At 44.8% G+C, this 144,179-nt stretch overlaps 1 protein-coding gene across 1 annotated transcript; it reads left to right on the top strand.

The window, feature by feature from the left end:
* The first annotated feature begins 27,563 nt into the window (after nucleotides 1-27,563).
* Nucleotides 27,564-119,328, top strand: LOC144942655 (uncharacterized). The gene is made up of 19 exons (XM_078869453.1): nucleotides 27,564-27,660; nucleotides 42,145-42,212; nucleotides 63,766-63,813; nucleotides 64,108-64,167; nucleotides 65,192-65,243; nucleotides 77,426-77,505; nucleotides 83,397-83,444; nucleotides 84,006-84,117; nucleotides 88,087-88,169; nucleotides 90,238-90,251; nucleotides 90,663-90,774; nucleotides 91,804-91,851; nucleotides 94,984-95,031; nucleotides 95,810-95,854; nucleotides 97,397-97,672; nucleotides 100,058-100,102; nucleotides 100,322-100,378; nucleotides 103,877-104,021; nucleotides 119,318-119,328. The coding sequence occupies exons 1-19, from the start codon at nucleotides 27,564-27,566 to the stop codon at nucleotides 119,326-119,328; spliced, it is 1,449 nt and encodes a 482-aa protein (XP_078725579.1).
* Nucleotides 119,329-144,179: the final 24,851 nt, after the last annotated feature.

Genomic DNA, 144,179 nt, shown 5'->3' with positions numbered 1-144,179 from the left:
TTCATCCGAGGTATGATGAGTGGTAATCAATGTTTTGATATTGAATGGAACTCGAAAAAGGTTTCTTATTTGTGTGTTGTTAATTATTAATCATACAGAATGGGTAATATGCAGGTGCCTGTGATTAACTATTACTAGTACTGGTATTTGTGTCACTATACAGTTACAAAGGTAATCCCGTTGACATTGAACAGTAATAAATATATTCAGGGATTTTATTTACCCTCTGGAGATTTAAATAATTGAATGGGATGAATTTGGTAAATTATAATTGCACAATAAAACTGTCATTATTGTGCGACAACAACGCAATAACACGATATTTAGTACAATGTTTAAAGGTAGGCTTGTGAGCCAAGTGTGACGGATGCTAAATTGGGGGTGGTTTTTGACAGGTTATGGTGTGAAAGGCAGTTTTTGAATCACCGTGTGCTATGGTGAGAGAGGGCACACACATTCATTCATGATTTGAAACAACGGGTCATGCTGGGCTTAGATCAACAAGCCACATTATTGGGTCAGAGTTCACATTAATTTGTAACTTCGACCAGCTTCACATCATCTGAATATCATAGGTTTTCAAATGACTCCTCATTCGTAGACATTTGTAGAGTGCTCAAGGAGGAGTTATCTGAGCAAACGTACACATACTGCACGTACGTTAGTTGCACATGAAGATAGATGTTACATATATTATATATTAATTATATTCATTATTACATAGCTTGAGTGAATACAACAGTTGTTTACGTGATTACAATATAGTAGTTGTGGCAAATAGTTTGGAAATATGGTCTACATTTTGAATTTTACTGGTTTTGCCTTAGAAAACTAAAAATGGTGATATGCTATGTGATGTGATAGGCCATCAGTAAAAATGTTGCTATGAAGGCATGCATTTAATCTCCATGGTTGTGGTTTTATAACATGAATAAGCAAGTGGATGAAAGTCAATGACAATTACAATCAAGTCACTTGGTAAAATAGTAATTACAATACACACACTATCAGATAAAGTCCTCCCAGTGCTGTGCCAAGTCGAGGGGGTTGTTTGACCTTACTTTACCACACTGATCCGTGGAGTTGTGAAAATGCTTTGCTGGAGCAGATTTATTGTCGCCATAGAGAGGAAACCGAGGTAGAAGCAGGTTCTTTTGCCACCGTTTCATAATCGAAATATTGCAGTCATGGCCACCAAAACCAGTGTAAAATGTAATGTGATCACGTAATGTCAATAATGAAATCAGTGTAATATTCCAATAAACATGTAAACTTTGCTGGATGTGGTTTTGTCTGAGTGTTAAATGTGTAGTGGTGTACATAGTGTGTGTATATAGCGTTGTACCGGCGGAAAGGAGGTACTGCAGGCGTGGGACCTCTCCCTAGCACCAGGGGTTGGGTCCCGAGGGGGCATGGTCCAGGTGCCAGTGAGTAGAGGCTGTGTGAGGACATGGTACTCCAGATGAACCAGGGCAGGGCACGTGACCGAATGAGGGGATAACGGGGCCCAGGGGGTATGTGACGGGCCACGTGACCAGAGCCCCGACTCTACCAGAAAGATCTGGAAAGAGGGTGTGGCCAGGCTCCGCCGAATAAAAGGCGAGTCACGCAGATGCTCGGGGCTAGTCTCTGGGAATGGATTCAGCGGGTTTGTCTACGATCTCCGGAGCCTCAGCGTAGACCTGACAGCACGTGGCTGTCTGGATCTGAGCGGGTAGACGTCCCGTCAATAAGCTGTGAATAGCCGTGGTGGTTCCCACTGAATATAGTTATCCCGTCAGTGGTTACGAAATTACCCATGGTGGTTACCGCCGTATATAGTCTCGCTATTGAGTGGTTATGTGTTAGCCCGTGGTGGTCAACACCCTAAGTAGTTATCCAGTGGAAGTTGTGGTGTTCAAGGAATAAACGTGTTGCCTCCAAGTCTTGGCGTGTGTCTGAATAGAACACACTACAAATGTTTCCTACAACTGTGGGGGAAAATAACATCTTAAATGTTGAACATACATAATGTTTCGCCATGCTTAAGTGTGCTACATCAAGCTGATTAAAAAAAGATCAAATACGCCTTATTAAGTTTAACACGTAGGCTTTCGCGACCAATATTATTCATAATAAAGATTTTTGGGTTAGATCGCTTAAGTATAAATGTGTCGTAACCTTCCACCACCCGACACATTTATACTTATGCGATCAAACCCAAACATCTTTATTATGAAACCTTAATAAACTCCATAATTGTAAACATATCAGCCTTGTATTCCTTTCTTACAGGGCATGAACAGTTGCATCGATTATCAATACCCAGCATTATTTTAAATTAAATCCAGAGGTGTTTATTTCTGCAAGAGAAAACAATTACTGCATTTCAGAGAACTATGTATTATATGCTTGGTTCTTTCGGTAAAGTTATGTAAAAGGGAAGTAATAAAATATTTAAAATATATATTGTTTTGTTTTATATTTTTATTATTTTATTATTTCACTTTTACGTGACTTTACCGAAATAACCAAGAATATGAATCCCTGCAGTCACGAAAGCTTTAAATCAAAACTGTATTATTTATCTTCTTGGTTCTTTCGGTAAAGTCACGTAGAAGGGAAGTAATAAAATAATAAAAAATAAAACATAATAAAATGAAATAATTCTCACGACGTTTCGGCCACAACGCAAGCAGCCGTCCTCAGGTGAAGAATGAAACACCACCAAGCTTGGAGCGTATATTTAAGCTGGGTTAGAGGGGGGGAGGTGGGAAGAAGAGCGCCTAGACAAAATAATTTGCATATCAAGAGGAATTTAGCATATGGAAAATGCGTAGGAGGTGGGCGGGGGGGGTTTCAAATTAATATTATGCCCGTGCATTATGCAGGATTAGCAGCATCAAAGGGAGGGGGAAGGGGAGTAGCATTAACAAAGGAAAGGAATGTTAATAGTATGTAGCTGCAGTTACTAAACCACCACGTAAAAAACTAAAGTATAAACTGCATAAACAACTAAAGTCTAAACTACATAGCATCATCAGCATACTTACTATACTCTACAATAAGCTGAGTTACTAACAGTAAGTAATACATTACAATTCTACGTCATAAAAATTATATAATATGCTTCCATCTAAACTTTATTCTCTTACATAACACGAGTCTACACCGTACTATATACTGCCATAGACAAACCCAACATTAAATTATATACTGTATAGCTATAAACCACGCTATACCTTATACATTTTAATATAACACTATGTATTATTCTACCCACCTTAATGTGTATCACACTACTATATATTTACTATACAATTACGAAACCATATATTACTTTGTACATTGTATTAAGCATATAAATGTTATACTATTTGTTATTATACACTGTACCATTGACCGTCGTGTATATTTAAGCTGGGTTGGAGTGGGGGAGGTGGGAAGAAGAGCGCCTAGACAAAATAATTTGCATATCAAGAGGAATTTAGCATATGGAAAATGCGTAGGAGGTGGGCGGGGGGGGGTTCAAATTAATATTATGCCCGTGCATTATGCAGGATTAGCAGCATCAAAGGGGGGGGGGGAAGGGGGGTAGCATTAACAAAGGAAAGGAATGTTAATAGTATGTAGCTGCAGTTACTAAACAACCACGTAAAAAAAAACTAAAGTATAAACTGCATAACCAACTAAAGTATAAACTACATAGCATCATCAGTATACTTACTATACTCTACAATAAGCTGAGTTACTAGCAGTAAGTAATACATAAAAAATTCTACCCACCCTAATGTGTATCGAAATGGTTTATTACGTCCTTCCAGTGATTGCTAAGCCAGAATCCATCTTCTCGGTTAAAATTGTCTCTGTGTTTGTATATGTGGATCGCCTCATGAACGAATCTCTCATGATAGCCAGATGGCTTGCAGAGAACCTCTGTCTTGGAGAAGTCAATGTCATAAAAAGAGTTCAAGGTTAACGTCCATACAAAAATAAACAGAACTAGCAACATAAACGGACTACATTTCACTTCGTAAAGCTGGGTCCATACCTGAGAAATCGCACTTTGAAATCACGTTCCTTGATCCATCGCCTGCTTTACATGTGGGCGTCTTTGGTTGCAGAGACATCCGCATATGAATAGATTCAGTTGCATTCAACAAAGTTGCGCAACTGATTGCTCTGGTGTGGACCTGCTATTTACAATGGAAAATTGACCCTCCATAATATGGTTTTAGAATAATAATAGTAGTAATTTATATCCCTTTAATTTATCAACTACTGGCTGAAAGATTATCCACAGTGTTGTAATTTGGGTTGATAGTGCTTCCACACGCCGTGGCTGGTCGATTGAAAATAATTTGATTATTTATATCGAGATTAGGTGGCCACGGCAGTGAGATTTTAATTACCTCACTTGGTATACAGAAAGTTGTGGGTTTGATCCCGACCCTGACCCCAGTAAATTTGGGGTTTGCATGTTCTCCCCGTGGTCACGTAGATATTTCTCCAGGTGTTCCCGTTTTTTCCCCCACATTTAGAAATATACATTTAGGTATTTGCCTGCTATAAATTTCCACATGATAAGCCACTTCGTTGAGCAATCATTTTTGGCCAGGTCACTTCTGAAAAAGAGCTACATAGCTCAGTGGGCCGTACCTGATGAAATGTTTTTGTTAAATAGTTTATTCAATATTTTATCTTAAAGCACACGATATAGCAAATGCATTTAATTACACAATCTTTTTTGTACCTTTTCTCAGTAATAATTATTTAACAATTAAACTTTACACATCGGAATTAATGAGGAAACAGTTTTGCGAATCTGTGCACTAATGATCTAAAATCAATGTTATAATTTTGACAAATGTATCACTCGTGAGGTTGTAACACATGTTAAAAGTACATATAATTTTCCTCATGTTTTAATTCGAACATATTCTATGGTTCTTTCGGTAAAGTCACGTAGATAGAAAAAAGAATAACATTAAAATAATATAATAAAGTGAATACTTATAATTTTTTTATTCACTTTATTTTCATTTTTATTATTTTATATATTTTTCCCTATCTACGTGACTTTACCGAAAGAACCATAGAATATGAATTCCTGCAGTCACGAAAGTTTTAAGTAAAAATTTAATTCGAACACTTTTTTATTATAATTTCAGGAGCACTTTGGAACTCAAGCATGAAAAACAACTCCGCATATAAAACCCACTAAGTTTATTATCCATATACTGCACTTTTGTAAAAGCAATTTTAAATTGGATAAATTCCTACACTCGGTCTACTATTGGCCAAGTAATACTTAAAAATGCAGAATATTACGAGACCCCTTTAATAATGCTGTATAATAACATGCGGCATGTGCAATGGGAATGTGTTGGCGACATTTATTCTTAGGTAATTTTAAGTAATTCTAACCAGTTTTGAGCTATCGACATATATATCTACCACGAAAACATGCTCATTACCAGTATGCATTGTTTTTATTTGTTTGCAATGGATTTTTATAATTCATCATCAGTCATTCTCAATCCACTGCTAGATGAAAAAGCTTCACCTTCGCCATCCTCACACAGTCCTGCGATGCGACAACCTATCCCAATCCTGCGCATGCGCCGATCTCATTGTTCCATCTCACCTGGTTGGTCATCCTCTTGAGAGTGCTTCCCTCCTTCAATAGCCATTCCATCACTGGTCTTGGCCATCAACCCTGTGAAGGATAATAAGTGGCCTATGCTCACTTACGTTCCTCAAGAGTAAATCTGATTTTCATGTGTTGGCCAGCTCACGTGTCACTCTTCTGTGGCTCATTGTATGCCCCAGCATTCCCAATTTTCCAAATATTTTAGATGTCAATACTTTTTAATGCAATTTCATCCGAGGTATGATGAGTGGTAATCAATGTTTTGATATTGAATGGAACTCGAAAAAGGTTTCTTATTTGTGTGTTGTTAATTATTAATCATACAGAATGGGTCATATGCAGGTGCCTGTGATTAACTATTACTAGTACTGGTATTTGTGTCACTATACAGTTACAAAGGTAATCCCGTTGACATTGAACAGTAATAAATATATTCAGGGATTTTATTCATCCTCTGGAGATTCAAATAATTGAATGGGATGAATTTGGTAAATTATAATTGCACAATAAAACTGTCATTATTGTGCGACAACAACGCAATAACACGATATTTAGTACAATGTTTAAAGGTAGGCTTGTGAGCCAAGTGTGACGGATGCTAAATTGGGGGTGGTTTTTGACAGGTTATGGTGTGAAAGGCAGTTTTTGAATCACCGTGTGCTATGGTGAGAGAGGGCACACACATTCATTCATGATTTGAAACAACGGGTCATGCTGGGCTTAGATCAACAAGCCACATTATTGGGTCAGAGTTCACATTAATTTGTAACTTCGACCAGCTTCACATCATCTGAATATCATAGGTTTTCAAATGACTCCTCATTCGTAGACATTTGTAGAGTGCTCAAGGAGGAGTTATCTGAGCAAACGTACACATACTGCACGTACGTTAGTTGCACATGAAGATAGATGTTACATATATTATATATTAATTATATTCATTATTACATAGCTTGAGTGAATACAACAGTTGTTTACGTGATTACAATATAGTAGTTGTGGCAAATAGTTTGGAAATATGGTCTACATTTTGAATTTTACTGGTTTTGCCTTAGAAAACTAAAAATGGTGATATGCTATGTGATGTGATAGGCCATCAGTAAAAATGTTGCTATGAAGGCATGCATTTAATCTCCATGGTTGTGGTTTTATAACATGAATAAGCAAGTGGATGAAAGTCAATGACAATTACAATCAAGTCACTTGGTAAAATAGTAATTACAATACACACACTATCAGATAAAGTCCTCCCAGTGCTGTGCCAAGTCGAGGGGGTTGTTTGACCTTACTTTACCACACTGATCCGTGGAGTTGTGAAAATGCTTTGCTGGAGCAGATTTATTGTCGCCATAGAGAGGAAACCGAGGTAGAAGCAGGTTCTTTTGCCACCGTTTCATAATCGAAATATTGCAGTCATGGCCACCAAAACCAGTGTAAAATGTAATGTGATCACGTAATGTCAATAATGAAATCAGTGTAATATTCCAATAAACATGTAAACTTTGCTGGATGTGGTTTTGTCTGAGTGTTAAATGTGTAGTGGTGTACATAGTGTGTGTATATAGCGTTGTACCGGCGGAAAGGAGGTACTGCAGGCGTGGGACCTCTCCCTAGCACCAGGGGTTGGGTCCCGAGGGGGCATGGTCCAGGTGCCAGTGAGTAGAGGCTGTGTGAGGACATGGTACTCCAGATGAACCAGGGCAGGGCACGTGACCGAATGAGGGGATAACGGGGCCCAGGGGGTATGTGACGGGCCACGTGACCAGAGCCCCGACTCTACCAGAAAGATCTGGAAAGAGGGTGTGGCCAGGCTCCGCCGAATAAAAGGCGAGTCACGCAGATGCTCGGGGCTAGTCTCTGGGAATGGATTCAGCGGGTTTGTCTACGATCTCCGGAGCCTCAGCGTAGACCTGACAGCACGTGGCTGTCTGGATCTGAGCGGGTAGACGTCCCGTCAAGTAGCTGTGAATAGCCGTGGTGGTTCCCACTGAATATAGTTATCCCGTCAGTGGTTACGAAATTACCCATGGTGGTTACCGCCGTATATAGTCTCGCTATTGAGTGGTTATGTGTTAGCCCGTGGTGGTCAACACCCTAAGTAGTTATCCAGTGGAAGTTGTGGTGTTCAAGGAATAAACGTGTTGCCTCCAAGTCTTGGCGTGTGTCTGAATAGAACACACTACAAATGTTTCCTACAACTGTGGGGGAAAATAACATCTTAAATGTTGAACATACATAATGTTTCGCCATGCTTAAGTGTGCTACATCAAGCTGATTAAAAAAAGATCAAATACGCCTTATTAAGTTTAACACGTAGGCTTTCGCGACCAATATTATTCATAATAAAGATTTTTGGGTTAGATCGCTTAAGTATAAATGTGTCGTAACCTTCCACCACCCGACACATTTATACTTATGCGATCAAACCCAAACATCTTTATTATGAAACCTTAATAAACTCCATAATTGTAAACATATCAGCCTTGTATTCCTTTCTTACAGGGCATGAACAGTTGCATCGATTATCAATACCCAGCATTATTTTAAATTAAATCCAGAGGTGTTTATTTCTGCAAGAGAAAACAATTACTGCATTTCAGAGAACTATGTATTATATGCTTGGTTCTTTCGGTAAAGTTATGTAAAAGGGAAGTAATAAAATATTTAAAATATATATTGTTTTGTTTTATATTTTTATTATTTTATTATTTCACTTTTACGTGACTTTACCGAAATAACCAAGAATATGAATCCCTGCAGTCACGAAAGCTTTAAATCAAAACTGTATTATTTATCTTCTTGGTTCTTTCGGTAAAGTCACGTAGAAGGGAAGTAATAAAATAATAAAAAATAAAACATAATAAAATGAAATAATTCTCACGACGTTTCGGCCACAACGCAAGCAGCCGTCCTCAGGTGAAGAATGAAACACCACCAAGCTTGGAGCGTATATTTAAGCTGGGTTAGAGGGGGGGAGGTGGGAAGAAGAGCGCCTAGACAAAATAATTTGCATATCAAGAGGAATTTAGCATATGGAAAATGCGTAGGAGGTGGGCGGGGGGGGTTTCAAATTAATATTATGCCCGTGCATTATGCAGGATTAGCAGCATCAAAGGGAGGGGGAAGGGGAGTAGCATTAACAAAGGAAAGGAATGTTAATAGTATGTAGCTGCAGTTACTAAACCACCACGTAAAAAACTAAAGTATAAACTGCATAAACAACTAAAGTCTAAACTACATAGCATCATCAGCATACTTACTATACTCTACAATAAGCTGAGTTACTAACAGTAAGTAATACATTACAATTCTACGTCATAAAAATTATATAATATGCTTCCATCTAAACTTTATTCTCTTATATAACACGAGTCTACATTGTACTATATACTGCCATAGACAAACCCAACATTAAATTATATACTGTATAGCTATAAACCACGCTATACCTTATACATTTTAATATAACACTATGTATTATTCTACCCACCTTAATGTGTATCACACTACTATATATTTACTATACAATTACGAAACCATATATTACTTTGTACATTGTATTAAGCATATAAATGTTATACTATTTGTTATTATACACTGTACCATTGACCGTCGTGTATATTTAAGCTGGGTTGGAGTGGGGGAGGTGGGAAGAAGAGCGCCTAGACAAAATAATTTGCATATCAAGAGGAATTTAGCATATGGAAAATGCGTAGGAGGTGGGCGGGGGGGTTCAAATTAATATTATGCCCGTGCATTATGCAGGATTAGCAGCATCAAAGGGGGGGGGGGAAGGGGGGTAGCATTAACAAAGGAAAGGAATGTTAATAGTATGTAGCTGCAGTTACTAAACAACCACGTAAAAAAAAACTAAAGTATAAACTGCATAACCAACTAAAGTATAAACTACATAGCATCATCAGTATACTTACTATACTCTACAATAAGCTGAGTTACTAGCAGTAAGTAATACATAAAAAATTCTACCCACCCTAATGTGTATCGAAATGGTTTATTACGTCCTTCCAGTGATTGCTAAGCCAGAATCCATCTTCTCGGTTAAAATTGTCTCTGTGTTTGTATATGTGGATCGCCTCATGAACGAATCTCTCATGATAGCCAGATGGCTTGCAGAGAACCTCTGTCTTGGAGAAGTCAATGTCATAAAAAGAGTTCAAGGTTAACGTCCACACAAAAATAAACAGAACTAGCAACATAAACGGACTACATTTCACTTCGTAAAGCTGGGTCCATACCTGAGAAATCGCACTTTGAAATCACGTTCCTTGATCCATCGCCTGCTTTACATGTGGACGTCTTTGGTTGCAGAGACATCCGCATATGAATAGATTCAGTTGCATTCAACAAAGTTGCGCAACTGATTGCTCTGGTGTGGACCTGCTATTTACAATGGAAAATTGACCCTCCATAATATGGTTTTAGAATAATAATAGTAGTAATTTATATCCCTTTAATTTATCAACTACTGACTGAAAGATTATCCACAGTGTTGTAATTTGGGTTGATAGTGCTTCCACACGCCGTGGCTGGTCGATTGAAAATAATTTGATTATTTATATCGAGATTAGGTGGCCACGGCAGTGAGATTTTAATTACCTCACTTGGTATACAGAAAGTTGTGGGTTTGATCCCGACCCTGACCCCAGTAAATTTGGGGTTTGCATGTTCTCCCCGTGGTCACGTAGATATTTCTCCAGGTGTTCCCGTTTTTTCCCCCACATTTAGAAATATACATTTAGGTATTTGCCTGCTATAAATTTCCACATGATAAGCCACTTCGTTGAGCAATCATTTTTGGCCAGGTCACTTCTGAAAAAGAGCTACATAGCTCAGTGGGCCGTACCTGATGAAATGTTTTTGTTAAATAGTTTATTCAATATTTTATCTTAAAGCACACGATATAGCAAATGCATTTAATTACACAATCTTTTTTGTACCTTTTCTCAGTAATAATTATTTAACAATTAAACTTTACACATCGGAATTAATGAGGAAACAGTTTTGCGAATCTGTGCACTAATGATCTAAAATCAATGTTATAATTTTGACAAATGTATCACTCGTGAGGTTGTAACACATGTTAAAAGTACATATAATTTTCCTCATGTTTTAATTCGAACATATTCTATGGTTCTTTCGGTAAAGTCACGTAGATAGAAAAAAGAATAACATTAAAATAATATAATAAAGTGAATACTTATAATTTTTTTATTCACTTTATTTTCATTTTTATTATTTTATATATTTTTCCCTATCTACGTGACTTTACCGAAAGAACCATAGAATATGAATTCCTGCAGTCACGAAAGTTTTAAGTAAAAATTTAATTCGAACACTTTTTTATTATAATTTCAGGAGCACTTTGGAACTCAAGCATGAAAAACAACTCCGCATATAAAACCCACTAAGTTTATTATCCATATACTGCACTTTTGTAAAAGCAATTTTAAATTGGATAAATTCCTACACTCGGTCTACTATTGGCCAAGTAATACTTAAAAATGCAGAATATTACGAGACCCCTTTAATAATGCTGTATAATAACATGCGGCATGTGCAATGGGAATGTGTTGGCGACATTTATTCTTAGGTAATTTTAAGTAATTCTAACCAGTTTTGAGCTATCGACATATATATCTACCACGAAAACATGCTCATTACCAGTATGCATTGTTTTTATTTGTTTGCAATGGATTTTTATAATTCATCATCAGTCATTCTCAATCCACTGCTAGATGAAAAAGCTTCACCTTCGCCATCCTCACACAGTCCTGCGATGCGACAACCTATCCCAATCCTGCGCATGCGCCGATCTCATTGTTCCATCTCACCTGGTTGGTCATCCTCTTGAGAGTGCTTCCCTCCTTCAATAGCCATTCCATCACTGGTCTTGGCCATCAACCCTGTGAAGGATAATAAGTGGCCTATGCTCACTTACGTTCCTCAAGAGTAAATCTGATTTTCATGTGTTGGCCAGCTCACGTGTCACTCTTCTGTGGCTCATTGTATGCCCCAGCATTCCCAATTTTCCAAATATTTTAGATGTCAATACTTTTTAATGCAATTTCATCCGAGGTATGATGAGTGGTAATCAATGTTTTGATATTGAATGGAACTCGAAAAAGGTTTCTTATTTGTGTGTTGTTAATTATTAATCATACAGAATGGGTCATATGCAGGTGCCTGTGATTAACTATTACTAGTACTGGTATTTGTGTCACTATACAGTTACAAAGGTAATCCCGTTGACATTGAACAGTAATAAATATATTCAGGGATTTTATTCATCCTCTGGAGATTCAAATAATTGAATGGGATGAATTTGGTAAATTATAATTGCACAATAAAACTGTCATTATTGTGCGACAACAACGCAATAACACGATATTTAGTACAATGTTTAAAGGTAGGCTTGTGAGCCAAGTGTGACGGATGCTAAATTGGGGGTGGTTTTTGACAGGTTATGGTGTGAAAGGCAGTTTTTGAATCACCGTGTGCTATGGTGAGAGAGGGCACACACATTCATTCATGATTTGAAACAACGGGTCATGCTGGGCTTAGATCAACAAGCCACATTATTGGGTCAGAGTTCACATTAATTTGTAACTTCGACCAGCTTCACATCATCTGAATATCATAGGTTTTCAAATGACTCCTCATTCGTAGACATTTGTAGAGTGCTCAAGGAGGAGTTATCTGAGCAAACGTACACATACTGCACGTACGTTAGTTGCACATGAAGATAGATGTTACATATATTATATATTAATTATATTCATTATTACATAGCTTGAGTGAATACAACAGTTGTTTACGTGATTACAATATAGTAGTTGTGGCAAATAGTTTGGAAATATGGTCTACATTTTGAATTTTACTGGTTTTGCCTTAGAAAACTAAAAATCGTGATATGCTATGTGATGTGATAGGCCATCAGTAAAAATGTTGCTATGAAGGCATGCATTTAATCTCCATGGTTGTGGTTTTATAACATGAATAAGCAAGTGGATGAAAGTCAATGACAATTACAATCAAGTCACTTGGTAAAATAGTAATTACAATACACACACTATCAGATAAAGTCCTCCCAGTGCTGTGCCAAGTCGAGGGGGTTGTTTGACCTTACTTTACCACACTGATCCGTGGAGTTGTGAAAATGCTTTGCTGGAGCAGATTTATTGTCGCCATAGAGAGGAAACCGAGGTAGAAGCAGGTTCTTTTGCCACCGTTTCATAATCGAAATATTGCAGTCATGGCCACCAAAACCAGTGTAAAATGTAATGTGATCACGTAATGTCAATAATGAAATCAGTGTAATATTCCAATAAACATATAAACTTTGCTGGATGTGGTTTTGTCTGAGTGTTAAATGTGTAGTGGTGTACATAGTGTGTGTATATAGCGTTGTACCGGCGGAAAGGAGGTACTGCAGGCGTGGGACCTCTCCCTAGCACCAGGGGTTGGGTCCCGAGGGGGCATGGTCCAGGTGCCAGTGAGTAGAGGCTGTGTGAGGACATGGTACTCCAGATGAACCAGGGCAGGGCACGTGACCGAATGAGGGGATAACGGGGCCCAGGGGGTATGTGACGGGCCACGTGACCAGAGCCCCGACTCTACCAGAAAGATCTGGAAAGAGGGTGTGGCCAGGCTCCGCCGAATAAAAGGCGAGTCACGCAGATGCTCGGGGCTAGTCTCTGGGAATGGATTCAGCGGGTTTGTCTACGATCTCCGGAGCCTCAGCGTAGACCTGACAGCACGTGGCTGTCTGGATCTGAGCGGGTAGACGTCCCGTCAAGTAGCTGTGAATAGCCGTGGTGGTTCCCACTGAATATAGTTATCCCGTCAGTGGTTACGAAATTACCCATGGTGGTTACCGCCGTATATAGTCTCGCTATTGAGTGGTTATGTGTTAGCCCGTGGTGGTCAACACCCTAAGTAGTTATCCAGTGGAAGTTGTGGTGTTCAAGGAATAAACGTGTTGCCTCCAAGTCTTGGCGTGTGTCTGAATAGAACACACTACAAATGTTTCCTACAACTGTGGGGGAAAATAACATCTTAAATGTTGAACATACATAATGTTTCGCCATGCTTAAGTGTGCTACATCAAGCTGATTAAAAAAAGATCAAATACGCCTTATTAAGTTTAACACGTAGGCTTTCGCGACCAATATTATTCATAATAAAGATTTTTGGGTTAGATCGCTTAAGTATAAATGTGTCGTAACCTTCCACCACCCGACACATTTATACTTATGCGATCAAACCCAAACATCTTTATTATGAAACCTTAATAAACTCCATAATTGTAAACATATCAGCCTTGTATTCCTTTCTTACAGGGCATGAACAGTTGCATCGATTATCAATACCCAGCATTATTTTAAATTAAATCCAGAGGTGTTTATTTCTGCAAGAGAAAACAATTACTGCATTTCAGAGAACTATGTATTATATGCTTGGTTCTTTCGGTAAAGTTATGTAAAAGGGAAGTAATAAAATATTTAAAATATATATTGTTTTGTTTTATATTTTTATTATTTTATTATTTCACTTTTACGTGACTTTACCGAAATAACCAAGAATATGAATCCCTGCAGTCACGAAAGCTTTAAATCAAAACTGTATTATTTATCTTCTTGGTTCTTTCGGTAAAGTCACGTAGAAGGGAAGTAATAAAATAATAAAAAATAAAACATAATAAAATGAAATAATTCTCACGACGTTTCGGCCACAACGCAAGCAGCCGTCCTCAGGTGAAGAATGAAACACCACCAAGCTTGGAGCGAATATTTAAGCTGGGTTAGAGGGGGGGAGGTGGGAAGAAGAGCGCCTAGACAAAATAATTTGCATATCAAGAGGAATTTAGCATATGGAAAATGCGTAGGAGGTGGGCGGGGGGGGTTTCAAATTAATATTATGCCCGTGCATTATGCAGGATTAGCAGCATCAAAGGGAGGGGGAAGGGGAGTAGCATTAACAAAGGAAAGGAATGTTAATAGTATGTAGCTGCAGTTACTAAACCACCACGTAAAAAACTAAAGTATAAACTGCATAAACAACTAAAGTCTAAACTACATAGCATCATCAGCATACTTACTATACTCTACAATAAGCTGAGTTACTAACAGTAAGTAATACATTACAATTCTACGTCATAAAAATTATATAATATGCTTCCATCTAAACTTTATTCTCTTACATAACACGAGTCTACACCGTACTATATACTGCCATAGACAAACCCAACATTAAATTATATACTGTATAGCTATAAACCACGCTATACCTTATACATTTTAATATAACACTATGTATTATTCTACCCACCTTAATGTGTATCACACTACTATATATTTACTATACAATTACGAAACCATATATTACTTTGTACATTGTATTAAGCATATAAATGTTATACTATTTGTTATTATACACTGTACCATTGACCGTCGTGTATATTTAAGCTGGGTTGGAGTGGGGGAGGTGGGAAGAAGAGCGCCTAGACAAAATAATTTGCATATCAAGAGGAATTTAGCATATGGAAAATGCGTAGGAGGTGGGCGGGGGGGGTCAAATTAATATTATGCCCGTGCATTATGCAGGATTAGCAGCATCAAAGGGGGGGGGGGGAAGGGGGGTAGCATTAACAAAGGAAAGGAATGTTAATAGTATGTAGCTGCAGTTACTAAACAACCACGTAAAAAAAAAAACTAAAGTATAAACTGCATAACCAACTAAAGTATAAACTACATAGCATCATCAGTATACTTACTATACTCTACAATAAGCTGAGTTACTAGCAGTAAGTAATACATAAAAAATTCTACCCACCCTAATGTGTATCGAAATGGTTTATTACGTCCTTCCAGTGATTGCTAAGCCAGAATCCATCTTCTCGGTTAAAATTGTCTCTGTGTTTGTATATGTGGATCGCCTCATGAACGAATCTCTCATGATAGCCAGATGGCTTGCAGAGAACCTCTGTCTTGGAGAAGTCAATGTCATGTGAGCCCACTGAGTTGTAACAGTGATCTGCCACGGCTCAGGTGTTTGTCCTACCGTGTTTCAGGTCAGCTTTATGTTCACGGATGCGGTCCGAGACATGTCGTTTGGTTTCCCCAATGTAACTGCTACCACAGAGGCAACTTAGTTTGTAGACACCAGGGTACTGTATGTCTGGAACCACATCTTTTACAGACGGTACCAGATCACAGATTTTATGTACTGTGTTGAATCGGACCTGGATCTTGTGTTTAATCAGGATTTTGGAGATCTTTTTTGTGACCCCAGCAATGTAGGGTAAGGTGATGGTCTTGAAAGGCTCCTCAACAGGATCCTTCTTGATGGTTGGAGTGATGGCTTTGCGGATTGTGTAGTCGGAGTAACCATTAGCCTTAAGAGCTTGGCGTACGTGTTTGAGTTCACTGGAAATGTGTTCATGGTCGGAGATGCATTGGGCTCTATGATATAGAGTCTTGATGAGGGAATTCTTCTGGGATGGATGGTGGTGGGAATCCGGTTTTAGATAAGCATCCGTGTGGGTGGCTTTCCTGTAGACAGAGTGGCTCATTGAACCATCAGGTCTCCTTTTGATTAGGACATCCAAAAAGGGTAGCTTGCCATCATTTTCGACTTCCATGGTGAATCTGATGGCTGGGTGTATGGAATTGATGTGGTCGAGAAATTGGTCTAGAGCAGGCCGGCCATGTGGCCAGATGACAAAAGTGTCGTCTACGTACCTCTTCCATAAGGTCGGGCGTAGAGTGGCAGTCTGGATGGCGTCCGTCTCAAATTTCTCCATGAAGATGTTGGCTACAACCGGAGATAGGGGGGAGCCCATTGGGGTGCCCTCAATTTGCTTGTAGAAGGTTCCATTCCAGGTGAAGTATGTATTGGTTAAGCAGTGTCTCACCAGGGGGGGTACCCCAGCATTCAGTCCTTGATGAACTAAGTCTTCAATGATTGCGATGGTGTCAGGCACAGGCACCTTGGTGAACAAGGAAACCACATCAAAACTGACAAGCAGGTCGTCTGGGGACAGGGCAATCCCCTTGATTGTCGATACCAGGTCAGTAGAGTTTAGTACTGCAGAGGTGGTTTTTCCAGTGAAAGGCCGTAGGATTTCGGACAAAAAACGAGCCAGTTTGTAAGTGGGGGAGTTGATAGTAGAGACAATGGGACGAAGAGGTGTATCTTCTTTATGTATCTTTGGCAAGCCGTACAATCTTGGTGGCCTGGCTGCAGAAGGTTTCAACGAGAACTGTTTGGTCTGATCAATTAATGCGGTTGAAGCAGAAATGATGTTGTTGGTTTTGGAGACGAGGCTGTTGGTGGGGTCTCTTTTTATTTTTGTATAGCTGCCATCGTTGAGTAGTTCTTGAATTTTGTTGTTGTATTCTATTTTGTCCATGATGACAGTGGCATTGCCTTTGTCGGCTGAGAGGATGACAATGTCATCCCTCTTTTTTAATTGAGCTAATTCAAAACGCTCATCTTTGCTGATGTTGCTCGCTGGCATCTTAGCGTTTTTGAGGGTTACAGAGATTTCAGATCTTGCTACGTCTGCAGCGATGTGACTCAAGCCCTTGAGAGCTACATCTACTCGAGCAATTATATCATTAACTGGTATGTGTCTAGGTGTGACTGCAAAGTTTAGTCCTTTAGCTAAAACGGATTTCAAACCTTCAGAAATAGGACTGTTACTGCGATTAATTACGACTTTGTTTACATCTAGCTTTTCAATGTGTGGGTCCGGTTTCTTGTTTGAGAGGCGGTTGAATTTGGAAATCAAGTTGTCCTTACATTTAGTCGACATAGCGGCAGCTGAAGAGGCAGTCATTTTTTCCACATGTTCCCAATCCGATGTGGACATTGTTGCACTCAAAGATAAGTGTGATTTGTAGAGTGTCTTGTCTAACTGATCTAGTTCGGTGTGCGTAAGAGCTAAGCTAGTTTTAGACAGAATTCGTTTCGCATTAGAAGAAGTTACAGCAGCAGATGTTAGTGTAAATGCGTTTGGTATTACCTTAGAGAGGTGGGGGAGTTGATAGTAGAGACAAAGCCATCACTCCAACCATCAAGAAGGATCCTGTTGAGGAGCCTTTCAAGACCATCACCTTACCCTACATTGCTGGGGTCACAAAAAAGATCTCCAAAATCCTGATTAAACACAAGATCCAGGTCCGATTCAACACAGTACATAAAATCCGTGATCTGGTACTGTCTGTAAAAGATGTGGTTCCAGACATACAGTACCCTGGTGTCTACAGACTAAGTTGCCTCTGTGGTAGCAGTTACATTGGGGAAACCAAACGACATGTCTCGGACCGCATCCGTGAACATAAAGCTGACCTGAAACACGGTAGGACAAACACCTCAGCCGTGGCAGATCACTGTTACAACTCAGTGGGCTCACATGACATTGACTTCTCCAAGACAGAGGTTCTCTGCAAGCCATCTGGCTATCATGAGAGATTCGTTCATGAGGCGATCCACATATACAAACACAGAGACAATTTTAACCGAGAAGATGGATTCTGGCTTAGCAATCACTGGAAGGACGTAATAAACCATTTCGATACACATTAGGGTGGGTAGAATAATACATAGTGTTATATTAAAATGTACAAGGTATAGGGTGGTTTATAGCAATACAGTATGTAATTTAATGTTGGGTTTGTCTATGGCAGTATATTGTACGGTATAGACGCGTGTGATGTAAGAGAATAAAGTTTAGATGGAAGCATATTATATAATTTTTTACAACGTAGAATTTTTTATGTATTACTTACTGTTAGTAACTCAGCTTATTGTAGAGTATAGTAAGTATACTGATGATGCTATGTAGTTTATACTTTAGTTGGTTATGCAGTTTATACTTTAGTTTTTTTTTACGTGGTTGTTTAGTAACTGCAGCTACATACTATTAACATTCCTTTCCTTTGTTAATGCTACCCCCTTCCCCCCCCCCTTTGATGCTGCTAATCCTGCATAATGCACGGGCATAATATTAATTTGAACCCCCCCCCGCCCACCTCCTACGCATTTTCCATATGCTAAATTCCTCTTGATATGCAAATTATTTTGTCTAGGCGCTCTTCTTCCCACATCCCCCCCTCCAACCCAGCTTAAATATACACGACGGTCAATGGTACAGTGTATAATAACAAATAGTATAACATTTATATGCTTAATACAATGTACAAAGTAATATATAGTTTCGTAATTGTATAGTAAATATATAGTAGTGTGATACACATTAAGGTGGGTAGAATAATACATAGTGTTATATTAAAATGTATAAGGTATAGCGTGGTTTATAGCTATACAGTATATAATTTAATGTTGCGTTTGTCTATGGCAGTATATAGTACGGTGTAGACTCGTGTTATGTAAGAGAATAAAGTTTAGATGGAAGCATATTATATAATTTTTATGACGTAGAATTGTAATGTATTACTTACTGTTAGTAACTCAGCTTATTGTAGAGTATAGTAAGTATACTGATGATGCTATGTAGTTTAGACTTTAGTTGTTTATGCAGTTTATACTTTAGTTTTTTACGTGGTGGTTTAGTAACTGCAGCTACATACTATTAACATTCCTTTCCTTTGTTAATGCTACTCCCCTTCCCCCTCCCTTTGATGCTGCTAATCCTGCATAATGCACGGGCATAATATTAATTTGAAACCCCCCCGCCCACCTCCTACGCATTTTCCATATGCTAAATTCCTCTTGATATGCAAATTATTTTGTCTAGGCGCTCTTCTTCCCACCTCCCCCCCTCTAACCCAGCTTAAATATACGCTCCAAGCTTGGTGGTGTTTCATTCTTCACCTGAGGACGGCTGCTTGCGTTGTGGCCGAAACGTCGTGAGAATTATTTCATTTTATTATGTTTTATTTTTATTATTTTATTACTTCCCTTCTACGTGACTTTACCGAAAGAACCAAGAAGATGAATCCCTGCAGTCACGAAAGCTTTAAATCGAAATGTATTATTTATCTTATAATTTTATTTTTATTGTATTGTTTTAATTTAATACGGAAGAAAATCTGGTTACTTTTTTTGCATGTGTGCTCAGAAGAGCTTGCATGTTGTGACATTTTCACCAAAAGTTCGGACACTACATTTAATGTCATTGATTCTTATCACGTGAACCAGCTATGTGAATTGTTTGGTTTTCTATTTAACATCAAACAAAAATACTTTGGACTCGTCATGTCAAACGCAAAATGATGCAAAGCCAAGTTCAGTTCCCAAAAAGTGTCTCGTATACATATTATGCCAAGTTATATACTCACAATTTGACAAAAATATTTAATAATTCGATTTTTTATTCTACGTTTACGTTGATTAAAGGATGCTAAAAGTCACTGCTTATAAGAACTTACACAATACATTTGAACCATATTTGTTTTTTTTGGTTTGGTCATTAACCCTTCGCAACCCAACAAGATTGTCATGTTTACAAATATATTATTTCCACGTGTCAATCTATTTATAAAAAATCTGACCAATAAAGCTCCTCACCGGTGGATTAAGCCTCTTCATCACTGAATTTAACATCATCATACAATGTTTCTCTCACACTCCTTTAAACTTCATAAGGAAATGTACTCGGATCACATGTTCTACTTGTTTCGCACTGTACTTAGCCAACCGTACTAATCGGTCGTGTGGGGGAAGGACAAACTAAACACAAAAAGCAGTTCTAAAGAAGTGAGTTTTTAATCTACATTTTCAAATGCATAGCTTCCAGTGGCTTCTTAATATCGGAAGGAAGAGCGTTCCAGACGGCCACAGATGTGCATCTGAAATTGCGCGATGCAGCGACCGTCTTTGTTCGAGGATGACTGGAGTGTGCGTGATGGTTTATGCTCCTTGTTGAGACCAGCAAGGTATTGTGGTTCATTTGCGGCAAGCACTTTTTGTGTAATGAGTGCCAACTTATGTATTCGTTCGGCAACCGGAAGCCATTGCAGCTCGGCGAGCACCGGACGGATATGTTAAGATATTGCAGTACCCGTCATGACACGTGCCAAATAATTTTTTACACGCCGGAGCTTGATAAATTTCCTCTTTAGATGCATTAAACATGGACATTTGTAGATTACATCTACAGTAAAATTTTACTTGGAAAATGGGGTATATTTTTTCTAAACTTTAAATGGATTGCTGTAAAAGTTCTGATTCGGGAAAATGGGGTGACTTTTGCCTTTGTATAAAAAATGCGAAAGTAAAATTGGCCCAAAACGTGAGACATTATAGAAGGAAGCATGTACATAACATGTTTAGTGACTTGATCTGATCTGGGATTTTTCCTCTTTTTCAAATTGCAAAGGGCCAGGGGTATCGGTAAGTTTGTGGCAAAATAGCATCTCTAATATTCATTGCCACCATCTCCATCGTGAATTTCATTCTCCATCCTCATCCATTTCTTCGTCAGTTTCATATCTATAAGTGTCATGACATTTTCCTTCCGATTGGGAAACTGGTTTGACAAAGATGCCACAGTAGAATACACTGCACAGTAATCACATCCTCATCAGAAACCAACACTCACTAATGTTTACGTCAGGTTAACAATGGCAGTGACCTACCCCCATGGTTGAGGACATGACGATGATTAATCACGCCAAAAATGTCGATCATGCTGCCTTGCTTCCGTCGCAGCTGGTATTTTCATAATGCTCTTGTTCATGGGCGGAGTTTGGAGGGGGGGGGGCAATTTAAAGTAGTTTACAATTAAGATTATAAATTATACGCACCCTGATTCCTAATGTGAGGAACGAAGCGAACCGCTGCACCCCCCAAATATAGGAGTCAAACTCCGCCTATGCCCTCGTTCCAGTTGCTGCTGCCGCCGCCTTTGCTGCTACTTGATGACCATGTGATTGATCTTGCTATTGCTGTTACTGTTATCGCCATTGACGCTTCTGGTGTTGCTACTGATATTGCTTTAGCTGCTGCAGATGATATAATATATTTATCCAGAGAAGCTGTAATTTCGAAAACATTTAAAGGAAGTTCGACTACGCAATTGGTTTCCGTGTGGGAGAAAATCTAAAAAGAAAGCCCGTTGTATACAAAGGCCCAGTTGGTTTGGCAGTTCACAAATGTGCAGTATCCACAAACTCTTGCACAAATGCTCTCTGGTAAGCATGTCCCACTTGGTGCAGCATGTGTGGCACCCTTGCTCGCTCTCCTGTCCAAACATTCAACTTGCTTTCTTGTATGTGTAGGGCTGTTGCGGGAGGGCTGTATGTGCATAGGATCCAACGGGGAACAAACACAGTGGGCGGAGCTCCGGGAGTACACGGGGCGGTGCCCGCAACGACGTCCGCATCGGGCAGCCTCGGGGGTTGTGATCCTGATGGGGGTATAAAGGGGGATGACAGAGAGAGCTCGTGGCTCAGTCTGGGAACGAAGGAGGAAGAGAGAAGATCCTCTAGCTAGAGCCCTGGACTCCCCTGAGACGCCGCCCTTGTAAGGGCTGCGCAGGACCGAGCCAGAGGCGTGGTCCCGTGAACCAGGGTCAGTACCCTGGGACTCCGGAGACCGTAGCCCGACTCACCAGTGTCGGGCCAGATAGCCTCCCCTAGCCCGTTAGTGGAGGACTTGGGGGTAGGTCAGGATTAGCTAGGGTGTATCCCCAGTTATCCGGGTGAGGGGGCCGATACCCCCTCTGGTGCTGTCCTGTAACAACAACTTGTAATAAATATACGTGTGCCTCAACCTGGGTGTCCAGCGTCTTGACCGGTACTTCATCTGGTGTCAGAAGAACTACGGACATGGAAACACGCCAGACAGCTCGAGCCAGAGTACCGGAGGAGGACACTGCTGAAATCGTTGAGCCCGAGACGGCTCACCAAGACATGGTGCAGCCGGGGCCTGACGCGTTCCTACCGGGGCATCGGCATGAAGAGGGGCCGCAGCCAGACGCGCTACGGCTGGCTCACGAAAGGCTGGCGGAGCTGCTGTACGCCGCTGCCGCCACGCTGGAAAACATCACGCGGCTGGGGGCTGGTGGTCCCCCACGGGGCGAGGGGAGCCGACGACCGGAGCGCCTTCCCGCCATTTCTGAAGACTCTAACTTTGAATTTCCCGCCATCGCCACGGCAGCTGCAGAGGGCGTGGCCGGGCTCAACCTTGGGTCCGACACCGCTCTCGCTGGGACAGCCGCATCATCGCCAGCGGAGGGAGCGTCATCACGGCTGCGACAGGCGATTCCATCTGCCATTCGCGCCGACGCACAGCCGAGTCCCGGGGATAGCAGCCTGCAGGCTTCCAAGGCGAACGCTGCGCTGCAACAACGGCTGCCTCCGCTTAAATAATTTGTTGGCGCGGAGGGCGACTGGGGCGGCTTCCAGCGACGCTTCATCGCCCACCAAGAAATGGTAAGGTGGTCGGACGCTGAAGCTCTCTGCGCGCTGCCGGCGCTCCTCGACGCCGACGCGCTCGCCGCCCTCACATCGGCGCCGAGAGAGAAGCGTTCTACTCTGCCGAGGGCGCTACAGCTGCTGGCCGGGGTCTATGGACCTTCAGCAGAATGCAGACAGCAGTTCTACGATCGCAAGCGGGGTGAAAAGGAGTCGCCCCTGGCAGACAGGACGAGTCTCCTGGCGCTGGCTAAGACGGCGTTTCCCCGTATGGACGACGACGGCGTGGACGCGATGGTCACGGAGAAAATCCTCCTCCTGGCAGACGACCTGGACATCGCTGTCGTCGCACAGGAGGACGCCGAGATGACCTCTCTCCAGGCGGCGCGCCTCCTTCACGCCAACCTTCTGTCCCTGCGGCGGAAAGCCAGCAGGGCATCGGCCGGGCGTGCGGTGGCTGCAGCCACCCTTCCGACGGAGGAGCTCTATGCCGTCGACCATCGACGGCAACAGGCGCAAGGAGCACGGTCGGGCCGGGACGGGTCAAGCCGTTTCGACCGTCCATCATCTCCACCGGGGCTCCCGAGGTGTTTCAACTGCGGCGTCCGGGGCCACGTCGCCTCGGGGTGCCGCTCTCCTCGACAGCGCGGGACGACGCCTCGACGGGACGCCGGCCCTCCTCCTCCCAAGCTCCAGCAACATGATCCGGCGAGTCGCGGCACCACACATGTTTGGCCAAAGCACCCACCTGTCGCACACTCTCGCACCACAACGAACGGGGGGCCGATGTTGCGCTGCGACGGGCCAACGCGGATCACTGCGGGGACTCAAATCGAGCCCAAGCAGTGGTCCGTGTTAGCCCATCGCGTGGTGGCCGCGTCGTCAGGGTCGTTGGCCGTGGTCGGACACATTGACGGGGTAGAGGTACGCATCCTGGTCGATACGGGGGCATCGGCGACAATCATTTCGGAGTTAATTTACAATATTCTACCTGTACAAAGCCGACCTTTACTGCCGGTTAACGTCCCATTCTATGCCGCTAACGGGGGCTCTCTCGGCATCATGGGACAGATTCGAGCGCAAATTTGTATCGGGGACATCAAATTGTCGGGGCCGATTTTTGTTTCCTCCTCGCTGGCGGTTCCGTGCCTGCTGGGGACGGACTTCTTAGGCAAAATGCCGATTCGTATTTTGATCGACCAAGGATGCATTGAGCTTCCGTCGCGGCGACGCATGGCGTTCCTGCCTTCCCCTGCTGCGGCTCGGACGGCGTTCGCGACGGTACCGGCGTTCGTCGTTAGAACAGTTCGTGTGCCGCCGGGAGCTCAAATGCTAGTGCCTCTGAAACTTCGTAGGCCCTTCGCTAAGGGCGTAGGGGATCAGGGTGTTTTGCTGGGACCGTCTAGGGCCGGGGTTAATGGACCTCATTTAATTCCGGCCCAGACCGTCGTAAGAGGGGACGGGGACCCTTTCATCGCGGTCCTCAATGTAGGGTCGCAGACAGTGGTGGTTCCTCAAGGGACGGTGCTCGCTCACGCGACGCCGGTGCCCTGCGAGGAACCTGTCGCGAACCACGTTGGCACTGCTTCCCGGATGCACCCACATTCGGACAGCGATGAAGGGTGGCTCGACGCGCTTTGTGCGGGATCGACGGACCTGTCTAATTCAGAGCGCCAACAGCTTAGAACGCTACTGAGGAAATTTTCCGACGTTTTCAGTCGGAATAAATACGATTTGGGTTGCACTCACCTGCTGCGTCACCATATTGACATGGGTGACAGCGCGCCAATTCGCCAAAATCCGTTTCGGTTAAGTCCCGCCGAAAAGGACCATGTCAAATCGGCTGTTGATGACATGTTAGCCGCCGACATCATTTCTCCCTCCACCAGCCCTTGGGGAGCGCCGATCGTCCTGGTTAAAAAGCAGGACGGCTTGTTGCGGTTTTGCGTGGATTTTCGGCGCCTTAATAAAATTTCGGTTGCCGACGCATACCCGCTCCCACGGATGGACGAATCGCTGGACGCCTTGGCGGGAGCGCGATTCTTCTCCACACTAGATTTACTTTCGGGATTCTGGCAGCTTCCTCTGGACGATGATTCGAAGCCTAAAACTGCTTTCCGTACACCGCACGGCCTGTTCCAATTCAACCGGTTGCCGATGGGCTTACACTCAGCGCCGGCAACTTTCCAGCGATTGATGGAATTGGTTTTGGCTGGATTGCAATGGGAGTCGTGCCTGATTTATTTGGATGACGTTATTGTCTTTGGTAAAACTTTTGACGAACATCTCCAGAGGTTGCGGGCGGTTTTCCTAAAGATGCGGGCTGCTAATTTGAAATTTAAGCCCCAAAAATGCCATTTGTTACGCGAGTCGGTGCGTTATTTGGGGCACATCGTAGGGCGCTCGGGTATTGCTACCGATCCCGCCAAAACGCAGTGTGTCAGCTCCTGGCCGACTCCCACCTCGGTGGGAGAGGTCAGGAGTTTTATTGGCTTCGCATCATATTACCGACGCTTCGTCGCTAATTTTGCAACGATTGCAAAACCCCTACACGCTTTAACATCTAAAGGGGTTCGGTTCCACTGGGGTCGGGATGAGGAAGCTGCTTTCTGCTCCCTTCGGGACGCCCTGGTAAAAGCTCCTCCCTTGATTTACCCAGATTTTTCGAGACCGTTTTTGCTCGACACCGACGCGAGCAACACTGGTATTGGAGGCGTGCTTTCCCAGGTGGTTGACGGCGTGGAACGGGTGGTTGCGTACGGCAGTCGGGTGTTGTCTCCAGCGGAGCAAAGATATTGTGTCACCCGTAAGGAACTGTTGGCAATTGTCTATTTCATCCAACAGTATCGCCCATATCTGTACGGTCAGCATTTCACCGTCCGCACAGATCATGCGGCACTGCAGTACGCCCTGAAGGTTCAACAGCCATCGGGACAATTGTCCCGATGGTTGGAGGTCCTCCAGGATTTCGATTTCGAAACCACCTACCGTAAGGGCGTTCGCCACACCAACGCGGACGCTCTGTCGCGCATGCCAACCGCCTCCGAATGCGCATGCCTCCTGGGGTCGGGGTGTTGCAGGCCAGCAGGGGACATGCCGGTTCCGGTCCTGGCGGCCGCCGCCGATGATGAAACATTGGTCCCCATTGATATCGCGGAACAGGGGAGAGATTCCCTGCTTGGATTGCCCGTTGATGAATGGGGGCGCCTCCAGTTGGAGGATGCCTCCCTCCTCGCGTTGCGTCGTCGCGCCGGGGAAAGGGGGCGTGTGACGGGTGATGCCGACGCATGGGAAACGCATGCGGGGTTGCTTATGCATTGGGACGGAAAATCCCATCGTCACCGGCTGGTGGTCCCTTCAGGGTTACGGGGTAAGGTGGTGTGGGCTGCTCATGAGCGCCTCCTCCACCTGGGTACCCAAATGACCCTCGCATTGCTCCAGCTTGATTTTTTTTGGCCGGGCATGACACGGGATGTCACTGATCTGTTGGCAGCATGCCCTCGGTGTGCGCAGCGGAAACCACCAGTACGGGAATCAAACCCGCCCTTGCAGTCCATCACAGTCTCCAGGGTGAACGAACTTGTCGCGCTGGATATCCTGGGCCCATTTCCGCCACCCCTAGGGGCAATAGATATTTGTTAACAGGGGTTGAGTACTTTACGCGCTGGCCTATGGCCTGGCCCCTGGCCAATCAGTCGGCAGCAGCCATCGTGGACGCCTTTGTCCAAGGCTACGTCATGGACAAAGGTGCTCCGGAGCGGCTGCTGACCGACCAGGGTAAAAATTTTTCCGGGAAACTCCTCAAACAAGTCTGTGATCTCCTAGGAACGAAAAAAATTCGTACCTCTCCCTATCACCCGCAAACTGACGGGATGGTCGAGCGTCTGCATCGCACCATCACGTCTATGTTGTCGCAACAAGTTTCGGACTCACAGACCGATTGGGATTTGCAAATTCAAGGGGTCCTGGCAGCATACAGATTGGCCCCCCATGCTGCGACGGGATTTTCACCCTTCTTTCTCATGTATGGCCGCGAACCTGACCCACCGGTTCGGGCACAGCTGCAGATCCCCGCGCCGCTGGGTAAGACAAAATTGGACGAACACGTTAAATTTAACCTTGAAAAACTGACTGAGGCGCGGGATGCTGCCATGCTAAATTCTGACAGGCGTCAAAAGGCGAATGAGCGCCTCAGACTGACTCGTGCGCGCGTGCTGCAGTGGAAGCCAGGGGACAGGGCATGGCTGCACTGTCCCCAGGTACCACTCGCGACCTCCTCGAAGCTGGTGCGGCCGTGGCGGGGCCCCGTCGAGGTGGTCGAGGTTTTGCGGCCTCAGTGCGTCCGTATCAAATGGGGGAAGCGCCGGTGGTTCGTTCACCCCTCTAGGCTGAAACCCTTCGTTGCGGTGCGAGGCCCCACTCCACACGCGCAAGGCCAAACATGTGGGGGGTCGACCGACTCGGGGGGTCCGTCTCGGCTGCTCTCGCCTGACGTGTTGCCGGCTGTTCCGTCCCCAGGTGCACCGGGAATGACGGGCTCGCGCCTAAAAACCCACACGGGGGATGCCGAGGGTCTCGCGACATCAATCGCGGACTCGCCTCGAAAGGGACAGCTGCCACCGGGGTGTCCGCCATCCGGGGTTGCCCCGTGTGACGGGCCTGCGGCAAGGACGCGCGCTAAAACGCGCAAACTCTTGTGATACACAAAAAGAAGAAAAACATTTTTTTTATATTTTTTTCCACGTGTTATGGTTACGGGGCGCGGCGTTGGTGGGGGTGCTCCTGTCACATTGTTGTGTTGTGTGTATGCGGTGTGTGTGTGTTGTGTGTGCGCGGTGTGTGTGTTGTGGGTGCGTTGTGTGTATGTCGTGGGTGTGCTATACGTGCTTTTACGGATTTCGTATTTATGCGGGCGGGGGGGGGGTGCGTCGGACATTCCCTTCGGGGGTGTAGTTATTGTTGTTGTTCAATTTGCGTTCTGTTGAAAAAAATGAGGCACACACGGGGTCGAGGGGTAAATGTTCCTTTATTGGAATTGTTGCAGCCGGGACGGCTGCGAGCTGTAATGGGGGGGGGTGATGTAGGGCTGTTGCGGGAGGGCTGTATGTGCATAGGATCCAACGGGGAACAAACACAGTGGGCGGAGCTCCGGGAGTACACGGGGCGGTGCCCGCAACGACGTCCGCATCGGGCAGCCTGGGGGGTTGTGATCCTGATGGGGGTATAAAGGGGGATGACAGAGAGAGCTCGTGGCTCAGTCTGGGAACGAAGGAGGAAGAGAGAAGATCCTCTAGCTAGAGCCCTGGACTCCCCTGAGACGCCGCCCTTGTAAGGGCTGCGCAGGACCGAGCCAGAGGCGTGGTCCCGTGAACCAGGGTCAGTACCCTGGGACTCCGGAGACCGTAGCCCGACTCACCAGTGTCGGGCCAGATAGCCTCCCCTAGCCCGTTAGTGGAGGACTTGGGGGTAGGTCAGGATTAGCTAGGGTGTATCCCCAGTTATCCGGGTGAGGGGGCCGATACCCCCTCTGGTGCTGTCCTGTAACAACAACTTGTAATAAATATACGTGTGCCTCAACCTGGGTGTCCAGCGTCTTCACCGGTACTTCATATGCACACTCCCACAGCGCTCTCTCGTACGTAACCAGTTCGACGGCACTCCAGCAAGCGCACTCGCTTTCTCTCCCATACAGGACTTGAATAAAGGTGAACTTGCTACTGGCTGAGCAGAAGGGATAAAGGTTTCGGGACGATTCTGGTGATAAGGAGAGAACGCCTATGACAGGACAAACCACCATGGAGATGGGGCATCGCGTGGGCGATTGACCGTTTCTTTCATTTAGATATAATGTATTGCCCCATTCATGACACGGCCAATGAGTAAGGTTTGCAACGTGGTCAAACGCGTGCCAATTGGTTACTACAAATTTAAAACACCGGTGCGTTTGAGGGAAAAGCCACACAACGTGACACATTGCCCCAGTTGCAAGGGTCACCCTGAGTAAACACATTGAAATTACCGCTTTCTGATGATGTACTTACTGTGCAGGACAGTAGAACATCAACTATTCGGGGGGAAGGGTGTGCCGGATTTAAAATTGTTTACTATATCAAATTGGCATAAATAAACCATACAAATAGACAAAAATAACATTCCGTAAACCGTTACTGTATTTACTGTACCGTACTTACCACTCGAATCTCGAAGACTCTGCATGGGGTGAGGTACCTAGCACTAAAACGCTCTTGTTTCAAACACAACTTGTGTTTCAAATACAACTTGTGTTGTGTTTGACTGATGTTCAACGCCGAATTACGCGCACTTCTCGTCGGATCGCACAGTGTATATTTGTTTATATGACCGTAGTTATTAGTCATGAAAAATGTACGTACGTGCATTATTTTCACCCTTTGAATTGCGGCATGTATTGTACAATGTGCTGTATATACTATTTGACAGTGAGATCAAGCATGACTACTTTTTTTGTCACGCACGTGGTGCCGATCGCTGGTCTGGGACACACAGTTTTGCCAGATAGGCTCGGGACCGCCGGATAACGTTGAAAGCAGCTGGATAATCGCGCACCAAATAATCGATTATCAACTGCTTATAGTAATGTGGCAACTTTGTCAAACCAGTTTATAAATTGGAAGTGGGGGGAGGGAACAATGTCACGATGACACTTATAGACATAAAACTGGTGAAGAAATCAAGATGCGGATGATGGTGGATGAAAGTCACGATGAAGATGGTGGCAATGAATATTCGGGATGTACTTTCGCACACCACTTACTGCTCTGACCCTTTGCAATTTGTAAAAGAGGAATGAACCCGGATCAGATGGTATAGCGGTGGACATTGTCAAATAATTGGGCCATACGTTGGAACGAAATTGGCGGATCTGTTCACTAAATATTTGGTCGTAAAATTAAATACGGTACTGAACCGCAAGCGTGCATTCCGTTAAGAATACGGCTGCAGGGCTATCTTGTGTGCAGTAGAGGGCGTTGCAGCACAGTCCGTATTTATATACTTTTTTTTATTAACTTTATTTTTAGTAACGTGACTTTACCGAAAGAAGAAAAGAATATCCTCCCACGTTACGCTCCCTTGGCCAATCCGCACTGAGCGGCGGCGGCGCGGCGAACAAAGGCTACGTCGACGTCATGACACGTCGCGGTTCAGGGTAGAGAACCCCCCAATCGGTTTTGTGTGCATAGGAAGAGCGGATAATAGGAGGGCAAATAAGAAGTGCGTCACTCGATTCGCATGGGTGACAAGACAAATGGAAGGTCGCTATGGGGCAGCGTGGCGCGCAGTGGTCACACTCGTGCCTAACAAGGGCCTGGGTTCTATTTCCGACTCGGGCGCCTTTCTCCGTGGAGTAGTTTGTATGCTCTCCCTCTTGTTCTGCATGGGTATCCGCAGGGGTTTCCGGTTTGCCTATTATAGCTAAAGAAGAATACATTGCAACTGGCATTGGTTAAACATTCAAATGCTCTCAATTACTCATGTGGGTGTACAAGTAGCAAAATAACTCACTTCTGCGAAAACGTTGCAGGTTTTTCCTTAAAAAACAGTCTTGAGACTCGGTGAGGCTTTCCTGGGCTAAACAAGTGGAATAAATAAAATATGATACTCTTTGGGTCTTTTGGTAAAGTCACGTAGATAGAAAAATAATAAAAAAAATCACGACGTTTTGATCGCAACACAAGCAATCGTCTTCAGGTGAAAAATAATAATATTGCTCTGATTTGAACTAGATAATTTAGACAAGACTCTTGCATATTACTGGTTCTTTCGGTAAAGTCACATCTGATGATGATTGCTTGTGTTGCAATCGAAACATCGTGATAACTTTTTGTCCTTCTACGTGACTTTACCGAAAGAACCAATAATATGAATCCCTGCAGTTACAAAAGCTTTAAATCGAAATTTAAGACTCTTGCAATCACACTTAGCATTGACAGAAAAAATGTCTACATCTGATTGGGACCATGTAGATAACATGGCAGCCTCTTCAGCCGCCTCACTGTCAGCTAAATGCAAAGAGAACCTGATTTCCAAGTTCAGCCTCCTGTCTAAGAAGAAGCTAGAACCACACGTAAAAAAGTTAGACGTTGACAAGATTGTTATCAATCAGAGTAACAGCCCAATTTCCGACAGCCTAAAATCGGTACTAGCTAAAGGGTTGGATTTCACAGTCACCCCTAAACACATCCCAGTTGATGATATCATTGCCCAGGTCGACGTAGCCCTTACAGGTTTGGGACACATTCCTGCAGACGTGGCGAGGTCGGAAATCGCTGCAATCCTAAAAAGCACTAAGAAACCTATTAGCAACATCAGCAAGGATGAGCGCTTTGAGCTTGCTCAACTGAAAAAGAGAGATGACATAGTCATCCTCTCAGCCGACAAGGACAATGCCACTGTCATGGACAAAACCACATACAATAACACAATTCAGGACCTACTTAATGATGGCAGCTATACCAAAATTAATAGAGATCCGACCAACCACCTGGTTACGAAAACCAACATCATCACTGATTCGACATCTTTAAGCGAACAAACAAAGCGGCTTTCCTTAAAACCCTCTGCTGGCTTACCAAAAATCGATAAAGAAAGTACACCACTCCATCCTATCGTCTCCAACATTAGCTAACCCACCTACAAACTGGCCCGATTACTGTCTGAAACCTTGCACCCACTCATTGGTAAGACCACCTCAGCTGTACTTAACTCAATTCACTTGATATCTTCAATTAAGGACATATCACTATATCCAGTTGAATTGCTTGTCAGTTTCGAAGTGGTATCTTTGTTTACCAAAGTTCCTGTGCCTGACACCATTGCAATCATTGAAGATTTGGTCCAACGAGGACTGAATTCTGATGTACCGGCCCTGGTTAGACACTGCCTCTCCAACACTTACTTCACCTGGAATGGAACATTCTACAAACAAGTTGAAGGTACCCTAATGGATTCTCCCTCGATTTGAAGCTTTTGTGACTGCAATGATTCATATTCTTAGGTTTTTTTCGGTAAAGTCACGTAGGTAAAAAATTAAAATTAATAAAAGTAAAATAAAATAAAAATCACGACGTTTCGGAGGCAACACAAGCTTCCGTCTTCAGGTGGAACCGTCACAGCCCGACAGCTGTATCAAGTAAATGAGAGATTACAGGAGATACCACTCCGGATATATAATGGTTGAGGGGGGGGGGGAAGGGCCTGGAATGGCCCACTTTTTATTATTATGGTAAGGTGCGGTTTGAGACTATGAATAGACTGCATAACAAAAGACTGAGCGTTTATTATGGAGAGGTTCGGTTTGTGACTACGCCTGGCCTACATAACAAAAGTGTGAAAAAAGAAAGCTAAACCTGGTAGAAAGCTAAACATGGTAAAACAAAACTGGCTGTCTATCAGTAAGCTGTAATAGTTTTCTGTCAAATAAGATGGTCTAAATAAGTGTAGTTAAATCTTTTTTGCATGGTTAATCACATCTTTCCAATGATTACTCAGTTTGTAACCATCATCACGGTTGAAATTATGTCTGTGTTTGTATATTTGTATGGCTTCGTGTACAAACCTTTGATGGTAGCCAGGAGGTTTGCAGAGCACTTGGTCTCGGAAAAGACAATTTCATGAGAGCCAACAGAGTTGTAGCAATGATCGGCAACGGCCGAAGAATCAGTTCTGCCGTGTTTCAGATCTGACTTGTGCTCGCGGACACGATCAGAAACATGACGTTTCGTTTCTCCAATGTAGCAATCACCACAACTGCAACTCAATTTGTAGACTCCAGGATACTGTAAGTCAGGAACGACATCCTTCACAGATGGAATCAGATCACGGATTTTATGCACTGTACTGAATCGAACTTGGATCTTATGTTTGTTTAGAATTTTGGAGATCTTTTTGGTCACACCTGCTATGTATGGTAACGTGATAGTTTTGGTCGGAGTTTCATGTGGCTGTTTCTGTATGGTGGGAGAAACAGCTTGGCGGATGGTGCGGTCAGAGTATCCGTTCATCCTGAGGGCCCGATGTACATGTCTTAATTCACCGGCCAAGTGGTGTTGGTCAGAAATGCCATGGGCTCTGTGGTATAGCGTTTTGATGAGATAATTCTTTTGAGATGGGTGGTGGTGGGAATCCGGTTTCAAGGAGGAATCTGTGTGGGTGGCTTTCCTGTAGACAGAATGTCCCAAGGATCCGTCAGGTCTCCTCTCAAACAGAATATCCAAGAATGATAGTTTACCATCTTTCTCCACTTCCATGGTGAATCTGATGGATGGGTGTCTAGAATTGATGTGGACCAAGAAGTGGTTCAATGCTGGGAGGCCATGTGGCCAGATGACGAAAGTGTCATCCACATACCTCTTCCACAGGGAAGGACGCAGGGTGGATGTCTGGATGACGTCTGATTCAAACTTTTCCATAAACATGTTGGCTATAACTGGTGACAGGGGGGAGCCCATAGGGGTACCCTCATTCTGTTTGTAGAAGGTGCCATTCCAGGTAAAATAGGTGTTGGGGAGGCAATGCCTAACCAACGCAGGTGTAGGGGTGTTACGGAGGGGCTGTATACATAGGATCACACGGGAAACAAACACAGTGGGCGGGGCTTCGTGAGTGCACGGGGAGGTGCTCTCAACGACGTCCGCACCGGACAGTCTGGGGAGGCTGGCCCCACCCCTCAGCGGGGGGTTTTGGTATAAAAGGGGATGAACCGGAGAGCTCGGGAAACAATGTTAAAGCTAAACCAGTGAAGACCGAAGATCGTCTAGCTAGAGCCCTGGACTCCCCTGGGTCGCCGCCCTTGTCAGGGCCGCGCAGGACCGAGCCAGCGGCGTGGTCCCGAGAACCAGAGCTAGTGCTCTGGGACTCCGGGTACCGTAGCCCGACTTACCAGTGTCGGGCCAGACAGCCTCCCCTAGCCCGTTAGTGGAGGACTAGGAGGTAGGTCAGAGATAGCTAGCAGTATATTCCCAGCTAGCCGGGTGAGGGGGCCGATACCCCCTCCAGTGTGGTATGTCCGCGGTTGTGACAACTGTTGCGGAATAAATACGTGTGCCTCAACCCCGGCGTCCAAGAGTCCTCAACGATATTACATCTGGTGACAGAAGTGAACGACCACGAATATGGACACGCGCTGGACAGCTCGAGCCGGGGTACCGGAGGCGGAGGACACCGCTGAAATTGTGGAGCCCAAGACGGCTGAAGAAGGCACCGAGCAGCCGGGGCCGGACGCATCCTTACCGCAGCATCGGGATGAAGGGGAGCCGTCAACAGAAGGACTGAGGCTGGCTCACGCGAGACTGGCGGAGCTGCTGTACGCTGCTGCCGCCACGCTCGAACACATCACACGGCTGGGGGCTGGTGGACCGCCACGGGGCGAGGACAGCCGACGACCGGTGCGCCTTCCCGCCATTTCAACGGAGCCCACCTTTGAATCTCCCGCCATCGCCGCAACAGCTGCTGAGGGCGTGGCCGGCCTGAACCTCGGGTCCGACATCGGCCTCACAGGGGCTGCCGCGTCATCACCAGCGGACAGAGCGTCACCACTGGTGCGACCGGCGATGCCATCCGTCGTTCGCGCCGAAGCCCAGCCGAGTAACGGGGACAGCGGAGTGCGAGCTTCCACGGCGGCCGCTGCGCTGCACCAACGGCTACCTCCACTCAAAGAGTTTGTGGGCGAGGAGGGCGACTGGGGCGGCTTCCAGCGGCGCTTCCTCGCGCACCAGGAAATGGCGCAGTGGTCGGATGCCGAGGCTCTCTGCGCGCTGCCGGCGCTCCTCGACAGCGACGCCCTCGCCGCTCTTACATCGGCGCCGAAGGACAAACGCTCTACGCTACAGATGGCGCTGCAGTTGCTGGCTGCGGTCTACGGACCATCGTCGGAATGCAGGCAGCTCTTTTATGATCGCTAGCGGGGTGCAAAGGAGTCGCCCCTGGCGTACCGTACGAGTCTCCTGGCGCTGGCGAAGACGGCCTTCCCACGAATGGACGACGAAGGCGTGGACGCGATGGTAACGGAAAAGATCCTCCTGCTGGCGGACGACCTGGACATCGCCGTCGTTGCACAGGAGGACACAGAAATGGGTTCCCTCCAGGCTGCGCGGCTCCTCCACGCCAACCTGCTGTCGCAGCGACGGAAGGCCAGCAGGGCAGCGGCTGGGCGTACGGTGGCTGCAACCACCCTCCCGGCGGAGGAAGTTTGCGCCATCGACCATCGACTGCAGCAGAGGGTGGGAGTACGGGCGGGTCGGGATCGATCGAGCCGCTCCGACCATCCGTCATCGCCACCTGCGCTCCCGCGCTGTTACAACTGCGGCATCCGGGGCCATGTCGCCTCGGGGTGCCGCTCTCCTCGGCAGCGCGGGACGACGCCTCGACAGGACGCCGGGCCTCCTCCCAAGCTCCATCAACATAATGCCGATTCGTATTTTAATAGACCAGGGCTGCATTGAGCTCCCGTCGGGACGACGCATGGCGTTTCTGCCATCCCCTACTGCGGCTCGGACGGCGTTCGCGACGGTACCGGCGTTCATCGTTAAAACGGTTCGCGTACCGCCGGGGGCACAAATGTTGGTGCCTCTCAAACTTCGTCGGCCCTTCGCTAAAGGCATTGGGGACCAGGGAATTCTGCTGGGGCCATCTAGAGCCGGGGTTAGCGGACCTCATTTAATTCCGGCCCAGACCATTGTAAAAGGGGACGGGGACCCTTTCATCGCGGTCCTCAATGTGGGGTCGCAGACAGTGGTGGTTCCTCAAGGGACTGTGCTTGCTCACGCAACGCCGGTGCCCTGTGAGGAACCTGTCGCGAATCACGTAGGCACTGTCCCTCTGCCGCATCCACATTCGGACACTGATGAAGGGTGGCTCGAGGCGCTTTGTGCGGGATCGACGGACCTGTCGGATTTAGAGCGTCAAAAGCTTAGGACACTGCTGCGTGAATTTTCCGACGTTTTCAGTCAGAACAAATTCGATTTGGGCTGTACCCATCTGCTGCGTCACCATATTGATACAGGTGACAGCGCGCCAATACGCCAAAATCCTTTTCGGTTAAGTCCCGCCGAAAAGGACCATGTCAAATCGGCTGTTGATGACATGTTAGCCGCCGACATCATTTCTCCCTCTACCAGCCCGTGGGGAGCGCCGATCGTCCTGGTTAAGAAACAGGATGGCTCGTTGCGGTTTTGCGTCGATTTTCGCCGCCTCAACTAAATTTCTGTTGCCGACGCATACCCGCTCCCACGGATTGACGAATCGCTGGACGCCTTGGCGGGAGCGCGATTCTTCTCTACATTGGATTTGCTTTCGGAATTCTGGCAGCTTCCTCTGGACGATGATTCTAAGCCTAAAACCGCATTCCGTACACCGCACGGTCTCTTCCAATTCAACCGGTTGCCGATGGGACTCCACTTGGCGCCGGCGACTTTCCAGCGATTGATGGAATTGGTTTTGGCTGGATTGCAATGGGACTCGTGCTTAATTTATTTGGATGACGTTATCGTCTTTACCAGAACATTTGACGAGCATCTCCAGAGGTTGCGGGGGGTTTTCCTCAAAATGCGGGCTGCTAATTTGAAATTTAAACCCCAAAAATGTCATCTGTTACGCGAATGTGTGCGTTATTTGGGACACATCGTTAGACGCTCAGGTATTGCTACCGATCCCGCCAAAACGCAGTGCGTCAGCTCCTAGCCGACTCCCACCTCTGTGGGAGAGGTCAGGAGTTTCATTGGATTCGCGTCGTATTACCGACGCTTTGTTGCGGATTTTGCGACAATTGCAAAGCCCCTACACGCTTTGACGTCAAAGGGGGTCCGCTTTCATTGGGGACAGGAGGAGGAGGCTGCTTTCCGCTCCCTTCGGGACGCTCTGGTTAAAGCTCCTCCCTTGGTTTACCCCGATTTTTCTAAACCCTTTGTGCTCGACACCGATGCGAGCAACACAGGTATTGGGGGCGTGATTTCCCAGGTGGTTGACGGCGTGGAACGGGTAGTCGCGTACGGTAGTCGGGTGTTGTCTCCAGCGGAGCAAAGATATTGTGTCACCCGTCGGGAACTGTTGGCAATTGTCTATTTCATCCAACAGTACCGCCCATATCTGTACGGTCAGCGTTTCACCGTCCGTACAGATCATGCGGCACTACAGTACGCCCTGCGAGTTCAACAACCATCGGGACAATTGTCTCGATGGTTGGAGGTTCTCCAGGACTTTGATTTTGAAACCACGTACCGTAAGGGCGTTCGCCACACCAATGCGGACGCTCTGTCGCGCATGCCAACCACCCCCGAATGCGCATGCCTCCTGGGGTCGGGCCGTTGCAGGCATCCGGGGGAAATATCTGTTCCGGTCTTGGCGGCCGCAGACGACGCAGCGTCAATGATGAATTCGATCGCACAACAGGGATCAGATTCCCTGTTAGGGTTGCCTGTCACTGAATGGGGGCGCCTACAGATGGAGGATACCTCCCTCCTCGCGTTGCGTCGCCGCGTCGGGGATGCTGGGCGGGGGAGGGGTGATGCCGACGCATGGGAAATGGTCACAGGTCTGCTGATGCATTGGGACGGGAAATCCCATCGACACCGGCTGGTGGTCCCTTCTGGGTTACAGGGTAAGGTGGTGTGGGCCGCTCATGAGCGCCTCCTCCACCTGGGGACCCAAAAGACCCTCGCCTTGCTCCAGCTTTATTTTTTTTGGCCGGGCATGACAAGGGATGTCGCAGATCTGTTGGGGTCATGCCCTCGGTGTGCGCAACGGAAACCACCAGCACGGGAGTCTAACCCGCCTTTGCAGTCTATCAGAGTCTCCAGAGTCAACGAACTTGTCGCGCTGGATATTCTGGGCCCATTCCCCGCCACCCCCAGGGGCAATAGATATTTGTTGACCGGGGTGGAGTACTTTACGCGCTGGCCTATGGCCTGGCCCCTGGCCAACCAGTCGGCAGCAGCCATCGTGGAGGCCTTTGTCCAGGGATACGTCCTGGACAAAGGTGCTCCCGAGCGGCTGCTGACCGACCAGGGCAAACATTTTTCTGGCAAACTGCTCCAACAAGTCTGTGAGCTCCTGGGCACGAAAAAAATTCGTACCTCTCCCTATCACCCGCAAACTGACGGGATGGTCGAGCGTCTGCACCGAACCATCACGTCCATGTTGTCACAGCAGGTTTCGGACTCACAGACCGATTGGGACCTGCAAATTCAAGGGGTCCTGGCAGCATACAGATTGGCCCCCCATGCGGCAACGGGATTTTCTCCCTTCTTCCTCATGTATGGCCGCGAACCTGACCCACCTGTTCGGGCCCAGCTGCAGATCCCCGCGCCGCAGGGTAAAACTAAATTGGCCGACCATGTTAAATTTAACCTTGCGAAATGAACAGAGGCACGGGATGCTGCCATGCAAAATTCCGACCTACGTCAGAAAGCTAATGAGTGGCTCAGACTGGGTCGCGCGCACGTGCTACAGTGGAAGCCGGGGGACAAGGCATGGCTGCACTGTCCCCAGGAACCACTCACGACCTCCTCTAAACTGGTGAGGCCGTGGCGGGGCCCTGTCGAGGTGGTTGAGGTTTTGCGGCCTCAGTACGTACGCATCAAATGGGGGAAGCGCCGGTGGTTTGTGCACCCTTCCAGATTGAAACCCTTCGTTGCGGTGGGAAGTCCCACTCCACACACGCGTGGCCAAACATGTGGGGGGTCGACCGACTCAAAGGGTCCGTCTCCGCTGCTCTCGCCTGACGTGTTGCCGGCTGTCCCGCCCCCAGGTGCACCAGGAATGACGGGCTCACGCCCGACAACCCCTACGGGGGATGCCGAGGGTCTCGCGACATCGAGAGGAGACTCACTCGGAAATGGACAGTTGCCACCCGACGGCCCGCCATCCGGGGTTGCCCCATGTGACGGGCCTGCTGCAAGGATGCGCACAAGAATGCGCAGACTCTTGTGATGCACAAAAAAAAAAAAAAAAATTCACATGTTATGTTCACTGTGTGCTGCGTCGGTGGTGTGTTCCTGGCACATTGGATTGTACGTATGTTGTGTTCACTGTGTGTTGTGTGTGTGCTGGGGTTCCCTGCAAATTGTATGTACGTTGGTTTTACGGAATTCGTATTTATTCGGGGGTGGGGTGCGTCGGGTTATTTTCCCTTCTTGCTTTTCTGGTTCTTGTTGTTGTTCTCGTTCGCGTTATTGTTGAAAAAATTGTGAGGCACACGCGGGGTCGAGGGGTAAATAAACTTTTATTGTCGTTTGTTGCAGCCGGGACGGCTGCGAGCTGTACAGGGGGGGGGGGGGGGGGTGATGTAGGGGTGTTACGGAGGGGCTGTATACATAGGATCACACGGGAAACAAACACAGTGGGAGGTGCTCTCAACGACGTCCGCACCGGGCAGCCTGGGGGGGCTGGCCCCACCCCTCAGCGGGGGGTTTTGGTATAAAAGGGGATGAACCGGAGAGCTCGGGAAACAATGTTAAAGCTAAACCAGTGAAGACCGAAGATCGTCTAGCTAGAGCCCTGGACTCCCCTGGGTCGCCACCCTTGTCAGGGCCGCGCAGGACCAAGCCAGCGGTGTGGTCCCGAGAACCAGAGCTAGTGCTCTGGGCCTCCGGGTACAGCCCGACTTACCAGTGTCGGGCCAGACAGCCTCCCCTAGCCCGTTAGTGGAGGACTAGGAGGTAGGTCAGAGATAGCTAGCAGTATATTCCCAGCTAGCCGGGTGAGGGGGCCGATACCCCCTCCAGTGTGGTATGTCCGCGGTTGTGACAACTGTTGCGGAATAAATATGTGTGCCTCAACCCCGGCGTCCAAGAGTCCTCAACGATATTACACAGGTACATCAGAATTCAATCCATGTTGGACTAAGTTCTCAATTATTGTTAGGGTGTCCGGTACTGGGACTTTGGTAAACAAAGATACTACATCAAAACTGACAAGGATGTCATCAGGAGATAGTACCATGTCCTTAACCATAGAGACTAATTGGGTTGAGTTGAGTACTGCCGAAGAGGTCTTGCCTGTGAAGGGAAGCAGAGTATCTGATAGAAAACGGGCTAGTTTGTAGGTAGGAGAGTTTATCGTCGACACGATGGGTCGTAGCGGGGTGCCTTCTTTATGGATCTTGGGAAGACCATGGAGTTTGGGAGGTCTAGCTGCCGATGGTTTTAGAAAGGAACGTTTGCTTGGTTCGATTAGGGAAGTCGAACTCGTGATGATACTGTTGGTTTTTGTCGTTAGGCTTTTAGTGGGATCGTTTTTAATTTTGGAGTAACTCCCATAATTAAGAAGGTCCAGGATTTTGTTGTTGTATGAATCTTTATCCATGATGACCGTGGCATTGCCCTTGTCTGCCGAGAGGATGACTATATCATCTCTCGCGAGCACAAGTCAGATCTGAAACACGGCAGAACTGATTCTTCGGCCGTTGCCGATCATTGCTACAACTCTGTGGGCTCTCATGAAATTGTATTTTCCGAGACCAAGGTGCTCTGCAAACCTCCTGGCTACCATCAAAAGGTTTGTACACGAAGCCATACAAATATACAAACACAGACATAATTTCAACCGTGATGATGGTTACAAACTGAGTAATCATTGGAAAGATGTGATTAACCATGCATAAAAGATTTAACTACACTTATTTGGACCATATTACTTGACAGACAACTATTACAGGTTATTGATAGACAGCCAGTTTTGTTTAAACCAGGTTTAGTTTTTTCTTTTTTCACACTTTTGTTATGTAGGCTAGGCGTAGTCACAAACCGTACCTCTCCATAACAAAGGCTCAGTCTTTTGTTATGCAGTCTATTCTTAGTCTTAAGCCTCACCTTACCATATTAATAAAAAGTGTGCCGTACTTGCCCCTTCCCCCCTCTTCAACCATTATATATACGGAGTGGTAGCTCTTGTAATCTTTCATTTACTTGATACAGCTGTCGTGGCTGTGACGGTTCCACCTGAAGACGGAAGCTTGTGTTGCCTCCGAAACGTCGTGATTTTTATTTTATTTTACTTTTATTAATTTAAATTTTTTACCTACGTGACTTTACCGAAAAAACCTAAGAAAATGAATCCTTGCAGTCACGAAAGCTTCAAATCTAGAATGAACGTCTCCATTGTCAACAACACCAGTCACATCTCCAACTACAACGTTTTCTTCCACAACACCTATGTCAGACACTACAACTATTTCTCCATCCACCATTACCTCAGAATCGACAACTTCAAGCACTGAAACTGTCTCAACAACAGCAGCGACTTCTGCATTGTCAACAACACCATTTACATCAGCGACTGCAACAACTTCCAGTATCCTAATGGTGGAAACATCAGGAGCGACATCTCCGTTTTCTTCGACAACAGCTATTTCAGACACTGCAACTATTTCTCCATCCACCATTACCTCAGAATCGACAACTTCAAGCACTGAAAATGTCTCAACAACAGCAGCGACTTCTGCATTGTCAACAACACCATTTACATCAGCGACTGCAACAACTTCCAGTATCCTAACGTTGGAAACATCAGGAGCGACATCTCCGTTTTCTTCGACAACAGCTATTTCAGACACTGCAACTATTTCTCCATCCACCATTACCTCAGAATCGACAACTTCAAGCACTGAATCTGTCTCAACAACAGCAACAACGTCTCCATTGTCAACAATACCTTTCACATCTCCGACTACAACGTTTTCTTCCACAACACCTATGTCAGACACTACAACTAATTCTCCATCCACCATTACCTCAGAATCGACAACTTCAAGCACTGAATCTGTCTCAACAACAGCAACAACGTCTCCATTGTCAACACTACCTTTCACATCTCCGACTACAACGTTTTCTTCCACAACACTTATGTCAGACACTACAACTATTTATCCATCCACCATTACCTCAGAATCGACAACTTCAAGCACTGAAACTGTCTCAACAGCAGCAGCAACTTCTGCATTGTCAACAACACCATTTACATCAGCGACTGCAACAACTTCCAGTATTCTAACGGTGGCAACATCAGGAGCGACATCTCCATTGTCGACAACATCAATAACATCACCAACAGCGCCGTTTTCTTCGACAACACCTACAGCAGACACTGCCACGATTTCCACATCCACCATTACCTCAGAAGCAACAACTTCAAGTACTGAAACGATTTCAACAGCCGCAACATATCCATTGTCAACAACACCTTTCACATCAGCGACTGCAAGAACTTCCAATATAGAAACGATGTCAACATCAGGTGCAACTTCTCCATTGTCAACAACATCATTCACATCACCAACATCACCGATTTCTTTGACAGCACCTATTTCAGACACGACAACTATTTCTTCATCCACCATTATCTCAGAATCGACAACTTCGAACACTGAATCTGTCTCAACATCAGAAATAACGTCTCCATTGTCAACAACACCAGTCACATCTCCGACTACAACGTTTTCTTCCACAACACCTATGTCAGACACTACAACTATTTATCCATCCACCATTACCTCAGAATCGACAACTTCAAGCACTGAAACTGTCTCAACAGCAGCAGCAACTTCTGCATTGTCAACAACACCATTTACATCAGCGACTGCAACAACTTCCAGTATCCTAACGGTGGAAACATCAGGAGCAACATCTCCGTTTTCTTCGACAACAGCTATTTCAGACACTGCAACTATTTCTCCATCCACCATTACCTCAGAATCGACAACTTCAAGCACTGAAACTGTCTCAACAACAGCAGCGACTTCTGCATTGTCAACAACACCATTTACATCAGCGACTGCAACAACTTTCAGTATCCTAACGGTGGAAACATCAGGAGCGACATCTCCGTTTTCTTCGACAACAGCTATTTCAGACACTGCAACTATTTCTCCATCCACCATTACCTCAGAATCGACAACTTCAAGCACTGAATCTGTCTCAACAGCAGCTACGTCTCCATTGTCAACAACACCATTTACATCTCCTACTACAACGTTTTCTTCCACAACACCTATGTCAGACACTACAACTAATTCTCTATCCACCATTACCTCAGAATCGACAACTTCAAGCACTGAATCTGTCTCAACAACAGCAACAACGTCTCCATTGTCAACAATACCTTTCACATCTCCGACTACAACGTTTTCTTCCACAACACCTATGTCAGACACTACAACTATTTATCCATCCACCATTACCTCAGAATCGACAACTTCGAGCACTGAAACTGTCTCAACAGCAGCAGCAACTTCTCCATTGTCAACAACAACATTAACATCAACGACTGCAACAACTTCCAGTATTCTAACGGTGGCAACATCAGGAGCGACATCTCCATTGTCGACAACATCAATAACATCACCAACAGCGTTGTTTTCTTCGACAACACCTACGGCTGACACTGCAACAATTTCCACATCCACCATTACCTCAGAAGCAACAACTTCAAGTACTGAAACGATTTCAACAGCCGCAACATCTCCATTGTCAACAACACCTTTCACATCAGCGACTGCAAGAACTTCCAATATAGAAACGATGTCAACATCAGGTGCAACTTCTCCATTGTCAATAACATCATTCACATCACCAACATCACCGATTTCTTTGACAACACCTATTTCCGAAACTACAACTATATCTCCATCCACCATTATCTCAGAATCAACAACTTTGAGCACTGAATCTGTCTCAACGGCAGCAACAACGTCTCCATTGTCAACGACACTATTCACATCTCCGAGTACAACGATTTCTTCCACAACACCTATGTCAGACACTACAACTATTTCTCCATCCACCATTACCTCAGAATCGACAACTTCAAGCACTGAATCTGTCTCAACAACAGCAACAATGTCTCCATTTTCAACAACAACATTAACATCAACGACTGCAACAACTTCCAGTATTCTAACGGTGGCAACATCAGGAGCGACATCTCCATTGTCGACAACATCAATAACATCACCAACAGCGTCGTTTTCTTCGACAACACCTACGGCTGACACTGCAACAATTTCCACATCCACCATTACCTCAGAAGCAACAACTTCAAGTACTGAAACGATTTCAACAGCCGCAACATCTCCATTGTCAACAACACCTTTCACATCAGCGACTGCAAGAACTTCCAATATAGAAACGATGTCAACATCAGGTGCAACTTCTCCATTGTCAACAACATCATTCACATCACCAACATCACCGATTTCTTTGACAGCACCTATTTCAGACACGACAACTATTTCTTCATCCACCATTATCTCAGAATCGACAACTTCGAACACTGAATCTGTCTCAACATCAGAAATAACGTCTCCATTGTCAACAACACCAGTCACATCTCCGACTACAACGTTTTCTTCCACAACACCTATGTCAGACACTACAACTATTTATCCATCCACCATTACCTCAGAATCGACAACGTCGAGCACTGAAACTGTTCCAAAAACAGCAGCAACGTCTCCATTTTTAACAACACCTATCACAACTCCGACTACAACGTTTTCTTCAACAACACCTATTTTACACACTCCAGCTATTTCTCTTCCACCATTACCTCAGAATCGACAACTTCGAGCACTGAAATTGTCTCAACAGCAGCAGCAACTTTTCCATTGTCAACAACAACATTTACATCAACGACTGCAACAACTTCCAGTATACTAACGTTGGCAACATCTGGAGCGACATCTTTATTATCGACAGCTTCATCTACATCACCAACATCACCGTTTTCTTCGACAACACCTACAGCAGACACTGCAATTGTTTCCCCATCCACAATTACCTCAGAATCGACAACTTCAAGCACTGAATCTGTCTCAACAGCATCAACAATTTCTCCATTTTCAACAAAATCGTTCACATCACCAACATCACTGTTTTCTTCGACAACAGACACTGCAACTGTTTCCCCATCTACAATTACCTCAGAATCGACAACTTCAAGCACTGAATCTGTCTCAACAGCAGCAACGTCTCCATTGTCAACAACACCATTCACATCTCCGACTACAACGTTGTCTTCCACAACACCTATGTCAGACACCACAATCATTTCTCCATCCACCATTACCTCAGAATCGACAACTTCAAGCACTGAAATTGTCTCAACAGCTGCAGCAACTTCCCCATTGTCCACAACACCATTTACATCAGCGCCTGCAACAACTTCCAGTATACTAACGGTTGCAACATCAGGAGCGACATCTCCATTGTCGATAGCATCGTCCACATCACCAACATCACCGTTTTTTTCGACAACACCTACAGCAGACACTGCAACTGTTTCCGCATCCACAATTGCCTCAGAATCGACAACTTCAAGCACTGAATCTGTCTCAACAGCAGCAACAACGTCTCCATTTTCAACAACATCATCCACATCACCAACATCACCGTTTTCTTCGACAACACCTACAGCAGACACTGCAACTATATCTCCATCCACCATTGCCTCAGAATCGACAACTTCAAGCACTGAATATGTCTCAACAGCAGCAACAACGTCTCCATTGTCAACAACACCATTCACATCTCCGACTACAACGTTGTCTTCCACAACACCTATGTCAGACACCACAACTATTTCTCCATCCACCATTACCTCAGAATCGACAACTTCAAGCACTGAAACTGTCTCAACAGCAGCAGAAACTTCCCCATTGTCAACAACACCATTTACATCAGCGACTGCAACAACTTCCAGTATACTAACGGTCGCAACATCAGGAGCGACATCTCTATTGTCGACAGCATCATCCACATCACCAACACCACCGTTTTCTTCCACAACACCTATTTCAGACACTACAACTATTTCTCCATCCACCATTTCCTCAGAATCGACAGCTTCAAGCACTGAATCTGTCTCAACAGCAACAACAACGTATCCATTGTCAGCAACATCATTCACATCTCCGACTACAACGTTTTCTTCAACAACACCTATGTCAGACACCACAACTATTTCTCCATCCACCATTACCTCAGAATCGACAACTTCAAGCACCGAATCTGTCTCAACAGCAGCAACAACGTCTTCATTACCAACAACATCATTCACATCACCAACATCACTGTTTTCTTCGACAACACCTATGTCAGATACTACAACTGTTTCCCCATCCACCATTACCACAGAATCGACAACTTCGAGCACTGAATCTGTCTCAACAGCAGCAACAACGTCTCCATTGTCGACAACATCATCCACATCACCAACATCACCGTTTTTTTCGACAACACCTATGTCAGATACCACAACTATTTCACCATCCATCATTACCTCAGAATCGACAACTTCAAGCACTGAAACTGTCTCAACAGCAGCAGCAACTTCCCCATTGTCAACAACACCATTTACATCAGCGACTGCAACAACTTCCAGTATACTAACGGTTGCAACATCAGGAGCGACATCTCCATTGTCGACAGCATCATCCACATCACCAACATCACCGTTTTCTTCTACAACACCTACAGCAGACATTGCAACTGTTTCCCCATCCACAATTACCTCAGAATCGACAACTTCAAGCACTGAATCTGTCTCAACAGCAGCAACGTCTCCATTGTCAACAACACCATTCACATCTCCGACTACAACGTTGTCTTCCACAACACCTATGTCAGACACCACAATCATTTCTCCATCCACCATTACCTCAGAATCGACAACTTCAAGCACTGAAATTGTCTCAACAGCTGCAGCAACTTCCCCATTGTCCACAACACCATTTACATCAGCGCCTGCAACAACTTCCAGTATACTAACGGTTGCAACATCAGGAGCGACATCTCCATTGTCGATAGCATCGTCCACATCACCAACATCACCGTTTTTTTCGACAACACCTACAGCAGACACTGCAACTGTTTCCGCATCCACAATTGCCTCAGAATCGACAACTTCAAGCACTGAATCTGTCTCAACAGCAGCAACAACGTCTCCATTTTCAACAACATCATCCACATCACCAACATCACCGTTTTCTTCGACAACACCTACAGCAGACACTGCAACTATATCTCCATCCACCATTACCTCAGAATCGACAACTTCAAGCACTGAATCTGTCTCAACAGCAGCAACAACGTCTCCATTGTCAACAACACCATTCACATCTCCGTCTACAACGTTGTCTTCCACAACACCTATGTCAGACACCACAACTATTTCTCCATCCACCATTACCTCAGAATCGACAACTTCAAGCACTGAAACTGTCTCAACAGCAGCAGAAACTTCCCCATTGTCAACAACACCATTTACATCAGCGACTGCAACAACTTCCAGTATACTAACGGTCGCAACATCAGGAGCGACATCTCTATTGTCGACAGCATCATCCACATCACTAACACCACCGTTTTCTTCCACAACACCTATTTCAGACACTACAACTATTTCTCCATCCACCATTCCCTCAGAATCGACAACTTCAAGCACTGAATCTGTCTCAACAGCAACAACAACGTATCCATTGTCAGCAACATCATTCACATCTCCGACTACAACGTTTTCTTCAACAACACCTATGTCAGACACCACAACTATTTCTCCATCCACCATTACCTCAGAATCGACAACTTCAAGCACCGAATCTGTCTCAACAGCAGCAACAACGTCTCCATTTCCAACAACATCATTCACATCACCAACATCACTGTTTTCTTCGACAACACCTATGTCAGATACTACAACTGTTTCCCCATCCACCATTACCACAGAATCGACAACTTCGAGCACTGAATCTGTCTCAACAGCAGCAACAACGTCTCCATTGTCGACAACATCATCCACATCACCAACATCACCGTTTTTTTCGACAACACCTATGTCAGATACCACAACTATTTCACCATCCATCATTACCTCAGAATCGACAACTTCAAGCACTGAAACTGTCTCAACAGCAGCAGCAACTTTCCCATTGTCAACAACACCATTTACATCAGCGACTGCAACAACTTCCAGAATACTAACGGTTGCAACATCAGGAGCGACATCTCCATTGTCGACAGCATCATCCACATCACCAACATCACCGTTTTCTTCTACAACACCTACAGCAGACATTGCAACTGTTTCCCCATCCACAATTACCTCAGAATCGACAACTTCAAGCACTGAATCTGTCTCAACTGCAGCAACGTCTCCATTGTCAACAACACCATTCACATCTCCGACTACAACGTTGTCTTCCACAACACCTATGTCAGACACCACAATCATTTCTCCATCCACCATTACCGCAGAATCGACAACTTCAAGCACTGAAATTGTCTCAACAGCTGCAGCAACTTCCCCATTGTCCACAACACCATTTACATCAGCGCCTGCAACAACTTCCAGTATACTAACGGTTGCAACATTAGGAGCGACATCTCCATTGTCGATAGCATCATCCACATCACCAACATCACCGTTTTTTTCGACAACACCTACAGCAGACACTGCAACTGTTTCCGCATCCACAATTGCCTCAGAATCGACAACTTCAAGCACTGAATCTGTCTCAACAGCAGCAACAACGTCTCCATTGTCAACAACACCATTCACATCTCCGACTACAACGTTGTCTTCCACAACACCTATGTCAGACACCACAACTATTTCTCCATCCACCATTACCTCAGAATCGACAACTTCAAGCACTGAAACTGTCTCAACAGCAGCAGAAACTTCCCCATTGTCAACAACACCATTTACATCAGCGACTGCAACAACTTCCAGTATACTAACGGTCGCAACATCAGGAGCGACATCTCCATTGTCGACAGCATCATCCACATCACCAACACCACCGTTTTCTTCCACAACACCTATTTCAGACACTACAACTATTTCTCCATCCACCATTCCCTCAGAATCGACAACTTCAAGCACTGAATCTGTCTCAACAGCAACAACAACGTATCCATTGTCAGCAACATCATTCACATCTCCGACTACAACGTTTTATTCAACAACACCTATGTCAGACACCACAACTATTTCTCCATCCACCATTACCTCAGAATCGACAACTTCAAGCACCGAATCTGTCCTAAAAGCAGCAACAACGTCTCCATTACCAACAACATCATTCACATCACCAACATCACTGTTTTCTTCGACAACACCTATGTCAGATACTACAACTGTTTCCCCATCCACCATTACCACAGAATCGACAACTTCGAGCACTGAATCTGTCTCAACAGCAGCAACAACGTCTCCATTGTCGACAACATCATCCACATCACCAAGATCACCGTTTTTTTCGACAACACCTATGTCAGATACCAAAACTATTTCACCATCCATCATTACCTCAGAATCGACAACTTCAAGCACTGAATCTGTCTCAACAGCAGCAACAACGTCTCCATTGTCAACAACACCATTCACATCTCCGACTACAACGTTGTCTTCCACAACACCTATGTCAGACACCACAACTATTTCTCCATCCACCATTACCTCAGAATCGACAACTTCAAGCACTGAAACTGTCTCAACAGCAGCAGAAACTTCCCCATTGTCAACAACACCATTTACATCAGCGACTGCAACAACTTCCAGTATACTAACGGTCGCAACATCAGGAGCGACATCTCCATTGTCGACAGCATCATCCACATCACCAACACCACCGTTTTCTTCCACAACACCTATTTCAGACACTACAACTATTTCTCCATCCACCATTCCCTCAGAATCGACAACTTCAAGCACTGAATCTGTCTCAACAGCAACAACAACGTATCCATTGTCAGCAACATCATTCACATCTCCGACTACAACGTTTTCTTCAACAACACCTATGTCAGACACCACAACTATTTCTCCATCCACCATTACCTCAGAATCGACAACTTCAAGCACCGAATCTGTCTCAAAAGCAGCAACAACGTCTCCATTACCAACAACATCATTCACATCACCAACATCACTGTTTTCTTCGACAACACCTATGTCAGATACTACAACTGTTTCCCCATCCACCATTACCACAGAATCGACAACTTCGAGCACTGAATCTGTCTCAACAGCAGCAACAACGTCTCCATTGTCGACAACATCATCCACATCACCAAGATCACCGTTTTTTTCGACAACACCTATGTCAGATACCAAAACTATTTCACCATCCATCATTACCTCAGAATCGACAAGTTGAAGCACTGAAACTGTCTCAACAGCAGCAGCAACTTCCCCATTGTCAACAACACCATTTACATCAGCGACTGCAACAACTTCCAGTATACTAACGGTCGCAACATCAGGAGCGACATCTCCATTGTCGACAGCATCATCCACATCACCAACACCACCGTTTTCTTCCACAACACCTATTTCAGACACGACAACTATTTCTCCATCCACCATTCCCTCAGAATCGACAACTTCAAGCACTGAATCTGTCTCAACAGCAACAACAACGTATCCATTGTCAGCAACATCATTCACATCTCCGACTACAACGTTTTCTTCAACAACACCTATGTCAGACACCACAACTATTTCTCCATCCACCATTACCTCAGAATCGACAACTTCAAGCACCGAATCTGTCTCAACAGCAGCAACAACGTCTCCATTTCAAACAACATCATTCACATCACCAACATCACTGTTTTCTTCGACAACACCTATGTCAGATACTACAACTGTTTCCCCATCCACCATTACCACAGAATCGACAACTTCGAGCACTGAATCTGTCTCAAGAGCAGCAACAACGTCTCCATTGTCGACAACATCATCCACATCACCAACATCACCGTTTTTTTCGACAACACCTATGTCAGATACCACAACTATTTCACCATCCATCATTACCTCAGAATCGACAACTTCAAGCACTGAAACTGTCTCAACAGCAGCAGCAACTTCCCCATTGTCAACAACACCATTTACATCAGCGACTGCAACAACTTCCAGTATACTAACGGTTGCAACATCAGGAGCGACATCTCCATTGTCGACAGCATCATCCACATCATCAACATCACCGTTTTCTTCGACAACACCTACGGCAGACACTGCAACGATTTCCACATCCACCGTTACCTCAGAAGCAGCAACTTCAAGTACTGAAAGAGTTTCAACAGCCGCAACATCTCCATTGTCAACAACACCTTTCACATCAACGACTGCAAGAACTTCAAATATAGAAACGATATCAACATCAGGTGCATATTCTCCATTGTCAACAACATCATTGACATCACCAACATCACCGTTTTCTTCTACAACACCTATTTCAGACACTACAACTATTTCTCCATCCACCATTCCCTCAGAATCGACAACTTCAAGCACTGAATCTGTCTCAACAGCAGCAACAATGTCTCCATTGTCAGCAACATCATTCACATCTCCGACTACAACGTTTTCTTCAACAACACCTATGTCAGACACCACAACTATTTCTCCATCCACCATTACCTCAGAATCGACAGCTTCAAGCACCGAATCTGTCACAACAGCAGCAACAACGTCTCCATTTTCAACAACATCATTCACATCACCAACATCACTGTTTTCTTCGACAACACCTATGTCAGACACTACAACTGTTTCCCATCCACCATTACCACAGAATCGACAACTTCGAACACTGAAACTGTCTCAAGAGCAGCAGCAACTTCCCCATTGTCAACAACACCATTTATATCAGCGACTGCAACAACTTCCAGAATACTAACGGTTGCAACATCAGGACCGACATCTCCATTGTCGACAGCATCATCCACATCACCAACATCACCGTTTTCTTCGACAACACCTACAGCAGACACTGCAACTATTTCTCCATCCACCATTACCTCAGAATCGACAACTTCGAGCACTGCATCTGTCTCAACAGCAGCAACAACGTCTCCATTGTCGACAGCATCAACCACATCACCAACATCACCGTTTTCTTCGACAACACCTATGTCAGATACCACAACTATTTCACCATCCATCATTACCTCAGAATCGACAACTTCAAGCACTGAAACTGTCTCAACAGCAGCAGCAACTTCCCCATTGTCAACAACACCATTTACATCAGCGACTGCAACAACTTCCAGTATAATAACGGTTGCAACATCAGGAGCGACATCTCCATTGTCGACAGCATCATCCACATCACCAACATCACCGTTTTCTTCGACAACACCTACAGCAGACACTGCAACTATTTCTCCATCCACCATTACCTCAGAATCGACAACTTCGAGCACTGCATCTGTCTCAACAGCAGCAACAACGTCTCCATTGTCGACAACATCATCCACATCACCAACATCACCGTTTTCTTCGACAACACCTACGGCAGACACTGCAACGATTTCCACATCCACCGTTACCTCAGAATCGACAACTTCAAGCACTGAATCTGTCTCAACAGCAGCAGCAACTTCCCCATTGTCAACAACACCATTTACATCAGCGACTGCAACAACTTCCAGTATACTAACGGTTGCAACAGCAGGAGCGACATCTCCATTGTCGACAGCATCATACACATCATCAACATCACCGTTTTCTTCGACAATACCAACGGCAGACACTGCAACGATTTCCACATCCACCATTACCTCAGAAGCAACAACTTCAAGTACTGAAACAGTTTCAACAGCCGCAACATCTCCATTGTCAACAACACCGTTCACATCAACGACTGCAAGAACTTCAAATATAGAAACGATATCAACATCAGGTGCATATTCTCCATTGTCAACAACATCATTGACATCACCAACATCACCGTTTTCTTCGACAACACCTACGGCAGACACTGCAACGATTTCCACATCCACCGTTACCTCAGAAGCAACAACTTCAAGTACTGAAACAGTTTCAACAGCCGCAACATCTCCATTGTCAACAACACCTTTCACATCAACGACTGCAAGAACTTCAAATATAGAAACGATATCAACATCAGGTGCATATTCTCCATTGTCAACAACAGCATTGACATTACCAACATCACCGTTTTCTTCCACAACACCTATTTCAGACACTACAACTATTTCTCCATCCACCATTCCCTCAGAATCGACAACTTCAAGCACTGAATCTGTCTCAACAGCAGCAACAACGTCTCCATTGTCAGCAACATCATTCACATCTCCGACTACAACGTTTTCTTCAACAACACCTATGTCCGACACCACAACTGTTTCCCCATCCACGATTACCACAGAATCGACAACTTAGAGCACTGAAACTGTCTCAACAGCAGCAGCAACTTCCCCATTGTCAACAAGACCATTTACATCAGCGACTGCAACAACTTCCAGTATACTAACGGTTGCAACATCAGGAGCGACATCTCCATTGTCGACAGCATCATCCACATCACCAACATCACCGTTTTTTTCGACAACACCTACAGCAGACACTGCAACTATTTCTCCATCCACAATTACCTCAGAATCGACAACTTCAAGCACTGAATCTGTCTCAACAGCAGCAACGTCTCCATTTTCAACAACATCACCCACATCACCAACATCACCGTTTTCTTCGACAACACCTACAGCAGACACTGCAACTATTTCTCCATCCACCATTACATCAGAATCGACAACTTCGAGCACTGAATCTGTCTCAACAGCAGCAACAACGTCTTCATTGTCGACAGCATCATCCACATCACCAACATCACCGTTATCTTCGACAACACCTACAGCAGACACTGCAACTATTTCTCCATCCACCATTACCTCAGAATCGACAACTTCGAGCACTGAATCTGTCTCAACAGCAGCAACAACGTCTCCATTTTCAACAACATCATCCACATCACCAACATCACCGTTTTCTTCGACAACACCTACAGCAGACACTGCAACTATTTCTCCATCCACCATTACCTCAGACTCGACAACTTCAAGCACTGAATCTGTCTCAACAGCAGCAGCAACTTCCCTATTGTCAACAACACCATTTACATCAGCGACTGCAACAACTTCCAGTATACTAACGGTTGCAACATCAGAAGCGACATCTCCATTGTCGACAGCATCATACACATCATCAACATCACCGTTTTCTTCGACAACATCTACGGCAGACACTGCAACGATTTCCACATCCACCGTTACCTCAGAAGCAACAACTTCAAGTACTGAAAGAGTTTCAACAGCCGCAACATCTCCATTGTCAACAACACCTTTCACATCAACGACTGCAAGAGCTTCAAATATAGAAACGATGTCAACATCAGGTGCATATTCTCCATTGTCAACAACATCATTGACATCACCGACTTCACCGTTTTCTTCCACAAAACCTATTTCAGACACTACAACTATTTCTCCATCCACCATTCCCTCAGAATCGACAACTTCAAGCACTGAATCTGTCTCAACAGCAGCAGCAACTTCCCCATTGTCAACAACACCATTTACATCAGCGACTGCAACAACTTCCAGTATACTAACGGTCGCAACATCAGGAGCGACATCTCCATTGTCGACAGCATCATCCACATCACCAAGATCACCGTTTTCTTCGACAACACCTACAGCAGACACTGCAACTATTTCTCCATCCACCATTACCTCAGATTCGACAACTTCGAGCACTGAATCTGTCTCAACAGCAGCAACAACGTCTCCATTTTCAACAACATCATCCACATCACCAACATCACCGTTTTCTTCGACAACACCTACAGCAGACACTGCAACTATTTCTCCATCCACCATTACCTCAGACTCGACAAATTCAAGCACTGAATCTGTCTCAACAGCAGCAGCAACTTCCCCATTGTCAACAACACCATTTACATCAGCGACTGCAACAACTTCCAGTATACTAACGGTTGCAACATCAGGAGCGATATCTCCATTGTCGACAGCATCATACACATCATCAACATCACCGTTTTCTTCGACAACACCTCGGGCAGGCACTGCAACGATTTCCACATCCACCGTTACCTCAGAAGCAACAACTTCATGTACTGAAACAGTTTCAACAGCTGCAACATCTCCATTGTCAACAACACCTTTCACATCAACGACTGCAAGAACTTCAAATATAGAAACGATATCAACATCAGGTGCATATTCTCCATTGTCCACAACATCATTGACATCACCCACTTCACCGTTTTCTTCCACAACACCTATTTCAGACACTACAACTATTTCTCCATCCACCATTCCCTCAGAATCGACAACTTCAAGCACTGAATCCGTCTCAACAGCAGCAGCAACTTCCCCATTGTCAACAACACCATTTACATCAGCGACTGCAACAACTTCCAGTATACTAACTGTCGCAGCATCAGGAGCGACATCTCCATTGTCAACAGCATCATCCACATCACCAACATCACCGTTTTCTTCGACAACACCTACAGTAGACACTGCAACTATTTCTCCATCCACCATTACCTCATAATCGACAACTTCGAGCACTGAATCTGTCTCAACAGCAGCAACAACGTCTAAATTTTCAACAACATCATCCACATCACCAACATCACCGTTTTCTTCGACAACACCTACAGCAGACACTGCAACTATTTCTCCATCCACCATCACGTCAGACTCGACAACTTCAAGCACTGAATCTGTCTCAACAGCAGCAGCAACTTCCCCATTGTCAACAACACCATTTACATCAGCGACTGCAACAACTTCCAGTATACTAACGGTTGCAACATCAGGAGCGACATCTCCATTGTCGACAGCATTATACACATCATCAACATCACCGTTTTCTTCGACAACACCTACGGTAGACACTGCAACGATTTCCACATCCACCGTTACCTCAGAATCGACAACTTCAAGCACTGAATCTGTCTCAACAGCAGCAACAACGTCTCCATTTTCAACATCATTCACCTCACCAACATCACTGTTTTCTTCGACAACACCTATGTCCGACACCACAACTGTTTCCCCATCCACCATTACCACAGAATCGACAACTTCGAGCACTGAAACTGTCTCAACAGCAGCAGCAACTTCCCCATTGTCAACAAGACCATTTACATCAGCGACTGCATCAACTTCCAGTATACTAACGGTTGCAACATCAGGAGCGACATCTCCATTGTCGACAGCATCATCCACATCACCAACATCACCGTTTTTTTCGACAACACCTACAGCAGACACTGCAACTATTTCTCCAACCACAATTACCTCAGAATCGACAACTTCAAGCACTGAATCTGTCTCAACAGCAGCAACGTCTCCATTTTCAACAACATCACCCACATCACCGTTTTCTTCGACAACACCTACAGCAGACACTGCAACTATTTCTCCGATTTAAAGCTTTCGTAACTGCAGGGATTCATCTTCTTGGTTCTTTCGGTAAAGTCACGTAGAAGGGAAGTAATAAAATAATAAAAATAAAACATAATAAAACAATTCTCACGACGTTTCAGCCACAACGCAAGCAGCCGTCCTCAGGCGAAGAATGAGAACATTATCAAGCTAGGAGCTTATATAGGTGTTGCGAGGAGGAGCGCCTTAACAAAAGAATGTGCATATGAAGAGGAATTTAGCATACCAATGGACAATGCGTAGGAGGTGGGCGGAGGGGTTTCAAAGTCCCATTATGCCCATGCATTATGCAGGATCAACAGCACCACGGGGGGGCGCAAGGAACAGCGTTAATAAAGGAAAGGAATGTTAGTGATATGTAGCTGCATTTACCAAACAACCACGTAGAAAACCAAAGTAAAAACTACATAAAAAACTAAAATATAAACTGAAACTTACTATACTCTACAATAAGCTGAGTTACTAACAACAAATAATAAATTACAATTCTACGTCGTAAGAAGTATATAATATACTTCCATCTAAACTTTATTCTCTTAGCATATACAGTACTATATACTGCCATAGATAAACCCAACATTAAATTATATACTGTATTGCTGTAAACCACCCTATACTTTATACATTTTAATATAACACTATGTATTATTCAACTCACCCTAATGTGTATCGAAATGGTTTATTACGTCCTTCCAATGATTGCTAAGCCTGAATCCATCTTCTCGGTTAAAATTGTCTCTGTGTTTGTATATGTGAATCGCCTCATGAACGAATCTCTCATGATAGCCAGATGGCTTGCAGAGAACCTCCGTCTTGGAAAAGTCAATGTCATGTGAGCCCACTGAGTTGTAACAGTGGTCTGCCACGGCTGAGGTGTTTGTCCTACCGTGTTTTAGATCAGCTTTATGTTCACGAATGCGGTCTGAGACGTGTCGTTTGGTTTCCCCAATGTAACTGCTACCACAGAGGCAACTTAGTTTGTAGACGCCAGATTCGTTCATGAGGCGATTCACATATACAAACACAGAGACAATTTTAACCGAGAAGATGGATTCAGGCTTAGCAATCATTGGAAGGACGTAATAAACCATTTCGATACACATTAGGGTGAGTTGAATAATACATAGTGTTATATTAAAATGTATAAAGTATAGGGTGGTTTACAGCAATACAGTATATAATTTAATGTTGGGTTTATCTATGGCAGTATATAGTACTGTATATGCTAAGAGAATAAAGTTTTGATGGAAGTATATTATATACTTCTTACGACGTAGAATTGTAATTTATTATTTGTTGTTAGTAACTCAGCTTATTGTAGAGTATAGTAAGTTTCAGTTTATATTTTAGTTTTTTATGTAGTTTTTACTTTGGCTTTCTACGTGGTTGTTTGGTAAATGCAGCTACATATCACTAACATTCCTTTCCTTTATTAACGCTGTTCCTTGCGCCCCCCCGTGGTGCTGTTGATCCTGCATAATGCATGGGCATAATGGGACTTTGAAACCCCTCCGCCCACCTCCTACGCATTGTCCATTGGTATGCTAAATTCCTCTTCATATGCACATTCTTTTGTTAAGGCGCTCCTCCTCGCAACACCTATATAAGCTCCTAGCTTGATAATGTTCTCATTCTTCGCCTGAGGACGGCTGCTTGCGTTGTGGCCGAAACGTCGTGAGAATTGTTTTATTATGTTTTATTTTTATTATTTTATTACTTCCCTTCTACGTGACTTTACCGAAAGAACCAAGAAGATGAATCCCTGCAGTCACGAAAGCTTTAAATCGAAATTTAACCGCCTCTACGGGGAGGGTTTCCACATAACTTTGAGATCTTTCAACAAGCTCCGGGATAAGAAGGCTCAGCTAATCGAGTCTCTCACCTTTCTGAAGAGATGCCGCGACTCTAAGGTAATACCAAACGCATTTACACTAACATCTGCTGCTGTAACTTCTTCTAATGCGTAACGAATTCTGTCTAGAACTAGCTTAGCTCTTATCTCAGAGAAAATCAGACTTACACGCACCGAACTAGATCAGTTAGACAAGACACTCTACAAATCACACTTATCTTTGAGTGCAACAATGTCCACATCGGATTGGGAACACGTGGAAAAAATGACTGCCTCTTCAGCTGCCGCTATGTCGACTAAATGTAAGGACAACTTGATTTCCAAATTCAACCGCCTCTCAAACAAGAAACCGGACCCACACATTGAAAAGCTAGATGTTAACAAAGTCGTAATTAATCGCAGTAACAGTCCTATTTCTGAAGGTTTGAAATCCGTTTTAGCTAAAGGACTAAACTTTGCAGTCACACCTAGACACATACCAGTTAATGATATAATTGCTCGAGTAGATGTAGCTCTCAAGGGCTTGAGTCACATCGCTGCAGACGTAGCAAGATCTGAAATCTCTGTAACCCTCAAAAACGCTAAGATGCCAGCGAGCAACATCAGCAAAGATGAGCGTTTTGAATTAGCTCAATTAAAAAAGAGGGATGACATTGTCATCCTCTCAGCCGACAAAGGCAATGCCACTGCCATCATGGACAAAATAGAATACAATAACAAAATTCAAGAACTACTCAACGATGGCAGCTATACAAAAATAAAAAGAGACCCCACCAACAGCCTCGTCTCCAAAACCAACAACATCATTTCTGCTTCAACCGCATTAATTGATCAGACCAAACAGTTCTCGTTGAAACCTTCTGCAGCCAGGCCACCAAGATTGTACGGCTTGCCAAAGATACATAAAGAAGATACACCTCTTCATCCCATTGTCTCTACTATCAACTCCCCCACTTACAAACTGGCTCGTTTTTTGTCCGAAATCCTACGGCCTTTCACTGGAAAAACCACCTCTGCAGTACTAAACTCTACTGACCTGGTATCGACAATCAAGGGGATTGCCCTGTCCCCAGACGACCTGCTTGTCAGTTTTGATGTGGTTTCCTTGTTCACCAAGGTGCCTGTGCCTGACACCATCGCAATCATTGAAGACTTGGTTCATCAAGGACTAAATGCTGGGGTACCCCCCCTGGTGAGACACTGCTTAACCAATACATACTTCACCTGGAATGGAACCTTCTACAAGCAAATTGAGGGCACCCCAATGGGCTCCCCCCTATCTCCGGTTGTAGCCAACATCTTCATGGATAAATTTGAGACGGACGCCATCCAGACTGCCACTCTACGCCCGACCTTATGGAAGAGGTACGTAGACGACACTTTTGTCATCTGGCCACATGGCCGGCCTGCTCTAGACCAATTTCTCGACCACATCAATTCCATACACCCAGCCATCAGATTCACCATGGAAGTCGAAAATGATGGCAAGCTACCCTTTTTGGATGTCCTAATCAAAAGGAGACCTGATGGTTCAATGAGCCACTCTGTCTACAGGAAAGCCACCCACACGGATGCTTATCTAAAACCGGATTCCCACCACCATCCATCCCAGAAGAATTCCCTCATCAAGACTCTATATCATAGAGCCCAATGCATCTCCGACCATGAACACATTTCCAGTGAACTCAAACACGTACGCCAAGCTCTTAAGGCTAATGGTTACTCCGACTACACAATCCGCAAAGCCATCACTCCAACCATCAAGAAAGATCCTGTTGAGGAGCCTTTCAAGACCATCACCTTACCCTACATTGCTGGGGTCACAAAAAAGATCTCCAAAATCCTGATTAAACACAAGATCCAGGTCCGATTCAACACAGTACATAAAATCCGTGATCTGGTACCATCTGTAAAAGATGTGATTCCAGACATACAGTACCCTGGCGTCTACAAACTAAGTTGCCTCTGTGGTAGCAGTTACATTGGGAAACCAAACGACACGTCTCAGACCGCATTCGTGAACATAAAGCTGATCTAAAACACGGTAGGACAAACACCTCAGCCGTGGCAGACCACTGTTACAACTCAGTGGGCTCACATGACATTGACTTTTCCAAGACGGAGGTTCTCTGCAAGCCATCTGGCTATCATGAGAGATTCGTTCATGAGGCGATTCACATATACAAACACAGAGACAATTTTAACCGAGAAGATGGATTCAGGCTTAGCAATCATTGGAAGGACGTAATAAACCATTTCGATACACATTAGGGTGAGTTGAATAATACATAGTGTTATATTAAAATGTATAAAGTATAGGGTGGTTTACAGCAATACAGTATATAATTTAATGTTGGGTTTATCTAAGGCAGTATATAGTACTGTATATGCTAAGAGAATAAAGTTTAGATGGAAGTATATTATATACTTCTTACGACGTAGAATTGTAATTTATTATTTGTTGTTAGTAACTCAGCTTATTGTAGAGTATAGTAAGTTTCAGTTTATATTTTAGTTTTTTATGTAGTTTTTACTTTGGTTTTCTACGTGATTGTTTGGTAAATGCAGCTACATATCACTAACATTCCTTTCCTTTATTAACGCTGTTCCTTGCGCCCCCCCGTGGTGCTGTTGATCCTGCATAATGCATGGGCATAATGGGACTTTGAAACCCCTCCGCCCACCTCCTACGCATTGTCCATTGGTATGCTAAATTCCTCTTCATATGCACATTCTTTTGTTAAGGCGCTCCTCCTCGCAACACCTATATAAGCTCCTAGCTTGATAATGTTCTCATTCTTCGCCTGAGGACGGCTGCTTGCGTTGTGGCCGAAACGTCGTGAGAATTGTTTTATTATGTTTTATTTTTATTATTTTATTACTTCCCTTCTACGTGACTTTACCGAAAGAACCAAGAAGATGAACTATTTCTCCATCCACCATTACCTAAGAATCGACAACTTCGAGCACTGAATCTGTCTCAACAGCAGCAACAACGTCTCCATTGTCGACAGCATCATCCACATCACCAACATCACCGTTGTCTTCGACAACACCTACGGCAGACACTGCAACTATTTCTCCATCCACCATTACCTCAGACTCGACAAATTCAAGCACTGAATCTGTCTCAACAGCAGCAGCAACTTCCCCATTGTCAACAACACCATTTACATCAGCGACTGCAACAACTTCCAGTATACTAACGGTTGCAACATCAGGAGCGACATCTCCATTGTCGACAGCATCATACACATCATCAACATCACCGTTTTCTTCGACAACACCTACGGTAGACACTGCAACGATTTCCACATCCACCGTTACCTCAGAAGCAACAACTTCAAGTACTGAAACAGTTTCAACAGCCGCAACATCTCCATTGTCAACAACACCTTTCACATCAACGACTGCAAGAACTTCAAATATAGAAACGATATCAACATCAGGTGCATATTCTCCATTGTCAACAACATCATTGACATCACCAACTTCACCGTTTTCTTCCACAACACCTATTTCAGACACTACAACTATTTCTCCATCCACCATTCCCTCAGATTCGACAACTTCAAGCACTGAATCTGTCTCAACAGCAGCAGCAACTTCCCCATTGTCAACAACACCATTTACATCAGCGACTGGAACAACTTCCAGTATACTAACGGTTGCAACATCAGGAGCGACATCTCCATTGTCGACAGCATCATACACATCATCAACATCACCGTTTTCTTCGACAACATCTACGGCAGACACTGCAACGATTTCCACATCCACCGTTACCTCAGAAGCAACAACTTCAAGTACTGAAAGAGTTTCAACAGCCGCAACATCTCCATTGTCAACAACACCTTTCACATCAACGACTGCAAGAACTTCAAATATAGAAACGATGTCAACATCAGGTGCATATTCTCCATTGTCAACAACATCATTGACATCACCGACTTCACCGTTTTCTTCCACAAAACCTATTTCAGACACTACAACTATTTCTCCATCCACCATTCCCTCAGAATCGACAACTTCAAACACTGAATCTGTCTCAACAGCAGCAACAACGTCTCCATTTTCAACAACATCATCCACATCACCAACATCACCGTTTTCTTCGACAACACCTACAGCAGACACTGCAACTGTTTCTCCATCCACCATTACCTCAGACTCGACAAATTCAAGCACTGAATCTGTCTCAACAGCAGCAGCAACTTCCCATTGTCAACAACACCATTTACATCAGCGACTGCAACAACTTCCAGTATACTAACGGTTGCAACATCAGGAGCGACATCTCCATTGTCGACAGCATCATACACGTCATCAACATCACCGTTTTCTTCGACAACACCTACGGTAGACACTGCAACGATTTCCACATCCACCGTTACCTCAGAAGCAACAACTTCAAGTACTGAAACAGTTTCAACAGCCGCAACATCTCCATTGTCAACAACACCTTTCACATCAACGACAGCAAGAACTTCAAATATAGAAACGATATCAACATCAGGTGCATATTCTCCATTGTCAACAACATCATTGACATCACCAACTTCACCGTTTTCTTCCACAACACCTATTTCAGACACTACAACTATTTGTCCATCCACCATTCCCTCAGATTCGACAACTTCAAGCACTGAATCTGTCTCAACAGCAGCAGCAACTTCCCCATTGTCAACAACACCATTTACATCAGCGACTGGAACAACTTCCAGTATACTAACGGTTGCAACATCAGGAGCGACATCTCCATTGTCGACAGCATCATACACATCATCAACATCACCGTTTTCTTCGACAACATCTACGGCAGACACTGCAACGATTTCCACATCCACCGTTACCTCAGAAGCAACAACTTCAAGTACTGAAAGAGTTTCAACAGCCGCAACATCTCCATTGTCAACAACACCTTTCACATCAACGACTGCAAGAACTTCAAATATAGAAACGATGTCAACATCAGGTGCATATTCTCCATTGTCAACAACATCATTGACATCACCGACTTCACCGTTTTCTTCCACAAAACCTATTTCAGACACTACAACTATTTCTCCATCCACCATTCCCTCAGAATCGACAACTTCAAGCACTGAATCTGTCTCAACAGCAGCAGCAACTTCCCCATTGTCAACAACACCATTTACATCAGCGACTGCAACAACTTCCAGTATACTAACGGTCGCAACATCAGGAGCGACATCTCCATTGTCGACAGCATCATCCACATCACCAAGATCACCGTTTTCTTCGACAACACCTACAGCAGACACTGCAACTATTTCTCCATCCACCATTACCTCAGAATCGACAACTTCGAGCACTGAATCTGTCTCAACAGCAGCAACAACGTCTCCATTTTCAACAACATCATCCACATCACCAACATCACCGTTTTCTTCGACAACACCTACAGCAGACACTGCAACTATTTCTCCATCCACCATTACCTCAGACTCGACAACTTCAAGCACTGAATCTGTCTCAACAGCAGCAGCAACTTCCCTATTGTCAACAACACCATTTACATCAGCGACTGCAACAACTTCCAGTATACTAACGGTTGCAACAGCAGGAGCGACATCTCTATTGTCGACAGCATCATACACATCATCAACATCACCGTTTTCTTCGACAATACCAACGGCAGACACTGCAACGATTTCCACATCCACTGTTACCTCAGAAGCAACAACTTCAAGTACTGAAACAGTTTCAACAGCCACAACATCTCCATTGTCAACAACACCTTTCACATCAACGACTGCAAGAACTTCAAATATAGAAACGATATCAACATCAGGTGCATATTCTCCATTGTCAACAACAGCATTGACATCACCAACATCACCGTTTTCTTCCACAACACCTATTTCAGACACTACAACTATTTCTCCATCCACCATTCCCTCAGAATCGACAACTTCAAGCACTGAATCTGTCTCAACAGCAGCAACAACGTCTCCATTGTCAGCAACATCATTCACATCTCCGACTACAACGTTTTCTTCAACAACACCTATGTCCGACACCACAACTGTTTCCCCATCCACCATTACCACAGAATCGACAACTTCGAGCACTGAAACTGTCTCAACAGCAGCAGCAACTTCCCCATTGTCAACAAGACCATTTACATCAGCGACTGCAACAACTTCCAGTATACTAACGGTTGCAACATCAGGAGCGACATCTCCATTGTCGACAGCATCATCCACATCACCAACATCACCGTTTTTTTCGACAACACCTACAGCAGACACTGCAATTATTTCTCCATCCACAATTACCTCAGAATCGACAACTTCAAGCACTGAATCTGTCTCAACAGCAGCAACGTCTCCATTTTCAACAACATCACCCACATCACCAACATCACCGTTTTCTTCGACAACACCTACAGCAGACACTGCAACTATTTCTCCATCCACCATTACCTCAGAATCGACAACTTCGAGCACTGAATCTGTCTCAACAGCAGCAACAACGTCTTCATTGTCGACAGCATCATTCACATCACCAACATCACCGTTATCTTCGACAACACCTACAGCAGACACTGCAACTATTTCTCCATCCACCATTACCTCAGAATCGACAACTTCGAGCACTGAATCTGTCTCAACAGCAGCAACAACGTCTCCATTTTCAACAACATCATCCACATCACCAACATCACCGTTTTCTTCGACAACACCTACAGCAGACACTGCAACTATTTCTCCATCCACCATTACCTCAGACTCGACAACTTCAAGCACTGAATCTGTCTCAACAGCAGCAGCAACTTCCCTATTGTCAACAACACCATTTACATCAGCGACTGCAACAACTTCCAGTATACTAACGGTTGCAACATCAGGAGCGACATCTCCATTGTCGACAGCATCATACACATCATCAACATCACCGTTTTCTTCGACAACATCTACGGCAGACACTGCAACGATTTCCACATCCACCGTTACCTCAGAAGCAACAACTTCAAGTACTGAAAGAGTTTCAACAGCTGCAACATCTCCATTGTCAACAACACCTTTCACATCAACGACTGCAAGAACTTCAAATATAGAAACGATGTCAACATCAGGTGCATATTCTCCATTGTCAACAACATCATTGACATCACCGACTTCACCGTTTTCTTCCACAAAACCTATTTCAGACACTACAACTATTTCTCCATCCACCATTCCCTCAGAATCGACAACTTCAAGCACTGAATCTGTCTCAACAGCAGCAGCAACTTCCCCATTGTCAACAACACCATTTACATCAGCGACTGCAACAACTTCCAGTATACTAACGGTCGCAACATCAGGAGCGACATCTCCATTGTCGACAGCATCATCCACATCACCAAGATCACCGTTTTCTTCGACAACACCTACAGCAGACACTGCAACTATTTCTCCATCCACCATTACCTCAGAATCGACAACTTCGAGCACTGAATCTGTCTCAACAGCAGCAACAACGTCTCCATTTTCAACAACATCATCCACATCACCAACATCACCGTTTTCTTCGACAACACCTACAGCAGACACTGCAACTATTTCTCCATCCACCATTACCTCAGACTCGACAACTTCAAGCACTGAATCTGTCTCAACAGCAGCAGCAACTTCCCTATTGTCAACAACACCATTTACATCAGCGACTGCAACAACTTCCAGTATACTAACGGTTGCAACAGCAGGAGCGACATCTCTATTGTCGACAGCATCATACACATCATCAACATCACCGTTTTCTTCGACAATACCAACGGCAGACACTGCAACGATTTCCACATCCACTGTTACCTCAGAAGCAACAACTTCAAGTACTGAAACAGTTTCAACAGCCACAACATCTCCATTGTCAACAACACCTTTCACATCAACGACTGCAAGAACTTCAAATATAGAAACGATATCAACATCAGGTGCATATTCTCCATTGTCAACAACAGCATTGACATCACCAACATCACCGTTTTCTTCCACAACACCTATTTCAGACACTACAACTATTTCTCCATCCACCATTCCCTCAGAATCGACAACTTCAAGCACTGAATCTGTCTCAACAGCAGCAACAACGTCTCCATTGTCAGCAACATCATTCACATCTCCGACTACAACGTTTTCTTCAACAACACCTATGTCCGACACCACAACTGTTTCCCCATCCACCATTACCACAGAATCGACAACTTCGAGCACTGAAACTGTCTCAACAGCAGCAGCAACTTCCCCATTGTCAACAAGATCATTTACATCAGCGACTGCAACAACTTCCAGTATACTAACGGTTGCAACATCAGGAGCGACATCTCCATTGTCGACAGCATCATCCACATCACCAACATCACCGTTTTTTTCGACAACACCTACAGCAGACACTGCAACTATTTCTCCATCCACAATTACCTCAGAATCGACAACTTCAAGCACTGAATCTGTCTCAACAGCAGCAACGTCTCCATTTTCAACAACATCACCCACATCACCAACATCACCGTTTTCTTCGACAACACCTACAGCAGACACTGCAACTATTTCTCCATCCACCATTACCTCAGAATCGACAACTTCGAGCACTGAATCTGTCTCAACAGCAGCAACAACGTCTTCATTGTCGACAGCATCATTCACATCACCAACATCACCGTTATCTTCGACAACACCTACAGCAGACACTGCAACTATTTCTCCATCCACCATTACCTCAGAATCGACAACTTCGAGCACTGAATCTGTCTCAACAGCAGCAACAACGTCTCCATTTTCAACAACATCATCCACATCACCAACATCACCGTTTTCTTCGACAACACCTACAGCAGACACTGCAACTATTTCTCCATCCACCATTACCTCAGACTCGACAACTTCAAGCACTGAATCTGTCTCAACAGCAGCAGAAACTTCCCTATTGTCAACAACACCATTTACATCAGCGACTGCAACAACTTCCAGTATACTAACGGTTGCAACATCAGGAGCGACATCTCCATTGTCGACAGCATCATACACATCATCAACATCACCGTTTTCTTCGACAACATCTACGGCAGACACTGCAACGATTTACACATCCACCGTTACCTCAGAAGCAACAACTTCAAGTACTGAAAGAGTTTCAACAGCCGCAACATCTCCATTGTCAACAACACCTTTCACATCAACGACTGCAAGAACTTCAAATATAGAAACGATGTCAACATCAGGTGCATATTCTCCATTGTCAACAACATCATTGACATCACCGACTTCACCGTTTTCTTCCACAAAACCTATTTCAGACACTACAACTATTTCTCCATCCACCATTCTCTCAGAATCGACAACTTCAAGCACTGAATCTGTCTCAACAGCAGCAGCAACTTCCCCATTGTCAACAACACCATTTACATCAGCGACTGCAACAACTTCCAGTATACTAACGGTCGCAACATCAGGAGCGACATCTCCATTGTCGACAGCATCATCCACATCACCAAGATCACCGTTTTCTTCGACAACACCTACAGCAGACACTGCAACTATTTCTCAATCCACCATTACCTCAGATTCGACAACTTCGAGCACTGAATCTGTCTCAACAGCAGCAACAACGTCTCCATTTTCAACAACATCATCCACATCACCAACATCACCGTTTTCTTCGACAACACCTACAGCAGACACTGCAACTATTTCTCCATCCACCATTACCTCAGACTCGACAAATTCAAGCACTGAATCTGTCTCAACAGCAGCAGCAACTTCCCCATTGTCAACAACACCATTTACATCAGCGACTGCAACAACTTCCAGTATACTAACGGTTGCAACATCAGGAGCGATATCTCCATTGTCGACAGCATCATACACATCATCAACATCACCGTTTTCTTCGACAACACCTCGGGCAGGCACTGCAACGATTTCCACATCCACCGTTACCTCAGAAGCAGCAACTTCAAGTACTGAAACAGTTTCAACAGCCGCAACATCTCCATTGTTAACAACACCTTTCACATCAACGACTGCAAGAACTTCAAATATAGAAACGATATCAACATCAGGTGCATATTCTCCATTGTCCACAACATCATTGACATCACCCACTTCACCGTTTTCTTCCACAACACCTATTTCAGACACTACAACTATTTCTCCATCCACCATTCCCTCAGAATCGACAACTTCAAGCACTGAATCCGTCTCAACAGCAGCAGCAACTTCCCCATTGTCAACAACACCATTTACATCAGCGACTGCAACAACTTCCAGTATACTAACTGTCGCAGCATCAGGAGTGACATCTCCATTGTCAACAGCATCATCCACATCACCAACATCACCGTTTTCTTCGACAACACCTACAGTAGACACTGCAACTATTTCTCCATCCACCATTACCTCAGAATCGACAACTTCGAGCACTGAATCTGTCTCAACAGCAGCAACAACGTCTAAATTTTCAACAACATCATCCACATCACCAACATCACCGTTTTCTTCGACAACACCTACAGCAGACACTGCAAGTATTTCTCCATCCACCATCACGTCAGACTCGACAACTTCAAGCACTGAATCTGTCTCAACAGCAGCAGCAACTTCCCCATTGTCAACAACACCATTTACATCAGCGACTGCAACAACTTCCAGTATACTAACGGTTGCAACATCAGGTGCGACATCTCCATTGTCGACAGCATCATACACATCATCAACATCACCGTTTTCTTCGACAACACCTACGGTAGACACTGCAACGATTTCCACATCCACCGTTACCTCAGAAGCAACAACTTCAAGTACTGAAACAGTTTCAACAGCCGCAACATCTCCATTGTCAACAACACCTTTCACATCAACGACTGCAAGAACTTCAAATATAGAAACGATATCAACATCAGGTGCATATTCTCCATTGTCAACAACATCATTGACATCACCAACTTCACCGTTTTCTTCCACAACAACTATTTCAGACACTACAACCATTTCTCCATCCACCATTCCCTCAGAATCGACAACTTCAAGCACTGAATCTATCTCAACAGCAGCAACAACATCTCCATTGTCAACACCATTCACATCTCGGACTACAACGTTTTCTTCCACAACACCTATGTCAGACACTACAACTATTTCACCATCCATCATTACCTCATAATCGACAACTTCAAGCACTGAATCTGTCTCAACAGCAGCAACGTCTCCATTTTCAACAACATCACCCACATCACCAACATCATCGTTTTCTTCGACAACACCTACAGCAGACACTGCAACTATTTCTCCATCCACCATTACCTCAGAATCGACAACTTCGAGCACTGAATCTGTCTCAACAGAAGCAACAACGTCTCCATTGTCGACAGCATCATCCACATCACCAACATCACCGTTGTCATCGACAACACCTACGGCAGACACTGCAACGATTTCCACATCCACCGTTACCTCAGAAGCAACAACTTCAAGTACTGAAACAGTTTCAACAGCCGCAACATCTCCATTGTCAACAACACCTTTCACATCAACGACTGCAATAACTTCAAATATAGAAACGATTTCAACATCAGGTGCATATTCTCCATTGTCAACAACATCATTGACATCACCAACATCACCGTTTTCTTCAACAACACCTATGTCAGACACCACAACTATTTCTCCATCCACCATTACCTCAGAATCGACAACTTCAAGCACTGAATCTGTCTCAACAGCAGCAGCAACTTCTCCATTGTCAACAACACCATTTACATCAGCGACTGCAACAACTTCCAGTATACTAACGGTCGCAACATCAGGAGCGACATCTCCATTGTCGACAGAATCATCCACATCACGAACATCACCGTTTTCTTCGACAACACCTACAGTAGACACTGCAAATGTTTCCGCATCCACACTTGCCTCAGAATCGACAACCTCAAGCACTGAATCTGTCTCACCAGCAGCAACAACTTCTCCATTCTCAACAACATCATTCACATCACCAACATCACTGTTTTCTTCGGCAACACCTATGTCAGACACTACAACTATTTCTCCATCCACCATTTCCTCAGAATCGACAACTTCAAGCACTGAATCTGTCTCAACAGCAGCAACAACATCTCCATTGTCAACACCATTCACATCTCGGACTACAACGTTTTCTTCCACAACACCTATGTCAGACACTTCAACTATTTCACCATCCATCATTACCTCAGAATCGACAACTTCAAGCACCGAATCTGTCTCAACAGCAGCAACAACGTCTCCATTTTCAACAACATCATTCACATCACCAACATCACTGTTTTCTTCGACAACACCTATGTCAGATACTACAACTGTTTCCCCATCCACCATTACCACAGAATCGACAACTTCGAGCACTGAAACTGTCTCAACAGCAGCAGCAACTTACCCATTGTCAACAACACCATTTTAATCAGCGACTGCAACAACTTCCAGTATACTAACGGTTGCAACATCAGGAGCGACATCTCCATTATCGACAGCATCATCCACATCACCAACATCACCGTTTTCGTCGACAACACCTACAGCAGACACTGCAACTATTTCTCCATCCATCATTACCTCAGAATCGACAACTTCGAGCACTGAATCTGTCTCAACAGCAGCAACATCGTCTCCATTTTCAACAACATCATCCACATCACCAACATCACCGTTTTCTTCGAAAACACCTAGAGTAGACACTGCAAATGTTTCCGCATCCACCATTACCTCAGACTCGACAACTTCAAGCACTGAATCTGTCTCAACAGCAGCAGCAACTTCCCCATTGTCAACAACACCATTTACATCAGCGACTGCAACAACTTCCAGTATACTAACGGTTGCAACATCAGGAGCGACATCTCCATTGTCGACACCATCATCCACATCATCAACATCACCGTTTTCTTCGACAACACCTACAGCAGACACTGCAACTCTTTCTTCATCCACCATTACCTCAGAATCGACAACTTCGAGCACTGAATCTGTCTCAACAGCAGCAACGTCTCCATTTTCAACAACATCACCCACATCACCAACATCATCGTTTTCTTCGACAACACCTACAGCAGACACTGCAACTATTTCTCCATCCACCATTACCTCAGAATCGACAACTTCGAGCACTGAATCTGTCTCAACAGAAGCAACAACGTCTCCATTGTCGACAGCATCATCCACATCACCAACATCACCGTTGTCATCGACAACACCTACGGCAGACACTGCAACGATTTCCACATCCACCGTTACCTCAGAAGCAACAACTTCAAGTACTGAAACAGTTTCAACAGCCGCAACATCTCCATTGTCAACAACACCTTTCACATCAACGACTGCAATAACTTCAAATATAGAAACGATTTCAACATCAGGTGCATATTCTCCATTGTCAACAACATCATTGACATCACCAACATCACCGTTTTCTTCAACAACACCTATGTCAGACACCACAACTATTTCTCCATCCACCATTACCTCAGAATCGACAACTTCAAGCACTGAATCTGTCTCAACAGCAGCAGCAACTTCTCCATTGTCAACAACACCATTTACATCAGCGACTGCAACAACTTCCAGTATACTAACGGTCGCAACATCAGGAGCGACATCTCCATTGTCGACAGAATCATCCACATCACGAACATCACCGTTTTCTTCGACAACACCTACAGTAGACACTGCAAATGTTTCCGCATCCACACTTGCCTCAGAATCGACAACCTCAAGCACTGAATCTGTCTCACCAGCAGCAACAACTTCTCCATTCTCAACAACATCATTCACATCACCAACATCACTGTTTTCTTCGGCAACACCTATGTCAGACACTACAACTATTTCTCCATCCACCATTTCCTCAGAATCGACAACTTCAAGCACTGAATCTGTCTCAACAGCAGCAACAACATCTCCATTGTCAACACCATTCACATCTCGGACTACAACGTTTTCTTCCACAACACCTATGTCAGACACTTCAACTATTTCACCATCCATCATTACCTCAGAATCGACAACTTCAAGCACCGAATCTGTCTCAACAGCAGCAACAACGTCTCCATTTTCAACAACATCATTCACATCACCAACATCACTGTTTTCTTCGACAACACCTATGTCAGATACTACAACTGTTTCCCCATCCACCATTACCACAGAATCGACAACTTCGAGCACTGAAACTGTCTCAACAGCAGCAGCAACTTACCCATTGTCAACAACACCATTTTAATCAGCGACTGCAACAACTTCCAGTATACTAACGGTTGCAACATCAGGAGCGACATCTCCATTATCGACAGCATCATCCACATCACCAACATCACCGTTTTCGTCGACAACACCTACAGCAGACACTGCAACTATTTCTCCATCCATCATTACCTCAGAATCGACAACTTCGAGCACTGAATCTGTCTCAACAGCAGCAACATCGTCTCCATTTTCAACAACATCATCCACATCACCAACATCACCGTTTTCTTCGAAAACACCTAGAGTAGACACTGCAAATGTTTCCGCATCCACCATTACCTCAGACTCGACAACTTCAAGCACTGAATCTGTCTCAACAGCAGCAGCAACTTCCCCATTGTCAACAACACCATTTACATCAGCGACTGCAACAACTTCCAGTATACTAACGGTTGCAACATCAGGAGCGACATCTCCATTGTCGACACCATCATCCACATCATCAACATCACCGTTTTCTTCGACAACACCTACAGCAGACACTGCAACTCTTTCTTCATCCACCATTACCTCAGAATCGACAACTTCGAGCACTGAATCTGTCTCAACAGCAGCAACGTCTCCATTTTCAACAACATCACCCACATCACCAACATCATCGTTTTCTTCGACAACACCTACAGCAGACACTGCAACTATTTCTCCATCCACCATTACCTCAGAATCGACAACTTCGAGCACTGAATCTGTCTCAACAGAAGCAACAACGTCTCCATTGTCGACAGCATCATCCACATCACCAACATCACCGTTGTCATCGACAACACCTACGGCAGACACTGCAACGATTTCCACATCCACCGTTACCTCAGAAGCAACAACTTCAAGTACTGAAACAGTTTCAACAGCCGCAACATCTCCATTGTCAACAACACCTTTCACATCAACGACTGCAATAACTTCAAATATAGAAACGATTTCAACATCAGGTGCATATTCTCCATTGTCAACAACATCATTGACATCACCAACATCACCGTTTTCTTCAACAACACCTATGTCAGACACCACAACTATTTCTCCATCCACCATTACCTCAGAATCGACAACTTCAAGCACTGAATCTGTCTCAACAGCAGCAGCAACTTCTCCATTGTCAACAACACCATTTACATCAGCGACTGCAACAACTTCCAGTATACTAACGGTCGCAACATCAGGAGCGACATCTCCATTGTCGACAGAATCATCCACATCACGAACATCACCGTTTTCTTCGACAACACCTACAGTAGACACTGCAAATGTTTCCGCATCCACACTTGCCTCAGAATCGACAACCTCAAGCACTGAATCTGTCTCACCAGCAGCAACAACTTCTCCATTCTCAACAACATCATTCACATCACCAACATCACTGTTTTCTTCGGCAACACCTATGTCAGACACTACAACTATTTCTCCATCCACCATTTCCTCAGAATCGACAACTTCAAGCACTGAATCTGTCTCAACAGCAGCAACAACATCTCCATTGTCAACACCATTCACATCTCGGACTACAACGTTTTCTTCCACAACACCTATGTCAGACACTTCAACTATTTCACCATCCATCATTACCTCAGAATCGACAACTTCAAGCACCGAATCTGTCTCAACAGCAGCAACAACGTCTCCATTTTCAACAACATCATTCACATCACCAACATCACTGTTTTCTTCGACAACACCTATGTCAGATACTACAACTGTTTCCCCATCCACCATTACCACAGAATCGACAACTTCGAGCACTGAAACTGTCTCAACAGCAGCAGCAACTTACCCATTGTCAACAACACCATTTTAATCAGCGACTGCAACAACTTCCAGTATACTAACGGTTGCAACATCAGGAGCGACATCTCCATTATCGACAGCATCATCCACATCACCAACATCACCGTTTTCGTCGACAACACCTACAGCAGACACTGCAACTATTTCTCCATCCATCATTACCTCAGAATCGACAACTTCGAGCACTGAATCTGTCTCAACAGCAGCAACATCGTCTCCATTTTCAACAACATCATCCACATCACCAACATCACCGTTTTCTTCGAAAACACCTAGAGTAGACACTGCAAATGTTTCCGCATCCACCATTACCTCAGACTCGACAACTTCAAGCACTGAATCTGTCTCAACAGCAGCAGCAACTTCCCCATTGTCAACAACACCATTTACATCAGCGACTGCAACAACTTCCAGTATACTAACGGTTGCAACATCAGGAGCGACATCTCCATTGTCGACACCATCATCCACATCATCAACATCACCGTTTTCTTCGACAACACCTACAGCAGACACTGCAACTCTTTCTTCATCCACCATTACCTCAGAATCGACAACTTCGAGCACTGAATCTGTCTCAACAGCAGCAACAACGTCTCCATTGTCGACAGCATCATCCACATCACCAACATCACCGTTGTCTTCGACAACACCTTCGGCAGACACTGCAAAGATTTCCACATCCACCGTTACCTCAGAAGCAACAACTTCAAATACTGAAACAGTGTCAACAGCCGCAACATCTCCATTGTCAACAACACCTTTCACATCAACGACTGCAAGAACTTCAAATATAGAAACGATTTCAACATCAGGTGCATATTCTCCATTGTCAACAACATCATTGACATCACCAACATCACTGTTTTCTTCGGCAACACCTATGTCAGACACTACAACTATTTCTCCATCCACCATTTCCTCAGAATCGACAACTTCAAGCACTGAATCTGTCTCAACAGCAGCAACAACATCTCCATTGTCAACACCATTCACATCTCGGACTACAACGTTTTCTTCCACAACACCTATGTCAGACACTACAACTATTTCACCATCCATCATTACCTCAGAATCGACAACTTCAATCACTGAATCTGTCTCAACAGCAGCAACGTCTCCATTTTCAACAACATCACCCACATCACCAACATCACCGTTTTTTTCGACAACACCTACAGCAGACACTGCAACTATTTCTCCATCCACCATTACCTCAGAAGCGACAACTTCGAGCACTGAATCTGTCTCAACAGCAGCAACAATGTCTCCATTGTCGACAGAATCATCCACATCACCAACATCACCGTTTTCTTCGACAACACCTACAGCAGACACTGCAACTATTTCTCCATCCACCATTTCCTCAGAATCGACAACTTCAAGCACTGAATCTGTCTCAACAGCAGCAACAACATCTCCATTGTCAACACCATTCACATCTCGGACTACAACATTTTCTTACACAACACCTATGTCAGACACTACAACTATTTCACCATCCATCATTACCTCAGAATCGACAACTTCAAGCACTGAATCTGTCTCAACAGCAGCAACGTCTCCATTTTCAACAACATCACCCACATCACCAACATCACCGTTTTCTTCGACAACACCTATGTCAGATACTACAACTGTTTCCCGATCCACCATTACCACAGAATCGACAACTTCGAGCACTGAAACTGTCTCAACAGAAGCAGCAACTTACCCATTGTCAACAACACCATTTATATCAGCGACTGCAACAACTTCCAGTATATTAACGGTTGCAACATCAGGAGCGACATCTCCATTGTCGACAGCATCATCCACATCACCAACATCACCGTTTTCTTCGACAACACCTACAGTAGACACTGCAAATGTTTCCGCATCCACCATTACCTCAGACTCGACAACTTCAAGCACTGAATCTGTCTCAACAGCAGCAGCAGCTTCCCCATTGTCAACAACACCATTTACATCAGCGACTGCAACAACTTCCAGTATACTAACGGTTGCAACATTAGGAGCGACATCTCCATTGTCGACAGCATCATACACATCATCAACATCACCGTTTTTTTCGACAACACCTACGGCAGACACTGCAACGATTTCCACATCCACCGTTACCTCAGAAGCAACAACTTCAAGTACTGAAACAGTTTCAACAGCCGCAACATCTCCATTGTCAACAACACCTTTCACATCAACGACTGCAAGAACTTCAAATAAAGAAACGATATCAACATCAGGTGCATATTCTCCATTGTCAACAACATCATTGACATCACCAACTTCACCGTTTTCTTCCACAACACCTATTTCAGACACTACAACTATTTCTCCATCCACCATTCCCTCAGAATCGACAACTTCAAGCACTGAATCCGTCTCAACAGCAGCAGCAACTTCCCCATTGTCAACAACACCATTTACATCAGCGACTGCAACAACTTCCAGTATACTAACGGTCGCAGCATCAGGAGCGACATCTCCATTGTCGACAGCATCATCCACATCACCAACATCACCCTTTTCTTCGACAACACCTACAGCAGACACTGCAACTGTTTCCGCATCCACACTTGCCTCAGAATCGACAACCTCAAGCACTGAATCTGTCTCAACAGCAGCAACAACTTCTCCATTCTCAACAACATCATTCACATCACCAACATCACTGTTTTCTTCGACAACACCTACGGCAGACACTGCAACGATTTCCACATCCACCGTTACCTCAGAAGCAACAACTTCAAGTACTGAAACAGTTTCAACAGCCGCAACATCTCCATTGTCAACAACACCTTTCACATCAACGACTGCAAGAACTTCAACTATAGAAACGATATCAACATCAGGTGCATATTCTCCATTGTCAACAACATCATTGACATCACCAACTTCACCGTTTTCTTCCACAACACCTATTTCAGACACTACAACTATTTCTCCATCCACCATTCCCTCAGAATCGACAACTTCAAGCACTGAATCCGTCTCAACAGCAGCAGCAACTTCCCCATTGTCAACAACACCATTTACATCAGCGACTGCAACAACTTCCAGTATACTAACGGTCGCAGCATCAGGAGCGACATCTCCATTGTCGACAGCATCATCCACATCACCAACATCACCCTTTTCTTCGACAACACCTACAGCAGACACTGCAACTGTTTCCGCATCCACACTTGCCTCAGAATCGACAACCTCAAGCACTGAATCTGTCTCAACAGCAGCAACAACTTCTCCATTCTCAACAACATCATTCACATCACCAACATCACTGTTTTCTTCGACAACACCTACGGCAGACACTGCAACGATTTCCACATCCACCGTTACCTCAGAAGCAACAACTTCAAGTACTGAAACAGTTTCAACAGCCGCAACATCTCCATTGTCAACAACACCTTTCACATCAACGACTGCAAGAACTTCAACTATAGAAACGATATCAACATCAGGTGCATATTCTCCATTGTCAACAACATCATTGACATCACCAACTTCACCGTTTTCTTCCACAACACCTATTTCAGACACTACAACTATTTCTCCATCCACCATTCCCTCAGAATCGACAACTTCAAGCACTGAATCCGTCTCAACAGCAGCAGCAACTTCCCCATTGTCAACAACACCATTTACATCAGCGACTGCAACAACTTCCAGTATACTAACGGTCGCAGCATCAGGAGCGACATCTCCATTGTCGACAGCATCATCCACATCACCAACATCACCGTTTTCTTCGACAACACCGACAGCAGACACTGCAACTGTTTCTGCATCCACACTTGCCTCAGAATCGACAACCTCAAGCACTGAATCTGTCTCAACAGCAGCAACAACTTCTCCATTCTCAACAACATCATTCACATCACCAACATCACTGTTTTATCTTCGGCAACACCTATGTCAGACTCTACAACTATTTCTCCATCCACCATTTCCTCAGAATCGACAACTTCAAGCACTGAATCTGTTTCAACAGCAGCAACAACATCTCCATTGTCAACACCATTCACATCTCGGACTACAACGTTTTCTTCCACAACACCTATGCCAGACACTACAACTATTTCACCATCCATCATTACCTCAGAATCGACAACTTCAAGCACTGAATCTGTCTCAACAGCAGCAACGTCTCCATTTTCAACAACATCACCCACATCACCAACATCACCGTTTTCTTCGACAACACCTACAGCAGACACTGCAACTATTTCTCCATCCACCATTACCTCAGAATCGACAACTTCGAGCACTGAATCTGTCTCAACTGCAGCAACAACGTCTCCATTGTCGACAGCATCATCCACATCACCAACATCACCGTTTTCTTCGACAACACCTACAGCAGACACTGCAACTATTTCTCCATCCACCATTACCTCAGAATCGACAACTTCGAGCACTGAATCTGTCTCAACAGCAGCAACAACGTCTCCATTTTCAACAACATCATCCACATCACCAACATCACCGTTTTCTTTGACAACACCTACAGCAGACACTGCAACTATTTCTCCATCCACCATTACCTCAGACTCGACAACTTCAAGCACTGAATCTGTCTCAACAGCAGCAGCAACTTCCCCATTGTCAACAACACCATTTACATCAGCGACTGCAACAACTTCCAGTATACTAACGGTTGCAACATCAGGAGCGACATCTCCATTGTCGACAGCATCATACACATCATCAACATCACCGTTTTCTTCGACAACACCTACGGCAGACACTGCAACGATTTCCACATCCACCGTTACCTCAGAAGCAACAACTTCAAGTTCTGAAACAGTTTCAACAGCCGCAACATCTCCATTGTCAACAACACCTTTCACATCAACGACTGCAAGAACTTCAAATATAGAAACGATATCAACATCAGGTGCATATTCTCCATTGTCAACAACATCATTGACATCACCAACTTCACCGTTTTCTTCCACAACACCTATTTCAGACACTACAACTATTTCTCCATCCACCATTCCCTCAGAATCGACAACTTCAAGCACTGAATCCGTCTCAACAGCAGCAGCAACTTCCCCATTGTCAACAACACCATTTACATCAGCGACTGCAACAACTTCCAGTATACTAACGGTCGCAGCATCAGGAGCGACATCTCCATTGTCGACAGCATCATCCACATCACCAACATCACCGTTTTCTTCGACAACACCGACAGCAGACACTGCAACTGTTTCCGCATCCACACTTGCCTCAGAATCGACAACCTCAAGCACTGAATCTGTCTCAACAGCAGAAACAACTTCTCCATTCTCAACAACATCATTCACATCACCAACATCACTGTTTTCTTCGGCAACACCTATGTCAGACTCTACAACTATTTCTCCATCCACCATTACCTCAGAATCGACAACTTCAAGCACCGAATCTGTCTCAACAGCAGCAACAACGTCTCCATTTTCAACAACATCATCCACATCACCAACATCACTGTTTTCTTCGACAACACCTATGTCAGATACTACAACTGTTTCCCCATCCACCATTACCACAGAATCGACAACTTCGAGCACTGAAACTGTCTCAACAGCAGCAGCAACTTACCCATTGTCAACAACACCATTTACATCAGCGACTGCAACAACTTCCAGTATACTAACGGTTGCAACATCAGTAGCGACATCTCCATTGTCGACACCATCATCTACATCATCAACATCACCGTTTTCTTCGACAACACCTACAGCAGACACTGCAACTGTTTCCACATCCACAATTGCCTCAGAATCGACAACTTCAAGCGCTGAATCTGTCTCAACAGCAGCAACAACGTCTCCATTTTCATCACCCACATCACCAACATCACCGTTTTCTTCGACAACACTTACAGCAGACACTGCAACTATTTCTTCATCCACCATTACCTCAGAATCGACAACTTCGAGCACTGAATCTGTCTCAACAGCAGCAACAACGTCTCCATTGTCGACAGCATCATCCACATCACCAACATCACCGTTGTCTTCGACAACACCTTCGGCAGACATTGCAAAGATTTCCTCATCCACCGTTACCTCAGAAGCAACAACTTCAAATACTGAAACAGTGTCAACAGCCGCAACATCTCCATTGTCAACAACACCTTTCACATCAACGACTGCAAGAACTTCAAATATAGAAACGATTTCAACATCAGGTGCATATTCTCCATTGTCAACAACATCATTGACATCACCAACATCACTGTTTTCTTCGGCAACACCTATGTCAGACACTACAACTATTTCTCCATCCACCATTTCCTCAGAATCGACAACTTCAAGCACTGAATCTGTCTCAACAGCAGCAACAACATCTCCATTGTCAACACCATTCACATCTCGGACTACAACGTTTTCTTCCACAACACCTATGTCAGACACTACAACAATTTCACCATCCATCATTACCTCAGAATCGACAACTTCAAGCACTGAATCTGTCTCAACAGCAGCAACGTCTCCATTTTCAACAACATCACCCACATCACCAACATCACCGTTTTCTTCGACAACACCTACGGCAGACACTGCAACGATTTCCACATCCACCGTTACCTCAGAAGCAACAACTTCAAGTACTGAAAAAGTTTCAACAGCCGCAACATCTCCATTGTCAACAACACCTTTCACATCAACGACTGCAAGAACTTCAAATATAGAAACGATATCAACATCAGGTGCATATTCTCCATTGTCAACAACATCATTGACATCACCAACTTCACCGTTTTCTTTCACAACACCTATTTCAGACACTACAACTATTTCTCCATCTACCATTCCCTCAGAATCGACAACTTCAAGCACTGAATCTGTCTCAACAGCAGCAGCAACTTCCCCATTGTCAACAACACCATTTACATCAGCGACTGCAACAACTTCCAGTATACTAACGGTCGCAACATCAGGAGCGACATCTCCATTGTCGACAGCATCATCCACATCACCAACATCACCGTTTTCTTCGACAACACCTACAGCAGACACTGCAACTTTTTCCGCATCCACACTTGCCTCAGAATCGACAACCTCAAGCACTGAATCTGTCTCAACAGCAGCAGCAACTTCCCCATTGTCAACAACACCATTTACATCAGCGACTGCAACAACTTCCAGTATACTAACGGTTGCAACATCAGGAGCGACATCTCCATTGTCGACAGCATCATACACATCATCAACATCACCGTTTTCTTCGACAACACCTACAGCAGACACTGCAACTGTTTCCGCATCCACACTTGCCTCAGAATCGACAACCTCAAGCACTGAATCTGTCTCAACAGCAGCAACAACTTCTCCATTCTCAACAACATCATTCACATCACCAACATCACTGTTTTCTTCGGCAACACCTATGTCAGACACTACAACTATTTTTCCATCCACCATTTCCTCAGAATCGACAACTTCAAGCACTGAATCTGTCTCAACAGCAGCAACAACATCTCCATTGTCAACACCATTCACATCTCGGACTACAACGTTTTCTTCCACAACACCTATGTCAGACACTACAACTATTTCACCATCCATCATTACCTCAGAATCGACAACTTCAAGCACTGAATCTGTCTCAACAGCAGCAACGTCTCCATTTTCAACAACATCACCCACATCACCAACATCACCGTTTTCTTCGACAACACCTACAGCAGACACTGCAACTATTTCTCCATCCACCATTACCTCAGAATCGACAACTTCGAGCACTGAATCTGTCTCAACAGCAGCAACAACGTCTACATTGTCGACAGCATCATCCACATCACCAACATCACCGTTTTCTTCGACAACACCTACAGCAGACACTGCAACTTTTTCCGCATCCACACTTGCCTCAGAATCGACAACCTCAAGCACTGAATCTGTCTCAACAGCAGCAGCAACTTCCCCATTGTCAACAACACCATTTACATCAGCGACTGCAACATCTTCCAGTATACTAACGGTTGCAACATCAGGAGCGACATCTCCATTGTCGACAGCATCATACACATCATCAACATCACGGTTTTCTTCGACAACACCTACAGCAGACACTGCAACTGTTTCCGCATCCACACTTGCCTCAGAATCGACAACCTCAAGCACTGAATCTGTCTCAACAGCAGCAACAACTTCTCCATTCTCAACAACATCATTCACATCACCAACATCACTGTTTTCTTCGGCAACACCTATGTCAGACACTACAACTATTTTTCCATCCACCATTTCCTCAGAATCGACAACTTCAAGCACTGAATCTGTCTCAACAGCAGCAACAACATCTCCATTGTCAACACCATTCACATCTCGGACTACAACGTTTTCTTCCACAACACCTATGTCAGACACTACAACTATTTCACCATCCATCATTACCTCAGAATCGACAACTTCGAGCACTGAATCTGTCTCAACAGCAGCAACAACGTCTCCATTGTCGACAGAATCATCCACATCACCAACATCACCGTTTTCTTCGACAACACCTACAGCAGACACTGCAACTATTTCTCCATCCACCATTACCTCAGACTCGACAACTTCAAGCACTGAATCTGTCTCAACAGCAGCATCAACTTCCCCATTGTCAACAACACCATTTACATCAGCGACTGCAACAACTTCCAGTATACTAACGGTCGCAACATCAGGAGCGACATCTCCATTGTCGACAGCATCATCCACATCACCAACATCACCGTTTTCTTCGACAACACCTACAACAGACACTGCAACTTTTTCCGCATCCACACTTGCCTCAGAATCGACAACCTCAAGCACTGAATCTGTCTCAACAGCAGCAGCAACTTCTCCAATCTCAACAACATCATTCACATCACCAACATCACTGTTTTCTTCGGCAACACCTATGTCAGACACTACAACTATTTCTCCATCCACCATTTCCTCAGAATCGACAACTTCAAGCACTGAATCTGTCTCAACAGCAGCAACAATATCTCCATTGTCAACACCATTCACATCTCGGACTACAACGTTTTCTTCCACAACACCTATGTCAGACACTACAACTATTTCTCCATCTACCATTTCCTCAGAATCGACAACTTCAAGCACTGAATCTGTCTCAACAGCAGCAACAACATCTCCATTGTCAACACCATTCACATCTCGGACTACAACGTTTTCTTCCACAACACCTATGTCAGACACTACAACTATTTCACCATCCATCATTACCTCAGAATCGACAACTTCGAGCACTGAATCTGTCTCAACAGCAGCAACAACGTCTCCATTGTCGACAGCATCATCCACATCACCAACATCACCGTTGTCTTCGACAACACCTACGGCAGACACTGCAACGATTTCCACATCCACCGTTACCTCAGAAGCAACAACTTCAAGTACTGAAACAGTTTCAACAGCCGCAACATCTCCATTGTCAACAACACCTTTCACATCAACGACTGCAATAACTTCAAATATAGAAACGATTTCAACATCAGGTGCATATTCTCCATTGTCAACAACATCATTGGCATCACCAACATCACCGTTTTCTTCAACAACACCTCTGTCAGACACCACAACTATTTCTCCATCCACCATTACCTCAGAATCGACAACTTCAAGCACTGAATCTGTCTCAACAGCAGCAGCAACTTCCCCATTGTCAACAACACCATTTACATCAGCGACTGCAACAACTTCCAGGATACTAACGGTCGCAACATCAGGAGCGACATCTCCATTGTCGACAGAATCATTTACATCACCAACATCACCGTTTTCTTCGACAACACCTACAGCAGACACTGCAACTATTTCTCCATCCACCATTACCTCAGAATCGACAACTTCGAGCACTGAATCTGTCTCAACAGCAGCAACAACGTCTCCATTTTCAACAACATCATCCACATCACCAACATCACCGTTTTCTTCGACAACACCTACAGCAGACACTGCAACTATTTCTCCATCCACCATTACCTCAGACTCGACAACTTCAAGCACTGAATCTGTCTCAACAGCAGCATCAACTTCCCCATTGTCAACAACACCATTTACATCAGCGACTGCAACAACTTCCAGTATACTAACGGTCGCAACATCAGGAGCGACATCTCCATTGTCGACAGCATCATCCACATCACCAACATCACCGTTTTCTTCGACAACACCTACAGCAGACACTGCAACTTTTTCCGCATCCACACTTGCCTCAGAATCGACAACCTCAAGCACTGAATCTGTCTCAACAGCAGCAGCAACTTCTCCAATCTCAACAACATCATTCACATCACCAATATCACTGTTTTCTTCGGCAACACCTATGTCAGACACTACAACTATTTCTCCATCCACCATTTCCTCAGAATCGACAACTTCAAGCACTGAATCTGTCTCAACAGCAGCAACAATATCTCCATTGTCAACACCATTCACATCTCGGACTACAACGTTTTCTTCCACAACACCTATGTCAGACACTACAACTATTTCACCATCCATCATTACCTCAGAATCGACAACTTCAAGCACTGAATCTGTCTCAACAGCAGCAACAACTTCTCCATTCTCAACAACATCATTCACATCACCAACATCACTGATTTCTTCGGCAACACCTTTGTCAGACACTACAACTATTTCTCCATCAACCATTTCCTCAGAATCGACAACTTCAAGCACTTAATCTGTCTCAACAGCAGCAACAACATCTCCATTGTCAACACCATTCACATCTCGGACTATAACGTTTTCTTCCACAACACCTATGTCAGACACTACAACTATTTCACCATCCATCATTACCTCAGAATCGACAACTTCAAGCACTGAATCTGTCTCAACAGCAGCAACGTCTCCATTTTCAACAACATCACCCACATCACCAACATCACCGTTTTCTTCGACAACACCTACAGCAGACACTGCAACTATTTCTCCATCCACCATTACCTCAGAATCGACAACTTCGAGCACTGAATCTGTCTCAACAGCAGCAACAACGTCTCCATTGTCGACAGCATCATCCACATCACCAACATCACCGTTTTCTTCGACAACACCTACAGCAGACACTGCTACTATTTCTCCATCCACCATTACCTCAGAATCGACAACTTCGAGCACTGAATCTGTCTCAACAGCAGCAACAACGTCTCCATTTTCAACAACATCATCCACATCACCAACATCACCGTTTTCTTCGACAACACCTACAGCAGACACTGCAACTATTTCTCCATCCACCATTACCTCAGACTCGACAACTTCAAGCACTGAATCTGTCTCAACAGCAGCAGCAACTTCCCCATTGTCAACAACACCATTTACATCAGCGACTGCAACAACTTCCAGTATACTAACGGTTGCAACATCAGGAGCGACATCTCCATTGTCGACAGCATCATACACATCATCAACATCACCGTTTTCTTCGACAACACCTACGGCAGACACTGCAACGATTTCCACATCCACCGTTACCTCAGAAGCAACAACTTCAAGTACTGAAAAAGTTTCAACAGCCGCAACATCTCCATTGTCAACAACACCTTTGACATCAACGACTGCAAGAACTTCAAATATAGAAACGATATCAACATCAGGTGCATATTCTCCATTGTCAACAACATCATTGACATCACCAACTTCACCGTTTTCTTTCACAACACCTATTTCAGACACTACAACTATTTCTCCATCCACCATTCCCTCAGAATCGACAACTTCAAGCACTGAATCTGTCTCAACAGCAGCAACAACGTCTCCATTGTCGACAGCATCATCCACATCACCAACATCACCGTTGTCTTCGACAACACCTACGGCAGACACTGCAACGATTTCCACATCCACCGTTACCTCAGAAGCAACAACTTCAAGTACTGAAACAGTTTCAACAGCCGCAACATCTCCATTGTCAACAACACCTTTCACATCAACGACTGCAATAACTTCAAATATAGAAACGATTTCAACATCAGGTGCATATTCTCCATTGTCAACAACATCATTGGCATCACCAACATCACCGTTTTCTTCGACAACACCTACAGCAGACACTGCCACTATTTCTCCATCCACCATTACCTCAGACTCGACAACTTCAAGCACTGAATCTGTCTCAACAGCAGCATCAACTTCCCCATTGTCAACAACACCATTTACATCAGCGACTGCAACAACTTCCAGTATACTAACGGTCGCAACATCAGGAGCGACATCTCCATTGTCGACAGCATCATCCACATCACCAACATCACCGTTTTCTTCGACAACACCTACAGCAGACACTGCAACTTTTTCCGCATCCACACTTGCCTCAGAATCGACAACCTCAAGCACTGAATCTGTCTCAACAGCAGCAGCAACTTCTCCAATCTCAACAACATCATTCACATCACCAACATCACTGTTTTCTTCGGCAACACCTATGTCAGACACTACAACTATTTCTCCATCCACCATTTCCTCAGAATCGACAACTTCAAGCACTGAATCTGTCTCAACAGCAGCAACAATATCTCCATTGTCAACACCATTCACATCTCGGACTACAACGTTTTCTTCCACAACACCTATGTCAGACACTACAACTATTTCACCATCCATCATTACCTCAGAATCGACAACTTCAAGCACTGAATCTGTCTCAACAGCAGCAACGTCTCCATTTTCAACAACATCACCCACATCACCAACATCACCGTTTTCTTCGACAACACCTACAGCAGACACTTCAACTATTTCTCCATCCACCATTACCTCAGAATCGACAACTTCGAGCACTGAATCTGTCTCAACAGCAGCAACAACGTCTCCATTGTCAACACCATTCACATCACCAACATCACCGTTTTCTTCGACAACACCTATGTCATATACCACAACTATTTCACCATCCATCATTACCTCAGAATCGACAACTTCAAGCACTGAATCTGTCTCAACAGCAGCAGCAACTTCCCCATTTTTAACAACACCATTTACATCAGCGACTGCAACAACTTCCAGTATATTAACGGTTGCAACATCAGGAGCGACATCTCCATTGTCGACACCATCATTCACATCATCAACATCACCGTTTTCTTCGACAACACCCACAGCAGACACTGCAACTGTTTCCACATCCACAATTGCCTCAGAATCGACAACTTCAAGCGCTGAATCTGTCTCAACAGCAGCAACAACGTCTCCATTTTCAACAACATCACCCACATCACCAACATCACCGTTTTCATCGACAATACCTACGGCAGACACTGCAACGATTTCCACATTCACCGTTACCTCAGAAGCAACAACTTCAAGTACTGAAACAGTGTCAACAGCCGCAACATCTCCATTGTCAACAACACCTTTCACATCAACGACTGCAAGAACTTCAAATATAGAAACGATTTCAACATCAGGTGAATATTCTCCATTGTCAACAACATCATTGACATCACCAACATCACTGTTTTCTTCGGCAACACCTATGTCAGACACTACAACTATTTCTCCATCCACCATTTCCTCAGAATCGACAACTTCAAGCACTGAATCTGTCTCAACAGCAGCAACAACATCTCCATTGTCAACACCATTCACATCTCGGACTATAACGTTTTCTTCCACAACACCTATGTCAGACACTACAACTATTTCACCATCCATCATTACCTCAGAATCGACAACTTCAAGCACTGAATCTGTCTCAACAGCAGCAACGTCTCCATTTTCAACAACATCACCCACATCACCAACATCACCGTTTTCTTCGACAACACCTACAGCAGACACTGCAACTATTTCTCCATCCACCATTACCTCAGAATCGACAACTTCGAGCACTGAATCTGTCTCAACAGCAGCAACAACGTCTCCATTGTCGACAGCATCATCCACATCACCAACATCACCGTTTTCTTCGACAACACCTACAGCAGACACTGCTACTATTTCTCCATCCACCATTACCTCAGAATCGACAACTTCGAGCACTGAATCTGTCTCAACAGCAGCAACAACGTCTCCATTTTCAACAACATCATCCACATCACCAACATCACCGTTTTCTTCGACAACACCTACAGCAGACACTGCAACTATTTCTCCATCCACCATTACCTCAGACTCGACAACTTCAAGCACTGAATCTGTCTCAACAGCAGCAGCAACTTCCCCATTGTCAACAACACCATTTACATCAGCGACTGCAACAACTTCCAGTATACTAACGGTTGCAACATCAGGAGCGACATCTCCATTGTCGACAGCATCATACACATCATCAACATCACCGTTTTCTTCGACAACACCTACGGCAGACACTGCAACGATTTCCACATCCACCGTTACCTCAGAAGCAACAACTTCAAGTACTGAAAAAGTTTCAACAGCCGCAACATCTCCATTGTCAACAACACCTTTGACATCAACGACTGCAAGAACTTCAAATATAGAAACGATATCAACATCAGGTGCATATTCTCCATTGTCAACAACATCATTGACATCACCAACTTCACCGTTTTCTTTCACAACACCTATTTCAGACACTACAACTATTTCTCCATCCACCATTCCCTCAGAATCGACAACTTCAAGCACTGAATCTGTCTCAACAGCAGCAACAACGTCTCCATTGTCGACAGCATCATCCACATCACCAACATCACCGTTGTCTTCGACAACACCTACGGCAGACACTGCAACGATTTCCACATCCACCGTTACCTCAGAAGCAACAACTTCAAGTACTGAAACAGTTTCAACAGCCGCAACATCTCCATTGTCAACAACACCTTTCACATCAACGACTGCAATAACTTCAAATATAGAAACGATTTCAACATCAGGTGCATATTCTCCATTGTCAACAACATCATTGGCATCACCAACATCACCGTTTTCTTCGACAACACCTACAGCAGACACTGCCACTATTTCTCCATCCACCATTACCTCAGACTCGACAACTTCAAGCACTGAATCTGTCTCAACAGCAGCATCAACTTCCCCATTGTCAACAACACCATTTACATCAGCGACTGCAACAACTTCCAGTATACTAACGGTCGCAACATCAGGAGCGACATCTCCATTGTCGACAGCATCATCCACATCACCAACATCACCGTTTTCTTCGACAACACCTACAGCAGACACTGCAACTTTTTCCGCATCCACACTTGCCTCAGAATCGACAACCTCAAGCACTGAATCTGTCTCAACAGCAGCAGCAACTTCTCCAATCTCAACAACATCATTCACATCACCAACATCACTGTTTTCTTCGGCAACACCTATGTCAGACACTACAACTATTTCTCCATCCACCATTTCCTCAGAATCGACAACTTCAAGCACTGAATCTGTCTCAACAGCAGCAACAATATCTCCATTGTCAACACCATTCACATCTCGGACTACAACGTTTTCTTCCACAACACCTATGTCAGACACTACAACTATTTCACCATCCATCATTACCTCAGAATCGACAACTTCAAGCACTGAATCTGTCTCAACAGCAGCAACGTCTCCATTTTCAACAACATCACCCACATCACCAACATCACCGTTTTCTTCGACAACACCTACAGCAGACACTTCAACTATTTCTCCATCCACCATTACCTCAGAATCGACAACTTCGAGCACTGAATCTGTCTCAACAGCAGCAACAACGTCTCCATTGTCAACACCATTCACATCACCAACATCACCGTTTTCTTCGACAACACCTATGTCATATACCACAACTATTTCACCATCCATCATTACCTCAGAATCGACAACTTCAAGCACTGAATCTGTCTCAACAGCAGCAGCAACTTCCCCATTTTTAACAACACCATTTACATCAGCGACTGCAACAACTTCCAGTATATTAACGGTTGCAACATCAGGAGCGACATCTCCATTGTCGACACCATCATTCACATCATCAACATCACCGTTTTCTTCGACAACACCCACAGCAGACACTGCAACTGTTTCCACATCCACAATTGCCTCAGAATCGACAACTTCAAGCGCTGAATCTGTCTCAACAGCAGCAACAACGTCTCCATTTTCAACAACATCACCCACATCACCAACATCACCGTTTTCATCGACAATACCTACAGCAGACACTGCAACTATTTCTCCATCCACCAATTACCTCAGAATCGACAACTTCGAGCACTGAATCTGTCTCAACAGCAGCAACAACGTCTCCATTGTCGACAGCATCATCCACATCACCAACATCACCGTTGTCTTCGACAACACCTACGGCAGACACTGCAACGATTTCCACATTCACCGTTACCTCAGAAGCAACAACTTCAAGTACTGAAACAGTGTCAACAGCCGCAACATCTCCATTGTCAACAACACCTTTCACATCAACGACTGCAAGAACTTCAAATATAGAAACGATTTCAACATCAGGTGAATATTCTCCATTGTCAACAACATCATTGACATCACCAACATCACTGTTTTCTTCGGCAACACCTATGTCAGACACTACAACTATTTCTCCATCCACCATTTCCTCAGAATCGACAACTTCAAGCACTGAATCTGTCTCAACAGCAGCAACAATATCTCCATTGTCAACACCATTCACATCTCGGACTACAACGTTTTCTTCCACAACACCTATGTCAGACACTACAACTATTTCACCATCCATCATAACCTCAGAATCGACAACTTCAAGCACTGAATCTGTCTCAACAGCAGCAACGTCTCCATTTTCAACAACATCACCCACATCACCAACATCACCGTTTTCTTCGACAACACCTACAGCAGACACTTCAACTATTTCTCCATCCACCATTACCTCAGAATCGACAACTTCGAGCACTGAATCTGTCTCAACAGCAGCAACAACGTCTCCATTGTCAACACCATTCACATCACCAACATCACCGTTTTCTTCGACAACACCTACAGCAGACACTGCAACTATTTCTCCATCCACCATTACCTCAGACTCGACAACTTCAAGCACTGAATCTGTCTCAACAGCAGCAGCAACTTCCCCATTGTCAACAACACCATTTACATCAGCGACTGCAACAACTTCCAGTATACTAACGGTTGCAACATCAGGAGCGACATCTCCATTGTCGACAGCATCATACACATCATCAACATCACCGTTTTCTTCGACAACACCTACAGCAGATACTGCAACTGTTTCCGCATCCACACTTGCCTCAGAATCGACAACCTCAAGCACTGAATCTGTCTCAACAGCAGCAACAACTTCTCCATTCTCAACAACATCATTCACATCACCAACATCACTGTTTTCTTCTGCAACACCTATGTCAGACACTACAACTATTTTTCCATCCACCATTTCCTCAGAATCGACAACTTCAAGCACTGAATCTGTCTCAACAGCAGCAACAACATCTCCATTGTCAACACCATTCACATCTCGGACTACAACGTTTTCTTCCACAACACCTATGTCAGACACTACAACTATTTCACCATCCATCATTACCTCAGAATCGACAACTTCAAGCACTGAATCTGTCTCAACAGCAGCAACGTCTCCATTTTCAACAACATCACCCACATCACCAACATCACCGTTTTCTTCGACAACACCTACAGCAGACACTGCAACTATTTCTCCATCCACCATTACCTCAGAATCGACAACTTCGAGCACTGAATCTGTCTCAACAGCAGCAACAACGTCTCCATTGTCGACAGCATAATCCACATCACCAACATCACCGTTTTCTTCGACAACACCTACAGCAGACACTGCTACTATTTCTCCATCCAGCATTACCTCAGAATCGACAACTTCGAGCACTGAATCTGTCTCAACAGCAGCAACAACGTCTCCATTTTCAACAACATCATCCACATCACCAACATCACCGTTTTCTTCGACAACACCTACAGCAGACACTGAAACTATTTCTCCATCCACCATTACCTCAGACTCGACAACTTCAAGCACTGAATCTGTCTCAACAGCAGCAGCAACTTCCCCATTGTCAACAACACCATTTACATCAGCGACTGCAACAACTTCCAGTATACTAACGGTTGCAACATCAGGAGCGACATCTCCATTGTCGACAGCATCATTCACATCATCAACATCACCGTTTTCTTCGACAACACCTACGTCAGACACTGCAACGATTTCCACATCCACCGTTACCTCAGAAGCAACAACTTCAAGTACTGAAAAAGTTTCAACAGCCGCAACATCTCCATTGTCAACAACACCTTTCACATCAACGACTGCAAGAACTTCAAATATAGAAACGATATCAACATCAGGTGCATATTCTCCATTGTCAACAACATCATTGACATCACCAACTTCACCGTTTTCTTTCACAACACCTATTTCAGACACTACAACTATTTCTCCATCTACCATTCCCTCAGAATCGACAACTTCAAGCACTGAATCTGTCTCAACAGCAGCAGCAACTTCCCCATTGTCAACAACACCATTTACATCAGCGACTGCAACAACTTCCAGTATACTAACGGTCGCAACATCAGGAGCGACATCTCCATTGTCGACAGCATCATCCACATCACCAACATCACCGTTTTCTTCGACAACACCTACAGCAGACACTGCAACTTTTTCCGCATCCACACTTGCCTCAGAATCGACAACCTCAAGCACTGAATCTGTCTCAACAGCAGCAGCAACTTCCCCATTGTCAACAACACCATTTACATCAGCGACTGCAACAACTTCCAGTATACTAACGGTTGCAACATCAGGAGCGACATCTCCATTGTCGACTGCATCATACACATCATCAACATCACCGTTTTCTTCGACAACACCTACAGCAGACACTGCAACTGTTTCCGCATCCACACTTGCCTCAGAATCGACAACCTCAAGCACTGAATCTGTCTCAACAGCAGCAACAACTTCTCCATTCTCAACAACATCATTCACATCACCAACATCACTGTTTTCTTCGGCAACACCTATGTCAGACACTACAACTATTTTTCCATCCACCATTTCCTCAGAATCGACAACTTCAAGCACTGAATCTGTCTCAACAGCAGCAACAACATCTCCATTGTCAACACCATTCACATCTCGGACTACAACGTTTTCTTCCACAACACCTATGTCAGACACTACAACTATTTCACCATCCATCATTACCTCAGAATCGACAACTTCAAGCACTGAATCTGTCTCAACAGCAGCAATGTCTCCATTTTCAACAACATCACCCACATCACCAACATCACCGTTTTCTTCGACAACACCTACAGCAGACACTGCAACTATTTCTCCATCCACCATTACCTCAGAATCGACAACTTCGAGCACTGAATCTGTCTCAACAGCAGCAACAACGTCTCCATTGTCGACAGCATCATCCACATCACCAACATCACCGTTTTCTTCGACAACACCTACAGCAGACACTGCTACTATTTCTCCATCCACCATTACCTCAGACTCGACAACTTCAAGCACTGAATCTGTCTCAACAGCAGCAGCAACTTCCCCATTGTCAACAACACCATTTACATCAGCGACTGCAACAACTTCCAGTATACTAACGGTTGCAACATCAGGAGCGACATCTTCATTGTCGACAGCATCATACACATCATCAACATCACCGTTTTCTTCGACAACACCTACGGCAGACACTGCAACGATTTCCACATCCACCGTTACCTCAGAAGCAACAACTTCAAGTACTGAAAAAGTTTCAACAGCCGCAACATCTCCATTGTCAACAACACCTTTCACATCAACGACTGCAAGAACTTCAAATATAGAAACGATATCAACATCAGGTGCATATTCTCCATTGTCAACAACATCATTGACATCACCAACTTCACCGTTTTCTTTCACAACACCTATTTCAGACACTACAACTATTTCTCCATCTACCATTCCCTCAGAATCGACAACTTCAAGCACTGAATCTGTCTCAACAGCAGCAGCAACTTCCCCATTGTCAACAACACCATTTACATCAGCGACTGCAACAACTTCCAGTATACTAACGGTCGCAACATCAGGAGCGACATCTCCATTGTCGACAGCATCATCCACATCACCAACATCACCGTTTTCTTCGACAACACCTACAGCAGACACTGCCACTATTTCTCCATCCACCATTACCTCAGACTCGACAACTTCAAGCACTGAATCTGTCTCAACAGCAGCATCAACTTCCCCATTGTCAACAACACCATTTACATCAGCGACTGCAACAACTTCCAGTATACTAACGGTCGCAACATCAGGAGCGACATCTCCATTGTCGACAGCATCATCCACATCACCAACATCACCGTTTTCTTCGACAACACCTACAGCAGACACTGCAACTTTTTCCGCATCCACACTTGCCTCAGAATCGACAACCTCAAGCACTGAATCTGTCTCAACAGCAGCAGCAACTTCTCCAATCTCAACAACATCATTCACATCACCAACATCACTGTTTTCTTCGGCAACACCTATGTCAGACACTACAACTATTTCTCCATCCACCATTTCCTCAGAATCGACAACTTCAAGCACTGAATCTGTCTCAACAGCAGCAACAATATCTCCATTGTCAACACCATTCACATCTCGGACTACAACGTTTTCTTCCACAACACCTATGTCAGACACTACAACTATTTCACCATCCATCATTACCTCAGAATCGACAACTTCAAGCACTGAATCTGTCTCAACAGCAGCAACGTCTCCATTTTCAACAACATCACCCACATCACCAACATCACCGTTTTCTTCGACAACACCTACAGCAGACACTTCAACTATTTCTCCATCCACCATTACCTCAGAATCGACAACTTCGAGCACTGAATCTGTCTCAACAGCAGCAACAACGTCTCCATTGTCAACACCATTCACATCACCAACATCACCGTTTTCTTCGACAACACCTATGTCATATACCACAACTATTTCACCATCCATCATTACCTCAGAATCGACAACTTCAAGCACTGAATCTGTCTCAACAGCAGCAGCAACTTCCCCATTTTTAACAACACCATTTACATCAGCGACTGCAACAACTTCCAGTATATTAACGGTTGCAACATCAGGAGCGACATCTCCATTGTCGACACCATCATTCACATCATCAACATCACCGTTTTCTTCGACAACACCCACAGCAGACACTGCAACTGTTTCCACATCCACAATTGCCTCAGAATCGACAACTTCAAGCGCTGAATCTGTCTCAACAGCAGCAACAACGTCTCCATTTTCAACAACATCACCCACATCACCAACATCACCGTTTTCATCGACAATACCTACAGCAGACACTGCAACTATTTCTCCATCCACCAATTACCTCAGAATCGACAACTTCGAGCACTGAATCTGTCTCAACAGCAGCAACAACGTCTCCATTGTCGACAGCATCATCCACATCACCAACATCACCGTTGTCTTCGACAACACCTACGGCAGACACTGCAACGATTTCCACATTCACCGTTACCTCAGAAGCAACAACTTCAAGTACTGAAACAGTGTCAACAGCCGCAACATCTCCATTGTCAACAACACCTTTCACATCAACGACTGCAAGAACTTCAAATATAGAAACGATTTCAACATCAGGTGAATATTCTCCATTGTCAACAACATCATTGACATCACCAACATCACTGTTTTCTTCGGCAACACCTATGTCAGACACTACAACTATTTCTCCATCCACCATTTTCTCAGAATCGACAACTTCAAGCACTGAATCTGTCTCAACAGCAGCAACAACATCTCCATTGTCAACACCATTCACATCTCGGACTACAACGTTTTTTTCCACAACACCTATGTCAGACACTACAACTATTTCACCATCCATCATTACCTCAGAATCGACAACTTCAAGCACCGAATCTGTCTCAACAGCAGCAACAACGTCTCCATTTTCAACAACATCATTCACATCACCAACATCACTGTTTTCTTCGACATCACCTATGTCAGATACTACAACTGTTTCCCCATCCACCATTACCACAGAATCGACAACTTCGAGCACTGAAACTGTCTCAACAGCAGCAGCAACTTACCCATTGTCAACAACACCATTTACATCAGCGACTGCAACAACTTCCAGTATACTAACGGTTGCAACATCAGGAGCGACATCTCCATTGTCGACAGCATCATCCACATCACCAACATCACCGTTTTTTTCGACAACACCTACAGCAGACACTGCAACTATTTCTCCATCCACCATTACCTCAGAATCGACAACTTCGAGCACTGAATCTGTCTCAACAGCAGCAACCATGTCTCCATTGTCGACAGCATCATCCACATCACCAACATCACCGTTTTCTTCGACAACACCTATGTCAGATACCACAACTATTTCACCATCCATCATTACCTCAGAATCGACAACTTCAAGCACTGAAACTGTCTCAACAGCAGCAGCAACTTCCCCATTGTCAACAACACCATTTACATCAGCGACTGCAACAACTTCCAGTATATTAACGGTTGCAACATCAGGAGCGACATCTCCATTGTCGACAGCATCATCCACATCACCACCATCACCGTTTTCGTCGACAACACCTACAGCAGACACTGCAACTATTTCTCCATCCACCATTACCTTAGAATCGACAACTTCGAGCACTGAATCTGTCTCAACAGCAGCAACAACGTCTCCATTTTCAACAACATCATCCACATCACCAACATCACCGTTTTCCTCGACAATACCTACAGCAGACACTGCAACTATTGTTCCATCCACCATTACCTCAGAATCGACAACTTCGAGCACTGAATCTGTCTCAACAGCAACAACAACGTCTCCATTGTCAGCAACATCATTCACATCTCCGACTACAACGTTTTCTTCAAAAACAACTATGCCAGACACCACTTCTATTTCTCCATCCACCATTACCTCAGAATCGACAACTTCAAGCAGCGAATCTGTCTCAACAGCAGCAACAACGTCTCCATTTTCAACAACATCATTCAAATCACCAACATCACTGTTTTCTTCGACAACACCTATGTGACATACTACAACTGTTTCCCCATCCACCATTACCACAGACTCGACAACTTCAAGCACTGAATCTGTCTCAACAGCAGCAGCAACTTCCCCATTGTCAACAACACCATTTACATCAGCGACTGCAACAACTTCCAGTATACTAACGGTTGCAACATCAGGAGCGACATCTCCATTGTTGACAGCATCATCCACATCATCAACATCACCGTTTTCTTCGACAACGCCTACGGTAGACACTGCAACGATTTCCACATCCACCGTTACCTCAGAAGCAACAACTTCAAGTACTGAAACAGTTTCAACAGCCGCAACATCTCCATTGTCAACAACACCTTTCACATCAACGACTGCAAGAACTTCAAATATAGAAACGATATCAACATCAGGTGCATTTTCTCCATTGTCAACAACATCATTGACATCACCAACATCACCGTTTTCTTCCACAACACCTATTTCAGACACTACAACTATTTCTCCATCCACCATTCCCTCAGAATCGACAACTTCAAGTACTGAATCTGTCTCAACAGCAACAACAACGTCTCCATTGTCAGCAACATCATTCACATCTCCGACTACAACGTTTTCTTCAACAACACCTATGTCAGACACCACATCTATTTCTCCATCCACCATTACCTCAGATTCGACAACTTCAAGCAGCGAATCTGTCTCAACAGCAGCAACAACGTCTCCATTTTGAACAACATCATTCACATCACCAATATCACTGTTTTCTTCGACAACACCTATGTCAGATACTACAACTGTTTCCCCATACACCATTACCACAGAATCGACAACTTTGAGCACTGAAACTGTCTCAACAGCAGCAGCAACTTACCCATTGTCAACAACACCATTTACATCAGCGACTGCAACAACTTCCAGTATACTAACGGTTGCAACATCAGGAGCGACATCTCCATTGTCGACAGCATCATCCACATCACCAACATCACCGTTTTCTTCGACAACACCTACAGCAGACACTGCAACTATTTCTCCATCCACCATTATCTCAGAATCGACAACTTCGAGCACTGAATCTGTCTCAACAGCAGCAACAACGTCTCCATTGTCGACAGCATCATCCACATCACCAACATCACCGTTTTCTTCGATAACACCTATGTCAGATACCACAACTATTTCACCATCCATCTTTACCTCAGAATCGACAACTTCAAGCACTGAAACTGTCTCAACAGCAGCAGCAACTTCCCCATTGTCAACAACACCATTTACATCAGCGAATGCAACAACTTTCAGTATACTAACGGTTGCAACATCAGGAGCGACATCTCTATTGTCGACACCATCATCCACATCATCAACATCACCGTTTTCTTCGACAACACCTACAGCAGACACTGCAACTGTTTCCGCATCCACAATTGCCTCAGAATCGACAACTTCAAGCACTGAATCTGTCTCAACAGCAGCAACAACGTCTCCATTGTCGACAGCATCATCCACATCACCAACATCACCGTTTTCTTCGATAACACCTATGTCAGATACCACAACTATTTCACCATCCATCTTTACCTCAGAATCGACAACTTCAAGCACTGAAACTGTCTCAACAGCAGCAGCAACTTCCCCATTGTCAACAACACCATTTACATCAGCGAATGCAACAACTTTCAGTATACTAACGGTTGCAACATCAGGAGCGACATCTCTATTGTCGACACCATCATCCACATCATCAACATCACCGTTTTCTTCGACAACACCTACAGCAGACACTGCAACTGTTTCCGCATCCACAATTGCCTCAGAATCGACAACTTCAAGCACTGAATCTGTCTCAACAGCAGCAACAACGTCTCCATTTTTAACAACATCACCCACATCACCAACATCACCGTTTTCTTCGACAACACCTACAGCAGACACTGCAACTATTTCTCCAACCACCATTACCTCAGAATCGACAACTTCGAGCACTGAATCTGTCTCAACAGCAGCAACAACGTCTCCATTGTCGACAGCATCATCCACATCACCAACATCACCGTTGTCTTCGACAACACCTACGGCAGACACTGCAACGATTTCCACATCCACCTTTACCTCAGAAGCAACAACTTCAAGTACTGAAACAGTTTCAACAGCCGCAACATCTCCATTGTCAACAACACCTTTCACATCAACGACTGCAAGAACTTCAAATATAGAAACGATTTCAACATCAGGTGCATATTCTCCATTGTCAACAACATCATTGACATCACCAACATCACCGTTTTCTTCCACAACACATATTTCAGACACTACAACTATTTCTCCATCCATCATTCCCTCAGAATCAACAACTTCAAGCACTGAATCTGTCTCAACAGCAGCAACAACGTCTCCAATGTTATCAACATCATTCACATCAGCGACTGCAACAACTTCCAGTATACTAACGGTTGCAACATCAGGAGCGACATCTCCATTGTCGACAGCATCATCCACATCACCAACATCACCGTTTTCTTCGACAACACCTACAGCAGACACTGCAACTATTTCTCCATCCACCATTACCTCAGAATCGACAACTTCGAGCACTGAATCTGTCTCAACAGCAGCAACAACGTCTCCATTGTCGACAGCATCATCCACATCACCAACATCACCGTTGTCTTCGACAACACCTACGGCAGACACTGCAACGATTTCCACATCCACCGTTACCTCAGAAGCAACAACTTCAAGTACTGAAACAGTTTCAACAGCCGCAACATCTCCATTGTCAACAACACCTTTCACATCAACGACTGCAAGAACTTCAAATATAGAAACGATTTCAACATCAGGTGCATATTCTCCATTGTCAACAACATCATTGGCATCACCAACATCACCGTTTTCTTCCACAACACCTATTTCAGACACTACAACTATTTCTCCATCCATCATTCCCTCAGAATCGACAACTTCAAGCACTGAATCTGTCTCAACAGCAGCAACAACGTCTCCATTGTTAGCAACATCATTCACATCTCCGACTACAACGTTTTCTTCAACAACACCTCTGTCAGACACCACAACCATTTCACCATCCATCATTACCTCAGAATCGACAACTTCAAGCACTGAAATTGTCTCAATAGCAGCAGCAACTTCCCCATTGTCAACAACACCATTTACATCAGCGACTGCAACAACTTCCAGTATACTAACGGTTGCAACATCAGGAGCGACATCTCCATTGTCGACAGCATCATCCACATCACCAACATCACCGTTTTCGTCGACAACACCTACAGCAGACACTGCAACTATTTCTCCATCCACCATTACGTCAGAATCGACAACTTCAAGCACTGAATCTGTTTCAACAGCAGCAACAACGTCTCCATTTTCAACAACATCATTCACATCACCAACATCACTGTTTTCTTCGGCAACACCTATGTCAGAAACTACAACTATTTCTCCAACCACCATTTTCTCAGACTCGACAACTTCAAGCACTGAAATTGTCTCAACAGCAGCAGCAACTTCCCCATTGTCAACAACACCATTTACATCAGCGACTGCAACAACTTCCAGTATACTAACGGTTGCAACATCAGGAGCGACATCTCCATTGTCGACAGCATCATCTACATCACCAACATCACCGTTTTCTTCGACAAAACCGACAGCAGACACTGCAACTATTTCTCCATCCACCATTACCTCAGAATCGACAACTTCGAGCATTGAATCTATCTCAACAGCAGCAACAACGTCTCCATTTTTTACAACATCATCCACATCAACAACATCACCGTTTTCTTCGACAACACCTACAGCAGACACTGCAACTATTTCTCCATCCACTATTACCTCAGACTCGACAACTTCAAGCACTGAATCTGTCTCAACAGCAGCAGCAACTTCCCCATTGTCAACAACACCATTTACAACAGTGACTGCAACACCTTCCAGTATACTAACGGTTGCAACATCAGGAGCGACATCTCCATTGTCGACAGCATCATCTACATCATCAACATCACCGTTTTCTTCGACAACACCTACGACAGACACTGCAACGATTTCCACATCCACCGTTACCTCAGAAGCAACAACTTCAAGTCCTGAAACAGTTTCAACAGCTGCAACAACTCCATTGTCAACAACACCTTTCACATCAACGACTGCAAGAACTTCAAATATAGAAACGATATCAACATCAGCTGCATATTCTCCATTGTCAACAACATCATTGACATCACCAACATCACCATTTTCTTCCACAACACCTATTTCAGACACTACAACTATTTCTCCGTCCACCATTCCCTCAGAATCGACAACTTCAGGCACTGAATCTGTCTCAACAGCAGCAACAACGTCTCCATTGTCAGCAACATCATTCACAACTCCTACTACAACGTTTTCTTCAACAACACCTACAGCAGACACTGCAACTATTTCTCCATCCACCATTACCTCAGAATCGACAACTTCAAGCACTGAAACTGTCTCAACAGCAGCAGCAACTTCCCCATTGTCAACAACACCATTTACATCAGCAACTGCAACAACTTCCAGTATACTAACGGTCGCAACATCAGGAGCGACATCTCCATTGTCGACAGCATCATCCACATCACCAACATCACCGTTTTCTTCGACAACACCTATGGCAGACACTGCAACTATTTCCGCATCCACAATTGCCTCAGAATCGACAACCTCAAGCACTGAATCTGTCTCAACAGCAGCAACAACTTCTCCATTCTCAACAACATCATTCATATCACCAACATCACTGTTTTCTTCGGCAACACCTATGTCAGACACTACAACTATTTCTCGATCCACCATTTCCTCAGAATCGACAACTTCGAGCACTGAATCTGTATCAACAGCAGCAACAACGTCTCCATTGTCAACAACACCAGTCACATCTCCGACGACAACGTTTTCTTCCACAACACCTATGTCAGACACTACAACTATTTCCCCATCCACAATTACCTCAGAATCGACAACTTCAAGCACTGAATCTGTCTCAACAGCAGCAACAACTTCTCCATTTTCAACATCATTCACATCACCAACATCACTGTTTTCTTCGACAACACCTATGTCAGTCACTACAACTATTTCTCCATCCACCATTACCTCAGAATCGACAACTTCAAGGAATGAAACTGTCTCAACAGCAACAGCAACTTCTGCATTGTCAACAACACCATTTACATCAGCGACTGCAACAACTTCCAGTATCCTAACGGTGGCAACATCAGGAGCGACATCTCCATTGTCGACAACATCAATAACATCACCAACAGCACGGTTTTCTTCAACAACACCTACGGGAGACACTGCAATGATTTCCACATTTACCATTACCTCAGAAGCAACAACTTCAAGTACTGAAACGATTTCAACAGCCGCAACATCTCCATTCTCAACAACACCGTTCACATCATCGACTGCAAAAACTTCCAATATAGAAACGATGTCAACATCAGGTGCAACTTTTCCGTTGTCAACAACATCATTGACATCATCAACATCACCGATTTCTTCCACAACACCTATTTCAGACACATCTCCATTGTCGACAACATCAATAACATCACCAACAGCGCCGTTTTCTTCGAAAACACCTACGGCAGACACCACAACGATTTCCACAACTACCATTACCTCAGAAGCAACAACTTCAAGTACTGAAACGATTTCAACAGCCGCAACATCTCCATTGTCAACAACACCTTTCACATCAGCGACTGCAAGAACTTCCAATATAGAAACGATGTCAACATCAGGTGCAACTTTTCCGTTGTCAACAACATCATTGACATCATCAACATCACCGATTTCTTCCACAACACCTATTTCAGACACTACAACTATTTCTCCATCCACCATTATCTCAGAATCGACAACTTCGAGCACTGAATCTGTCTCAACAGCAGCAACAACGTATCCATTGTCAACAATACCTTTCACATCTCCGACGACAACGTTTTCTTCGACAACAGCTATTTCAGACACTACAACTATTTCTCCATCCACCATTAGTTCAGAATCGACAACCTCAAGCACTGAATCTGTCTCAACAGCAGCAACAACGTCTGCATTGTCAACAACACCATTTACATCAGCGACTGCAACAACTTCCAATATAGAAACGATGTCAACATCACGTGCAACTTCTCCATTGTCGACAGCATCATCCACATCACCAATATCAACGTTTTCTTCGACAACACCTACAGCAGACACTACAACTATTTCTCCATCCACCATTCCTTCAGAATCGACAAATTCAAACACTGAAACTGTCTCAACAGCAGCAGCAAGTTCTCCATTGTCAACAACACGTTTCACATCAGCGACTACAAGAACTTCCAATATAGAAACGATGTCAACATCAGGTGCAACTTCTCCATTGTCAACAACATTATTCACATCACCAACATCACCGATTTCTTCGACAACAGCTATTTCAGACACTACAACTATTTTTTCATCCACCATTACCTCAGAATCGACAACTTCAAGCACTGAATCTGTCTCAACAGCAGCATCAACATCTCCATTGTCAACAACACCATTCACATCTTCGACGACAACGTTTTCTTCCACAACACCTATGTCAGACACTACAACTATTTCTCCATCCACCATGACCTCAGAATCGACAACTTTTAACACTGAATCTGTCTCAACAGCAGCAACAAGTTCTCCATTGTCAACAGCACAATTTACATCAACGACTGCAACAACTTCCAATGTAGAAACGATGTCAACATCAGGTGCAACTTCTCCATTGTCGACAGCATCATCCACATCACCAATATCAACGTTTTCTTCGACAACACCTACAGCAGACACTACAACTATTTCTCCATCCACCATTACTTCAGAATCGACAACTTCAAACACTGAAACTGTCTCAACAGCAGCAGCAAGTTCTCCATTGTCAACAACACGTTTCACGTCAGCGACTACAAGAACTTCCAATATAGAAACGATGTCAACATCAGGTGCAACTTCTCCATTGTCGACAACATCAATAACATCACCAACATCACCGTTTTCTTCGACAACAGCTATTTCAGACACTACAACTATTTCTCCATCCACCATTAGTTCAGAATCGACAACTTCAAGCACTGAATCTGTCTCAACAGCAGCAACAACGTCTGCATTGTCAACAACACCATTTACATCAACGACTGCAACAACTTCCAATGTAGAAACGATGTCAACATCAGGTGCAACTTCTCCATTGTCGACAGCATCATCCACATCACCAATATCAACGTTTTCTTCGACAACACATACAGCAGACACTACAACTATTTCTCCATCCACCATTACTTCAGAATCGACAACTTCAAACACTGAAACTGTCTCAACAGCAGCAGCAAGTTCTCCATTGTCAACAACACGTTTCACGTCAGCGACTACAAGAACTTCCAATATAGAAACGATGTCAACATCAGGTGCAACTTCTCCATTGTCAACAACATTATTCACATCACCAACATCACCGATTTCTTCGACAACAGCTATTTCAGACACTACAACAATTTTTTCATCCACCATTACCTCAGAATCGACAACTTCAAGCATTGAATCTGTCTCAACAGCAGCATCAACATCTCCATTGTCAACAACACCATTCACATCTCCGACTACAAATTTTCTTCCACAACACCTATGTCAGACATCACAACTATTTCTCCATTCACCATTGCCTCAGAATTGACAACTTTGAGCACTGAATCTGTCTCAACAGCAGTAACAACGTCTCTATTGTCAACAACACCATTCACATCTCCGACTACAACTTTTTCTTCCACAACACCTATGTCAGACATCACAACTATTTCTCCATCCACCATGACCTCAGAATCGACAACTTTGAACACTGAATCTGTCTCAACAGCAGCAACACGTTCTCCATTGTCAACAACACAATTTACATCAGCAACTGCAACAACTTCCAGTCTAATAACAGTGGCAACATCAGGAGCGACATCTCCATTGTCAACAACATCGTTCACATCACCAACATCACCGATTTCTTTCACAACAACTATTTCAGACACTACAACTATTTCTCCATCCACCATTATCTCAGAATCGACAACTTCGAGCACTGGATCTGTCTCAACTGCAGCAACAACGTCTCCATTGTCAACAACACCATTTACATCAGCGACTGCAACAACTTCCAGTATACTAACGGTTGCAACATCAGGAGCGACATCTCCATTGTCGACAACATCAATAACATCACACACAGCACCGTTTTATTCGACAACACCTACGGCAGACACTGCAACGATTTCCACATCCACCATTACCTCAGAATCGACAACTTCAAGCACTGAAGCTGTCTCAACAGCAGCATCAACATCTCCATTGTCAACAACACCATTCACATCTCTGACTACAACGTTTTCTTCCACAACACCAACGTCAGATACTACAACTATTTCTACATCCACCATGATCTCAGAATCGACAACTTTGAACACTGAATCTGTCTCAACAGCAGCAACAAGTTCTCCATTGTTAACAACACAATTTACATCAGCAACTGCAACAACTTCCAGTCTAATAACAGTGGCAACATCAGGAGCGACATCTCCATTGTCAACAACATCATTCACATCACCAAGATCATCGATTTCTTTCACAACAACAATTTCAGACACTACAACTATTTCTCCATCCACCATTATCTCAGAATCGACAACTTCGAGCACTGGATCTGTCTCAACTGCAGCAACAACGTCTCTGTAGTGGTGGTATTGACGTGCGCCGACTGTGACAGTGATGGATCACGGGGCGGCGCGGGGTGCGGGGTTGGGCACGCGTTGTGGGCGTGGTGTGGACGCGCGCGCCGGGAGTGACAGATGACGGGGCGGCGCGGAGTGAGTGGTGAGGCACGATGAGATGTGGGAAAAGAGGATCGTAGCCAGCGCCCGGCGATTGGTCGAATAAGTGGGTGCTCGCAGCGACGTCCGCAGGTGGGGTATAAAGGGGGACGCGCGAGAGCACTCGAGGAGAGTTACCCAGTTGAAGACCCGAAGACGGAGCTGAAGACTTAGTCGCCGAGTAGCTAAGTGGATGTTGGTCATCCGAGTAGCTCAGTGGCGTTAGTCGCCGAGTAGCTAAGTGGATGTTGGTCATCCGAGTAGCTCAGTGGCGTTAGTCGCCGAGTAGCTAAGTGGATGTTGGTCATCCGAGTAGCTCAGTGGCGTTAGTCGCCAAGTAGCTAAGTGGGTGGTTGTCACCCGAGTACTAAGTGGATGTTGGTCATCCGAGTAGCCCAGTGGCGTTAGTCGCCGAGTAGCTAAGTGGATGTTGGTCATCCGAGTAGCTCAGTGGGCGTTAGTCGCCAAGTAGCTAAGTGGGTGTTTGTCACCCGAGTACTAAGTGGATGTTGGTCATCCGAGTAGCTCAGTGGGCGTTAGTCGCCAAGTAGCTAAGTGGGTGTTTGTCACCCGAGATATAAAGTAGGTGTTAGTCACCTGTAACCAAGTTTGATAAAATAAAGAGTGTGTTACCCGTGAAGTCGTCTCCCGCCGAGTTACTACATTACAACTGGCGTCAGAAGTAAACCTGTCTTCAAGAAGTATGGACACAAGGAAGACTACCCGTACCCCCGAGCGAGGTCGGGATGACGACGGCGTACCGGGGACACCGACCTCGGGAGTAGAGGACGAGGAGTTGCCGCCGATGCAGCACTTCGCGGTGATGGCCGACGCTCCGCTTGCCTCCGACACCAGCCTCCAGGACGCGCACTCCCGGTTGGCGGAGTTGCTACTCGCCGCCGCCGCTGTCTTGGCCGACATCTCCGTTCCGGCGAGCGGAAAAACGGCTGCGGGGGTCGTGGAGGAAGCGACGTTGGAGGATTCCCGCCAAAAGGCGCTTCGCGCCAAAAGTCTGGAAGTTGCCGCCGTTTTTGGGGGGCCGCCACCGATTGGCGGGAAAGACGGACGCCACGTGGCCGGACACCTCCGCGCAGCGCAGCCCACGTCATCAGCGCGCGCCGGAGCCCTCCATTTTGCGCCTGACAACCGAGCCGACGTTTTACACAACTCCAGCGGAGCGCGGGAAAATCTCTCCGACGTCGACGACGATCGGGTCCTCCAGCAAAGATTGCCCGCGCTGTCGGCGTTCAAGGCAGATGGGGGCGACTGGGGAGCCTTCCAACGAAGGTTCCTCGCTCATCAGGAGATGTCGGGGTGGTCCGACACCACTGCCCTGCGTGCGTTGCCAGCGATGCTTGACGACGACGCGCTTGCAGCCTTCACATCTGCTGCAAGGTCGTCCCGCTCTACGCTCCAGGCCGCACTACACCTGATGGCGAAGGTGTTCGGGCCGCCCTCCACGTGTCGCCACCAGTTCTACGATCGGCGGAAGGTGGCTGGGGAAACGACGCTAGCCTACCGCACGGCACTACTCGCCTTGGTGGACGCAGCTTTTCCCCGCATGGATAAGGAGGGGAAGGACGCCATGGTGACGGAGCAGCTGCTGGTGTTGGCCCACGAGTTGGGGGTCCCCATCAACGTGGCAGACGAGATGGAGATCTGCTCCCTGGCGATCGCCACGAGCATTCACGCGTACGAGGTCCTCAAACGCAAGCCGGGGGTCGTCTGCAAATGGCCGGGGAACGCGGCACTGGCCGCCACGATCGCCGAACCTCAGCCAGCTGCGGTGCAGGAGCAGGCCTTCGCTGCATCGCGTCCGGGGGAGTGGAGAACGGGAGGTCGTTCGCCCACACGTTCGCCCCGCAAGCTGGAGCAACCGAAACCTACGACGTCCGTCGTCTGCTACAACTGCGGCCTTCGGGGTCACGTCGCAGCCGGGTGCCGGGCCCCGCGTCAGCGCGCCGCAGGACCACGTCGGGACGACGACCAGGGCCACAAGTCATCCCAACAAAACCCGGCAAGTCGCGGCACCTCACACGTTCGGTCCACAAACACGGCACATTCGGGTCGCCGCTTCGCGGTGGGGGGTTCGCGGCTGGGTGCCGGGGGTTCAATTCAGCGAGGGGGGTCCTTACGCGGCCCGCAAGCAGTCGAGTGGTCCGAATTGGCCCACAGGATCGTGGCTGCGTCAGACGGGTCGTCCGTGGTAACGGGGTTCATTGACGGGGTTGAGGTCCGGGTGCTTGTTGACACGGGTGCGTCGGCCACCATCATCTCGGACCTTATTTATAACATTCTTCCCGTCCAAAGTAGACCCCTTCTGCCAGTAGACGTGCCATTTTATGCGGCGAATGGGGGATCCCTGGGGATCATCGGCCAGATTCGGGCGACTATTTGCATTGGTGACATTAAATTAGCGGGCCCTATTTTTGTATCATCATCGCTGGCCGTTCCCTGTTTGCTAGGTACGGACTTTTTGTCAAAAATGCCCATCAAAATTCTTATAGATCAGGCCTGCATAGAGCTTCCGTCAGGTCGGCGGGTTGCCTTCTTGTCGAGCCCTACCAAAGTGCGCACGGTTTGTGCGACGGTGCAGGCGCTGGCGACTCACACTGTACGGGTGCCCCCGGGATCGCAAATGTTAGTACCCCTTCGGTTCAGGAAGCCACTCGAGGTGGGTGCGGAGGCACAGGGGGTGCTGTTGGGGCCGTCAAACAGAGCCAGTAAGGGCCTCGACTTAGCGGTTGCTCAAACCATGGTGAGAGGGGACAGTGAGCCGTTCGTAATGGTCCTGAATACGGGGTCGCGGCCGGCCGTAATTGCGCAGGGAACGGTGCTGGCTCACGCCGCGCCGCTACCCGTTGAGGAACGGCTCGTGGCTCACGCAGATTTCACTGTCGAGTCGCATCCTCAAAGTGATGAGGGGACTGAGTGGTTGGACTCGCTGTGTGCGGGTTCTGCTAACTTGTCCGGGGTGCAATTGGGAGCATTGAGGGGTTTGCTCATCGAGTTTGCTGACGTGTTCAGCAAACATAAGTACGATATCGGCTGCACTGACCTGTTGCGCCACCACATAGCTACAGGGGACGCGGCCCCTATTCGTCAGAATCCCTTCCGGCTCAGCCCGGCCGAGAAGGAACATGTGCAATCGGCGGTTAATGATATGTTGGCGGCCAATATCATTTCGCCCTCTTCTAGTCCGTGGGGTGCTCCTATTGTCCTAGTAAAGAAACAGGACGGGTCCTTGCGGTTTTGTGTCGATTTCCGCCGCTTAAACAAAATCTCGATGGCGGATGCGTATCCGCTCCCCAGGATGGATGAGTCGCTGGATGCCTTGGCGGGAGCGCAGTTTTTTTCCACACTCGATCTGCTTTCTGGATTTTGGCAATTGCCACTCGATAACGAGTCAAAACCTAAAACTGCTTTCCGGACACCTGGGGGCCTATTTGAATTCAACCGTTTGCCCATGGGCTTACATTCCGCTCCCGCCACGTTCCAGAGACTCATGGAATTGGTTTTGTCGGGCCTCCAATGGGATACCTGTTTGATTTATCTTGACGATATTATCGTCTTTAGTCGGACTTTCGAGGAGCACCTCCAGCGACTGAGAGCGGTGTTCCTCAGGATGCGTTCCGCTAAGCTTAAATTTAAACCGGCTAAATGTTTTCTGCTTCGGGAATCGGTCAGGTATTTGGGCCATATCGTGAGTCGTTCAGGGATCTCGACGGACCCTGCTAAGACGCATTGCGTCAGCTCATGGCCAACGCCAACCTCGGTCACGGAGGTTCGTAGTTTCATTGGTTTTGCCTCCTATTACCGTCGGTTTGTCAGGCAATTTGCCACCATAGCCAAGCCCCTGCACACTTTGACGGCTAAGGGTGTGAGGTTTCACTGGGGGGCGGAAGAGGAGGCTGCGTTCTGCTCCCTCCGTGACGCTTTGGTGCAGGCTCCCCCCTTGTGTTACCCCGATTTCACACAACCGTTTTTGCTTGACACGGACGCCAGCAATACGGGTATCGGGGGGGTGCTCTCACAGGTGGTCGGGGGGGTTGAACGGGTGGTCGCCTACGGTAGTAGGGTTCTTTCCCCCGCAGAACAACGCTATTGCGTAACTCGTCGTGAATTGTTAGCCATTGTGTTTTTTACACAGCAATTCAGGCCGTATCTTTACGGCCGTCATTTTACGGTCCGGACGGACCATGCGGCTCTACAATACGCTATGCGCGTGGCACAGCCATCGGGCCAATTGTCCCGATGGTTGGAGGTCCTTCAAGACTACCAATTCACGACGATTTACCGCAAGGGGTTGCGGCACTCAAACGCGGACGCCTTGTCGCGGTTGCCGCCGTGCATGGACTGCACATGTTTGTTGGGATCAGCGCGGTGCAAACCCCCGGTCGCCGGCACCCCGGGAGTTGCGCTCGCCGCCACTGACACCCCGGGAGAGGACGCCCCCACGGGGAGGGATTCGCTGTTGTCGTTGCCCCTCATTGAGTGGGGCCGCCTCCAGATGTCCGACAGCTCCCTACTTACGCTGCGTCGGAAAGTTGGCGCTCCCGAAGAAGGGGAGGCGCGGGTCGGTTCCTGGGTGTGCAGACAGGGCCTTTTGATGAGGTGGGACAACATGTCCCGGCGTCACGTGCTCGTTGTGCCTGTTGCTATGCGGGGTAGGGTTGTTCTGGCAGCTCATGAACGGCTCATGCATCTGGGTTTTCACAAAACGCTCGCCCTAATCCAGCGAGACTATTATTGGCCGGGGATGGGTAACGACGTGGCGAATATTCTTAAGGGATACGTAGGGTGCGCCAAAAGGAAACCGCCACCATTGGCAGCTAATCCACCGCTGCAATCCATTCAGGTTTCGCGTATAAACGAATTGGTAGCGTTGGACATCTTGGGGCCCTTTCCGGTTACACCAAGGGGAAATAGGTTCCTGCTGGTTGGCGTGGAATACTTCACCCGATGGCCTATGGCATGGCTGCTCGCCAACTAGTCGGCTGCGGCGGTGGCGGACGCCTTTGTCCAGGGTTATGTGTTGGACAAGGGCGCCCCCGAACGCTTGCTGACGGATCAAGGGAAGAATTTTTCGAGCGTTTTGTTGCGCGAGGTGTGCGACCTGTTGGGTACAAAGAAAGTGCGTACTTCCCCCTACCACCCGCAGACTGACGGGATGGTTGAGCGTCTGAACAGGACGATTACGTCTATGTTGTGCCAACAGGTCTGCGACGATCAGGTTGATTGGGACTTACAGGTGCCGGGGGTACTCGCGGCCTATCGAATGGCCCCTCATGCGGCGACGGGGTTTTCCCCATTTTTTCTTATGTACGGGCGGGAGGCCGATCCGGCCGTGGACGTCCAACTGGGGATTTCCCAGCCACGGGCAAAATCTAAATTGGCAGACCACATCAAATTTAATATCGCCAAATTGACTGAAGCGCGGGAGGCGGCAAGGTTGAATTCGCGGTCGCGGCAAATTGCAAACGAGAAATTGCATGAGTGGAGGGTGCATACGCATGATTGGAAACCAGGCGATAAGGCCTGGCTGCATTGTCCACATGCACCGTTGGCTACGTCCCCCAAGTTGTTGAGACCTTGGAGGGGACCGGTGGAAATTGTGCGGGTTGCACGACCCCAGAGTATACAGATTAAATGGGGGAAACGCCGTTGGTATGTGCACCCCTCCCGACTGAAGCCCTATGCGGCACCGTGTGACCCCGTTCTGTGCCGTGACGACCGGGCGTGTGATGTGACCGTCGACTCGGGGAGGGAGGTGTCGCAGGCTGATCCTCACGTGTCTCCACCTGACCCACCCCCAGGTGCCTCGGGCTTGACGGCTGCTGACCGTCGAGAGCCTGAACCCCGGGGCACGCACGAGTCCTTGATGCCTGGCCGATGTCTTCCTGAACCGCCGGCACCACCGGACGTTCAACCGCGTCTGGTGCCGTACGACGGACCGGCAAGGCGGACTCGGGCTAGGTCTCAACAATTTTCATGAAGACGGTTTTTTGCTCTACACCGAGCTCGCCCGGTGTTCCCCTCTGCCGGGGTTATGTCCCGTTGTAGGGACGCTCGGAAGAAAAGGGGACACTGCACGAGTCGAAAGAGAAAAAAAAAAATTTTCCATTTGTTTTTTTTGCATACACATTGCTATTGTCACTCGCCGGTTTGTATATATTGTTCTATTGTCGCGGTGGCATTGGTTGAGGGTTGCGGATGGTAGTGTTCGCGTCGTGTTGTGTTGTTAGCTTAGTTGTTGTTCTTGTTGTTGTGTTGTGTTACGGGGCACACAGGGGGGGTTTGTATATTTTTATAGCAGCCGGGGCGGCTGCGAGCTATGTGGTAGGGGGTGATGTAGTGGTGGTATTGACGTGCGCCGACTGTGACAGTGATGGATCACGGGGCGGCGCGGGGTGCGGGGTTGGGCACGCGTTGTGGGCGTGGTGTGGACGCGCGCGCCGGGAGTGACAGATGACGGGGCGGCGCGGAGTGAGTGGTGAGGCACGATGAGATGTGGGAAAAGAGGATCGTAGCCAGCGCCCGGCGATTGGTCGAATAAGTGGGTGCTCGCAGCGACGTCCGCAGGTGGGGTATAAAGGGGGACGCGCGAGAGCACTCGAGGAGAGTTACCCAGTTGAAGACCCGAAGACGGAGCTGAAGACTTAGTCGCCGAGTAGCTAAGTGGATGTTGGTCATCCGAGTAGCTCAGTGGCGTTAGTCGCCGAGTAGCTAAGTGGATGTTGGTCATCCGAGTAGCTCAGTGGCGTTAGTCGCCGAGTAGCTAAGTGGATGTTGGTCATCCGAGTAGCTCAGTGGCGTTAGTCGCCAAGTAGCTAAGTGGGTGGTTGTCACCCGAGTACTAAGTGGATGTTGGTCATCCGAGTAGCCCAGTGGCGTTAGTCGCCGAGTAGCTAAGTGGATGTTGGTCATCCGAGTAGCTCAGTGGGCGTTAGTCGCCAAGTAGCTAAGTGGGTGTTTGTCACCCGAGTACTAAGTGGATGTTGGTCATCCGAGTAGCTCAGTGGGCGTTAGTCGCCAAGTAGCTAAGTGGGTGTTTGTCACCCGAGATATAAAGTAGGTGTTAGTCACCTGTAACCAAGTTTGATAAAATAAAGAGTGTGTTACCCGTGAAGTCGTCTCCCGCCGAGTTACTACATTACATCTCCATTGTCAACAACACCATTTACATCAGCGACTGTAACAACTTCCAGTATACTAACGTTTGCAACATCAGGAGCGACATCTCCATTGTCGACAACATCAATAACATCACCAACAGCACCGTTTTATTCGACAACACCTACTGCAGACACTGCAACGATTTCCACATCCACCATTACCTCAGAAGCAACAACTTCAAGTACTAACACGATTTCAACAGCCGCAACATCTCCATTGTCAACAACACCTTTCACATCAGCGACTGCAAGAACTTCCAATATAGAAACGATGTCAACATCAGGTGCAACTTCTCCATTGTTAACAACATTATTCACATCACCAACATCACCGATTTCTTCGACAACAGCTATTTCAGACACTACAACTATTTTTTCATCCACCATTACCTCAGAATCGACAACTTCAAGCACTGAATCTGTCTCAACAGCAGCATCAACATCTCCATTGTCAACAACACCATTCACATCTCCGACTACAACTTTTTTTTCCACAACACCTATGTCAGACACTACACCTAATTCCCCATCCACCATTACCTCAGAATCGACAACTTTGAGCACTGAAACTGTTTCAACAGTAGCAGCAAGTTCTCCATTGTCAACAACACGTTTCACATCAGCGACTGCAATAACTTCCAATATAGAAACGATGTCAACATCAGGTGCAACTTCTCCATTGTCAACAACATTATTCACATCACCAACATCACCGTTTTCTTCGACAACAGCTATTTCAAACACTCCAACCATTTCTCCATCCATCATTACTTCAGAATCGACAACTTCAAGCACTGAATCTGTCTCAACAACAGCAACAACGTCTCCATTGTCAACAACACCATTCACATCTCCGACTACAACTTTTTCTTCCACAACACCTATGTCAGACACCACAACTACGTCTCCATCCACCATTACCTCAGAATCGACAACTTCACGTACTGAAACGATTTCAACAGCTGCAACATCTCCATTGTCAACAACACCTTTCACATCGGCGACTGCAAGAACTTCCAATATAGAAACGATGTCAACATCAGGTGCAACTTCTCCATTGTCAACAACATTATTCACATCGCCAACAGAATCGTATTCTTCGACAACACCTACGTCAGACACTACAACTATTTTCACATCCACCATTACCTCAGAATCGTTAACTTCAAGCACTGAATCTGGTTCAACAGCAGCAGCAACTCCTCCACTATCAACAACACCATTTACATCAGCGACTGCAACAACTTCCAGTATAGTAATGGTGTCAACATCAGGAACAACATCTCCATTGTCAACAACGTCATTCACATCATCAACAGCACCGTTTTCTTCGACAACACCTATGTCAGACACAACTATTTCCCAATCCACCATAACCTCAGAATCAACTTCAAACATTGAATCTATCTCAACAGTAGCAGCAACTTCTGCATTTTCTCAGGTTTTTTCGGTAAAGTCACGTAGGTAAAAACATTAAAATTAATGAAAGTAAAATAAAACAAAACAAAATAAAATTCACGACGTTTCGGAGGCAACACAAGTCTCCGTCATCAGGTGGGACCGTCACAGCCGAATTAGCTGCATCAAGTGAAGCAATGATTCAAGATGTAATCCCTTATAAGCAAGTTGAAGGGAGGTGGAGAGGGGGGGAGAGCTTATCAGGCTGTGGTAGCCAATGAATGGAAACGTATCGGGAGGGAGGAGGAGCGGTGATCAAAGACTGCACGCAGTGCTCAACACAATGAATGGAGACGTGTCGGGACGGAGGGCGAGCGGCGATCAAAGACTGCACGCAGTGCTCAACACAATGAATGGAGACGCGCCGGGACGGAGGGCGAGCGGTGATCAAAGACATCACGTAGTGCTCAACACAATGAATGGAAACGTGGCGAGCGGTGATCAAAGAACAATGAAGAGATTACTGTTAAACACTGTGGATGTTAACACTCGGTGAAGTAAATTAAAATAGTGCCTGTCAGATAAGATGGTCCAAAAAGTGTAATTAAGTCTTTTTTGCGTGGTTAATAACATCTTTCCAGTGATTACTGAGTTTGTACCCATCATCACGGTTGAAATTATGTCTGTGTTTGTATATTTGTATGGCTTCGTGTACAAACCTTTGATGGTAGCCCGGAGGTTTGCAGAGAACCTTGGTCTCGGAAAAGACAATTTCATGAGAGCCCGCCGAGTTGTAGCAATGATCGGCAACGGCCGAAGAATCAGTTCTGCCGTGTTTCAGATCTGACTTGTGCTCGCGGACACGATCAGCAACATGACGTTTTGTTTCTCCAATGTAGCAATCACCACAAATGCAACTCAATTTGTAGACTCCAGGATACTGTAAGTCAGGAACGACATCCTTCACAGATGGAATCAGATCACGGATTTTATGCACTGTACTGAATCGGACTTGGATCTTATGTTTGTTTAGAATTTTGGAGATCTTTTTGGTCACGCCTGCTATGTATGGTAACGTGATAGTTTTGGTCAGAGTTTCATGTGTGAAACAACCACATGAAACTCTGACCAAAACTATCACGTTACCATACATAGCAGGCGTGACCAAAAAGATCTCCAAAATTCTAAACAAACATAAGATCCAAGTCCGATTCAGTACAGTGCATAAAATCCGTGATCTGATTCCATCTGTGAAGGATGTCGTTCCTGACTTACAGTATCCTGGAGTCTACAAATTGAGTTGCATTTGTGGTGATTGCTACATTGGAGAAACAAAACGTCATGTTGCTGATCGTGTCCGCGAGCACAAGTCAGATCTGAAACACGGCAGAACTGATTCTTCGGCCGTTGCCGATCATTGCTACAACTCGGCGGGCTCTCATGAAATTGTCTTTTCCGAGACCAAGGTTCTCTGCAAACCTCCGGGCTACCATCAAAGGTTTGTACACGAAGCCATACAAATATACAAACACAGACATAATTTCAACCGTGATGATGGGTACAAACTCAGTAATCACTGGAAAGATGTTATTAACCACGCAAAAAAGACTTAATTACACTTTTTGGACCATCTTATCTGACAGGCACTATTTTAATTTACTTCACCGAGTGTTAACATCCACAGTGTTTAACAGTAATCTCTTCATTGTTCTTTGATCACCGCTCGCCACGTTTCCATTCATTGTGTTGAGCACTACGTGATGTCTTTGATCACCGCTCGCCCTCCGTCCCGGCGCGTCTCCATTCATTGTGTTGAGCACTGCGTGCAGTCTTTGATCGCCGCTCGCCCTCCGTCCCGACACGTCTCCATTCATTGTGTTGAGCACTGCGTGCAGTCTTTGATCACCGCTCCTCCTCCCTCCCGATACGTTTCCATTCATTGGCTACCACAGCCTGATAAGCTCTCCCCCCCCCCCCTCTCCACCTCCCTTCAACTTGCTTATAAGGGATTACATCTTGAATCATTGCTTCACTTGATGCAGCTAATTCGGCTGTGACGGTCCCACCTGATGACGGAGACTTGTGTTGCCTCCGAAACGTCGTGAATTTTATTTTGTTTTGTTTTATTTTACTTTCATTAATTTTAATGTTTTTACCTACGTGACTTTACCGAAAAAACCTGAGAATATGAATCATTGCAGTCACGAAAGCTTCAAATCTAGAACTTCTGCATTGTCAACAAGACCGTTCACATCTCCTACTACAACGTTTTCTTCCACACCACCTACATCAAACACTATAACTATTTCTTCGTCCACCATTTCCTCAGAATCAACAACTTCAAATACTGAATCTGGCTCAACACCAGCAGCAACATCTCCATTGTCAACAACACAATTTACATCAGCGAATGCAATAACTTCCAGTAGAGTAATGGTGTCAACATCAGTAGCAACATCTCCTTTATTGACAACATTCACATCGCCAACAGAACCGTACTCTTCGACAACACCTACGTCAGACACTACAACTATTTTCACATCCACCATTACCTCAGAATCGACAACTTCGAGCACTGAATCTTTCTCAACAGCAGCAACAACGTCTCCATTGTCAACAACACCAATCACACTACTAAGATTTCTTCCACAACAACTACTCCAGGTTACTGCACAATTTTTTCATCCACCATTACATCACACGCCTTTATAGAATAATCTAGCTATCCATATTCCACGGAATAATTATATCACTTTATATAGCGACAGTTGCACTCGAATTTGTACGGAATGGGCTTCGCAAAAGCTCTCTCAGCGTTACATTCTTAAGCCAATTTCACCGAGTGAGAATTACATCATTCCACACAACGATGCAGAGTTTACACATAGAAGCAGAAACATCATGCCATAATTGCTTCCACCATTACCCCAAACTAACCGAGCCCACTTTGGATCATTCTGCAATTTTGGCATGCGTTAGTTGCAGATATAGGTGCATTTCTGTAAAGTATCCATCATACATGAATTTCAAATGGTGGAATGACAGAAATTTTTCTCATGAAATGGCCCTCACTCCACCAAAAGTAGCAGAATGAATAATAGCCATAATAGGTACATTACTCGGGCCCCTTCGTTTGTTTCCAGTACATCGTACAAAAGTAGAAGGGTACAACAATGGGAATGTCAAATAAAAGTAATGCTAGGAAGCCTAATGTGAATACTGTCTGGTACAAACAAATTTTACATTTCATTTTGCTTCATGAAGTTAACCTTATAGGCAAAATAGGATTTATAGACTTGTATGATGTAAATGTTTAATTGTGTATGTATTCTTGTTTCATTTTTACTGCAGCTAATACACCCTGTTCTCTGCCTTGCACCAATGGAATGTGCTTCATTGATCCCAGCACAAAAAACTCCACCTGCCAATGCAATACAGGATACGAACTACATGAAGGTCAACCCAACTGCTTCGGTAAATATTGCACGAGGAAATGCTATTACGTGACCTTTTGTAAACGTTTTGCAAAGCCTAGTGAAGCCATTGAAACTCTGTTTTATATGAGGTGTGCCACAGTGGCGATATGTTATCTCCCTTGCCTGGTTTAGAGGAGGTCGTGGGTTCGATCCCAACCCTGAGGCCTGTATATTTGGAGTTTCCATATTCTCCCTGTGGTCGCATGGATTTTTCACGGGGTCCTCCGGTTTTTTCCTCTGTATTTAGAAACATGCGTTTCGAGTATTTGGCTGCTCTAAATGTACACATGATTTGTCGCCATGTCGCTTCTGAAGAAGAGCTATATAGTTCAGTGGGCCTTACCTGGAAATTTTTTTTAGTTAATATGAACATATCTGTACACATGGCTGTACGTGATAAAGAGCCTGCAATCTTATACTGCTGTGTTTAGCACAGATATTTTAAGTTTAGTTCACCAGTTAAGAATTCACCAGAATGTAAGGGGGACGTGGATAATGTTTTTAAAAAGAGAATTCGAATTGAAAAAATTTCGTGATTTTTTTTCGGAAAATTAACAAGACTGTAAAAATGCCAGCTCTATATTGAATATGATATAAAATAATCAGAAAAGTTACAAACAAACATAAAATATACAGCGAAAATCCAAATAATCTGTAAATCCTTGTAATCCGTGGGGCAATCCAAACACCCCCATTTTCATTCATCCTCCATAAAACGACTGTAAACCTAAACATGTTAAATGCCAGAACCACACATTTCAAGGCAATTTTTTTTATCGCGTCGAATGTATTCCCGGTTCAATCTCCTGGCACAGCAGTCTAAACGTTAGGACAAGTTTATGAAGTATCCCCACCCCTGTCCATCCAGCAGTATAAATGGATAAACCACAGTTAGTCGATCAGCAGGTCACATGTGGTGGAGTTAAAGTGTGGGTACTCCCATAACTTCTAAAATGTTGAGCCGGCATGGAAGAGTAAGCCAAATATACTTGAGAGTGTTTTCTAGTGCTTCCTCTCGTGTATGCCCTTTCACCAGCAGCAGCATGAGCAATACATTTCAGGGCTGACCAGCATAGCAGACAGGAGATGCCAATCCATTTACAATGATACTTTGTCGCGGTTAACTGTATTCTGACCTGAATTTGTCTTTGTGGCACACACATGTCTTCGCATCATACAAAGTTAATTTGTTTTTGCAATGTCCTCACTAATTGAAAAGGAACCCGAATTGGTAGTTACATATATACAGCAAAGTATTAGTTTCACCTCCTACTCAAATAAGTGCAAGGTGGTATCCGTCTTGTATATATGTACAGCGTATGTTGAACTTCTTTCGCACCATACATAGTCAACCATGCTGATTGGAGGTGGGGGTCTGGAGGTGTGGGGTCTTCATATTACAAAACAAATCAGCAGACTATCTGCTGGATCTCCTCACTGTTTCGAATAACAAATGTACCCTAAGGTCTTCGCTCATTTACCAGCTTCACATTCCTTATTGCTGTACAAATACTGGAGGAAGGGCCTTTTCTATTGATGCCCCCAGGGTCTGGAATGATATCGCCAATAAACTGCAACTTGGATCACTACCTGTGAGATCTTCACTCAAAACTGCTCTAGAGGAGTTGTACACCCCTAGCTGCCACTGCTATTCAATATGGCCTGAAATCAAATGTATCGTTCTGGTCTTCTGGATGACCGCTGTAAAGTATGATCTTGAGTTTTGATTATAGTGTGCTGATCTTTAAAGGTGTATTGAAAATTGTTGATACTGCTACTGATACTCCTGCTGTTATGGAGTGACTCATGCAGCAAGCTATGGCTGCAAAGTTGGTCGTACATGTTATGTATATCGTTTATTGTTAAATTTGAATCACAATTCCTATGATCACTGTTACATTGTTTTTATAGCTTTATTTTGGTGAATTTGAAAACGTTTTGGTTTAGCCATGTTTGTTTGTTGTAGTACAGAGTTAGCCTGATAACTTTAATCTAAATTATCTTATGGTTGTTTTTGTTTGACTTGCATCCCACTGGGATTTTTGCACACAACGTTGAAATACGCAGTTTTTTCTGGAAGACGTTGCTATTTTTTCCTGGATTTTTCTGCTGCGTGTAGTCACTTTAAGATGTTTTTTGTTCATGTTTTTTTTTGTTGCGGTTGAACCCGAGTTAAGAGCCACATGGCTCACTGAAAACATTCCGTGATTGGCGGAAAGCAGGACAACCACTTTTTTCTTCTTGGTTCTTTCGGTAAAGTCACGTAGAAGGGAAGTAATAAAATAATAAAAATAAAACATAATAAAATAAAATAATTCTCATGACGTTTCGGCTACAACACAAGCAGCCGTCTTCAGGTGAAGAATGAGACACTACCAAGCTAGGAGCTTATATATAAGCTGGGTTGGAGGTGGAAGAGCGCCTTAACAAAAAGAATGTGCATATGAAGAGGAATTTAGCATATTCATGGGAAATGCGTAGGAGGTGGGCAGGGGGGTTTCAAAGTCATATTATGCCCATGCATTATGCAGGATCAGCAGCACCAAGGGAGGGTGCAGGGAGTAGCATTAACAAAGGAAAGGAATGTTAATAGTATGTAGCTGCAGTTACTAAACAACCACGTAGAAAACTAAAGTATAAACTACATGAAAAAAACAAAAGTATAAACTGCATAGCACCATCAGTATACTTACTATACTCTACAATAAGCTGAGTTACTAACAGCAAGTAATACATTCATATTCTACGTCGTAAAAATTATATAATATGCTTCCATCTAAACTTTATTTTCTTACATCACACGAGCATACACCGTACTATATACTGCCATAGATAAACCCAACATTAAATTACATATTGTATTGCTATAAACCACCTTATACATTTTAATATAACACTATGTATTATTCTACCCACCCTAATGTGTATCACACTGCTATATGTTTACTATACAATTACGATACTATATATTACTTTGTACATTGTATTAAGCATATAAATGTTATACTATTTGTTATTATACACTGTACCATTGACCGTCGTGTCAATGGGTGAGTCGTGGTGGGAAAACTTGCAGCGGAGCAAAGAATCCATTCCCTGCGGAGAATACAATGCCAGTGAGTGGAACGCGGTCTGAAAGTCACCGTAAACGTGAACACAATCAGTTAAGATCCGAAATGGTTTATTACGTCCTTCCAATGATTGCTAAGCCAGAATCCATCTTCTCGGTTAAAATTGTCTCTGTGTTTGTAAATGTGGATCGTCTCATGAACGAATCTCTCATGATAGACAGATGGCTTGCAGAGAACCTCTGTCTTGGAGAAGTCAATGTCATGTGAGCCCACTGAGTTGTAACAGTGATCTGCCACGGCTGAGGTGTTTGTCCTACCGTGTTTCAGGTCTGCGTTATGTTCACGGATGCGGTCCGAGACATGTCGTTTGGTTTGCCCAATGTAACTGCTACCACAGAGGCAACTTAGTTTGTAGACGCCAGGGTACTGTATGTCTGGAACCACATCTTTTACAGACGGTACCAGATCACGGATTTTATGTACTGTGTTGAATCGGACCTGGATCTTGTGTTTAATCAGGATTTTGGAGATCTTTTTTGTGACCCCAGCAATGTAGGGTAAAGTAGTGGTCTTGAAAGGCTCCTCAACAGGATCCTTCTTGATGGTTGGAATGATGGCTTTGCGGATTGTGTAGTCGGAGTAACCATTAGCCTTAAGAGCTTGGCGTACGTGTTTGAGTTCACTGGCAATGTGTTCCTGGTCGGAGATGCATTGGGCTCTATGGTATAGAGTCTTGATGAGGGAATTCTTCTGGGATGGATGGTGGTGGGAATCCGGTTTTAGGTAAGCATCCGTATGGGTGGCTTTCCTGTAGACAGAGTGGCTCATTGAACCAGGACGTAATAAACCATTTCGATACACATTAGGGTGGGTAGAATAATACATAGTGTTATGTTGAAATGTATAAGGTATAGGGTGGTTTATAGTAATACAGTATATAATTTAATGTTGGGTTTATCTATGGCAGTATATAGTACGGTATATACTCGTGTGATGTAAGAGAATAAAGTTTAGATGGAAGCATATTATATCATTTTTACGACGTAGAATTGTAATGTATTACTTGCTGTTAGTAATCTTAATTTAGGAGCTTTCGTGACTGCAGGAATTATTCTTTGGTTCTTTTCGGTTAAGTCACGTCTAAAAATAAAATAATAAATTAAAATAACATATTACGACGTTTCGATTGCAACACAAGCAATCGTCATCAGGTATAAAAGAAATAGCAACAAAAATCTAACTAGAAAACTATAGACAGACATACAAGCAGACAGACATCACAACGGCACACAGAGAGAGGACACAAATCGGCACAAAGAGAGGGGTCGTTTCTGTGACGGTCCCTTAAATATAGAGAGGGGGGGCGGGGACGGAGAGAGGGAGGGGGCAGAGAGAATTAGCATATCAATGAGTGTACGGCAACGTACTGCTGTTGCAAGTAAGATGACAATGTGGAACGGGCACGCAAAATTGAAAACGGGCACGCAAAATTGAAAATTAGGAGACAGGCACACGAAAATTAAATAACCTAGCAAAATATCGAAATGTGATGTAATACAACACAGAGAGTCGGTTAACACACAATTAACGCATAGCCTGGTTGATTACGTGTTTCTCTGCATGGGCATAATATGACTTTGAAACCCCCCCCGCCCACCTCCTACGCATTTTCCATGAATATGCTAAATTCCTCTTCATATGCACATTCTTTTTGTTAAGGCGCTTTTCCACCTCCAACCCAGTTTATATATAAGCTCCTAGCTTGGTAGTGTCTCATTCTTCACCTGAAGACGGCTGCTTGCGTTGTAGCCGAAACGTCGTGAGAATTATTTCATTTTATTATGTTTTATTTTTATTATTTTATTACTTCCCTTCTACGTGACTTTACCGACAGAACCAAGAAGATGAATCCCTGCAGTCACGAAAGCTTTAAATCGAAATTTAACCTTCGATTCCTTTGCGCGATTCAGAGAATCGATTCTTGTCGCGGTCGGGTTTCAAATTTTAATTACACAGTTGTATTTTCATTGGTATGTTATCTTTTAAAGTTTTCAGAATATTTTAAATGTATTTTTCCCCCGGGCAACGCTGGGTATATCGAGTTTATAGCACAAAGTCTTCGCCTGACAAGTGTGGGGTGTCGAGGCCTAGTACCGTGCAGAGCCTCCGGCCTCGCCTAGATTGCCCACCCGGCCGAGGCTGGGTGCTGGGGCTGTTCCACCTCCGCCCCCCCCCCCCCGCGCTAGAATAATACTGTCTAATCGCTATAATTGTATTATCTACCGACCCTATAATAGTAATTGCACACATTGGGGTGGGGGGGGAGTGAAGAGGACGTGAAACTTTGATGAATTTACCTCAGCGTCGCGTGTTAATGCTTGTGCATATTTTTAATGGGAATTAAAAATGGCGTCCACCCTGCAGCGAAGGCGTTGCTGGCCATTGCCAGGGGCAACCGCCCTGGTCGGCGTCTCGCGCATGCGCAACGGCGTGCGCTGTCACGTGCCGGCCGGCAAAAGTAAATAAATAAATAAAGAGACATCGCACTAAATCGATAATCGGACCACTTTAAAGGCGACGGACCAAAAAACGGAAATGCCTATTCCCACCGCGGGGCACGGGACGTGCCTCCCGGCAAATTTTTTTCCTCCTAAACCCCACGGCCCGAGCGCCAAATCCCTCGCAAGCAAGCGTACACAGACAGACAGACGGACAGATGGACAGACGGACAGACAGATGGAAGGACAGACAGACAAAAAGTGACGTTTATAGGTAAGATTGTTGTCAAAGACAACTAGTTGAATGGTGCTCCTGTCCTACAGGTGTTCATGCACACGTCTAACTATATTTTAACACTTACATCAAATCTAGATTCCATAGGTGCTCACCGGCACGCTCTGGCTCAGGTATAATAGCGGAGCATGTTGGTGACCACCATGTGCACTATGGGAACCTCATTTGCCAGTAAAAATATGATAATTGTTTTTTTACCCTTCTATCTGGCAACAAAACTGACACCTTTTTACAAGGAGTTATGTTTGCATAGACCGCAATACCTGCAGTCATAAATACAAACAAAAGACATAACTCTGATAATGTGCACTGTCCTTGAAGTTGATTGGTCCACACCCGAGACAGCTTTCCTTAGAGCCTAGTCTCACATGGGTTGGACCAGATGACGCCAAAAGGCGCACAACTCAAAGACAATGCACCATCAGAGTATGAGAGCTCGGGGCAAGCATCTACACTATGGGAACCTCATTTGCCAGTAAAAATATGATAATTGGTTTTTTACCCTTCTATCTGGCAACAAAACTGACACCTTTTTACAAGGAGTCATGTTTGCATAGACCGCAATACCTGCAGTCATAAATACAAACAAAAACATAACTCTGATAATGTGCACTGTCCTTGAAGTTGATTGGTCCACACCCGAGACAGCTTTCCTTAGAGCCTAGTCTCACATGGGTTGGACCAGATGACGCCAAAAGGCGCACAACTCAAAGACAATGCACCATCAGAGTATGAGAGCTCTGGGCAAGCATCTACACTATGGAAACCTCATTTGCCAGTAAAAATATGATAATTGTTTTTTTACCCTTCTATCTGGCAACAAAACTGACACCTTTTTACAAGGAGTCATGTTTGCATAGGCCGCAATACCTGCAGTCATAAATACAAACAAAAGACATAACTCTCATAATGTGCACTGTCCTTGAAGTTGATTGGTCCACACACGAGACAGCTTTCCTTAGAGCCTAGTCTCACATGGGTTGGACCAGATGACGCCAAAAGGCGCACAACTCAAAGACAATGCACCATCAGAGTATGAGAGCTCGGGGCAAGCATCTACACTATGGGAACCTCATTTGCCAGTAAAAATATGATAATTGGTTTTTTACCCTTCTATCTGGCAACAAAACTGACACCTTTTTACAAGGAGTCATGTTTGCATAGACCGCAATACCTGCAGTCATAAATACAAACAAAAACATAACTCTGATAATGTGCACTGTCCTTGAAGTTGATTGGTCCACACCCGAGACAGCTTTCCTTAGAGCCTAGTCTCACATGGGTTGGACCAGATGACGCCAAAAGGCGCACAACTCAAAGACAATGCACCATCAGAGTATGAGAGCTCTGGGCAAGCATCTACACTATGGAAACCTCATTTGCCAGTAAAAATATGATAATTGGTTTTTTACCCTTCTATCTGGCAACAAAACTGACACCTTTTTACAAGGAGTCATGTTTGCATAGACCGCAATACCTGCAGTCATACATACAAACAAAAGACATAACTCTGATAATGTGCACTGTCCTTGAAGTTGATTGGTCCACACCCGAGATAGCTTTCCTTAGAGCCTAGTCTCACATGGGTTGGACCAGATGACGCCAAAAGGCGCACAACTCAAAGACAATGCACCATCAGAGTATGAGAGCTCGGGGCAAGCATCTACACTATGGGAACCTCATTTGCCAGTAAAAATATGATAATTGGTTTTTTACCCTTCTATCTGGCAACAAAACTGACACCTTTTTACAAGGAGTCATGTTTGCATAGACCGCAATACCTGCAGTCATAAATACAAACAAAAGACATAACTCTGATAATGTGCACTGTCCTTGAAGTTGATTGGTCCACACCCGAGACAGCTTTCCTTAGAGCCTAGTCTCACATGGGTTGGACCAGATGACGCCAAAAGGCGCACAACTCAAAGACAATGCACCATCAGAGTATGAGAGCTCGGGGCAAGCATCTACACTATGGGAACCTCATTTGCCAGTAAAAATATGATAATTGGTTTTTTACCCTTCTATCTGGCAACAAAACTGACACCTTTTTACAAGGAGTCATGTTTGCATAGACCGCAATACCTGCAGTCATAAATACAAACAAAAGACATAACTCTGATAATGTGCACTGTCCTTGAAGTTGATTGGTCCACACCCGAGACAGCTTTCCTTAGAGCCTAGTCTCACATGGGTTGGACCAGATGACGCCAAAAGGCGCACAACTCAAAGACAATGCACCATCAGAGTATGAGAGCTCGGGGCAAGCATCTACACTATGGGACCACCATGTGCTTCTGCGGCCGTCTGGAACGCTCTTCCTTCCTATGTTAGGAAGATTGACAAACTAATTTCTTTAGAACTGCTTTTTTTGTTAGTTTGTTGTCCTTTGCCCGCATCTCCAATTGGCACAGTTCACTATGTATGGTGCAAAAGAAGTTCAACATTCATTCATACATACATATAGGCAAACCCCCTTCACCACAATCAGCGTGGCTTGGTGAAGGCGAGCAGCATAGACGTGGGGGCATAGTACAGTACAACACGGATCTTTTTTTCTGCGCTGCCCCCTGCTGACCACCGCGTAGACATTCTGCACGCATGTACCCCACACAAAACGGGAGATTTTATTCCCGCATGCTTGCCAATGTCCACGATGCTCTTCGCAAGACGAGCGTTTGTCGGAATGGGCACGATGTGAAAGTCGTTTGCGTGACGCCGCCGTGTCTTTCCGCGCAGATGTGGGCGTGCGCCTTGGGCCACGTAGATGCGGCGGTGGTGCTGTACCAATGGAACAGCCGGGCCCTCTCCATCCTGGACTCGCTGGGCCGCCTGCCCCTGAGCGTGGCTCACGCACGCGGACACGTTCGTCTGGCCGCGTGTCTCGACGAGCTGCAGAGGCAGCAGGGGGTGGACGCCAGGTAAGGGCCAAGCACGGGGGGCTTTAGCGTAACCCGTGCGCTACAGGAAAAGGCTAAGGGGCGGCCCTGCAAATACTCACTCGCAGCACTGCTTGCGGAAGGGCCTCCACTGGAGGCAAGACCCTTAGTGCCCCTCTGGGGGGGATTTGGCCTACTCTTCCATGCTAGTCAGAGGTTAGACTATCCCCCCTTTAGCCCACCACACGTGACCTGCCGATCGACTGGCTGTGGTGTTACCCGCTTCAACTGCTTGGTGGGCATAGGTGGGGGGGGGGGATAATTTATGAGAGTGATCCAAAAACATTTGAATTGCAAGTCCTGTGTGCTAACCATTCACCACAGCAGAAACGCATACACAACAGCAAAACATGGGAGTGTACAGCTTAGATGTGTGTAGAGTACAATAGTCAAGCATATGCTGATATTTGTAAATGTGCACTGCAGCCATATAACAATTTTTTTTAATTTTACCAGGTAAGTCCCCACTGAACTATTTAGCTCTTTTTCCAGAAACGACCTGGCCACAAATGATAGCTCAACAAAGTGGCTTATCAAGTGGGAATTTATAGCAGCCAAATACTCTAAACGCGTGTTTCTAAATATGGAGGGAAAAGACCGGTGGACCCGGAGAAAAATCCATGCCACGATGGGGAGAAAGAACATGCAAACTCCAAATATACAGGCGAACCCACGACCTCCTGCCACTGTGGCACCCCTGCGAGAGCCAAGATTAATGACTTTTACCAGTGCTACTGAGGAGACCCTCAAGATTTTATACCAGTGTGAACATTTACATTGCTTTGAATGATGCCAATGAAGCTTGAATGCAAACTAGCACTCTTCATGTTCCCGAGGAGTCTGCTGGGATTCCGAGAAATTATAAAGGACTACCATCTGGCTTGGAGCCCAGTATGTAAATAATGAGTGGGGAGAACAGGATATACCAGTCATAACTTGACGAACAAATTTGTTTCGTGGGCTGGGCTCTGGCACATAAGTTGGCACAGTCACCTCACCACAAACAAGCCTTGTGGCTTTCATGCTATCAAATAATAAACGTGAGATGGCTTTCCCTGTGGTGTACATTTTTCTCAAGCATTTGTCCTTTCAAACCATGAACCACACGCAGCGTTGTTTGCTTGCTCTTTCGTGTGAAGGCATTAGGTTCAGGAGGCCCAATGCCAATGTCGAGGTCTGCTCCATCCTAACGATAAGGAATCAGGAAAAATACTTGAACTTTTCCCGCGTCCTTTGACGGAGCGTAGACTACAGCAGTTTACTTATATAGTGCGTAGTTTAAGGTCACACTCATTTCACACGAAGTGCTTGCCACGAATCAACCAAAATACCTTGCTGATCTAATCAGGGAACATAAACCAGCATCCTTGCAGGAGTGACTTTTCGCTGGCCATCGAATAAAGATAGTCACTGCATTGCACACTTTCAGATGTGCTTCTGCAGCCATCTGAAACGCTCTTTGTTCCGATATAGAAAGCCACTGGGGCTATGCACTTTTAAACGTAGATTGAAAACTAATTTCTCTAGAACTGCTTTTTGTGTACTCATACTCTTAGGTTTGCTTTTTGTGTGTTTAGTTTGTTCTTCCCCCGCACCTCCGATTAGCATGGTTGGCGACATATGTTGCGAAAGACGTTCAACGTACGTACATACATATGTAGTGAATCACTTCGGAGACACTAGTTAGGAGGCAACAACGTTTATTCTAAACTATATAACACCGTTAAACACGGGGACAGCAATATGCCTATCTCTTACACACCGTTACACACGGGATAACTATAAACGGGTCAGAGCAGCCAACGTGCTGTCTGACCCACGACGTTGGGAACGGAGACAGGAAGACGAAGGCATAGCACCTGCAGAGAGCCCCGATCTTTGATTGGGGCTTCCAATCGAAGATCGGGGCTTCCCTTTTATCTCTCTCGGCACGGCCTAGCTCTGCCCTCGGCGCGCCCCCTTCGGGAACATTCACGAAGGTTCCAGGCTACCTTGCACGTGCCACCTGCCCGGCTCCGCCCTTAACCACCTTCAGGAACTCTCTCCAGAAGATTCCCGACTACACTTCCCGTGTCCCCTCGGTCACCTTTGTCCCCACATTCCTCACCCCGGCCCATCGCGTGCTTCACCCGAGGCTGGGGTGACTCGTCCTCATGTGCCCCCTTCTGCCAGCAGCCCGCACCACGCTCCCTAGTGACGTGGCATTCACTCGCTGTGGTGGCGGAGTGCCTGCTATCCCCTACTCTGTTGGTAGGACTCATCAGCCTCTCTCGGCTAGCACCCAGTGCCACGCACCCTAGCGACCCACTGTGTAGTACTGCATGGTGTGCTCGCCTCTACTCCCATATTTCCTCATTCTACTGTAATTAGAGCTACGCGCTGTAGTGATCCATTCTATATAACTACACATACATAGTTTGAGTTGCATGGCCACAATCGCACTGCATTTATTGGCTTGTGTTTAATGTCTACATTGATGGAGGAGATTGAAACCATATGCGGTATTAATCGGGTGTACTTGTTCAGTTATTGTCACCGGTGCCACAACAAACGCCTAATCACAATTGTTTATCGCTTCACCTTCTATTATAAAGTTATTCGTTTGCATCACTTTTATTAAGAATTGCATACATTGTCAAAAATATTTCGTAAGTGTTTGCTATCGGGTTTCATTTCCTGAAAACAAGAATTTACTTGACAGCTTTTAAAGCCATTGCTGGTTGTAGATAAATCATGTTTATAAAAAAAAGACATCAACAATTGATTTGATCTATACCGGTTTCATCACAGCCCTTTATGTGGGGTTGTAAATCGCACTGTGAACAATAGTGCTCTTTGAATGGGGAAAAGAAATCCGTTGCTATTTTGGTAAAATTTATTTTTAAAATAAAAAAACTTTATCTTTCATTTATGGCTTGCCAAGATCCACATTGTTGAGTCAACATCACCACTGCGGCTCAATAATCTTACTGAAAATCTGCGGTGAATTTTCTCGGACCAATCACAAAAGTAGAGCAGGGCGTCAAGGTATAAGAGCGTGAGATCGTAACAATGGTGGCATCGTCTTTAATTATCTGGGGGTGGGTGGCGGGGGGGCTATGCACCTGATTTCCTCATCAGATCTAGAGAAGCTCGGGCAGGTTATTGTTTGGATAGGTGCTGTGCATAATAGGCATTATAGGCCACGGCTGTGGGGGCTCAGCTATTGCGCGGCAGACAGCAGTGAAGCAAAATCCACCGCTGTATTGTACTTCTGTGGTGCCACGTCTATAAACCCTGCCTTCATCAACCTGCACTTACCAACGTGGTGAAGTATAGTCAAGTGACCCCCCCCCCGCCGACCCGCATGACTTCGGGATGCCCTCGTCAAGCAGAGGATTGACAATAGAGATACGTGTGTACAGCTCTACTTGAGAACCCATGTCATCTTGCTTGTCGGATTAGAAGCATATAGTTCCGACTATATGCTTCTAATTGAAGCTTGAATAACGACACACACACATACTACTCTTGAGCTAAAATGATTGACGAAACCAACCTAAGGTAGTGATTGATATCTTTTATTATTGGACGTGGCAATACTTTCAATGGACACATATTCAACAAGAGAACACTGCTTGTAGTTTCGTATATTGTTTTATTTCACTGATGCTGAAAAAAATGCACCATAGATATGGTCAATTTTTTTTTTATATAACCGAGAGGACATTGTGCAAGAAAGTCTTATCAGGGGTTACCTTTGAGCTCCATAGAGATAATTCAATGAACATGGAGAAGGATTTTATCATAGAGATGAACATATACCCTAATAATAATTATCGTAATAGGCAAATCGAAACAGGGGCGTTCCATAGCTCCGATGGGAAATCAGATGGGATACATCTAAACAGCAACAGCAGCAGATGGCAATCGTTTTTCACATTAAGGTAAGTGTGTGAGCTAAGGCAGTTTAAGTGCCGATGTTTTTTTGCCAACCAAACATACATTTGAGTTGCTCTTGACTCCATGCGATAAAATATTCACTGTCATATAAATATGTTTTCTTGATTGTATGCGTAAATAACATCTCTTGCAAACTCCAAAAAGTACCGATTTCCAGAAACCTCATCGGTAGCTTGTATCCCCATGTCCTCGTGACAACAAAACCCAGGGAAACTCAGGTTTTGGGTTAACACACAACAGCAGGCAAGATAAGGGTGGCCAGTCTATTGGCTGGCAAACCTTCACATGCCACAGGGTGACTTTGGTGCCCACAGATGTGTGTCATTCATAGGTGTGTGTGGGGCACTTGCAGGTGGGGAGCGGTGGCACAGCGGTTAGCGCGCTGCCCTATGTACCTGGGGATCCGAGTTTGATCCCCGTTCACGGACAACACCAGTGACGATTATCTGAACCGGCCCTTGGCCTCCCCTAGGCTAACTCGGCCTCAAATGAGTACCTGGTGGCAATGTCTAAACAACGCCACTGGGGAGATAAAGGTGGCCGGGCGTGGTGCTGGCCACCCACCCTCTCATGTGCCACAGTGTCAGCCTTCATAGGTGCTGCTCGCTAACGGCACTTTCCCCAACAGTCTGTTTAAGGCTACACGTGGGGACCTATTTGTCTTTGCGTGGCGTGTGTTGTCGCTGCAGGCCACCGCACAGGGTGGAGGCCCCTGGGCGTGGGGACAGTGGCTCCACGGTCTGGAGCACGGGCACCAGCACTCAGGACTCCCTTAGGGTGCCTTCTCCCTCTTTCTCTCAGCTGTCGACGAGCCCAGACACGGGTAAGTCTGCTCGCTCGGAGCCCCTACCCATTCGCTTCTTTCTGCCCCCGTTTGCTTTCGAGCTGATTCGCGTGATGCCTCAGTGTCACGTTCATCATTGCATGGGTGGCTCAAAAATTAACGGTGTAAAAATACACGCTGTTCTTTTTTATCGTTAATACTTTCTACATGAGGTTTTTGTTTTACAAAAAAAAGAAAATGCTAGATTATTCCTCATAGCTATATCATCTTTTGTATTCACTAGCTCTTAGTTTATCCATTAACTTCCACTATTGCGTCAGGCACATGGGTGTTATTTTGCCACGCTCTCCTATATTAAATTATTTCAGCACTCTCCTCTCTTAAGATGTGCGGCCATCGCATTCACAATGTTCAATGACCTGGTGAGAACAGAGTCGAGTGGGAGAGCTATTAGCGATGAGGGAAATTGACTCACTCCCACGTGTGATGTCACGTCTCACATGGCTAAGAGCGTTACACTTGTCGTGGACGAGAAGCCTTGAGTGTTGCCTCGGGGGGCCGTACCTTGTGACCTTTGTAGTATTTCCTCAATTGTTTTGGACGTGGGCTTCAAGTCCTCTGAGCCACCCCAACCAACCACCTTTGTATTTCATTGGCTTCACTTGGACGTCCGTTTGCAATAACGATGCCACACATGTGTTTAGCTTCATAGAATTGATATTGATATTTTCATTGATGTTTCTTGTTGTGTTACGTTTTTTGTGTGGTGAGTAAAATCATATATATTTGATATATATGAAGGCCATTCTACTCGGCTAGATTAGCTTTTTTTATTGCGTTTTTTTGCAGTGAAGTAAAGACAGCACGTTTTAATAATGGGTTTGCTTAGTTTAAATAATATCTTAATGCCATGGGGGGGAATAATGAAAATGCATGAGGAAATATGCCAGTAGTTTGGTAAAGTTGGTCTTGAACATCACATTTAAAGTCCATCAGCCTATTGGTGCTTCAGACCAACATTATCCAAGCAGGATTTTATTTCAGCCAAAGAAAACGCTCGATCAGTTTTGACCTTCTCGGACTCATCAGCAGACTTACGCTTGTTCAAACAACAAATGCTGCTGGGTTACCAAATTAGATTGACAAGAGCACTCCATGAAAACTAGGGCACACTTCAACGCAAGTATAGCACTGTGGCGCAAACTCTTGCCCTCAGGCCTGAGCGTGCTCAGCAGCTCGGTGTCATCGCCGACAATCTCGTACACGCGGAGCCCACTTTCTACGCATTCGTCCCACGGTTCCCCCGAGCAGGACTCCCCGCTGCCCAGCCCCGACGTGGCCACCTCGCAGGCCTTCGTCTCCCTGATCCCCGCCTTCCTGTCGAGCCGCAGCGACCCCCTGCCCTTCGCCGCCGACCGGAGCGGCCCTCCGACCGCGGGCGTTTTCGCGGTGAGCGGCACCTCGCTGCCCGCCAACGGCGCCACTGCCGCCGCCACCACCGATTTAGATGCCTCATCCAAGGGCAGTTGCCAAAATCCGGATAAAAGGTCCAAGGTGGAAAAATACCGCGCCCCCGCCAAGGCATCCAGTGATTCGTCCATGCGCGGGAGCGGATACGCGTCCGCCAGCGAAACTTTGTTAAGTTTTCGAAAATCCACACAAAATCGCAAACTGCCATCATGTTTCTTTACGAGCACAATCGGTGCACCCCATGGGCTGTTGGAAGGAGCCACAATGTCCGTGGCCAGCATGTCATTCACCGCCAACCGGACATGTTCTTTCTCTGCCGGGCTCAACCGAAACGGATTCTGCCGAATGGGAGCGGAATCGCCCGTGTCAATGTGGTGGTTCAATAGATTAGTGCACCCGACATCAAATTTGTGCTTACTAAAAACATCGGGGAATTCACGAAGTTACATACGCAATCTCAATCGCTGGGACTCGGAAAGATTTTCAGCCCCTGAATAGAGAGAATCCATCCAACCATCATCGGTGTCAGACTGCGCCTCGGACCTAGGCGTATCATCCACATGAGCCACGATGGAGTCAGTGTGGAGTAGCAACGATGCATGGGCAATCACAGCGCCCTGGTGCACGACCTTTGTCCGCAACCCGGCATTCACCACATGAATGAAGGGTTGTCCCTCAGCAGGCACAAGCGTTTGTGCTCCCACCAGCTCCAACCCCCGTACGGCCGTGTTGGAAGGACCAGCAAAATACCCGACATTGTGTCCGACCCGAGTGGTTTCCGTAACTGAAGCGGAATTATTGGTCAAATAACGGCACAAATTTGTATTGGCGATATTAAATTAACGGGTCCCATTTTGGTTTCTGAGACCCTTGCTGTTCCCTGTTTGCTGGGCATGGACTTCCTCGGCAAAATGCCCATTAAAATTTTGATCGACAAAGGCTGCATTGAGCTCCCTTCGGGCCGCCGGATGTCGTTCCTGCCTTCGCCCACCGGGCTACGCATGGCTTGCGCGACTGTTCCGCCTTTGGCCCGACCGGTTCGGACCGGTACCTACCCCTCCGCCTGGTTGTGGCGCATGTGTGTCAAACCTGACCACCACACATGCAAGAAACGTAGCAGTACAGCTCACGTAAAAGTATGTTTATTATCTCATTAAAATATAGATCATTTATCTCGGGGGGCTTCCACTAAAACATTTGAACTATCTTAACACATTTACTTGTGAAAACTTTCCATAAAACACCAATTCCAGTTGTTTTTATGTTACCTCCACTTACCTTATAAGCTACTTTCTAGTTCGAACCTCTTTTCAACTGTGGTTATAGATAGGGTAATCTTTATATTTTCAATAAGTAGGAATTCATAACAATAAAAATACATGCCGATGTTATCCATAACCAGAAAAAAACTCATATCGTTGGATTTGGAGCGTACTGTGCTAACCATTGCGGCCTTAATTTTACTCTAAAGACCTCATTGAGACCAGGAGTCGTGTCAAGGGAGACCTTGGCGTTTACGTACGTGGAGAAGCACATTTGAACGTGTAAATAAAACAATGCAGGCAACACTATTTGAAAAAAATGTTGCAACACGATTAAGGATGCGTGTTTCACAGTAAAATGTTAAGACAATTAAAACATTATTTATTAAACAACAAAAACACAGTGTTGTGTAACTTAGTTTCAATTCCAGATTTAACGTCATTGTCGTTTATGAAAAACAACCGTGAATATGCTCGGAATGTGACCTTGAATCACCATGAGACACGGGTTGATTGAGCGAAGTTTTCTCTTGTTGCCTTGAGCCATTCTTAATCCGCTGCTTCACAGTGACTCATATTGGCAATTTGATACTTGCTACGTGGAAAGTACAACTTAGCTTGAAGTCCAATCTAATGGTTTACCAGATGTCCACTTAATCGGTTAATAATTTCACATGCAATTGAGCGGCAAGAGTTTGTATCGAAACTGAACTAAAAAAAAATGTCTTTCACCAGGTATGGCCTACTGCGCTCTAATGCTCTTTTTCAGAAGCTACCTAGCCACAATTGATAGCTCAACGAAGTGGCTTTTCACGTGGAAATTTATAGCAGCCAAATAATCTAAACGTGTGATGTTGATTCGAAATGTGGAGGGAAAAACCAGAGGACCCGGAGAAAAATCCACGTGACCACAGGGAGCACATGCAAACTCCAAATATACGGGCGTCGGGGTTGGGATCAAACCTCCTGTATACCAGGCGAGGTAGTTAATATATTGCCGCTGTGGTCTCTTTCAATCATTGCATCGTATAGCAAAGAGTCACCAGATGTATTTTCTTTTTTTATCTCTAGATTAAAAAATATAATTCAACATAGCAAGAAGTCACAGAAACTCCACGGACAAAAGTCCCAGGGTCATTACTCCTGGATTTAGGGGAAGGTGAAAATTGGGGCTCACTGCCCCACCCAAGCTGGGGACCACGAGCGAGAGCACAGATTATTTATTTTATATGGGGAGGAAAGGATGAGGAGAGAAGAACAAAACTAAAGGGGGTAGAAGGGGAACAAAATTGCAAAGGAAGTTTATCTTCGACACACGAAGTAAACTAATTGCCAGATAAAGTTCCGCAGAGCAGTGATTAACTCCTGTTCATCCCCCCAGGGGTGGCCTAATCTCCTGGACATGGATTTTTTTTTACATTGACCAATTCAGTGTGAGATTTCAGGTCTTAGCGCAATCTGTGGGAGTTCTGAGACCAGGTGTTTTTTTGAGAGACCTCGAGAATAATGAGTTGCACAGCAATGTTGTGTAACAAAACGTACGTTTAAATCATTGCTTTAAAGACGTAACTTACTTGAAGCCACATCTACATTAATGTAAACTACCTTTGTAAATACACTGATTCTTTTCTTGTTGGAGTGCAATGGTCTTTCCTGATTTTCCAACGCAGCGTATTTCAAGTCCTCATTTGTATTTCAAATTACAGATTGGCCTAAGTTCAGCGGAAGCACTTTTGCTGGCTCCTTGTCTGTGTGTTACCTCTTATATAATCAGTCTGTAATTGAAGGCAAAAGATATCAACTTCAAGGAAAATATAAAGAGCATCTGGCAGCAGTTTTTTTACTTCCCTTTCTCTTTATCCTTGTATGCAAATTCAAGTTTCGCAATGTATATTATCTTTCGAATAGCAAGCAACGTTGTGTAAAGATCCTCTCGACGGCTACAATAAGGGATTGAATTAAACATCCTTTGACACTTTTCACATCAAAATACCACATCAATCAGTGAAGGTTGAAGAATGACGTTGGTCCCTTTTGCAGGGACGGCGTCTAAAGGAGCAACAGGACATGGCTGCAGCTGTTATCCAGCGATGCTACAGGAAGTATAAACAGGTAAAACCCATTCCATTCGGCCACTGTGCGACAACATCTTTGTGGGTATAAGGCACACATTGAGAGCTTGTCTGCCCATTGAACAGAATTGCAGCTGTCATTCCCATCAGCTAGTACGTGGGAGGTGTAGGTTAAAGTTTAAGTGTAAATATACAAAAAACTTGGGGTTGTTCAGCACAACCATTTATGGCCTTCGGCCAGGAAAGTCACGGAAAAAAATGCACACGAACGACGCATTCACGCAAGCACCCGATGCTCCGTTTTGAAGTTTTAAATTGTATTTCTGCATTAAAAGCTTATATCATTTTACATCTGGAAGACTTCATTGAAAACGACATTTTACGTGAATTTTCTCTCGTCGTTAAGTAGATGGCCTTGCTGGGGGTTCGGTTCGGTCGAGATAAGGCGACATAGAGCTGGCTGTGTGAGAAGACCGCCGTCTGCAGATCGATTCCAACGTAATCGAACGTCTGTCCCTGCGCCTCCGTCGTTCATGCAGGGGGCGCGTAGGTTTGCAGCTATCTTAGAAATAAGCACCACTGAATTACGTGAGAGAAAATGTGAATTAGCTCGATAACAAAATGCAGGCGCTGTATAGAAAATGTATATATGCTTTTAAATATTATAATTAACAATATTAAATAACATTGCCTCTAACATTGCTATGAAATCTCACTTCACAAAAATGCATCGCCTTCTTGAATATGACTCACAATGTATGCAAATGTCACTGTATGTTAACATCGATTGTATGCATAGGACACTCATACATTTTTCGTGGTATTTTCACACGCGACATTTGCATATGCAAAATATGACTAACAAGCATCTGTGTTCATATGGTTAGTTTCACTGTGACAAAATTACAGCACGGGAGACAGAACCTATAAAAAAACGAAACGTTGTAGCATAAGCATCTTCAATAATAGATCTTTTTTGGGTGAGATTGTGTAAATATAAATGTGTCGTTAAACCCGCCACCACCGGACACAACCAATGAGTAAGGTTTGTCACGTAAACAGAATATTTACAATCTGAGTGCGACGTTTCGCCAATAATTACAACTAGCATCATCAGGCAGATAAGCATCTTCTTGTGTTTTATGGCAAGCGAATTTACTGACACGGCATGTTCATCCGATACGTGACAGATCCCATTGTATTGCCAGGTCCAACGAGCCTGCACTTGTTCTTGTAATTTTGATAGCATGAAATAACGCGTAAACATTTTATTTTAAACATCGAACAGTCGATTAGCTCATACATTTATTGCATTTAAGAGCATAACCGTCGCTAACCCTTCGAACAATCCAAATTTAACGTACGTTTTTGCCCATTAGTGACAAACTGATGATTATTTACTAACCGCTATCATTTATTTGTTGTGGCTGTGCACTAATTCTGTGGATTATGCATTTCACATACGACCACATGTAATATTTACATGCGTTTGGATTTTGAGTTATATTTTGGGCTGTAACAAGAGGGCCAATCCGTACAACTTAAATGGAACCCCTGCCCATACAAGGGCGATTATTTCGCAAACACAGACATGGCACACGTCACATATAATAATAACAACCAGGATCTGGTCGATGCCAGCTCTGCAAAGCTGATTTAATCCAAAGATGACATTTAAATGCTTGTGGGAGATTAGAGGTTTTTTTTAAGTTGCCTGATCTACAAAGCGAGATGATAGCAACTTGTTTTCACACTTTGATATCAAGTTTTACCTTGCGAGATAAATTTCCAGAAGTAAATCTATAAAAACTTTTTTTTAAATTTAACGAGATAATATCTGTAGAAAGAGCATTCGTTATCTTGCAAAACTGGTATGCTTCTGCATAGTTTCAGTTGCCTTTATGTACGACGTAGTATCTTTTACTTTTACATTCCGTGTGTATACTTCTCTCTTTTTTACCGTAAACGTTAAAATACCATCAAGATATATCGTTCTTAAAGCTTTAATTTAACAACACATCATACAAGGACTGCAGTGGCAGTGGTGTGAAAGTAACACGTTAAAAGTAACTGATTACGTTGAGCACTGATACTGTGCCCTATAATGGAAATATATGAAATGTTGAAGTTCTACACACTGTTAGATGACATATTGCTTAACTTAAATATAATAGACTGCTGTGGCAGTGTTGTGCAATAGCAGAACACTGAAGAATGGCCATTTTCCAATATATTTGCCCACTATGTAATTTCTGTTAAAAAGCATTATTAATAATGGTGGTAGGTTTTATTATTATTAATTAAAATTGTGATAAATTAGAATTTCGGTGGCCTACGACCGCCTTATTCTCTCTCCTACGGAGGGCTTCTCAGCGCTCTGTGCCTCGCCAACCGCCCCCACTGATGTCCTCTTCTTCCCCCCTCCCAAATGTGTGCAGATACAACTGATTCTATTGTATGTAGGGTGTGTAAGTATATATGTAGATACTACTAACTATTGTATGTAGGGTGTGTAGGCATATATGTAGATACTACTGACTATTTTATGTAGGGTGTGTAAGTATATATGTAGATACTACTAACTATTGTATGTAGGGTGTGTACGTATATATATAGATACTACTGACTATTGTAAGTATATATGCCTGCACAATACATTTATTTTTTGGTGGGGGGGGGGGTGAATCCCTTTTTGGGGGAGTCGACAATTTTGTAAAACCTATTAGATCAACTTTTTATCACCGCACCTGGGGGGTGTCCACTTTATATAACTTGTTTTGTATTATTCATGCCTTCTGAAAGTCTTTTTTTATAATTAAGTGGATGGACAAATGGGCATATGGAACGCCGGACTTTTTTTTATTAATCGTTGCTGCCTCGGCGATCTAGCCACTCAGAATAAACGAAAAGACAAACGCCAACTGAAACATTTATAAATGGTTACTCTCCAAATGAGGAAAAATAAATCGTGTAAAAAAAGTGTTTAAACGTTATTGATTGTGTACTTTTTTTAGGTAAAGTCTTGTATGTACACAGACGGCACAATATTTGATAATAGTTTACAACACTTTTGTTCATCGACTGCTGAATGAAGGCTTCCTCATGGTGTTGTCGGAGGTTGTTTGACCATAATTCACCACCTGGTTCAGTACATGTTTTAAAGTCGGGAGCCGAGGACGAATTCAGACATCACTGACTACCTATGTTTGCCATGGTCAAGATTCATACCCAGGTCACTAGATTCGGAGTGCAGTGCACTAACCACTGTGTCACTGCTCTCCACTCCAAACACATGATAGGTCATATCATACATATGTATATTTAACTCACGTAGCATTTGAAACATTTGTTAATAAGAATACCATTTCAGTGCAAATTATGTTTTAAGTACTTTCCTGGTTTCTCCAGTAATTATAACTTGTATGGATGTATCATTTGCGACCGCTTTAGACACATTTGTTGGCAATTACTTAACATGAAATTAAGTTTTGAAAGCTTACTTATCACATCTTAAGTTAATACATGTTTGTGCCCCAATAGCCTGTAAAGGCGATACATGGGATTTTTCTCTTTGTATATAATTGGGGAGTAGTTAGCAGGCTGCACTACTATCCCGGCAACCTGAGTTCGAATCCCGCTCATAGCAAACACCAGTGACGATTATCTGAACTGGTCCTGGGCCTCTCCTAGGACGACTCAGCCTCAAATGAGTACCCAATGTGGAATGTAAACATTACCACTGGGGAGACAAAGTCAGCTGGGTGTGATGATGACCACTTACCCCCTCATGTGCCATGCCTGCCTTCATAGGTGCTCACTAATGGCATTTTCCCCAACAGTCTGTTAAACGCTTTATGGGACTATCACTCTATATGCAGCTCTAAGTCTTCTCAGCCACAGCTATTCACTCTCTTCTCTATTCTTGCGCAACATGGACCCCTTTAAAGAATCACAGTGAGCTCCTCCGCAGGTATAGTTTGCGTTGGCTGGGTCACGTAACCCGCATGCTTAGCCACTGCATGCCAAAGCAGCTTCTGTTTGGCCAGATAGAAGCGGATAAATGGCCACTTCACCGGTTAGAAAAGTAATGGGCTGATGTGGTACGGGAGGATGTGGAGCTGATTGGACTCGCCGATGACTGGTGCCAGTGGTGTCTTGGTCTGCCTCTGTGGAGGTTTTTAAAGGACGTAATTGGGCAGTTTGAGGCAGTCGACCTCCAGCAATGTTGCAGAGGTTATTTTATTACAAAAATTTACAGAGCACCGAGCAGCTAAAATGCAGCAAGGAGGAGCACAGGTAGTGCATTTGCCAGTCAACTCATAACACCTTGGTCTGTCCCGTGACCTCCTGCTAACGTCATGGTGACGTCACACTTCAAGTGGCCTCAACATACATCTAGCCTGGCACAAGCGTCATGGTGACGTCACTGACACTTTGTGGCGAATGGTGCCGGTTGTTTGTAAGTGGTCATTATATTACATGATATACTCTATGGAATATACACATTTGTTTACATTTAAAAAACAAGAAGTTGACACATGGAATGTGAAATTCAGAAATATGTCGGACATGAAGGTATCTCATTGGAAATCAACCCTCATACTTTTTTTCTAAACATAGGAATACATGACAAAAATTTGCATGCAACTGACTTCATATAAATCAACTTTTTAAACTCAAATGAATGTCCCACCGGTAGCAAATAAATGTCACAATTTGGGACAGTGGTTTATGCACTGTGCTCTGCACCTGACAACCTAAGTTCAATTCCATGTCGCAGCTGACATCAGGGGTGAGTGATATCTTCAATGAGACCTGTGTACTCCCTTCACCAACCCACACTGGCCAGTGCGGTGAAATGATATGAAACAAACCCCATGACTAACAGTTTGAGGTTGCCTTGTGAATTATTATATAGGTATGCATGTTGAACTTATTTTGAACTGTACATTGCCAACCATGCTAATCAGAGGTGCGGGAAAAGGACAACAAATGAAACACAAAAAGCAGTTCTAAATTTAAAAGTGCCTTGCGTTCCAGACAGCCGTGGAAGCACATCTGAAAGCACAAAAATCAGTGACCGTTTTTGTTCGATGGCTAGCCAAACGCCGCTGCTAGGATGATCCGAGTTCGTGTGACAGTTTATATATTTACAGTTTTGTCAAATTATGTGTTTCAATACATCTGTTCATAAACCTTTGTAATAATTTACTGGTGATGCATTGGTGTCCGGCCGGTAGAGCGAGCTGCTCACAACGGAAGGTTGCAAGTTCAATTCCTGGTTGGGCTTTAACTCAGCCATTATACCTCTGGGGTCGATAAAATACTTACCACTTCATGGGGAGGTGAAAAGTGGATGTCCTATGGGGAAACTCACCCCTTCCATAGAAATGTGGAATTTTTGCCGCTTGGAACAGGGCTGTAAACCAAGATATGGGCACTGCCTAAATGCTCGCTTGAGCTCCTGCTGTGAAAATGTGAATTAATGTCGACATTTTGTGTTGTAACAAAGCTGACATGGATAGCGCTGAAGGTAACAAGCACGTTTTTGTCATATCATTGTCAAATGCTGCAATGTTATATCTTCATATTGTACTGCATTCTGGTTTCAGACGGGAGTATCTAGAATGGATTCATAAATGCAAAGTGGTTCTAGTTCCCTAACCCGAATGTTAGTTTAAAGATCAAGAATGTATGAAAATCAAGTCAATAATACGTACAATGTATTTTAACTAAAACGTATAAACATTGTGATATTTAAGGGCAGTTGAACTGTATATTTTCAATCATGGGAACGTGTTTCAAGGTGGAGGTGCAGTTTGTCCTTCGAAAATTCTAAGCGGTCGTGAGTTGACATGAATTTAACCTGCTTTTTCCAAATTATTCAACTCAGGAATGCATATCGCTCTGTATGGCAACAACCACCCTCATAGCCAGCATAGAAATGTGTCGACGAATAGTACTATCCTGCAGAATGATGAGTTTCAGATTCTCGGTACATTCCAAAGCTGTTCATGAGATGCTTTTTTGTGAAGGCAACTCTGGAGATAGTGTTCAGCATGGATTAATTTTATTGGTCAGCATAACATATCTTGAGCACAAATAATAAACTTTAAATATACTTTATACGTTCATTTGCACGTTTATCATAATTCTTTTTTTTGCTGACGAAATGCATATGGTTCTAATTTGTCAAAGAACTGCAAAGGTTATCATTAGCAACATCATTCATTTTGTCTGCAATCCGGTTAACACATTTGCCAATAGGGATTCACTCATCTGGTCTGCATCAAGTTCCACAATCAAACGCAACAATACAGTTCAATAACTCATTGAAATCAGAGTATTGGCTGCATGTGGTGTGTCTCATTGACTCTGGGCTTGCGCAATTATGAATATCATGCAGGAATAATATAAAAACCCTAATTTAGGATTTGTTTCTGTCAGCCCCTAATTTCGCACTGCCAGTCAAAGACCTCTCCCATTGTCTTGCAGTCCTTCCTTTCCTCCATTAATTTAGCATGTGGCACCCTGAACGTATTCAAACGTGCCACCGGTTACCAGAGTGAGTCCCGTCTAACAAAACGCCATTCCCGCGTGTGTCCTCCCCCGCAGTACACACTTTACAAGAAGATGACACAGGCGGCCATCCTCATCCAGAGCAAGTTCCGCTCTTACTACGAGCAGAAGCGCTTCCAGCAGAGCCGTCAGGCGGCCGTGCTCATACAACAGTACTACCGCAGCTACAAGGAGTACGAGAAACTCAAGCAGACCCGCCGGGGCACCATCAACCTCCAGCAGAAGATGAGGTGAGAGATCACGATGGGAAAACATCATCAACATCATCAATCAGAAGCAGCAGCATACATTTCCTGTCCATAGGTGGATGGAGGCCTTCTCCAAGCTGATAGTGTTGCGATCATCCCTGCGATGCCATGATCCGTCGCCTGCAAATGTCATCCGTTGCGTGGGGAAAACGAGGCAACATGAAATAGCATTTGGCAGAGCCGATGGTTCCTCAGCAACGCAGGCAGCCATGTCCGTGATGGACTGGAGGTCCGCGATAACAAATTACTTACTTGATGGCTCAGAGATTTGCGAGTGTTTGTCTTCTCTTAGCTTGAATGCTTGTAGATTTTGAGTCTTACTGACAGTTGTAGTGTTGCTGGCTTGTGAACTGTACATCATTTGGAGGGTTTGTTCATTCTGTGCCAAAACTACGGGAGACTATATAAAGTATATGCAATTATTTAATAATGAAAATAAGGCTGGCATAAAATGACTTTTGGATTTAGTGGCAGTGGAGATTAGGATTACAAATGTAAGACGACTGGCCAGTACATTAAAGTATTAATGCAGTTTTACGGATTGTGTATGGGGGTCTGTGATGAGCTCATAGTATATTATCTTTGGGCAAATGGACATTACTATATAAACATCCTTGAGTATGGTTCTACAATATGCATCTGTGCGTCGTGTTTGCCTTGCACATCAACAAGGCACGACTGACTGCAGCTAACATGGCACACGTGTGGCAGTGCCGATTCCTCTGCATGCATGATTGA

Source organism: Lampetra fluviatilis, chromosome 28 (genome assembly GCF_964198595.1).
Source record: "Lampetra fluviatilis chromosome 28, kcLamFluv1.1, whole genome shotgun sequence".
NCBI lineage: Eukaryota > Metazoa > Chordata > Hyperoartia > Petromyzontiformes > Petromyzontidae > Lampetra > Lampetra fluviatilis.
The sequence above is the reverse complement of the archived record's forward strand: the minus strand, read 5'-3'. Positions and strand labels throughout refer to the sequence as shown.

What these genes read in the sequence shown, in the direction of transcription:
- LOC144942655 (XM_078869453.1), top strand. Translation starts at nt 27,564, where the DNA reads ATGACGGGCTCGCGCCTAAAAACCCACACGGGGGATGCCGAGGGTCTC. An exon ending in CAACAACACCTTTCACATCA is followed by an intron (nt 97,673 to 100,057) that starts ACGACTGCAAGA and finishes ACTGAAACAGTT; the next exon opens with TCAACAGCCGCAACATCTCC. An exon ending in CAACAACACCTTTCACATCA is followed by an intron (nt 100,103 to 100,321) that starts ACGACTGCAAGA and finishes TTGTTAGCAACA; the next exon opens with TCATTCACATCTCCGACTAC.